General features: G+C 46.9%; 2 protein-coding genes across 6 annotated transcripts; one reads left to right on the top strand and one right to left on the bottom strand.

Moving 5' to 3' along the window:
• Positions 1-13,877: 13,877 nt before the first annotated feature.
• Positions 13,878-31,266, bottom strand: MRPL17 (mitochondrial ribosomal protein L17). Its single transcript, XM_069949309.1, has 3 exons — positions 31,020-31,266; positions 17,374-17,442; positions 13,878-14,358 (listed from the first exon to the last, which is right to left on the bottom strand). The coding sequence occupies exons 1-3, from the start codon at positions 31,191-31,193 to the stop codon at positions 14,107-14,109; spliced, it is 495 nt and encodes a 164-aa protein (XP_069805410.1). The 5' UTR covers positions 31,194-31,266; the 3' UTR covers positions 13,878-14,106.
• Positions 31,073-77,616, top strand: ZNF410 (zinc finger protein 410). Of its 5 annotated transcripts, none has more exons than XM_069949304.1 (15): positions 31,073-31,579; positions 31,661-31,778; positions 32,634-32,828; positions 53,869-54,060; positions 54,336-54,468; positions 56,064-56,245; positions 56,317-56,406; positions 56,478-56,576; positions 59,065-59,259; positions 73,341-73,532; positions 73,810-73,942; positions 75,748-75,929; positions 76,001-76,090; positions 76,162-76,260; positions 77,411-77,616. In XM_069949304.1, the coding sequence occupies exons 1-15, from the start codon at positions 31,547-31,549 to the stop codon at positions 77,503-77,505; spliced, it is 2,028 nt and encodes a 675-aa protein (XP_069805405.1). In that variant the 5' UTR covers positions 31,073-31,546; the 3' UTR covers positions 77,506-77,616. The 5 variants fall into 5 exon arrangements, with proteins under 5 accessions (XP_069805405.1, XP_069805407.1, XP_069805404.1 ...); XM_069949306.1 differs by having other exon boundaries at positions 31,074-31,579; positions 76,162-76,327; positions 77,411-77,489; XM_069949303.1 differs by lacking the exon at positions 77,411-77,616 and adding an exon at positions 76,520-76,656 and having other exon boundaries at positions 31,074-31,579.
• Positions 77,617-115,053: the final 37,437 nt, after the last annotated feature.

The following is a 115,053-nucleotide window of genomic DNA, read 5'->3' as shown; positions in this document are numbered from 1 at the left end:
CCCCCCATGTAGCCAGATACCTCCCCCATGTAGCCAGATACCTTCCCATGTAGTCAGATACCTCCCCATGTAGTAAGATACCTTCCCCATGTAGTCAGATACCTCCCCCCATGTAGTCAGATACCTCCCCATGTAGTAAGATACCTCCCCATGTAGTTAGATACCTCCCCCCATGTAGTCAGATCCCTCCCCCATGTAGTCAGATACCTCCCCATGTAGTCAGATACCTCCCCATGTAGTAAGATACCTCCCCATGTAGTCAGATACCTCCCCCATGTAGTCAGATACCTCCCCATGTAGTAAGATACCTCCCCATGTAGTTAGATACCTCCCCCCATGTAGTCAGATACCTCCTCCCATGTAGCCAGATACCTCCCCATGTAGTCAGATACCTCCCCCATGTAACCAGATAGCTCCTCATTTAGCCAGATATCTCCCCCATCTAGTCAGATACCTCCCCCATGTAGCCAGATACCTCCCATGTAGCCAGATACCTTCCCATGTAGTCAGATACCTCCCCCATGTAGTCAGATACCTCCCCCCATGTAGTCAGTTACCTCCTCCCATGTAGTCAGATACCTCTTCTCATGTAGCCAGATACCTCCCCCATGTAGTCAGTTACCTCCTCCCATGTAGTCAGATACCTTCCCATGTAGCCAGATACCTCCCATGTAGCCAGATACCTTCCCATGTAGCCAGATACCTCCCCCCAGGTAGTCAGATACCTCCCCCCATGTAGTCAGATACCTCTTCTCATGTAGCCAGATACCTCCCACATGTAGTCAGTTACCTCCTCCCATGTAGCCAGTTACTTCCCGATGTAGGTAAAGATACCTGCCCCATGTAGTCAGATACCTCCTCCATGTAGTCAGATACCTCCTCATGTAGTCAGATACTTCCCGATGTAGGTAAAGATACCTGCCCCATGTAGTCAGATACCTCCTCCATGTAGTCAGATACCTCCTCATGTAGTCAGTTACTTCCCGATGTAGGTAAAGATACCTGCCCCATGTAGTCAGATACCTCCCCCATGTAGTCAGTTACCTCCTCCCATGTAGCCAGTTACTTCCCGATGTAGGTAAAGATACCTGCCCCATGTAGTCAGATACCTCCTCCATGTAGCCAGATACCTCCTCATGTAGTCAGATACCTCCCCCATGTAGTCAGATACCTCCTCCCATGTAGTCAGATACCTCCCCATGTAGTCAGATACCTCCCCATGTAGTCAGATACCTCCCCATGTAGTCAGATACCTCCCCATGTAGTCAGATACCTCCCCCATGTAGTCAGATACCTCCCCATGTAGTCAGATACCTCCCCCCATGTAGTCAGATACCTCCTCCCATGTAGCCAGATACCTCCCCATGTAGTAAGATACCTCTCCCCCATGTAGCCAGATACCTCCCCCATGTAGTCAGATACCTCCCCCATGTAGTCAGATACCTCCTCCCATGTAGTCAGATACCTCCCCATGTAGTCAGATACCTCCCCCCATGTAGCCAGATACCTCCCCATGTAGTCAGATACCTTCCCATGTAGCCAGATACCTCCCCCATGTAGTCAGATACCTCCCCCCATGTAGTCAGATACCTCTTCCCATGTAGCCAGATACCTTCCCATGTAGCCATATACCTCTTCATTTAGCCAGATACCTCCCCCATGTAGCCAGATACCTCCCATGTAGTCATATACTTCCCCCATGTAGTCAGTTACCTCCTCCCATGTAGCCAGATACCTCCCACGTGTAGCCAGATACCTCATCCCATGTAGTCAGATTCCTCCCCCATGTAGCCAGAAACCTCTTCATGTAGCCAGATACCTCCCATGTAGCCAGATACCTCCCCCATTGTAGCCAGATACCTCCCGCGTGTATCCAGATACCTCCCCATGTAGTCAGATACCTCCCCATGTAGTCAGATACCTTCCCCCATGTAGCCAGATACCTCCCCATGTGGTCAGATACCTCCCCATGTAGCCAGATACCTCCCCCATGTAGCCAGATACCTCCCCCATATAGCTAGAAACCTCTTCATGTAGCCAGATTCCTCCCCCATGTAGCCAGATACCTCCCCATGTGGTCAGATTCCTCCCCCATATAGCTAGAAACCTCTTCATGTAGCCAGATACCTCCCCCATGTAGCCAGATACCTCTCCCATGTAAAAAAGATACCTCCCCCCATGTAGTCAGATACCTCGCTATGTAGCCAGATGTTTTGATGGTTGATTTGATGTTGCTATTGATTAATGCTGAACAGAGAGGTCTGTGATGGGGTCACCCTTTGGAAATTTCTTTTTACCTTGGGGCACCCCTACTAAATAGCTTTCTACGAAAAAAAAAAACATCATTTAGTGACTCACAAGTGACGTCTTTTTTCATCTCAGGGGTCACTTGTGAGGAGAATGAAGAGAGGGTGGGGAAAGAAGAGTAGAAGGGGGGGGGAGAAAGGAAAAGGAGGGAGAGAAGAGGGTAAGGGGGAGAGAGGAGAGAGGAGAAGGGGGGAGAGAAGAGGAGAAGGGGGGAGAGAAGAGGAGAGGGGGGAGAGAAGAGGAGAGGGGGGAGAGAAGAGGAGAGGGGGGAGAGAAGAGGAGAAGGGGGAGAGTAGAGGGGTCACTTGTGAGGAGAAGGAGGAGAAGGGGGGAGAGAAGAGGAGAAGGGGGGAGAGAGAGGAGGAGAAGGGGGGAGAGGGAGGAGGAGAAGGGGAGAGAAGAGGAGAGAAGAGGAGAAGGGGGAGAGTAGAGGGGGGAGAGTAGAGGAGAAGGAGGAGAGAAGGGGAGAGGGGGGGGAGAAGAGGAGAAGGGGGGAGAGAAGAGGAGAATGGGGGAGAGAAGTGGAGAAGGGGGGAGAGAAGTGGAGAAGGGGGGAGAGAAGAGGAGGGGGTGAGAGGAGGAGAAGGGGGAGAGAAGAGGAGAAGGGGGGGGGAGAGGAGGAGAAGGGGGGAGAGAGGAGGAGAAGGGGGGAGAGAAGAGGAGGGGGCGAGAGGAGGAGAAGGGGGGAGAGAAGAGGAGAAGGGGAGGAGAAGGGGGGAGAGAAGAGGAGAAGGGGGGAGAGAGGAGGAGAAGGGGGGAGAGAAGAGGAGGGGGCGAGAGGAGGAGAAGGGGGGAGAGATGAGGAGGAGGGGAAGAGAAGGGGGAGAAAGGAGGAGAAGGGGGGAGAGAAGAGGGGGGGCGAGAGGAGAAGAAAGGGGGAGAGAAGAGAAAGAGGAGAAGGGGGGAGAGAAGAGGAGGGGGCGAGAGGAGGAGAAGGGGGAGAGAATAGGAGAAGGGGAGGAGAAGGGGGGAGAGGGGAGGAGAAGGGGGGAGAGAGGAGGAGAAGGGGGGAGAGAAGCGAAGGGGGAGAGAAGAGGAGAAGGGGGGAGAGAGGAGGAGAAGGGGGAGAGAGGAGGAGAAGGGGGGAGAGAAGAGGAGGGGGAGAGAAGAGGAGAAGGGGGGAGAGAGGAGCAGAAGGGGGGAGAGAGGTGGAGAAGGGGGGAGAGAAGAGGAGAAGGGGGTTGAGAGGAGAAGGGGGAGAGAGGAGAAGTGGGAGAGACGAGGAGAAGGGTGAGAGAGGAGGAGACGGGGGAGAGAAGAAGAGAAGGGGGAGAGAGGAGGAGACGGGGGAGAGAAGAAGAGAAGGGGGAGAGAGGAGGAGAGGGGGGAGAGAGGAGGAGAAGGGGGGAGAGAGGAGGAGAAGGGGGAGAGAAGAAGAGAAGGGGGGAGAGAGGAGGAGAAGGGGGGAGAGAGGAGGAGAAGGGGGGAGAGAAGAGGAGAAGGGGGGAGAGAAGAGGAGAAGGGGGAGAGAGGAGAGAAGGGGGAGAGAGAAGAGAAGGGGAGAGAGAAGAGGAGAAGGGGGGAGAGAGGAGGAGAAGGGGGGAGAGAGGAGGAGAAGGGGGAGAGAAGAAGAGAAGGGGGGAGAGAGGAGGAGAAGGGGGGAGAGAGGAGGAGAAGGGGGAGAGAAGAGGAGAAGGGGGGAGAGAAGAGAAGGGGAGAGAGAAGAGGAGAAGGGGGGAGAGAGGAGGAGAAGGGGGGAGAGAGGAGGAGAAGGGGGGGGGGGAGAGAGGAGGAGAAGGGGGGGGAGAGAGGAGGAGAAGGGGGGGGGAGACAGGAGGTGAAGGAGGGAGTGGGGGAGGGAGGAGAGGGTTTGTTGGAGGCGCAATCGCCCCATAGCACCCGCGGGTGGGTGGTACTGCTGGGAGGGAGTAGAGTAGTGAGAGCAGTTCCATTTAGGCGGCGACCACGCGATGCACCGGCAGTGACATTCCCCGGACCCCACTCAGCTCGTGATAGGATCCCGACTCCCCTTCCCTCCCGGACCCCACTCTGCGGATAGCGGCAGCCCGCCCTCCCCCTGGCTCATTATCGATCGGGTCCCGGGATGGAGGGCGCCGGACGTGCTATGCGGCGCTCGGTGATTGCGCTCCTGACACAGAGGGCGCATAGCACCGGCGCCCTCCATCCCGGGACCTGATCGATAATGAGCCAGGGGGAGGGGGGGCTGCCGCTATCCGCAGAGTGGGGTCCTGGAGGGAAGGGGAGTCGGGATCCTATCACGAGCTGAGTGGGGTCCGGGGAATGTCACTGCCGGTGCATCGCCTGGTCGCCGGCTAAATGGAACTGCTCTCACTACTCTCCTCCCTCCCAGCAGCATCACCAGTGTACAGAGCTGCTGCAGCTGGGAGGGTATCGGAGCCGCCACGGGCATCGGTGCCGGGACACTGCTGAGTGATAGCAGTGTCCCGGCACTGAAAACTAAATTTAATTTTTCCCCCCCTTACCCCCTCAACCTGCGCCGCGTACCCTCTGGGGTACGCGTACCGCAGGTTGAGAAACCCTGCTATAATAGACCTAGTCTATAAGGGAGATGCAATACCACATTACGCCACAAGATGGCACCAGAGTACAGAGTAGCATACCTGAAGTGGATGAATGATAATGATCAGGCAAACGAATCTAGAAAGGGAAGTAAGGCACAATGTACAGCTTCCCTATAGCTTCTGGTAAGTCAGACTCCAAAGGACTCGAAGACAGACCTCAGACCAGCAGAAGGAGTTACCTTATAAGTGCTCCTGGACAGGGGGAGGAGATCCACACTCCCCGGCCGCACTGGAAATGACGTCAGACGCCGAGTCCATAGGCCGGAAGTGACGCACCGGAAGTGTGTCATTGGAACGCACTATGCGTTCCACCTCGGCCTGAATACAGTAAGAAGCAGCTTCTGAACAGTAGAAGCTCCTAAGAAGCTGTTAAGAAGGAGAGAAAGGTTATTATACACAGCCTGACCAAGATCCTGCGCAGGCTGTCCAGACTGGAACCCTAAGGAACCTAAAATAGAAACAATGCACAAGTTTTTTAGGAGGAGGGACAAAGTCCCCTAGGGCTAACAGACACGAAGAAAAAAAGACTGATGATCTAGGGAGGCGGGGCCTATTTATACTTCCTGGAGGAGGGGAATAAAATTTATTTTGATTCGTCCCAGGGGCTCGCTGGGGCGATAATACCCCATATGTTGTGATGCCAATGGGACGTAAGGGAAAAAGAATTTCTCAAAGCAGGGCCGTCTTACCCATTGGGCAGGGTAGGCTGCTGCCCGGGGGCCCTTGCGTCCGAGGGGGCCCCAAAAGTCTTTTTGATCCCGCCAGCGCCGAAATAACAGCAGCCGGGGCCTGTGAGAGATCACTATCAGAGGCCCCATGCTGCTGTTACTTCGGCGCTGGCGGGACACGGGAGCGGGATCAGCCGGCATCACTTAGTGCCGTCGTACGTCCGGACGCCATCGTGATATCATCACCCCTGCTCTTAATTGGACGGAGGGCCGCAGTGGACGGCCGCGTGCTCCGGCCTCGCCTCTCTCCTGTCCACAAGTAGCTGTAGCGGTGTCAGGCTTCTCCCCTGCCGCTCTCCTTTACCTCAGGCTGCTGCACGGCCACGGGGGTGAGTATTGTAACCCCCGGAGGATTACTGTGTGTGTTTGGGGCGGGGGATGGCGGTCTGCAGGGATAGTGTGTGGGGAATAGTGTTGGCGGCCGGGGGGGGTTGGCAGTGTGTGTGTGTGTGTGTGTGTGTGTAGGAGGATGAGGATGGGGGTAGTAGTGTGTGTGTAGGAGAAGGAGGATGGGGGTAGTGTGTGTAGGAGGATGGGGGTAGTAGTGTGTGTGTAGGAGAAGGAGGATGGGGGTAGTGTGTGTAGGAGGATGGGGGGTAGTGTGTGTAGGAGGATGGGGGGTAGTGTGTGTAGGAGAAGGAGGATGGGGGTAGTGTGTGTAGGAGGATGGGGGTAGTGTGTGTAGGAGGAGGAGGATGGGGTAGTGTGTGTAGGAGGAGGGGGATGGGGGTAGTGTGTGTAGGAGGAGGAGGATGGGGGTAGTGTGTGTAGGAGGAGAAGGACGGGGGTAGTGTGTGTAGGAGGAGGAGGATGGGGGTAGTGTGTGTAGGAGGATGGGGTAGTGTGTGTAGGAGGATGGGGGTAGTGTGTGTAGGAGGATGGGGGTAGTGTGTGTAGGAGGATGGGGGTAGTGCGTGTAGGAGGAGGAGGATGGGGGTAGTGTGTGTGTGTAGGGGGAGGAGGATGGGGGTAGTGTGTGTGTGTGTGTGTATGGGTCAGGTGGGGGTTGTGTGTGTGTATGGGTCAGGTGGGGGTTGTGTGTGTGTATGGGTCAGGTGGGGGTTGTGTGTGTGTATGGGTCAGGTGGGGGTTGTGTGTGTGTAGGGGGAGGAGAATGGGGGTAGTGTGTGTAGGAGGAGGATGGGGGTAGGGGGAGGAGGATGGGGGTAGTGTGTGTAGGAGGAGGATGGGGGTAGGGGGAGGAGGATGGGGGTAGTGTGTGTAGGGGGAGGAGGGGGGGCAGATGGGGGTAGTGTGTGTGTAGGGGGGGGTCAGATGGGGGTAGTGTGTGTGGGGGGGGTCAGATGGGGGCAGTGTGTGTGTAGGGGGGGCAGATGGGGGTAGTGTGTGTGTAGGGGGGGCAGATGGGGGTAGTGTGTGTAGGGGGGGGGCAGATGGGGGTAGTGTGTGTAGGGGGGGTCAGAAGTAATTGTACTGGCTAGGGGCGGGGTTGCAAAGATGGGGGGGTTTGATTGCGTGAGGGGCCCAATTCGCACCTCTGCCCAGGGGCCCATAATGCTGTTAAGACGGCCCTGTCTCAAAGTAATGGATAAGGAATTCACTCAAAATGATTCCAACAGCTGGGTAGCACCTTTACCCTTCCGTACTCCAAGAACAAAGCTACCAAACAATCTGCAGCAAGCAGCTTCAAGATTTTCCTCTTTAAAGCGCACCTTAAAGAGAAGGCCAGAGATGGAAAAACACTTTGTAGACTTCATGCAGAAGGTGTTTGACAGAGACCATGCAGAACCTGCACCGCCACTAAAGGAAGGAGAAGAATGCTGGTACCTACCATCCTTTGGTGTGTATCACCCTCGAAAACCAGACCAGATCAGAGTGGTGTTTGATTCTAGTGCACAGTTTGAAGGCGTTTCTCTCAACAATATGCTCCTCACTGGTCCTAACCTCAACAACAGTCTTTTAGGGGTCCTAATGCGCTTCAGACAAGAACCTGTTGCAGTAATGGCCGACATTCAACAGATGTTTCATTGTTTCATTGTTATAGAAGACAACAGAAACTATCTTCGGTTTCTATGGCACAAGGACAACGACGTCAACAAGGAAGTCATAAATTATTGAATGAAGGTGCATGTCTTCGGCAACAGCCCATCTCCTGCTGTAGCAACCTACGGACTGAGAAGGACAGCCCAACAAGGTGAGAAGGAGTATGGTTCTGATGCTCGTCGGTTTGTTGAGAGGAATTCCTATGTTGATGATGGACTTAAATCTTTACCAACAAGTGAAGAGGCAGTTGATCTTCTTACCAGAACACAAGAGATGCTGTCTGCAGGGAATCTCAGACTTCACAAGATCATCTCCAATAGCCATGAGGTAATGAAAGCCTTTCCCTCAGATGATCATGCCATCAACATGAGAAACCTTGATCTCAGTTCTGACGCTTCTCCTGTGCGCAGCCTAGGGTTGCTGTGGAACATTGAACAAGATACTTTTACTTTCCAAGTGTCTCCTTGTGACAAACCTTTAACCAAGCGAGGAGTTTTATCTGTTGTGAACAGTATTTATGATCCTCTTGGGTTCATTGCGCCCATCACTATCCAAGGCAAGATACTACTAAGACAGCTTACCATGGAAAATACGGACTGGGACTCTCAGCTACCTATTGAGAAACAACAAAGGTGGGAAAAATGGAAAAGGTCTCTGGAGGTATTAGAGCAACTCCAAGTTCCACGTTGTTATGCCCCCAGCTCCCTTTCAGCTTCCCATCAGAAGGGAAGTCCACATCTTCTCTGATGCATCAGTGGAAGCCATAGCTGCAGTGGCCTATCTTAGGATTACAGGAGTCAGAAATGAGACACATTGCGGATTTGTCTTAGGTAAGGCAAAACTAACTCCAAAACCCGCACACTCTATACCAAGACTTGAGCTTTGTGCTGCCGTGCTAGCAGTTGAAATTGCTGAGGTAATAAGAGACGAAATAGTCATTGCAATTGATTCAATTACATTTTACACTGATAGCAAAGTTGTGCTCAGTTATATACATAACCAGACCAAACAGTTTTACATGTATGTCAGCAACCGAGTAGAACGCATTAGAAGTTTCTCTACTCCTGAACAGTGGCAGTATATCTCCACAGAACTTAATCCTGCGGATCGAGGAACAAGACCTGCACCCATTGCACATCTTTTAGATCACATGTGGTTATATTCTCCAAAGTTTCTGTGTGAGGAACCTTGTCTGACTCCATCCAATGAAGTCTTTGAGCTAGTTGATCCTGATGCTGATAAGGAAATCAGGCCCACAGCCTCCACGCTGTATACTTCTGTAACTTTAAAGGTCAAGCTGAAGTCACATCGCTTTGAGCATTTCTCAACAAAGGTCATCCCTAGCGACGATGGAAGGACTCGTAAAGTGGAAGTCAAGGTAACAAAGGGAGGTTCAGCAAAGGTTTTCTTCCGTCCAATTCATGAACTAGTGCTCCTTCTACCAAAAGAAGAAGTTACATGAGTGACTTGGACACCCACACAGCTTATGGCGGGGAGCATACCACCGTGGACTATGGCTGTGTCATCACTGATAACCTCCTCCTGTGGATTACAGTGTGGGTTGGTGGAAGTGTTTGCAGTCCGCGGCTTCCCCAATCCGAAGATGGGTTTATTTGAAGTTTCTTCGGGATTACAAATCTTCAACTTCAAGATTTGGACTTATTGTTTATTGTTTGCATGTTGTTTTTCTCTCTTGTTTTACAGGTTTCAAGAACACCCTTGGACTTTCAGGACATTGTTCCGATTTGGAATATATTGTGAAATGTAAAGATTTCAGACGGGGAGTGTCATGTCCCAAGACTGGTTTCTATTCATTGACATGTATATGTGTTATTCTGTGTGAGGATGATCAATATATATTCACGATCTTGAATAAAATATCCCTGATCACTCATATTTGGCAAAGCTCCTCAAACACCCCCCCCCCCCCCCCCGCACCTTTTTTTTGTTTCTTTTTGAAGCTGGTGTCCTGTTTTCCTTTGGGCACTAGATGTCACGGCTAGATGGATTGGGGCCATATAGTGAGAGTCCAGGATATTAACAGGTTCGCTTATCTCTTACCAGACCGGCGGGGGGGGGGGGGGGGGGGCGCAATAAAACGTCCTCATGGCGTAATGGCTTTATGACAAGGGGTCTGGCTGCAATATGCATCCAGAGTTCACGCAGGAGACAATCAGAGGTCACTGTAGACGTCTATGGAGAAATTTGACCTCTTCAGAAAGATGATAAGCTGTCATATTCCAGAGGTGAGATTCGCTACAGGTCAGCAGGGTAGGGAGAGGGACCCACCATTGTAAAAGCAAGAAAGTGGCTCTAGGGGAACCCAGGAAAACCTGTAACTCCCCTAATCGGGTACACACCAGACCCATGGTTGGTATGCCCGTGACCGGCAGGTGATGCCCCGTAGTTTGATGCCCCTGGAATGCTGATCGGAAACGCGCCTGCCAAGTTATGAGGATTTGAAAATCTTCAGGCAAGCGTCTCCGGTCATAAAAGATGGACCATTAGCTCATTAGCATAGTCCCTGTCACCCCCCCTGTGAGGTCAGAGGAGGGAGGGAGACAACTGCTCTCACCATGCTTGCTAAGGCAGGGAGTATGATGGGAGGGGGTTCAACACTTGGGGAACTTGTTATGAGTGTGTTGGCCCGCCGTTCCTGCTAATCCCCATAGCGTTCCAGTTCCAAACAGCCCGATAGCAAAGTAGGTTCTGGTTTTCTCCTTTTTATTTTAAGAACTGTTTTTACTGTGTATGTATGTGTCTGTATATTTTGTACCATCTCTTTTTTTTATTGTGACCTGTACTGTATGCACTGTCCTTTTTTATTTGATATTAAATTTCACTTTAATAAGAGCTTTCCTGTGTTCTAAAAAGGCCCTATGTCTCTGAAGTAAAACGTTACCAGGGGTAAGTGATTACCATAAGATTGTGATAGACGTAATTTGTAGTTGCCTTAGGTGTGCATAAGGGTAAGGTGTCACGTCAGCCTTATTGTGACGTGTGGTGGCAGCAGAAAACGTGTCACTTGGTGGTAGGTTCTGGTTGGTAGCTGATCCAAGACGGCCCGAGGTGAGCCCGGTTGCCTACTAGCCAGAACCTAAGTCACGGGGATCGTGACATTCTGCTTTGCTTTTTGACCCTCCTGTCTTCCTGTCCTCTAGCTGCAGTGTGGTAGCTCCTCCCCTCTCCCTCATGTTAGCAGCCATTTCATGTTAAGACAGTGCATGTACCTGTATGTTCCTGCTACCCCTGGCATATTATATCCTTTTCACACCGTTGTACCAGCATTTCTACAGGGTTTCTGCACCAAATAAAGCTGGAATCTTCCTACATGCCTCTACAATGGAGTTGATGCTATCTGACAATATGTGACTTGGTGTGAGTACTGGTTGAAGCACAGATATAAGACTATCTATAACCCCACCTGCTTATAGCCAGGTTGTTGAGTCAGAATACTAACCCCTAACCCTAACCTAACCCCCCTAACCCCAACCCCTAACCAACCCTAACCCCTAACCCTGACCCCTAACCCAACCCTACCCTAACCCAAACCCCGACCTTAACCCTAACACCAACCATAACCCTGGAAAAAATGCAAAGTTACTAACCCCCTAACCTTAACACCCTAGTCTTAACACTAGCCGGCATACCGCAAAGGAGCCAGCGCTGGTAGGTGCGGCACCCATGGGAGTCGTCGGCGGGGTCAGGGTACAGTGGGCAGGCTGTCCCATAGGACAGAAGTGTGGGCAGACTTGGGTAGCTTTATTCATATCTCAGGAAAGTAACAAAGTAATAGAATCCGCACCCCGCCCCTAAAGAGGTCAAGGGTGACCGCGGGGGGCAGCCATCACTGGACGGTACAATGTATGAGAGGGCAGGGCTGCCTTACAGTGTGATAGGGGAAGAGCTTATGGGATTAGCTGGAAAAGCCCAAATATCATAAATGAACATAAAAAGCTGAGATGCTGAAGAGCCGCAGACAGGAGTGTGCAACCTGTACCACCACCCCTGTCTTTCCCATTGGGCAGGGTAGGCGGCTGCCCAGGGGCCATTCTGCAACTGGAATGAGTCTAAAGAGTAACTGGGAAGGTGGCACCCATTATATAGCTGGGGCTCCAGCACTGTGAGCTCCCATGCCACCCTGACACACACTGGCCTCATGGAGACCCTTCCGCCCTCATAGAGCTGAACATCACATCTCTAGCCACCACTGTTCTGCTGGGCCACCCACTGATCGTGGCAGATGAACCCGAGATGATGGCTGGCTCCAGCTGCAAGTGTTCACGCTCTCCCGGAAACAGCTTGAAAAGTTTACCTGGGAGAAGGCTAGGCTCCAGCAATTGATGGACCGGCTCATGTCCGGGGGCCTGCACACCCTCATAATCAACAACATAGTCACCCTGTACTGGCTGGATACCTCCAACTGGGCCGGCACCCTGCTTATACTGGACCAGTGCTCCCCAGTCTGCGGAACTACAACAACATCATGTTGCTACCGATCGAAACTGACATAGATGATGGAGGTTGTATGGACTGTATGGATGGATGCAGTCTATTGGTGCACACAGAAGATCTAACAACTCTATTGGAGCACAGACACCTGACTACTATAAGGGGCACAGAGGGGTCCTGATATAGTGTTAGTGATTGTGTTCATGGTGTGGTGGTATTCACACAAAGGGCCATTACTATAAGGGAAGCACACAGGCTGGCTGTATGTTTTGCATTGTGGCAGGAAACGCATCCACACTAATTGCCCATGCAGGATGAGCAAAATTGCAGATGGGAGATGGTGGGAGAAAAAAAAAACAACATGCACGTACCTCGCCAGCTCCAGCGCAGGGGTCTGCTGTCCTTCACACCAATCCCTGGCCGTTTTCTGGTCTAGAGAAGGGACTTGGGATGTGACATTCCAGGCCCGCTTAGCCAGTCGGTGGCTGTAGCAGTGTCCCCCCTCTGCCACTGACTGAGTGGGCAAGAAATGTCACCACCCAGGTCCTCACTCACACCTAGAAGTGGCCCGGGAACGGAGCAGAGGACAGTGATGGAGCTGGGGAGGTAAGTGCATGTTGTTGTTTTTTAAACCCCTTCCGACACTTGGAAAAAAACTTCCCTGCCTGCAGGGTGGGAAATTGATTTCAAGTAACAACCTACCTCTCCCCGTGGATGTGATGAGTGGCTGCAGGAACTCCGCCTGTCTCTGGGGTATCCACATCATGACCCAGTGACTGGGGAGGGACACCACTCCAGTCACTGATTGGTTGAACATGACGTCACTATAACTGGGGTTAGGGTTTAAGGCTAGGAAAGAGTGTGGGCATGGTTTTCCAGCCAGCTCTTTTCTAATAGACTGGTGTTTTCCTAAGGTACAACTCTTGTGTACCTAACCTAGTCCTCTCAGCATGGCAAGAAGGTGGGAACAGACTAGATTCAGCCTCAACGTTAAGGGCCCAAACAGCCTGATTCCTAGGTCTATGGGCTTGGGTTCGAATTATTTGATACAAATTTGTGACCTGGGTCTCTATGTATTCTGATATAGGCTTTGTATGTTTACACATTTTTCTGTTATGTCCCAGCCCTGAAATAGCTCCCTACTTATTGACATATTTGATGAAAGAGCAGGTATCTTTCACACAATATACTTATTTATCGGTTTATTTCACCCTTTGCATTGTGCAAATGCTGCTGCTGTGCAGTTTGGGAGCAGGGAGTTAGGGATCGTTCACACTACGGAATCAGCGCCATGGACTCTGCTTGAAGTTCAGCCCATCCCATTGATTCAATAGGATGTCTCTCACACACACATTGCACCATGTCAATTCTTTAGGCGGATGGCAGAGCGCACAAGAGATATCCTACCGAATCAATGGGACAGGCAGGGCTTCAAGTGCAGTCCATGACGCGGATGTTGCTTAAAATTCTGCAGTGTGAACAAACCTTTAGGTGGAATCCCCCTTTAGCACTTCATCATGAGCACATGACACTTTAGTGCACTAGGTTACACCAATTTGGTCATTGTGATAGAGCAGGTTTTCCAGTACTTTATGCGTGTTCAATTAGTTGCACTTTATTACACACTGTGGGGGGTGGATTGTATGGATTTTTTTTTTTTTTACTATAGACACTATTTTTGGATGTTGCATAACCTTTTATATGCAGGAGGAGCAGCTACAGATTTAGAACAGCTTTGGATAGGACAAACAGTGTCCCCAATACCTACAATCCACCATGACAGAATGGGAGCCAGATCATGGTGTCTACAGAAATAAAAAGGTATGAACTAAATGACCAGGCAGCTGATAGATTTGCTTTATTCATTATAGTTGGAGATGTTCCATCACTCTGCAAAACTCTACAAACATTGGCCCAGATTTATTAGGTTGCCTGGTAAAACGAAGCCTGAGCTGTGATTGGTTGCGGTGGGATTTAGGCAGCTTGATAAATCTGGGCCACTGCTTGCCAGCAGGCCCGGCAGCCGTAACCAAGTGTTAGTGGACAGAAGGCATAAAATCCCAGAAGGAGAATCAGACTTTCCCAGACTGCAGAGGATTGTCCAGACGATAGCCCAGTAAAAGCTGGTTTAGAAGTGTCTTATCATTGTCCCTTCGGTGAATTGGCAAGGGTGGCAAGGGGTTTCCTTTGTACTCGATAACTGCCATCTTGGCGCGGTCCAGATTTTCACGGTTTGGTATCTGGTACATACTTGTGTAGTTGCCATTATGCAAATTAAAGCGAGGAACGAGGGTCTTAAAAAGCTTGTGAATTAGATCCTTCTCCTGTAAAACAGAAGCACAAAATCAGTATGAGCACATTATCAGGAAGATATGTTGGTTTAGGGACAGACATGAGTAACATGTATAATCTGTGCACTGACTTGTGTGTTTAGATCACCCCTTTAAGTGACAAGTATGTTATCTGTGCTGTTATTATTAGGGGTTATATGGGGCTCAGGATCTATAATACGGCCATCTAAGTACAAGAATATACAGTAGAAATGGTGCTGTTGGTTTCCTGTTGTAGCTCTCATGATACTAGATGCCCATTTAGACTACTGTCTTTAGGGAGAATTCTTTTATTGTGAACAGGTGTTTGGGAAGGACAGCGCCTCTCTTCACCAGACCATGAAGAGCAGCACTTTTCCTCTTGAAACACATTCTCAGAATAAAATACTTGTTAAACCAAAAGATGACACCCTTTACTGTCATAATCGACCATTGCTTTGTGTAATAAAGACAACGATCATCGGCTGATTTGTCTCTTTAGGTCCTGACCTAAAATCATTGGCCGCACAGCGCTTGCACGGCCAATGGGTGATGAATCTGTAAAAAAAATAAAATAAACACCCAACTCTCCGCACCTACCTATACATACCATCCGCTCCGCAGCACTGTCCCAGTGATTGGCTGAGGGGTCAATTTAGACACTGCCAGGAGCAGGCCGAAGCTACAGGACATCAGGAAGCATGGATAGGTAAGTATAGTTTATTATTTTACAAGGGCTGCGCAGACATTGCTAACGATTATATAAATACGAGGGGCTGCAGATAAGTCTTTGGCTTTCTGTTCTTTTTTGTTTCTATGGTAAGGAATGTTACATCACATGAAAGCCTCATGTGTCTAATATATGTTTTCAAAATGTTGTGTGTGTAGCCTATGGCAACAGTGATCTAGGTACACAGGAAAAATGGCGGAATTTGAGGTGATATTCACAGCAAATGAGAGCAGAGGAGCGATAAAATTCTTGTTTCTGCAAGGAAAGTGCACAAAGGATATTCATGGTGATATGTCACAGACATTGGGGGGGATTGATGCCCTTCACATTCTACATGCCAACACCACAAAAGAAACAAGGGTATGTTATGCAAAGGAGCACTCCAAAGTTAGAAATGATACAAAAGTAGTTTATTAAATATTAGCAATAAGTACATATAACAACACAAAGGCTGGCAGAGGAATAGAAATTTCCACACATTAAAAACAATTAAAATCCCCCCAAAAAACTATATAACTACTATATTACTGCTCCTATATACAGGGATATAACTACTATATTACTGCTCCTATATACAGGGATATAACTACTATAATACTGCTGCTATATACAGGAATATAACTACTATAATACTGCTCCTATATACAGGAATATACTACTATAATACTGCTCCTATATACAGGGATATAACTACTATAATACTGCCCCCTATATACAGGAATATAACTACTATAATACTGCTCCTATATACAGGAATATAACTACTATAATACTGCCCCTATATACAGGAATATAACTACTATAATACTGCTGCTATATACAGGAATATAACTACTATAATACTGCTCCTATATACAGGGATATACTACTATAATACTGCCCCCTATATACAGGAATATACTACTATAATACTGCTCCCTATATACAGGAATATAACTACTATAATACTGCCCCTATATACAGGAATATAACTACTATAATACTGCTCCTATATACAGGGATATAACCACTATAATACGGAAACTGGAGAGAAAGGAACGACTGCACATCCCATCTATGGCTGATACTAATGCCGCTTGGCACCAGAGTGTCTGTATATGATTTGATCAAGCCATAATAGCCCCGTGTACCACCGTGCAGGTCCTCTGGTTCACACGGGTCCCTAGGCTAACTCCACACCGTGTCGGTCAGTGACCGCCACTCCCTCAAAGCGTGCACGTGCAGGGGAGGGAGGCCATGGAACGGCCCTGAACCATAACTACTATAATACTGCTCCTATATACAGGAATATACTACTATAATACTGCTCCTATATACAGGAATATAACTACTATAATACTGCTCCTATATACAGGAATATAACTACTATAATACTGCTCCTATATACAGGAATATAACTACTACAATACTGCTCCTTATATACAGAGATATAACTACTATAATACTGCCCCTATATACAGGAATATACTATAATACTGCCCCTATATACAGGAATATACTATTATAATACTGCTCCCTATATACAGAGATATAACTACTATAATACTGCCCCTATATACAGAAATATACTATAATACTGCCCCTATATACAGGAATATACTACTATAATACTTCTCATATATACACGAATATACTACTATAATACTGCCCCTATATACAGGGATATAACTACTATAATACTGCCCCTATATACAGAAATATACTATAATACTGCCCCTATATACAGGAATATACTACTATAATACTTCTCATATATACACGAATATACTACTATAATACTGCCCCTATATACAGGGATATAACTACTATAATACTGCTCCTATATACAGGTATATACTACTATAATACTGCTCCTATATACAGGAATATAACTACTATAATACTGCCCCTATATACAGGGATATAACTACTATAATACTGCTCCTATATACAGGGATATAACTACTATAATACTGCTCCTATATACAGGAATATACTACTATAATACTGCCCCTATATACAGGAATATAACTACTATAATACTGCTCCTATATACAGGGATATAACTACTATAATACTGCTCCTATATACAGGAATATAACTACTATAATACTGCTCCTATATACAGGAATATACCTACTATAATACTGCTCCTATATACAAGAACATAACTACTATAATACTGCCCCTATATAGAGGAATATAACTACTATAATCCCTATCCCGAAAAATGTTGGATGGGTTGGCTGGTTCTATTCTGGAGGGGGGGGGGGGGGGGGATTAATAGGGTTAGGTTGTTTGGAATATATACGATTACTCACCGTTAGCCAGAAGTCGGCCATTTTCATTGCTTTCTCGTCACAATCTCCACATTTGCCATAATCAATAATCTGAAAAACAAGGAGGAAGAATAGTGACAGTCTGTGCGTGTGTGTGTCTGGTGGGAGGAAGGCAGTGATGGGTGTAATGTCAGTAGTGGGATATCTCTTATGAGTGTTGGGGGTTAGCAGTAGGGCGGTGGGGGGGTGATGTGGATAGTGCAGCGTAGGAGGGGCGGTGGGGGGGTGATGTGGATAGTGCAGCGTAGGAGGGGCGGTGGGGGGTGATGTGGATAGTGCAGCGTAGGAGGGGCGGTGGGGGGTGATGTGGATAGTGCAGCGTAGGAGGGGCGGTGGGGGGTGATGTGGATAGTGCAGTGTAGGAGGGGCGGTGGGGGGTGATGTGGATAGTGCAGTGTAGGAGGGGCGGTGGGGGAGGTGATGTGGATAGTGCAGTGTAGGAGGGGCGGTGGGGGAGGTGATGTGGATAGTGCAGTGTAGGAGGGGCGGTGAGGGGTGATGTGGATAGTGCAGTGTAGGAGGGGCGGTGGGGGGTGATGTGGATAGTGCAGTGTAGGAGGGGCGGTGAGGGGTGATGTGGATAGTGCAGTGTAGGAGGGGCGGTGAGGGGTGATGTGGATAGTGCAGTGTAGGAGGGGCGGTGGGGGGTGATGTGGATAGTGCAGTGTAGGAGGGGCGGTGAGGGGTGATGTGGATAGTGCAGTGTAGGGGGGGCGGTGGGGGGTGATGTGGATAGTGCAGTGTAGGAGGGGCGGTGGGGGGTGATGTGGATAGTGCAGTGTAGGAGGGGCGGTGGGGGGTGATGTGGATAGTGCAGTGTAGGAGGGGCGGTGGGGGGTGATGTGGATAGTGCAGCGTAGGAGGGGCGGTGGGGGGTGATGTGGATAGTGCAGTGTAGGAGGGGCGGTGGGGGGGGTGATGTGGATAGTGCAGTGTAGGAGGGGCGGTGGGGGGGTGATGTGGATAGTGCAGTGTAGGAGGGGCGGTGGGGGAGGTGATGTGGATAGTGCAGTGTAGGAGGGGCGGTGGGGGGTGATGTGGATAGTGCAGTGTAGGAGGGGCGGTGGGGGAGGTGATATGGATAGTGCAGTGTAGGAGGGGCGGTGGGGGGTGATGTGGATAGTGCAGTGTAGGAGGGGCGGTGAGGGGTGATGTGGATAGTGCAGTGTAGGGGGGGCGGTGGGGGGTGATGTGGATAGTGCAGTGTAGGAGGGGCGGTGGGGGGTGATGTGGATAGTGCAGTGTAGGATGGGAAGTGATGTGGATAGTGCAGTGTAGGAGGGGCGGTGGGGGGTGATGTGGATAGTGCAGTGTAGGAGGGGCGGTGGGGGGTGATGTGGATAGTGCAGCGTAGGAGGGGCGGTGGGGGGTGATGTGGATAGTGCAGTGTAGGAGGGGCGGTGGGGGGGTGATGTGGATAGTGCAGTGTAGGAGGGGCGGTGGGGGAGGTGATGTGGATAGTGCAGTGTAGGAGGGGCGGTGGGGGGTGATGTGGATAGTGCAGTGTAGGAGGGGCGGTGGGGGAGGTGATATGGATAGTGCAGCGTAGGAGGGGCGGTGGGGGGTGACGTGGATAGTGCAGTGTAGGAGGGGCGGTGGGGGGGTGATGTGGACAGTGCAGTGTAGGAGGGGAAGTGATGTGGATAGTGCAGTGTAGGAGGGGAAGTGATGTGGATAGTGCAGCGTAGGAGGGGCGGTGGGGGGTGATGTGGATAGTGCAGTGTAGGGGGGGCGGTGGGGGGTGATGTGGACAGTGCAGTGTAGGAGGGGCGGTGGGGGGTGATGTGGACAGTGCAGTGTAGGAGGGGAAGTGATGTGGATAGTGCAGTGTAGGAGGGGAAGTGATGTGGATAGTGCAGTGTAGGGGGGGCGGTGGGGGGTGATGTGGATAGTGCAGTGTAGGATGGGAAGTGATGTGGATAGTGCAGCGTAGGAGGGGCGGTGGGGGGTGATGTGGATAGTGCAGTGTAGGGGGGGCGGTGGGGGGTGATGTGGATAGTGCAGTGTAGGGGGTGATGTGGATAGTGCAGTGTAGGATGGGAAGTGATGTGGATAGTGCAGTGTAGGAGGGGCGGTGGGGGGTGATGTGGATAGTGCATTGTAGGAGGGGCGGTGGGGGGTGATGTGGATAGTCCAGCGTAGGAGGGGCGGTGGGGGTGATGTGGATAGTGCAGTGTAGGAGGGGCGGTGGGGGGTGATGTGGATAGTGCAGCGTAGGAGGGGCGGTGGGGGGTGATGTGGACAGTGCAGTGTAGGAGGGGCGGTGGGGGGTGATGTGGACAGTGCAGTGTAGGAGGGGAAGTGATGTGGATAGTGCAGTGTAGGAGGGGCGGTGGGGGGTGATGTGGATAGTGCAGCGTAGGAGGGGCGGTGGGGGGTGATGTGGATAGTGCAGTGTAGGAGGGGCGGTGGGGGGTGATGTGGATAGTGCAGTGTAGGGGGGGGCGGTGGGGGGTGATGTGGATAGTGCAGTGTAGGAGGGGAAGTGATGTGGATAGTGCAGTGTAGGAGGGGAAGTGATGTGGATAGTGCAGTGTAGGAGGGGCGGTGGGGGGTGATGTGGATAGTGCAGTGTAGGAGGGGAAGTGATGTGGATAGTGCAGTGTAGGAGGGGAAGTGATGTGGATAGTGCAGCGTAGGAGGGGCGGTGGGGGGTGACGTGGATAGTGCAGCGTAGGAGGGGCGGTGGGGGGTGACGTGGATAGTGCAGTGTAGGAGGGGCGGTGGGGGGGTGATGTGGATAGTGCAGTGTAGGAGGGGCGGTGGGGGGTGATGTGGATAGTGCAGTGTAGGGGGGGCGGTGGGGGGTGATGTGGATAGTGCAGTGTAGGAGGGGCGGTGGGGGGTGATGTGGATAGTGCAGTGTAGGGGGGGCGGTGGGGGGTGATGTGGATAGTGCAGTGTAGGATGGGAAGTGATGTGGATAGTGTAGTGTAGGAGGGGCGGTGGGGGGTGATGTGGATAGTGCATTGTAGGAGGGGCGGTGGGGGGTGATGTGGATAGTCCAGCGTAGGAGGGGCGGTGGGGGTGATGTGGATAGTGCAGCGTAGGAGGGGCGGTGGGGGGTGATGTGGATAGTGCAGCGTAGGAGGGGCGGTGGGGGGTGATGTGGATTATACAGATATATTGTTACAGTTTTTACAGGATCCACAGCAGATTTGATGCTGTGTTTAGTTATTTAGTTACATTGATATCTGCGCCATCATATCTGCTGCAGATCCTGTACATGTGAACGTGCCCTAAAGGGGTATTCTCATCACAACTAACATTCATACCTGTAGGACTCGTCAAGTTATATATTTTTGTAAATACAAAATTATTTAGCAAATTTTCCTCCTTCTTCCGATATGCTATGTGTTCCCATTGTTGACAGCTCATTGTCCAGGTAACAGACCACCACTCTGCTCTAAGCTAATAGGTCTTTCTCTGGGTAAGTGGAGCAAGATAAAAGAGGTTTCTTGATCTCATATAAAGGACTGTGTGGTACGGGCTGATGTAAGTGCCTATGGCAGGTGGGTTATCACCCAACAGAGAAGCTGCAGAGACTGGCTTTGGGATATTGATGGCCATATTAATGATTCCATGCCATGTCTGTAACAGGGGAGGTGTGATAGTACAGACAGCTTAAAGGGGTAGTGCGGAGTTTAAAAATTTGAGCAGCTGATGATGCGGCAGAGGGGGTCTGGCATGAGGGACTGCCGGAGCGGTTCGGCCTCCCAAAGATGACGTTGTTTGACCCAAGATGGCGTCCGGGTCGACAGTAATCTGGTGAGTATAGTGCACAACACTTCCGGAGGTGGTGGGACACGGGGAAGGGGGCCATTCACTTACATAACATATTATAAAGTTGTATAACTTTGTAATGTGTGTTATTTAGTGAATAATTTTTAAACACCGCCCTACACCTTTAACGCCAAGATGAGCTATGAACCGAACCAAAATCCTGGTTATAGGCCTATAGGAAACATGAGATATTAGATATTGTCTGAGAATGTGGACCACATGCAGTCATGTTTGATATGAAATGGTGGCTTGGGATGTGTCCAGATGATTGACGGGGATGCCATATCTCTAGGAGATCCCTATTCCAAAAACTGGAAGCATACTATAGCAACCCAGACGCTGCTTCCTGCGTCTGGGCTGCTATGGATTAGTACTATCATGCCCCTGCACTGAGGCAGGGGCCTGATCTATGAATGACTACTGAGTGTATCAACCAAAGTATACCACAAACATAAAAGAGGAATATGTCGTGAAAAACAGTCTCAGAATAATCGCGATAGTTAAAAGCATCGCAGAGTTATCACTACATAAAGAGAGATAGGTCAGATTTAAGAAATAGTCCCCGGACATTAAGGCCAAAACAGGCTGCGGAGGGGGAGGGGGTAACGGGCTGCTGGGCGGGAGGGGGTAGAGGGAACAAATCACATGACCCAGCACACTTCCTAAACATATTTATGAAGCCCCCGTCTCGGGCTGTATGTAAAATCACCCTGAGGTAGTCATCTGGGCGTCTGCTCATTTTCAACTAGTAACAGCCCCTTGGGTGGTCACGGACCCCTCTAGGCATGATTAAAAGTGCTGTCATGTCATTATGCTTCTCATGCTGGACATAGGCAGTAAAGCATGGATAGGAGGCTGCTATACTGCACATATCCGGCGTAAGCAAACATCAGAGCGGCCACTCTTGTGTGATGTAATAACACCAAGAGGGGTGTGATTACAGTGCTGGAATGCCCAAGGGGCCTTGATTACTTGAAAAAGAGCAGACACCCAGATGACCACCTCAGGGTGATTTACATACAGCCCGGGACTTGATTAAAGGGGTTATCCAGTGCTACAAAAACATGGCCATGTCCCTTCAGAGACAAAAAGACTCTTGTCTCCAGTTCAGGTGTGGTTTGCAATTAAGCTCCATTCACTTCAATGGAACTGAGCAGCAAAACCCCGCCCAAGCTGGAGACAAGAGTGGAGTAGTCTCTGGAGGAAAGTGGCCATGTTTTTGTAGCGCTGCATAACCCCTTTAACCCCTTAAGGACAGAGCCTGAAATGGCCTTAATGACAGAGACAAATTTTATGAAAATGACCTGTGTCACTTTAGTCATTAATAACTTCGGGATGCTTTTACCTATCCAGCTGATTCTGAGATTGTTTTCTTGTGACATATTGTACTTTACATTTCTAGTAAATTGGAGTCGATACTTATAACGAATATTTATGAAAAAAACAACAAATAACGTGAAAATTGTGAAAAAAATGCATTTTTCCAACTTTGGAACTTTTTTGCTTATACAGAAAGTGGTTATACCACATAAATTATATATTAAATAGCATTAGCAACATGTCTACTTTATGTTGGCAGCATTTATTAAACGATCTTTCATTTTTTTTTTTAGACAATAGAAAGCGTAAAACATTAGCAGCAAATTTCCAAATTTTCAGTAAAATTTCAAAATCAGATATTTTTAGGGACCTGTTCAGGTTTAAAGTGTATTTGAGGGGCCTGTATGTTAGAAAGCCCCACAAAGCACCCCATTTCAGAAACTGCACCCCCCAAACTCTGCAAAAACACATCCAGAAAGTGTTTTAACCCTTTAGGAGAGTCACAGAAATAAAAGGTAAGTGTGTAAGAAATTTGAAAATTTTAATTTTCTGTGCAGAGATTTTATTGTAATCCAATATTTTTCATATATATAAACTTATTACCAGAGAAGTTCACCCCAATATTTATTGCCCCGTTTCTGCAGTTTATAGAAATACCCCATATGTGGCCCTATTGCGCTATTTGACGCAACCACAAGCCTCAGATATAAGGGAGCGCCTAGTGCATTTCAATGGCTCCGTTATATTTGGTCATTTCTGACTGTACCACTTCAGCTTGGCAGAGGCTCTGGGGTGCCAAAGCCTAAAAAACACCACTAAAGGGACACCATTCAGAAAACTACACCCCTCAAGGAATGTAACAAGGGGTGCGGTGAGCATTTGGACCCCACAGGTGCTTCACAGATTTTCCCAACAATATGGCGTGAAAAAAGACAAAAGTATTTTTTACACTAAAACGTTGTTCTAGCCTTCAATTTTTCATTTTCACAAAGGGATAAAAGGAAAAAAAAAACACAAAACATGTAGCGCAGTTTCTCCCGAGTACAGAAATACCCCACATGTGGACATAAAGTGCCAAGCGGGCGCAGGACGAGCCTCCAAAGGGAAGGAGCGCCAATTGGCTTTTGGAAGCTGGATTTCACTGGAATGGATTTCAAGGGCCATGTCTCATTTACAGAGCCCTCGTGCTGCCAAAACACTGGAAACCCCCCACAAGTGACCCCATTCTGGAAACTACACCCCTCAAGGAATCTAACAAGGGGTGCAGTGAGGATATGGACCCCACTGGTGACGGACACAAATGTAGAAAAATGTGACGTGAAAGTGAAAATTTTCATTTTTTCACTTTCACGGCACATATGTGCCCGTCATATGGGTACATATCCTCGGTGCACCCCTTGTTATATTCCTTGAGGGGTGCAGTTTTCAGAATGGGGTCACTTGTGGAGGGTTTCCAGTGTTTTGGCAGCACGAGGGCTCTGTAAATGCGACATGGCGTTCATCATCCATTCTGGCCACATCCAACCTCCAAAATCCAAATGGCGCTCCTTCCCTTCGGAGGCTTGCCCTGCGCCCACATGGTGCTTTATGTCCACATGTGGGGTATTTACATACTCAGGGGAAATTGCTCTACACATTGTGTTTATTTTATCTTTTAACCCTTTGTGAAAATGAAAAAATAAAGACTAGATCAATGATTTAGTGTAAAAATTATAATTTTTTTACACTAAATGTTGGTTCAGCCTTGATTTTTTTCATTTCCAAAAGGGGTTAAAAGAGAAAATAAATGCAAAACGTGTAGGGTAATTTCCCCTGAGTACGAAAATACCCCACATGTGGACATAATGTGCCATATGGGCACAGGGCAAGCCACCAAAGGGACAGAGCGCCATTCAGAGGCTGGAATGGAGGATGGAGGCCATGTTGCATTTACAAAGCTCCTGTGCTGCCAGGACAATAGAAACCCCCCACAAGTGACCCCATTCTGGAAACTACACCCCATAAGGAATCTAACAAGGGGTGCAGTGAGCATATGGACCCCACTGGTGACGGGCACATATGTAGAACATGTGCTGTGAAGATGAAAAATACTATTTTTTTCACTTTCACAGCACTAATGTGAATTAGAAGTACTAGAATTAGAAGTACTGAATTAGAAGCACTAATGTGAATTAGAAGTTTATAAGGTTGAAAAGGACAGGTGCCCATCAAATTCAACCTGTGTTGATCCAGAGGAAGGCAAAAAACCCTCATAAGGCAGACGACAGTAGCCTCATCACAGGGGAAAAATTCCTTCCCGACTCCATAATGGCGATCAGAATAATCCCCGGATCAACGTGACCCCTGAAATAAGAATAAGGGACAGAATATTGAAAATTTAGAACTCCAAGGACGTGTGGTATCAACATACAGGTGATAACCTTTATCCAGCAGTGGGAAGATCAGTTCCCAAACGATCTTCCCACTAACTCCGAGGATGGGGGGGGCATTCTGGGGGCTGGATTTGGGTGTCCCTACCCTCATATACTCTAAATCTGTAAGTGTACCCTGAGGTACTCTCACAGAGTTTGTAGAATTTCACGCCATACCGTGATCTCTTACTGGGAAGGTACTCGCGGAAATGGAGTCTTCCTTTGAAGCTCAGGAGGGACTCATCTACTGAGATGTATTTCTCTGGGATATACATCTCAGTAAATTTGGCTGAAAAGCGCTCTATGACCGGCCGTACTTTGTACAGTCGGCCATATGAGGGGTCATCTCGCGGGGGGAAACTTGCATTATTATAATGCAAGAATTTTAGGAGGATTTCGAATCGTACCCGTCCCATGGCCATTCTGTAAAGTGGGGTATTATACATAAATATCCCCACTCCAGTATTGCCGCATTGTGTTTTTTTTACTAGGCCCATGTGCAGCAGGAGCCCCCAAAATGTTGTCATTTCGGCTGCATCCACAGGGGTCCACGCCATGGGCCTAGCAAAAGAAGAGGAGGGGTTCTGGGCCAGGAATTGGTGCCCGTACAGATTTGTTTGCGCCACCATCAAATTTACAAGGTCACCAGAGAAATAGAGCTTGAAAAAGTCTATTTCTCTGAGACCTGTGGGGTTAACCTGGATTCCCGCCGTTGCCATAAAGCCAGGAATCCAGGGCTGATGATTTTGGGGGTCTGGGGTCCAGATGGGGGTCTGGGGGTGGGATGGAATGACAGGGGGCAGCCCGAGGCGTCCTCCTTGGACGCAGTGGTGGATAATCATCATCACTGGATGATGAGGATGAAAGGAGGAATGAAGGATCCCCCCATTCATCCTCACTGGCTGTTTCGGTGTCAGAGGCGATAAGTGCGTACGCCTCTTCCACCGAAAACCGTTTCTGTGACATTTTTATACGGGGATTGGGGTAGGAGGGGTATGTAAATGTAATGTGGTGTAGTGTAAAACTTTATTAGATGTATTGTAATGTAATGTGTGGTAGTGTAGTGTAGTTTTTTGTGTTTTACGTGTTTTTCACAGTAAGGGGGGGGGAAAACCTACATCAAAAAAAGAGTTGCTGATAAATGCCGCACTTATGTGCGGTACTTATCAGCAGACAGTGGCGGTAGGATATAGAAAAAAAAGGGGGAAAAAAAACCCTACTTACGTGCGATGCTGATCAGCACTCAGCGGCGAAAGGGCACAAAAAAAAAAAAAAAAAAAAAAATTAAGGGAAAAAACAAAAAACGATTTCTTCACCCCAAAGCCACTGATTAGTGTATGATATACACTAACCAGCCGCTAGGGGGCAGTACTACGTACCTGATGGAAATAGCCGAAGATACGAACGTACCCTGATACCCGAAGAGCCGAACGAAGACGCAGAGAGAAGCGGACGCCACGGGATCGCCGATTCGCCGCACCGGACACCGCGATCAGGTGAGTATGGTGCACTACACACCACACACACCTGCTTTGCACACCTCAGCTAACCGACTGAGGTGTGCTGATCAAAGTAAAAATATTTATTTTTACTTTGATCGCCGCTAGTGGCCGGCCAATAGCGGCGATCGGGGGGCTGGCACCGTGGCCACCCCCACTCTAAACACTAATGATGATTGGTGCTGTCTCGGACAGCACCAATCATCATTAAATTCGGGTCCCCGAGTAACCGATGACCGGGGAACCGGAAAATCACTGTAGTTGGGCGATTTGAATAAATCAGCCAATTACAGCGATCGTCGGCACGCCCCCCCGTGCCGACAAGCTATGGTGGTCTGCTGTTAGTAACAGCAGCCATCATTACCCGATTGCCGCGTGTTTACACGCAGCGGTCGGGTAAACATCGGCTGTAAATTTACGCCCTGGTGCGTTAAGTACCAGGCTGCGAGGGCGTAAATTTACGCCCGATGTTGTTAAGGGGCTAATGTACGTTTTCTCAAAACACCGAGCAGGGACTAGGGCTTCAGAAATCTGTTTTCCTAGGAAGTGTGCTGGTCATGTACATTTCCTCAAAGTGGCTCTGTACCCACAATCTGACCCCCCCCAAAACACTTATACCTTTGGATAGCTGCTTTTAATCCAAGATCTGTCCTGCGGTCCCTTTGGCAGGGGATGCAGTTATTGTCCTAAAAAACAACTTGAAAAATGGCAGCCCCGTGCCCTACGGGAGTGGCCTAGATTGTGTATGCATTAGGCTGACAAAACCTCTGTCCCTCCTCCCCACCCTCCTCATCATTAGGAATTCCCCAGGCAGATTGCCTACTATTCTTCAGCTGTGAGAGCCCGGCACATGGGCTGGATCGTTAGGAAGTATAGGTTGTGGCAGCGTATGGTGTATGAGATATTGGGGTGCGGGAAACTTATGTGAATAATTCAGCATCATTCTGTCACCCAGAGGGGATTGTATATGAATGTATGTGGTAGACGCATAGGCCCAATAGTGTAAATCACCCCAGTGACGTGACCTGCCACAAGTGGTTGTCACAACAACTAACATAATTATTCTCGTAAAACTCGTCAAGTTAAATATTTTTGTAAATGCAAATCATTTAGCAAACTTGTCTTCTCCTCTTGATATGCTGCATTTCCCTACCATTGTTGACAGCTTGTTAAAAAGGTTACAGGCCACCACTCTGCTCTAAAAGCAGTGGTCTGGCTGGTGTATATAATCTATATAACAGGTCCCAGAAGAGGCAGCACTCCGATATTCAGTAAAGAAAAGATGATTTTTATTCACCCATCAATGTGCAACCAGCTATTGTCTCACTATTGATCGTTGCTTGAAAAAGATCTCCAAAACACAGCAATCGCTAAGCTCAAGGAGACCAGCGACAAAAAAAAATCAAATGGAGTACTCACTGAAGAGTCTCCATTGATACATTGCCCCCTATAAATTTAAATATACAAAAGAGGTGTCTGTGGAGCCTCAGTTACGAGTCTCAAAACACAGGAATAGCGAGATATCCCTCAAGGTGAGGGAAGCCTATTGCCAAGGTGGTGACTCCCAGTGGGGAGATCACCAAACCACCCTGATACATAGCCCCTTAGGTCCCACTCGGCTGCGAGTGTTGGAACATAAATAGGGAAATACCAGGGTGGCCCCTTCTGCGTCAAAGTCTAACTCTGTGGCGAGTATTACGACATGACCAGGGTTACCAAGGCAGGCATCCATCCACAGACGATCGTTTCGGGGTAGTTGCCCGTTGTCAGTGTGGAGTAGGATCCTGGCTAACAGGGGCAATGAAAAATAGACCAACAAAACACAGCAATCGCTAAGCTCAGGGAGACTTGTAACTCTTTTGCATTGAAAAAGATCTCATTGGGAGATTGAAACATTGTACATTGATGGGTGAATTAAAATCATCTTCTCTTTACTGAATATCGGAGTGCTGCCTCTTCTGGGACCTGTTGTACTATTTTGGTGGTCTGGAGTCCGACCACCTGAGGTTGTAGCACTCATCTGAGACACAGTGCAGTCCAGCACACTTTTGTATATACAGTGGTACCTTGGTTTAGGAGTAACTTGGTTTAAGAGGGTTTTGGTTTAAGAGCTCCCAGTTTTTCAAAATTGTGACTTGGTTTAAGAGCTTCCTGTACTGGGTGGGAGCGCAAGTGGGTGAGGGGTATGGTCTGCATAGCGGGGTCTACAGCCCTGTACTCTGACCCAGGAAGTCTCCCTCACCTTCCAAATCATAGCAGATCCACTTCAGGCTGGGGCTTACATAAGGGGACAGGACTGTGGAGGTAATCTCTTCATAGCTGTAACCCCTCTCTCCCCGGACAGAGAGCGCTGTATGTATGTGCCCACATCTGTCCTGCTCATTCCTTCCTGCTCCCTGCAGTCTCTGTCCGCCCTTGTGTTTCCCATCCTCTCCATTACTGTACAGTAACTTATATATCACAGATTCTGCTGCTTCTGATTTGTTTCATTTGTTTTACATGTTATTCAGAATAATAAATCATTATTTTGGGGGTGTGGAACCTATTGTCTGCATTTCTATGATTTCTTATGGGAAATTTTGCTTTGGTTTAAGAGTGGATTTGGATTACAAGCACGGTCCTGGAACAAATTATGCTCGTAATCCAAGGCACCACTGTATATATATCTGTGTGTATGTGTGTGTTATAGATGAGCAAATTTACAGTAATAAAGAAGCAAATCACTCCCTTATTTCAGCAATCATCTTATCAGCCAGCAGCCTTTTAATTCAGTGCCATTCAGGGTGCTGGGAAAAGCGGGATCCAGTCCTGGAAAACTGGGATAAGTTCTCCAGGACTGAATCCAGCTTTTGCAGGCCCCCTGGGAGAAACAGTGTTTTTTTTGTGTATATATATATATATATATATATATATATATATATATACACACACACACGCCTGCATGATCTATATAAATCTATATACAATGGCCTGTAAGTCTCCACACCTCTTTATGACAGAATCCCCTTAGTGTCCCTTGGACGCAGGTCTATAGGCCTCTCACTAGCCACTTTATACCCAGCTCTGCACCCAAGAGGGGAAGGGCCAGCTGTCTGCACCCAAGAGGGGAAGGGCCAGCTGTCTGCACCCAAGAGGGGAAGGGCCAGCTGTCTGCACCCAAGAGGGGAAGGGCCAGCTGTCTGCACCCAAGAGGGGAAGGGCCAGCTGTCTGCACCCAAGAGGGGAAGGGCCAGCTGTCTGCACCCAAGAGGGGAAGGGCCAGCTGTCTGCACCCAAGAGGGGAAGGGCCAGCTGTCTGCACCCAAGAGGGGAAGGGCCAGCTGTCTGCACCCAAGAGGGGAAGGGCCAGCTGTCTGCACCCAAGAGGGGAAGGGCCAGCTGTCTGCACCCAAGAGGGGAAGGGCCAGCTGTCTGCACCCAAGAGGGGAAGGGGCAGCTGTCTGCACCCAAGAGGGGAAGGGGCAGCTGTCTGCACCCAAGAGGGGAAGGGGCAGCTGTCTGCACCCAAGAGGGGAAGGGGCAGCTGTCTGCACCCAAGAGGGGAAGGGGCAGCTGTCTGCACCCAAGAGGGGAAGGGGCAGCTGTCTGCACCCAAGAGGGGAAGGGGCAGCTGTCTGCACCCAAGAGGGGAAGGGGCAGCTGTCTGCACCCAAGAGGGGAAGGGGCAGCTGTCTGCACCCAAGAGGGGAAGGGGCAGCTGTCTGCACCCAAGAGGGGAAGGGGCAGCTGTCTGCACCCAAGAGGGGAAGGGGCAGCTGTCTGCACCCAAGAGGGGAAGGGGCAGCTGTCTGCACCCAAGAGGGGAAGGGGCAGCTGTCTGCACCCAAGAGGGGAAGGGGCAGCTGTCTGCACCCAAGAGGGGAAGGGGCAGCTGTCTGCACCCAAGAGGGGAAGGGGCAGCTGTCTGCACCCAAGAGGGGAAGGGCCAGCTGTCTGCACCCAAGAGGGGAAGGGCCAGCTGTCTGCACCCAAGAGGGGAAGGGCCAGCTGTCTGCACCCAAGAGGGGAAGGGCCAGCTGTCTGCACCCAAGAGGGGAAGGGCCAGCTGTCTGCACCCAAGAGGGGAAGGGCCAGCTGTCTGCACCCAAGAGGGGAAGGGCCAGCTGTCTGCACCCAAGAGGGGAAGGGCCAGCTGTCTGCACCCAAGAGGGGAAGGGCCAGCTGTCTGCACCCAAGAGGGGAAGGGGCAGCTGTCTGCACCCAAGAGGGGAAGGGGCAGCTGTCTGCACCCAAGAGGGGAAGGGCCAGCTGTCTGCACCCAAGAGGGGAAGGGCCAGCTGTCTGCACCCAAGAGGGGAAGGGCCAGCTGTCTGCACCTGCTTGTCTTTGCCATGATATCCCCAGTCAGTGTTCTATGTGTGAGATCTATTATCCTTTCTTCCCAGAACACCCAGTGCAGGGGCCTGTAAGTCTCCACATGTCTTTATCCTGAAAATTAGTGCCCCTTGGACCCATTATATACACCAGTCAGACCACTGCTTTTAGAGCAGAGTGGTGGTCTGTAACCTTGACAATCAACTGTCAAGAAGGAGAAAAGTTTTCTAAACAAATGTTTTAAATGACGAGTCCCACAATTCTACCCCTTTAAGGTTGTCATGGTGACAGTGTCTCTCACCTTGTGAGCATAGAAGCGCAGCTCGTCCGCTCGTGCCCAGGTGGTCTCTATCCGCTCATGTCTCACCAGGGCTGTCAGGAGGTTCCGCAGCATGTCCAGCCGGGAGCGGGGCCCTAAGCCCATACGTCGGGCCACACGGCCATGAGCTACCAGGAGACTGGGGAGTAACCTCATGCTGACCGAGCACAGGCCTCTACAGCCTCCTCCCGGCTTCCGTACGCGACACCACAACTTCCGCTCCTGCGTGTAGTGACGTCACGACGGGAAGTTCCGCCCTACGGGCAGACCCCCCCCCGGTGACTACACATGTATAGTATTCCTGCTCCGGTATCCCGTGTTATGGTTTCCAGGTCACCAGTCTGAGCTCATGTAGCCTTCATGTCAGCGCACGGCAGGAGTATCATGGCTTAGATACATCCCACATTACAAGCTTCTATCGTCAGGATCAGCGAGGGGTATCACTCGTGGAAGCTTAGATACACAGGTCACCTGTCCAGCTTGTGGTCACAGTCCTCTGAGCGGCCTACATGTTATCAGATGAGCTGCAGTCTAAACCAGAGGTAGGTGTCTCCCCTCCAGAAGGGGGAGCTCTTCTATACAGGGCTGTGGCCTCTCATTCTCCCCCCTTATTCCTCCTACAGCTCCTGGTGGAGTTTGTGCAAAACGCTTCCATTCCTCTGGGTGATGGACTCTCCAAGGATCTCACCTGTCTATCGCTACTCCCTGAAACATCTGAATGTGACTCCTTACTGCTGCCAGGTAACATCATGTGACCGCTCTGACCGCAGAGACTCCGCACTGTGACCGCTCTCACCGCAGAGACTCCGCACTGTGACCGCTCTCACCGCAGAGACTCCGCACTGTGACCGCTCTCACCGCAGAGACTCCGCACTGTGACCGCTCTCACCGCAGGGACTCCGCACTGTGACCGCTCTCACCGCAGGGACTCCGCACTGTGACCGCTCTCACCGCAGGGACTCCGCACTGTGACCGCTCTCACCGCAGAGACTCCGCACTGTGACCGCTCTCACCGCAGAGACTCCGCACTGTGACCGCTCTCACCGCAGAGACTCCGCACTGTGACCGCTCTCACCGCAGGGACTCCGCACTGTGACCGCTCTCACCGCAGAGACTCCGCACTGTGACCGCTCTCACCGCAGAGACTCCGCACTGTGACCGCTCTCACCGCAGAGACTCCGCACTGTGACCGCTCTCACCGCAGAGACTCCGCACTGTGACCGCTCTCACCGCAGAGACTCCGCACTGTGACCGCTCTCACCGCAGAGACTCCGCACTGTGACCGCTCTCACCGCAGAGACTCCGCACTGTGACCGCTCTCACCGCAGAGACTCCGCACTGTGACCGCTCTCACCGCAGGGACTCCGCACTGTGACCGCTCTCACCGCAGAGACTCCGCACTGTGACCGCTCTCACCGCAGAGACTCCGCACTGTGACCGCTCTCACCGCAGAGACTCCGCACTGTGACCGCTCTCACCGCAGGGACTCCGCACTGTGACCGCTCTCACCGCAGGGACTCCGCACTGTGACAGTATAGACAGTATTGTGATGTATGGACATCTAGTGCTCATACACATTATTGTCCTCTCTGGTAGATGCCTGTACGGAGGATCAGGTGTCACCTAAGGCTCCAGAGTTGCTGAGCAGCCTCCAGCTAGATCCCAGCACAGACGCCGGAGACCATAAGAATGAAGCCACCATACTGTCTCCCTCCGAACCGTCATCTCTGCTGCAAGACCTGCCCAGCACAGACAGCTCCTCGTTCATCCTCCTGAACCTGGCCCGATCGGGTAAGAGTCACGTGGTCTCTCATCTGATTCCTCTATCTTTGTCCCTGATAGCGCCATCAGCAGGAAGGCAGCAGAGTAGCACTTCCCTGTGAGAGGATCAGCATCTGCCAACAGGTTGGAATCACAAAAGTTATTAGAGTTAAAAAGAAGCTAATGTAATCCTGAGTGCCCCTTCCCCATCCACCACCATCCAGCCCAGTTATCTCCTACAATCGGGGCCGGGACAAAGGGTAGGCGATGGCCTAGGGCGTCATCTGGTGGTGAATTACATGGGACGCTATGCTATCCACCACATAGGGGCCTCCACAAGCCTGAACTCTGTAGCAGGGTTTGTGGTAGAAAAGCAAACAGCAGAGGATGCACAACATCACTTACACTATGTGGTGTGTATCCTCCACTGTCTGCTGCTGTCCCTGAGGTTGCTCTGGCTCTCGGGTCCGGGGGTGGAGAGAACACACAGCACAAGCCTGCACAGTGTCATCAACAGGAAGGCCCCCACTGCCTCCACTGCCTGACTATGGCTGTCCTTATCTGAGGTCCTGACCCTGCACAGCCATGATGTCTGCCAGTGAGGAGACCAGTATCATGAGGTTAGTGTATAACTGAGCATGTGTATGTATGTATGTGGGAGTGGTGGGAGTGAGGGTGCATGTGTGTGTGTATGAGTGAGGGTGCATGTATGTATGTGTGTGTGTATGAGTCAGTGAGGGTGCATGTATGTGTGTATGAGTGACTGAGGGTGCATGTATGTATGTATGTATGTATGTGTGTATGAGTGACTGAGGGTGTATGTATGTATGTGTGTATGAGTGAGGGTGCATGTATGTGTGTATGAGTGACTGAGGGTGCATGTATGTATGTATGTATGTGTGTATGAGTGACTGAGGGTGTATGTATGTGTGTATGAGTGAGGGTGCATGTATGTGTGTATGAGTGAGGGTGCATGTATGTGTGTATGAGTGAGGGTGCATGTATGTGTGTATGAGTGAGGGTGCATGTATGTGTGTATGAGTGAGGGTGCATGTATGTGTGTATGAGTGAGGGTGCATGTATGTGTGTATGAGTGAGTGAGTGAGGGTGTATGTGTGAGTGAGGGTGCATGTAAGTGTGTATGAGTGACTGAGGGTGTATGTATGTGTGTATGAGTGAGTGAGGGTGTATGTGTGTGTATGAGTGAGGGTGCATGTATGTATGTGTGTGTGAGTGAAAGTGTGTATGTATGTGTATGGCTGGTGTATGGCTGATTAGAAATTAAGTGGTAACGTGCAGTTGGACCAGTGTACCTAATAAAGTGGCCCGTGAGTGTATGTATGTGTGTATGAGTGAGGGTGCATGTATGTGTGTAGGAGTGAGTGTATGTATGTGTGTGTGTATAAGTGAGTGAGGGTGTATGTATGAGTGAGTGAGGGTGCATGTATGTGTGTATGAGTGACTGAGGATGTATGTATGTATGTGTGTGTGTATGAGTGAGTGAGGGTGCATGTATGTGTGTATGAGTGACTGAGGATGTATGTATGTGTGTGTGTATGAGTGAGTGAGGGTGTATGTGTGTGTATGAGTGAGGGTGCATATGTGTGTATGAGTGAGGGTGTATGTATGTGTGTATGAGTGAGGGTGCATGTATGTATGTATGTGCATGTGTGTATGAGTGAGAGTGCATGTATGTATTGAGTTACGATCGCCCTCATCAAATTCTGCTTTGCTGTTCTGTATATGTTTTGTGTCTAGTATGGCTTCACTGATTTTTATTACCCCTCATATGACCTTGTGTGTAACATCCCAGTAGCCCTGTGATAGCCGCCCTCTCACCACTAATCCCCCCTCCCAAATTGACACCTGGGCCTGACCTCAGCCTTTTGGAGTCAGTTAATCATAGACATACAACTATAAGAGTGGGCACACTGGTCTTTTGAAAACTACATCGTTTGTTCCATTGCAAGTGAGCTCATAAGTGACCACTTGAGAATTAGACCAGAATTAAACCAGAAGGAAACCATAAGAAACCTCTGAGGAAAAAGCTGTGAGTACTGCACATGTATTCCATAGACCTACTAACCATTTAATACATTTTTACTATTTTCATCATGCTTTTTATCTCTCTATATCTGCTAATCTTGTGTCTACATACCTATCCCCCACCCATTCCCCCTGTGGACTCTGTCCACATCAGCCCCTCTCTCCTTCCGTCACCCATGTACTGCGCACGCTCTCTCCTTCCGTCACCTATGTACTGCGCACGCTCTCTCCTTCCGTCACCCATGTACTGCGCACGCTCTCTCCTTCCGTCACCTATGTACTGCGCACGCTCTCTCCTTCCGTCACCTATGTACTGCGCACGCTCTCTCCTTCCGTCACCCATGTACTGCGCACGCTCTCTCCTTCCGTCACCTATGTACTGCGCACGCTCTCTCCTTCCGTCACCTATGTACTGCGCACGCTCTCTCTTTCCGTCACCTATGTACTGCGCACGCTCTCTCCTTCCGTCACCTATGTACTGTTCACACTCACTCTTTACCTTCCTGAACCCCCATCACCTTTGTTTCTGCAAGGTGCAGCACAGAAACCGTCCTCATAAGTCACTAAACCATCTACTATCTCTCACAATTCTCCTCCTTCTTGCAGCAGGAGACATTTCTCCTAACCCTGGTCGTCCCTCTATCACTATCAGCTTCTCTTCACCGACCTCCTTCAAAAACCCTCATAACTTGGTCAGGATCCGTTGCTTGTCGGATCCCATCTCCAGTAACTGTGCTCTCTGGAACGCCCGGTCTGTCTGTTACACAAGTTCATGATATGTTCATCAATAAATCACTCGACCTGCTGGCTCTTACGGAAGCATGGCTACAAGAGTCAGACACGGCCTCAGCCGCCGCTCTGACCCATGGTGGCTTACACCTTTCCCATACCCCTAGACCTGATAACAGACATGGTGGGGGAGTGGGTGTACTTCTCTCCCCAGACTGTACTTACCAGGTCATTCCCCCTGTCCCTTCCCCCTCATTCCCCCTGTCCCCTCCCTCCCATTCCCCCTGTCCCCTCCCTCTCATTCCCCCTGTCCCCTCCCTCCCATTCCCCCTGTCCCCTCCCCCTCATTACCCCTGTCCCCTCCCCCTCATTCCCCCTGTCCCCTCCCTCCCATTCCCCCTGTCCCCTCCCCCTCATTACCCCTGAGCCCTCCCTCTCATTCTCCTCTTTTGAAGTTGACACCGTACGACTTTTCCGTCCTTTTTCCCTTAGAGTCTCAATCATCTACCACTCCCTGGCTCACCTTCTAAGTTACTTGATCACTTCCCTACCTGTCTTCCTTACTTTCTATCTTCTGATATTCCGGCTCTAATCATGGGCGATTTTTAACATCCCAATTAACACCCCAATCTCCCCATCAGCCGCTCAGTTTCTCTCTCTAACCTCCTCCCTCGGCCTCTCTCAGCATTCTGACTCCCCAACCCACAAGGGTGGGAATACCCTGGACCTGCTCTTCTCCAGACTTTGCCCAGTTTCCCACTTTTCTAACTTTACCACTGACCTCTCTGACCACAACTTCCTCTCTTTTATGATAACAAATTCTCGTCCTCCTCTCGACACCCCGACCTCACTCACATATAGGAACTTACGTGCTGTAGACACCCAACAACTGCTCGATACTGTACAGTCATCATTGCCCCCCACCTCTTCCCTCTCCTGTCCTAATCTGGCTGCCAAACAATACCACAACACCCTCAAAACCACCCTGGACAAACTTGCACCCCCTATACCCCAAACAGCCCGACACAGACGGCCACCACCCTGGCACACATCCAGAACTCCTTTTCTTAGACGGTGTTCTAGGTGCGCGGAACGTCTATGGAGGAAATCCAAGACAACAGCCGACCTCCTACATTATAAGTTTATGCTTAGAAGCTTCTACTCTGCTCTTAACTCTGCTAAGCAATCCTACTTTACCACTTTGATCTCTTCTCTTTCCCATAACCCAAAACGTCTCTTTGATACCCTCAACTCTCTCCTTAAACACAAACCTCAGACACCCATCACTAACCTCTGTGCTGAAGACCTAGCCAACTACTTCAAGGACAAAATAGACACAATCCGCCAGTAGATCATCTCCCAGTCCCCAGGTAATATTCCTATTCCTTCTCACTGTTCCTCCTCATCCCTCTCAGCCTTTGAGACAGTGACAGAGGAGGAAGTCTCCAAACTCCTCGCTTCCTCTCGCCCCACCACCTGCCCTAGTGTCCCTATTCCCTCACACCTTGTCCAGTCTCTCTCTCTCTCCTGTTGTCACTACTTACCTTACTAAAATTTTCAACCTCCCCCTCTCCTCTGGCATCTTCCCCTCGACTTTCAAACACTCCATCATCACTCCATTACTGAAAAAACCCTCCCTAGACCCCTCCTGTGCGGCCAACTATCGGCCTGTCTCTAATCTCCCTTTTATCTCTAAACTCTTGGAACGTTTGGTCTATTCCCGCCTAACCCTAACCCCAGTTCCTCCTCTCCATGCTCCACTCTATCTGTATGTGACACTGTAGCCCCCCAGCTCCTCCTCTCCATGCTCCGCTCTATCTGTAGTATGTGACACTGTAGCCCCCCAGCTCCTCCTCTCCATGCTCCACTCTATCTGTATGTGACACTGTAGCCCCCCAGCTCCTCCTCTCCATGCTCCACTCTATCTGTAGTATGTGACACTGTAGCCCCCCAGCGCCCCCTCTCCATGCTCCGCTCTATCTGTATGTGACACTGTAGCCCCCCAGCTCCTCCTCTCCATGCTCCGCTCTATCTGTAGTATGTGACACTGGAGCCCCCCAGCTCCCCCTCTCCATGCTCCGCTCTATCTGTATGTGACACTGTAGCCCCCCAGCTCCTCCTCTCCATGCTCAGCTCTCTGTATGTGACACTGTAGCCCCCCAGCTCCTCCTCTCCATGCTCCGCTCTATCTGTAGTATGTGACACTGTAGCCCCCCAGCTCCCCCTCTCCATGCTCCGCTCTATCTGTAGTATGTGACACTGTAGCCCCCCAGCTCCTCCTCTCCATGCTCCGCTCTATCTGTAGTATGTGACACTGTAGCCCCCCAGCTCCTCCTCTCCATGCTCCGCTTTATCAGTATGTGACACTGTAGCCCCCCAGCTCCTCCTCTCCAAGCTCAGCTCTATCTGTATGTGACACTGTAGCCCCCCAGCTCCTCCTCTCCATGCTCCGCTCTATCTGTATGTGACACTGTAGCCCCCAGCTCCTCCTCTCCATGCTCCGCTCTATCTGTATGTGACACTGTAGCCCCCAGCTCCTCCTCTCCATGCTCCGCTCTATCTGTAGTATGTGACACTGTAGCCCCCAGCTCCTCCTCTCCATGCTCCGCTCTATCTGTATGTGACACTGTAGCCCCCAGCTCCTCCTCTCCATGCTCCGCTCTATCTGTATGTGACACTGTAGCCCCCCAGCTCCTCCTCTCCATGCTCCGCTCTATCTGTAGTATGTGACACTGTAGCCCCCCAGCTCCTCCTCTCCATGCTCCGCTCTATCTGTATGTGACACTGTAGCCCCCCAGCTCCTCCTCTCCATGCTCCGCTCTATCTGTATGTGACACTGTAGCCCCCCAGCTCCCCCTCTCCATGCTCCGCTCTATCTGTATGTGACACTGTAGCCCCCCAGCTCCTCCTCTCCATGCTCCGCTCTATCTGTAGTATGTGACACTGTAGCCCCCCAGCTCCTCCTCTCCATGCTCCGCTCTATCTGTATGTGACACTGTAGCCCCCCCAGCTCCTCCTCTCCATGCTCCGCTCTATCTGTATGTGACACTGTAGCCCCCCAGCTCCTCCTCTCCATGCTCCGCTCTATCTGTAGTATGTGACACTGTAGCCCCCCAGCTCCTCCTCTCCATGCTCCCCTCTATCTGTAGTATGTGACACTGTAGCCCCCCAGCTCCTCCTCTCCATGCTCCGCTCTATCTGTATGTGACACTGTAGCCCCCCAGCTCCTCCTCTCCGTGCTCCGCTCTATCTGTATGTGACACTGTAGCCCCCCAGCTCCTCCTCTCCATGCTCCGCTCTATCTGTATGTGACACTGTAGCCCCCCAACTCCTCCTCTCCATGCTCCGCTCTATCTGTATGTGACACTGTAGCCCCCCAGCTCCTCCTCTCCGTGCTCCGCTCTATCTGTATGTGACACTGTAGCCCCCCAGCTCCTCCTTTCCATGCTCCGCTCTATCTGTATGTGACACTGTAGCCCCCCAGCTCCTCCTCTCCGTGCTCCGCTCTATCTGTATGTGACACTGTAGCCCCCCAGCTCCTCCTCTCCATGCTCCGCTCTATCTGTATGTGACACTGTAGCCCCCCAGCTCCTCCTCTCCATGCTCCGCTCTATCTGTAGTATGTGACACTGTAGCCCCCCAGCTCCTCCTCTCCATGCTCCGCTCTATCTGTATGTGACACTGTAGCCCCCCAGCTCCTCCTCTCTATGCTCCGCTCTATCTGTATGTGACACTGTAGCCCCCCAGCTCCTCCTCTCCATGCTCCCCTCTATCTGTAGTATGTGACACTGTAGCCCCCCAGCTCCTCCTCTCCATGCTCCGCTCTATCTGTAGTATGTGACACTGTAGCCCCCCAGCTCCTCCTCTCCATGCTCCGCTCTATCTGTATGTGACACTGTAGCCCCCCAGCTCCCCCTCTCCATGCTCCGCTCTATCTGTGACACTGTAGCCCCCCAGCTCCCCCTCTCCATGCTCCGCTCTATCTGTAGTATGTGACACTGTAGCCCCCAGCTCCTCCTCTCCATGCTCCGCTCTATCTGTATGTGACACTGTAGCCCCCCAGCTCCTCCTCTCCATGCTCCGCTCTATCTGTATGTGACACTGTAGCTCCCCAGCTCCTCCTCTCCATGCTCCGCTCTATCTGTATGTGACACTGTAGCCCCCCAGCTCCTCCTCTCCATGCTCCGCTCTATCTGTATGTGACACTGTAGCCCCCCAGCTCCTCCTCTCCATGCTCCGCTCTATCTGTATGTGACACTGTAGCCCCCCAGCTCCTCCTCTCCATGCTCCGCTCTATCTGTAGTATGTGACACTGTAGCCCCCCCAGCTCCTCCTCTCCATGCTCCGCTCTATCTGTATGTGACACTGTAGCCCCCCAGCTCCTCCTCTCCATGCTCCGCTCTATCTGTATGTGACACTGTAGCCCCCCAGCTCCCCCTCTCCATGCTCCGCTCTATCTGTATGTGACACTGTAGCCCCCCAGCTCCTCCTCTCCATGCTCCGCTCTATCTGTATGTGACACTGTAGCCCCCCAGCTCCTCCTCTCCACGCTTTGCTCTATCGGCCACAAGGACTCTGCCCTTTCCTGGTTTTCCTCCTATCTCTCTGACCGCTCCTTTAGCATATCACTTTCTGGCTACACCTCATCTTCTCTTCCCCTTACAATCGGGGTTCCTCAGGGATCAGTCCTGGGTCCTCTCTCTCCTTTTCTCACTTTACACTTTACCTATCGGACAAATCATCAGCAAGTTTGGTTTTCAGTACCATCTCTATGCTGATGATACCCTGCTATATACCTCCTCCCGTGATATCACCCCCTGCTGTATACCTCCTCCCGTGATATCACCCCCTGCTATATACCTCCTCCTGTGATATCACCCCCTGCTGTATACCTTCTCCCGTGATATCACCCCCTGCTGTATACCTCCTCCCGTGATATCACCCCCTGCTGTATACTTCCTCCCGTGATATCACCCTCGCTCTTCTACAGAACACCAGTAACTGTCTGTCTACCGTCTCTAATGCTATGTCCTCCCTATTCCTAAAACTCAACCTTGCTAAGACTGAGCTTCTTGTCTTCCCTCCCTCTGCTAAACACCCCCCACCTGACATCTCCATCTCTGTCTGTGGTGCGACCATAACCCCTACACAACAAGCTCCATAACCCCTACACAACAAGCTCCATAACCCCTACACAGCAAGCTCCATAACCCCTACACAGCAAGCTCCATAACCCCTATACAACAAGCTCCATAACCCCTACACAACAAGCTCAATAACCCCTACACAACAAGCTCAATAACCCCTATACAACAAGCTCCATAACCCCTACACAACAAGCTCCATAACCCCTACACAACAAGCTCCATAACCCCTACACAACAAGCTCCATAACCCCTACACAACAAGCTCCATAACCCCTACACAACAAGCTCCATAACCCCTACACAGCAAGCTCCATAACCCCTACACAACAAGCTCCATAACCCCTACACAACAAGCTCCATAACCCCTACACAACAAGCTCCATAACCCCTACACAACAAGCTCCATAACCCCTACACAACAAGCTCCATAACCCCTACACAACAAGCTCCATAACCCCTACACAACAAGCTCCATAGCCCCTACACAACAAGCTCCATAACCCCTATACAACAAGCCTGCTGCCTTGGGGTTATGTGTGACTCGGATCTGTCCTTCACTCCTCACATTAAATCTCTTTCACGTTCCTGTAATCTGCATCTAAAAAACATCTCTAAAATCCGTCCCTTCCTTCCTGTCAAATCTGCTAAAACTCTCATTGTCGCTCTGATTCATTCCCGTCTAGACTACTGCAATTCCTTACTAATCGGCCTTACTTTCTCTAAACTCTCCTCTCTCCAGTCCATTCTTAATACAGCGGCCAGGCTCATCCCCATGTCCAGCCGCTATACCGATGCCTCCCCCCTGTGCCAGTCACTACATTGGCTCCCTATTAAACACAGGATACAATACAAAGTCCTCCTGCTCGACCACAAGGCTCTCCACAGTGCTGCACCTCCCTATATCTCCTCCCTCATCTCTGTCTACCCTCCTACCCGTGCCTTACACTCCTCTAACGACTTAGGCTAACATCCACCTTAATCCGCACCTCTCACTTCCGTCTCCAGGACGTCACCCGAGCTGCACCAGTTCTATGGAATCCATTACCCAAGACTGTCAGACACCTCCAATACACAAAGCTTCAAACGTGCCCTCAAAACTCATCTGTTCAAGCAGGCTTACCAGGTTCCCTAATTTCGACTGCTACCCTAAACACCCCCCCCCTCCCCACACACACACACACACACACACACACACACCAAGCATTTAAGCACCTAGACCTGTGCATGCAGGCATTGGCTGGTGACAGGTTCACCCCTCTTACCCGCACTGCCTTATTTATTAAGATGGCTGGACCATAAGAACGATGATGCACTTTGCCCCTCTGCCATACTGTCTCAAACCCCCTCCGATAGTGTGTAAGCTCATGCATGCGAGCAGGGACCTCACTCCTCTTGTATGGATAACTATATGTACACTCACCGGCCACTTTATTAGGTACACCATGCTGGTAACGGGTTAGACCCCCTTTTGCCCTCAGAACTGCCCCAATTCTTGGTGGCATAGATACAACAAGGTGCTGGAAGCTTCCTCAGAGATTTTGGTCCATAGTGACATGATGACATCACACAGTTGCCGCAGATTTGTCGGCTGCACATCCATGATGCCAATCTCCCGTTCCACCACATCCCAAAGATGCTCTATTGGATTGAGATCTGGTGACTGTGGAGGCCATTGGAGTACAGTGACCTCATTGTCATGTTCAAGAAACCAGTCTGAGATGATTCTAGCTTTATGACATGGCGCATTATCCTGCTGAAAGTAGCCATCAGATGTTGGGTACATTGTGGTCATAAAGGGATGGACATGGTCAGCAACATGACTCAGGTAGGCTGTGGCGTTGCAACCATGCTCAATTGGTACCAAGGGGCCCAAAGAGTGCCAAGAAAATATTCCCCACACCATGACACCACCACCACCAGCCTGAACCGTTGGTACAAGGCAGGATGGATCCATGCTTTCATGTTGTTGACGCCAAATTCTGACCCTACCATTCGAATGTCGCAGCAGAAATCGAGACTCATCAGACCAGGCAACGTTTTTCCAATCTTCTACTGTCCAATTTCGATGAGCTTGTGCAAATTGTAGCCTCAGTTTCCTGTTCTTAGCTGAGCGGAGTGGCACCCGGTGTGGTCTTCTGCTGCTGTAGCCCATCTGCCTCAGAGTTGGCCGTACTGTGTGTTCAGAGATGCTCTTCTGCCTACCTTGGTTGTAACGGTTGGCTATTTGAGTCACTGTTGCCTTTCTATCAGCTGGAACCAGTCTGCCCATTCTCCTCTGACCTCTGGCATCAACAAGGCATTTCCGCCCACAGAACTGCCGCTCACTGGATGGTTTTTCTTTTTCTTTTTCGGACCATTCTCTGTAAACCCTAGAGATGGTTGTGCGTGAAAATCCCAGTAGATCAGCAGTTTCTGAAATACTCAGACCAGCCCTTCTGGCACCAACAACCATGCCACGTTCAAAGGCCTCAAATCACCTTTCTTCCCCATACTGATGCTCGGTTTGAACTGCAGGAGATTGTCTTGACCATGTCTACATGCCTAAATGCACTGAGTTGCCGCCATGTGATTGGCTGATTAGAAATTAAGTGGTAACGTGCAGTTGGACAGGTGTACCTAATAAAGTGGCCGGTGAGTGTATGTATGTGTGTATGAGTGAGGGTGCATGTATGTATGTATGTATGAGTGAGGGTGCATGTATGTATGTATGTATGAGTGAGGGTGCATGTATGTATGAGTGAGGGTGTATGCATGTGTGTATGAGTGAGGGTGCATGTATGTGTGTATGAGTGAGGGTGCATGTATGTATGTATGTGAGTGAGGGTGTATGCATGTGTGTATGAGTGAAGGTGCATGTATGTGTGTATGAGTGAGGGTGCATGTATGTATGTGAGTGAGGGTGTATGCATGTGTGTATGAGTGAGGGTGCATGTATGTGTGTATGAGTGAGGGTGCATGTATGTGTGTATGAGTGAGGGTGCATGTATGTATGTATGTGAGTGAGGGTGTATGTATGTGTGTATGAGTGAGGGTGTATGTATGTATGTGTGTATGAGTGAGGGTGCATGTATGTATGTATGAGTGAGGGTGCATGTATGTATGTGTGTATGAGTGAGGGTGCATGTATGTATGTATGTGAGTGAGGGTGTATGCATGTGTGTATGAGTGAGGGTGTATGTATGTGTGTATGAGTGAGGGTGCATGTATGTATGTATGTGTGTATGTATGAGTGAGGGTGCATGTATGTGTGTATGAGTGAGGGTGCATGTATGTATGTATGTGAGTGAGGGTGTATGTATGTGTGTATGAGTGAGGGTGCATGTATGTATGTATGTGAGTGAGGGTGTATGCATGTGTGTATGAGTGAGGGTGCATGTATGTGTGTATGAGTGAGGGTGCATGTATGTATGTATGTGAGTGAGGGTGTATGTATGTGTGTATGAGTGAGGGTGTATGTATGTGTGTATGAGTGAGGGTGCATGTATGTATGTATGTGAGTGAGGGTGTATGTATGTGTGTATGAGTGAGGGTGCATGTATGTATGTATGTGAGTGAGGGTGTATGTATGTGTGTATGAGTGAGGGTGTATGTACACTACCGTTCAAAAGTTTGGGGTCACAGTGAGATGTCCTTATTTTTGAAGGAGAAGCGCTGTATTTTTCAATGAAGATAACTTTAAACCAATCCCCTCTATACATTGCTAATGTGGTAACTGACTATTCTAGCTGCAAATGTCGGGTTTTTGGTGCAATATCTACATAGGTGTATAGAGGCCCAATCCAGCAACTATCACTCCAGTCTTCTAATGGTACAAGGTGTTTGCTCATTGGCTCAGAAGGATAATTGATGATTAGAAAACCCTTGTGCAATCATGTCACACATCTGAATACAGTCTAGTTACAGAAGCTACATGAAGTCAGAAGGCCCATTTTCTATTATTTCATCACATCACCTTAAATAAATAAATACTGACAACATTTACTGGTGTGAACTGGCCACAATGTTTTATTAAGTAATAATTATTTTATTAAACATAACATTTCATAACTTCTTTTAACCCCTTAAGGACCGGGCCTAAAATGGCCTTAAGGACCGGAGCAAATTTTATGAATATGACCTGTGTCACTTTATTCATTAATAATTTCGGGATGCTTTTACCTATCCGGCTGATTCTGAGATTGTTTTCTCGTGACATATTGTACTTCACATTTCTTGTAAATTGAAGTCGATACTTATAAGGTATCTTTATGAAAAAAACCAAAATAACGTGAAAAATTGTAAAAAAATGCATTTTTCCAACTTTAAACCTTTTCTGCTTATACAGAAAATGGTTATGCCACATAAATTATATATTAAATAGCATTAGTAACATGTCTACTTTATGTTGGCAGCATTTATTAAACTATATTTCATTTTTTTTAGACAATAGTAAGCGTAAAACATTAGCAGCAAATTTCCAAATTTCCAGTAAAATTTCAAAATCAGATATTTTTAGGGACCTGTTCAGGTTTAAAGTGTATTTGAGGGGCCTGTATGTTAGAAAGCCCCAAAAAGCACCCCATTTCAGAAACTGCACCCCCCAAACTCTGCAAAAGCAGATCCAGAAAGTTTTTTAACCCTTTAGGGGAGTCACAGAAATAAAAGCTAAGTGTGTAAGAAATTTGAAAATTTTAATTTTCTGTGCAGAGATTTTATTGTAATCCAATATTTTTCATAATTATATACTTATTACCAGAGAAATGCACCCCAATATTTATTGCCCCGTTTCTGCAGTTTATAGAAATACCCCATATGTGGCCCTATTGCGCTATTTGACGCAACCACAAGCCTCAGATATAAGGGAGCGCCTAGTGCATTTCAATGGCTCCGTTATATTTGGTCATTTCTGACTGTACCACTTCAGCTTGGCAGAGGCTCTGGGGTGCCAAAGCCTAAAAAACACCACTAAAGGGACACCATTCAGAAAACTACACCCCTCAAGGAATGTAACAAGGGGTGCGGTGAGCATTTGGACCCCACAGGTGCTTCACAGATTTTCCCAACAATATGGCGTGAAAAAAGACAAAAGTATTTTTTACACTAAAACGTTGTTCTAGACTTCAATTTTTCATTTTCACAAAGGGATAAAAGGAAAAAAAAAAACACAAAACATGTAGCGCAGTTTCTCCCGAGTACAGAAATACCCCACATGTGGACATAAAGTGCCAAGCGGGCGCAGGACGAGCCTCCAAAGGGAAGGAGCGCCAATTGGCTTTTGGAAGCTGGATTTCACTGGAATGGATTTCAAGGGCCACGTCGCATTTACAGAGCCCTCGTGCTGCCAAAACACTGGAAACCCCCCACAAGTGACCCCATTCTGGAAACTACACCCCTCAAGGAATCTAACAAGGGGTGCAGTGAGCATATGGACCCCACTGGTGATGGGCACAAATGTGGAACAATGTAACGTGAAAGTGAAAAATTTCATTTTTTCACTTTCACGGCACAAATGTGCCCGTCATCAAGGGGTCCATATCCTCATTGCACCCCTTGTTAGATTCCCTGAGGGGTGTAGTTTCCAGAATGGGGTCACTTGTGGGGGGTTTCCAGTGTTTTGGCAGCACGAGGGCTCTGTAAATGCGACATGGCGTTCATCATCCATTCTAGCCAAATCCAACCTCCAAAATCCAAATGGCGCTCCTTCCCTTCGGAGGCTTGCCCTGCACCCACATGGCGCTTTATGTCCACATGTGGGGTATTTACGGACTCGGGGGAAATTGCTCTAAACATTTTGTGTGTTTTTTTTTCTCTTTTAACCCCTTGTGAAAATGATAAATTCAAGGCTAGACCAACATTATAATGTAAAAAATGTAATATTTCATTTTCACGCCACATTGTTCCACATTTGTGCCCGTCACCAGTGGGGTCCATATGCTCACTACACCCCTTGTTACGTTCCCTGAGGGGTGTAGTTTCTATAGTGGGGTCACTTGTGGGGGGTTTCAACTGTCTTGGCAACACAGGGGCCTTTTAATGCAACATGGCCCCTCGAAATTCATTCCAGCCAAATCCAGCCTCAAAAAACCAAATGGCGCTCCTTCCCTTTGGAGGCTTACCCTGCACCCGCATGGCGCTTTATGTCCACATGTGGGGTATTTCCGTACTCAGGGGAAATTGCTCTACAAATTTTGTGTTTTTTTTTTTTATTTTTTAGCCCCTTGTGAAAATGAAAAAATCAAGACAAGATTAATGATTTAGAGTAAAAATTTAAAACAAATTACACCAAATGTTGGTCTAGCCTTGATTTTTTTTCCATTTCCACAAGGGGTTAAAAAAGAAAATAAATGCAAAGCGTGTAGGGTAATTTCCCCTGAGTACGAAAATACCCCACATGTGGGCATAATGTGCCATATGGGCACAGGGCAAGCCACCAAAGGGACAGAGCGCCATTTAGAGGCTGGAATGGAGGATGGAGGCCATGTCGCAATTACAAAGCTCCTGTGCTGCCAGGACAGTAGAAACCCCCGACAAGTGACCCCATTCTGGAAACTACACCCCATAAGGAATCTAACAAGGGGTGCAGTGAGCATATGAACCCCACTGGTAACAGGCACATATGTAGAACATGTGCCGTGAAAATAAAAAATACAATTTTTTTTCATTTTCATGTCCCAAATGTGGCCGTCACCAGGGGGCCATATCCCCGCTGCCCCCCTTGTTAGATTCCTTATGGGGTGTAGTTTCCAGAATGGGGTCACTTGTTGGGGGTTTCTACTGTCCTGGCCGCACAGAGGCTTTGTAATTGCATCATGGCATCCTCTAATGGGAATGGCGGCCATACCTATTTAGCTGGGGAAAAAGGGACAATTCTAATTTATTTGGGGGTATTAGGCCAATTATTAGTTTATAAGGTTGGAAATGACAGGTGTCCATCAAATTCAACCTGTGTTGATCCAGAGGAAGGCAAAAAACCCTCATAAGGCAGACGACAGTAGCCTCATCACAGGGAAAAAATTCCTTCCCGACTCCATAATGGCGATCAGAATAATCCCTGGATCAACGTGACCCCTGAAATAGGAATAAGGGACAGAATTTAGATAATGTAGAACCCCAGTGACTTGTGGTGCGCCTTGGAGCGATCCAATATGCAGAGGCCGGGGGGATCAGGACAGGTGTCCCACTGGAAAATGGCGTCCTTCCTGATCCCCCTGTTACGCCACACTCTGCACTTCTTCTGGGGTGTCCTGTTTTCCAGTGTGGGGGACGTCACCTGGAAAATGTTGTCCTGGTGCGATACGGGGTCCCTCATATCCAGAAGCACTGGGTCCGCTCCATGGCTGCTAAATATTAGGGCGCTATTACTACTTCTGATATGTTCGGATTGTGCCGCAAGCTACAGGGCAGCGAGGGACCGGAAGAGGGGGTGCTGGTATAAAGGTTATCCCCGTACAGGTGGTGGTAACCTTTATCCAGCAGTGGGAAGATCAGTTCCCGAACGATCTCCCCACTTGTTCTGAGGATGGGGGGGGCGGGGGGCGGGCAGGATTCGGGTGTCCCTTCCTTCATACACTCTAAGTGCACGTGCACACTGCGGAATGGCGAAGGATAACCCTTTGTGCATTCCGCAGCTGGCACCCACCAGCAGACTGATGCGGGTGCGCGTCTCCGTCCGTGTCATAGACTCCATTCTATGCACGGGCGGATTCCGCTCTCCGTCAAATGTGTTCATTCTTTGGACGGACGATGGAATCCGCCCAAGCATAACATGGAGTCTATGACACGGGTGGAGACGCGCGCCTGCATCAGTCCGCCGGCGGTTGCCAGCTGCGGAATGCACAAAGGGTTATCTTTCGCCATTCCGCAGTGTGCACGTACCCTAAATCTGTAAGTGTACCCTGAGGTACTCTCACAGAGTTTGTAGAATTTCACGCCATACCGTGATCTCTTATTGGGATGGTACTGGCAGAAAAGACGTGTCTGGGGGGCAGCGTACGCTACGCTACCCCCAGATACGTCATTGGATGATGAGGATGAGGATGAATGGAGGAACAAAGGACCCCCCATTCATCCTCACTGGCTGTTTCGGTGTCGGAGGCAATAATAGCGTATGCGTAAGACACCGAAAACACCCTGGGGGCCATCTTTATACGGGGATTGGTATATCGGGTATGTAGTGGTGTAGTGTAAAACTTTATTCCGTGTAGTGTAATGGTGTTTTTTACATGTGGAAAAAAACACTCTACGCCAAAAAGGAGGAGTTGCTGATCAGCGGCGCACTTACGTGCGATGCTGATCAGCACTCAGCGGCGATAGGGTGCGGAAAATAGAAAAAAAAAAAATTGGGAAAAAAAAAAAAAAATCTTTCTTCAACCCTATAGCTACTGATATGTGTATTATATACACTTATCAGCCGCTAGGGGGCAGTAGAACGCCAATTCCGGAAAAAGCCGAAGTTTGACGACGCTGGAGCCGATGATTACCGATGGGGACCGCCGGAAAAAGACGAAGACGCCGACGAAGACGCCGACGAAGACGATGACGCGTTCGGAACCCGGAAGACGCGATCGGGACGCTGGATCCGGTGAGTATGGGTCAATACCTGCTCTGGACACCTCAGCTACCTAGCTGAGGTGTCCACAGCAGGTATTTAACCCTTTCATGGGGTACTTATATCGCCGTGATCGGCCGGCCGCTCCTGGCCGGCCGGTCCCGGCGATCGGGACGTGGCACCGTGGCCACCGTTACTTTTAACAGTAATGGCGGTCGGTGTCGTCCTCGGACAGCACCGACCGCCATTGCTTTCCGGGCCATCGGGTCACCGGTGACCCGGAAAGCTGCAGATCGCCGCCATATGCTGATCTGAATTGATCAGCCAATAGCGGCGATCGTCAGCACGGGAGGGGTTAATCACCCCCCGTGCCGACAAGCAGGGATGGCCTGCTATACATTATAGCAGGCCATCTTCCCGATCGCTGCGTGTGTACACGCATCGATCGGGGAAACCGCGGGCGTGAATGTACGCCTGTTTGCGTTAAGGCACGAGTTTTGGGGGCGTACACTTACGCCCGCGGTCGTTAAGGGGTTAAAGAATAAATGAATTCATACAATAACAATTCCAATGAACTTCATAACATAGCTGGCCCACAGAGCATGGCCCCGTGACCATTACCCCATCTTAATAAAACATTGTGACATGGCTTAAAAGGACTCTTTATTAAAAGAGGGGGGGAGGGGGAGGTGCTTCTGCTGCTCCAGGATCTGACTGAGCACAGGTCACAGGACGCTGGCTGTTTATAACCAGCTCCTTTTCCCACTCAGGTATGTCAACCAATCACAGCTGTTTGCACATCTGGCATAGCAACCCTCACATCTGCCCGGAGACGTGACATCACACCACCACAGGCCAATAGCGACCCTGCTTTCCTTAGGCATACAGACCTACAAGTAAGGGTAACAGGAGGGAGAGAGAGAACAGCAGAAAACAATTCTTGGCCTCTGACCTCATGTGTCCCCAATGCAATAGCACAGGGGGGCCCTTCCAAAACTGACCTTCCTTTGAGCAGATTGTGTTTCTGGAGCTTCACATTTGTGGGGTCAATTAAACGCTCAAAATGGCCAGAAAAAGAGAACTTTCGTCTATTCTTGTTCTTAGAAATGAAGGCTATTCCATGCGAGACAGCACAAACAGGCTCCAACCAGAGTAGAAAAAGAAGTGGGAGGCCGCGTTGCACAACTAAGCAAGAAGATAGAGTCTCTAGTTTGAGAAACAGACGCCTCACAGGTCCCCACCTGGCATCTTCATTACGTAGGACCCGCAAAACACCAGTGTCACCACCTACAGTGAAGAGGCGGCTGCCGGATTTTGGCCTTCAGGGCAGAGTGGCAAAGAAAAAGCCATATCTGAGACTGGACAATAAAAGAAAAGATTAAGATGGGCAAAAGAACCCAGACATTGGGCAGAGGAAGACGGGAAAAAAGTGTTGCGGACGGATGAATCCAAGTTTGAGGTGTTTGGATGACAAAGAAGAAGGTTTGTGAGACGCAGAAGAAATGAGAAGATGCTGGAAGAATGCCTGACGCCATCTGTTATACATGGTGGAGGTCATGTGATGGTCTGGGGTTGGTGCTGGTAAGGTGGGAGATTTGTACAGGGTAAAAGGGATTGTGAATAAGGAAGGCCATCACTCTGCACCGCCATGCCATACCCAGTGGGCAGCGCTTGGTTGGAGCCAATTTCATCCTACAACAGGACAATGACCCTAAACATACCTCCAAATTGTGCAAGAACTATTTCCAGCAGAAGCAGCTGGTATTCTATCATAGGTAATGGAGTGGCCAGCGCAGTCACCAGATCACCACCCCATTGAGCTGTTGTGGGAGCAGCTGGACCGTATGGTACGCCAGAAGTGACCAACCAACCAATCCAATTTGTGGGAGCTGCTTCTAGAAGCGTGGGGGGCAATTTCTCCAGCTTACCCCAACAGATTAATAGCTAGAATGCCAAAGGTGTGCAATGCTGGAATTGCTGCAAGAGGAGGATTCTGGGACGGAAGCAAAGTGTGATGGAAGAACAATGTTATTTCACATACAAATCATTATTTCTAACCTTGTCAATGTCTTGTCTCTATTTTCTATTCATTTCACAACGTATGGTGGTGAATAAGTGTGACTTTTCATGGAAAACACTAAATTGTTTGGGTGACCCCAAACTTTTGAACGGTAGTGTATGTGAGTAAGGGTGTATGTATGCCTAGGACACCAGAACTCCTTGTCCCGGCCCTGCCTACAAAGAATAGACAGGTTGTGCTGCAGCCTCACAGAGACATGTCATGATGTGAGGGGTCATCCAGGACAGAGTTAGGTGGGTAGTGGCTGGCTAGTGTCATACTCGGTGGAAGCCTTCCCATTCTTAAGAACCTAAGCACAGAAAGGAAGGAACCAACATGAGGAAAGGAAGGCGACTACGGCCAACATGATGAGTCAGCCATCAGCCTGTGGATTTCGGATCAGAGAGAATTTGTGCCCCAGCTATTACTTTTCATATTGGTTGGCTATTAGTGGGGGTCCAGTGTCTGGGACCCCCATCAGTCTTGTCTTTTTCTACACAGTGGTGTCTGGCCCTGTTCATACTGATGGGAGTTTGGCTGGGCAGGGAAATTGATAAAGACTCTGAATCTGTGCAGTGCCCCCTTCATTCTCAGTATAATTGGGGGTCTCGACCTTCACTGATCATCTTAGCATTACGCTATTCTAACCCCTCTCTCTCTCTATAAGCACCATCAGTAAGTGTCACCCTATTAGCAGCCCTTGGGTTTCCAGCAGTAAGTCCTTAGGTCTGTTGCATCTTTATATAACCGACATCTGTTAACATTTGTGGGGAAAAAATGTAATAGATAAAATAAAATATCATGTATTTAGTATTTCCATATTGATAGCAGCCCTGTAGAGTACAGGTCCTATTGGATGAAGCCAGTTCCCGTTTCCACTGACTAATGATAAATGACCTGAAATAATTCACCATAACACACAGAACAATCATTGTTAATTACGATCACAATAGCCATCATTCGTATACTCTTGTTTTTACAGTCGTCTCCAAAGATGGGATCAACTGCATATGAACAAACTTTCGTTAGTCGTTTGATCGTTGCCAAGTACATACGGAAAGATTATTGCTTAAATTGTGATAGGACCCTAAAGTGTATTGTGTTCAGACAATAGAAGAATTAGCTGAATATGAAAATGTGAATTGCAGAAACAACCCCCCCCCCCCCAAACTTTTAACTTTTCTAGATCCAATGGTAATATAGTCCCCCCCCCTCCCCCCACACACACCAACATAAGTGGGGCAACAGTCGGGCACAGAAGCATCAGTGGGGCAACAGTCAGTTACAAATCAGGAACCAGCATCCATGGTGGCGTCCCTAACAACCACTAAGGGGCTGATTATCGGCAGGAAGTGTCTGCAATCAGTTGAGGTGCAGAAATGCACCACATCCTTGGGTGAGCACATTTTTTGTGCTGTGCTAAAATATAGCGCTATTAGACGCACATCTCCATGTGTAAATGGGAAGTGTGGATGACAGCATTATATTTAAATGGCAGCATGAAGGATACCTGGATTGTCTGTGTGGCCTGGCAGCTTGTTTGCTTCTATAGACAGACCAATATTGGGTTCTATTTCTTCTCAGTCTGTCTTTGCCTCTTCCTGTTGATAATTTTTGTATATTTTTCCCTTAAAAGAGTCTATCAATGTACGCTAAAGTTGTAGTGGAATACTGCTGCAAATGAAAAAAAAATTGCACATGATAAATGACACAAAAATTTAAGATGATCTGAAATGACACCACCTTCTAGCAAAAAAAAGCCAAATGTGCTGTAAAGTGGAGAAAACTAGCTAATTTGCCTTAATTTTGTACACAGAAATAATTATAGCAAAAATTCCATGAATAGCCAAAGAAAAGGTGCAAACATGTTGATACATCCCCTGCCTTAGGACCCCTTCATACAGTCAGGAAGCCTTTCAGGAGGCTTCAGGAAACTATCTGTCCTGATCGTAAAAACAGTAGAGAAAAAAAAATGTACAAGCTGCAGTGATGTCCTTCTCCAGCTTCTCCTTCTGTCGTCTCCTTCTGTGATGACACTTGTGCGCCCACAATACTAAGACGCGGGTTGGAGGGGGGGGCTTGGCAGGTTGGTCAGAGGCATAATGCTGCCTCTCGCCAGAACAGTGGGTTAACAGGGCTGGGAGCCAATGGCTGCTGGCCCTGTCAAACGCAACGCTGCATTTAACAGCATTTATCTGAATAACAGATCCCCCTACAGGGTTCTGTCCTAAATGTCCAATATACATCTATCCAGAAATCCGAATAGATTTTCCTGATGTGTGAAGTGGGTCTTAGTGTACACCTGCAGATTCCAGAAGAAACCACTCTGATCTGTGGTTGGTGTCAGCATATTCTGCTATTAGCTGTTAGGTTTACCATTTCCAGTGTGCTACCACTCTCCAGAACCAAAGCCTCAGCACACACCTTCCTAAACTGCATCACCTTCGTTCCTTGCCATCCATGCTGGAGGAGTGTTTGCTCTTCCCCTTGCTAAGGATTGTTCTCAGTACCCTGTAACACATTGTAGAACTGTTTGGTCACATGAAACATTTGCTATTGCAGGCCTAGGTTCACCATCTGAGCACATGGTCTTTGTTCAAGATGAAGCCGAGGATTCTGGGAATGACTTTCTGCCCAATGATTGCACAGACAGCAGTACACCATGGTTTCTGCGGGTTCAGGAATTGGCTCATGACAGTCTGATTGCTGCCACCCGTGCTCAGCTGGCAAAGCATGCAAAGTCCATCAGCAATGGTAAGTGCCGATTTCTGACTCTACTTGCCAGTAAGGTTGTTCACTCTAGTTCACCGCACGTCTTGGCTGTGACCTGATGGAGATGTTCTGCAGGCTTGTTAGGTGCGATGAGCAGGTATCGGGGTGATGCTGCTCACAGGTGAAGGGATTATTGGTAAAATCTTTCCAACTGCTCATCGGTGCTCAGCTTTGTCAGGACAGCAGAATCTGAAAAGGAAAGGTTTTCTAGATGTGAGAATTGTGCAGTTCTTCAGATTTTTGTGTATTGTTTGCAGCTGATGCAACACTGAACAGCTCCAGTGAGGTCAGAACTGCTCACCCAGACAAACGCCTACGCTGCTCCTTCCATGGCTGTGAGCGATCCTTCCTGCGCCCAACACACCTGAGATATCACCTGAAGACTCACATGTGAGTTTGGGAGGATTGTAATGTGTTTGGTGGTATCACATAACTTTTACATGTAAAGAGATCACTGATCTCAGCGAGGCCAGCCAAAGAAAACACTGTTGACTGCTGGTTAACGCGCTCAATACATTACATTACTAGGTGCACTAGGTGTCAGCAGCTGGTGAAAGCGCTTAATACTATGAAATCCAAGGTGCATTGTCCCCCTGCTAAATAGCCAGATCTCACTCCAGGGAAGGGCCCAGCCAGGCTCTAAGGAAACCACCATACTAAGTGGCCCTTTCAGACAATATCCAGCTCAGTTTATAAGCACCTGACAAGGGAAAAACCAAAGCCAGGTATCCATCCACACCTAATATGGTGTGTTCTGAGCCACCCCTTGGCTGGGCCCTCTCCTGGAGGGATGTGTCCTGTCCTGTGTTTCCAGACTTTTAAATGAGGCTCAACAGACTCTTGTTTTGCATATTGTATTTCCCGGGGGCAATGCACCTAGTAATGTAATGTATTGAGAGCGTTAACAAGCAGTCAACAGTGTTTTCTTTGGCTGGTCTCCCTGAGATCAGTGATCTGTTTCCGGTATGGCTCTACTAGCCATTGCTCCCACCTAGTCAGAATCCTGCTCCACACTGATGAGGGACAACTCCGTGAAACAGCTAGAAACCCAGAAAAAAGTCTGCCACAAAATCATGCATTTGCAATTCAAATGTTTAACATCAACCAAAGAAGAAATTTCAGAACAAGTAAATGAATAAAGCATATATTTATCTATTTAAATCAGTACTAAATTACATAATTACCACCGTGAGATAAAAAGATACACAGAAGTACAAAACTGGAGAGGGGAATGTCAGTGGGGTATTTGTGACTAAGAACAAATAATATAAGTAAACAATCTAAAGGGAAACAGCTGTATATATAGATTAGATTACCTCCTGTATGTGCAGGGCCAACACACAGGGCAGAAAAAACAAGTGTATATAGTGGAACAAAGTAAACCCACTAATTTGCCCAGCAAATAAGTACAAGCCCAAATTTAAACAGAAGGAATGAAAAAAGTCAAACACAGAAAGGAAGGGGGTGAGCACCACCTACCACACTGACATCTTACCACTCTCCAGCACAGACAGCTCCTGATGAAGTGAGCGAAACGTACGTCGGACTGTCTGTGCTGGAGTTGGACATTGACTAACCGGAGCCACTCCTTGGCTAGGCCCTCTCCTTGAGAGATAGCTGGCTAATCTTGTGTTTCCAGACTCTTAAATGAGATCCAGATACTCTTTTCTTACATAGTTAGTTTGGTAAAAAAAACACACATGTCCATCAACCAAGAAGGGTAGCCTCTATACATTAATGTTATCTTAAAGAAAGCTTGTCGCCTCCAGAGAGTGAACTTTTTTTTTCCTCTGCGTTGGGTGTGTGTGGGGAGGGGTAGTTGCATATCATACATGTAGAATCCAAAATCAGGTGCCCGGACCACCAGTGTTAGCTGGGTTCTAGATGGGCCCATGTGTCATATGCTGGGGTCTGACAGCCTCTGTAATCCTCATGTGTAATAGACTGGTGTAAGATAGGGGGAATGACTTGTAAATATCTTCCAGAAATGAGCGCTCCTTCACGTGTCCTGCAGAGGGTTGTGGGAAAAGCTTTTATGTTCTCCAGACACTGAACGTTCACATGCGCACTCATAATGGAGAACGTCCATTCCTGTGCCCTAAACCCGGCTGTGAAAAGCAGTTTACTACAGCTGGGAACCTGAAGAACCACCTGCGTATCCATACTGGTGAGCACTCAGCTTTCTGTCTCTATTACCTGCTGGGGTTGGCACAGGACTGACGCCTCTGCTTTTGGCAGGAGAGAAACCCTTTGTGTGTGAGGAGGAGGGATGTGGCCGCAGCTTTGCTGAATATTCAAGTCTTAGAAAACATCTGGTTGTCCATTCAGGTAAGGAGGTGGCTGGTGCTCCCTATCAGGGTCCCTATTGGTCAGGACTGACGCTAGATACTGTCTCTCAGGTGTGAAGTCACATCAGTGTCCAGTGTGCGGCAAAAACTTTTCTCAAAGTGGAAGTAGAAATTCCCATGTGAAGAAGCATCATCCTGTGGGAAGGGCAGGTGAGCACAGATACCTGTATGCATGCTCTTTTTCCCAGAATGCCCCTTTACGTATTCCTTCCCATGTGTTTAACATGAAATTGCTTTAGCAATCAGGCTGTGAGACAAATCAGTACATTGTTGTATGCACAGCGGATGTGTGTGCTTAATAAATTGCCTTTCCATCAGCCTTTCCATAGAGTACACTGCAGAAGACATGGCAAGCTGAATGGCTGCCATGTTCTCTGCATGTCCCCCGTAGTGTCACCTCCTTAGTCTACAGCGGCGCTAACTTCAAATAGCCGTCACAAAGCGATCACGTGTACCGTTTATGTAACTGTATAGATGCCACACTCCACTAGCAGAGCACTGATTTTACTGATCTATGCAATGCTATAATAATATACTCTATACTACACTATAGTATTTCATAGCTCAGGGACTGGAAAAGGGCAGAGCAGGGTCGGCGGCTGGAGAAGGAAGAGAGTGGCTGAGAGCTGTACAGTCCGGTAGGCAGGAGGAGATGCGGCATTGTGAAGTGGGGGCACTGATGTCAGGACACTCCCGGGGCAGACATAAGCAATGTAGGGGGTGAAGGGGGGGAGGGGTGTGTTACATGACTACAACCCCCATCATCCCCCTGATAGCTGGTGTGTGTGTGTTACATGACCACAACCCCTGATCCCTGATAGTCGAAGTGTTATTGGCCATACTATAAAATTGTCACCTTCCTGATCACGCACGGTAAACAGCAAGCGCAGAAACCACCAAATTTAGTAGCACTTAGAAACATGGTACTAAATAAAACTACAGATCACAGCGCAAAGAAATGCCCCCTCACCCCCCCTAGCCAGACACGCTGAGAGGTAAAGTGTCAGGAGTCAGAGTAGGGCAATTTTTTTAAGCACATTTATTTTAAATAATGTGAACTTTATTTTTAAAGTAATAAAATGAAAGGAACATAAATTGGTTCGTACTGACCTGATGGGGGAGGGGCATTTCTATTCTTGTGTGTGTGTTTGGGGGGGGGCTTATATAATTTATTAGGTATCGAGCATTAACAAAAAATTATATTGGTATGGGACTCAAAAATCTGGTATGGTGACATCACTACATTGCACATACTTTTATTTTTTGTGTGTCACATTTTCTGTTTTCTCCTGGGCACTTAGTGGAGAGTAGGGGCCACCCTGTTAAGGAGGTGGGCACCCCAAAAGGCAGGGCCAGATCACTCTTGGTAGCTGTAGAGCGCACTACCCTTTTTTTTGTTTGTTTGTCACTCCATTATCTATTGGTCAAGTTTTAATATACTAATAAAGGTTAGATTTCAATAATTGGTCCAACTGTAGCTGGTCTAATTGTAAACCACCGTGTATATAAGCTCTCCTCTCCCCTCCCCACCTCACCCTCCTTGATGACACGCGGTGGAGGGGCGGCATGTGTGCTGGGCATGGCTCCTAGGGGTGCTGTGGTCACAGGCTGTTGTATGAAGTCATTAGAGGGCAATTGAGCCTCCATTTTTGAAAATTAGTGGTATTTACCTCTGGGCCACCAATGTACATTTTCATGCACTGTGCACTTTATATTATGTCATGTCAAATCATTAGAGAGGAGTCTTGTGGTGATCTAGGGTTAATCTGTTGCCCCAGTGCGGTTTTCTCTATACAAGTGGTCCCTCAACATACAATATTAATTGGTTCCAGGAAGATCATTATATGTTGAGGCCATAACTCTATGGAAAACTGCTAATTGGTTCTGAAGGCCAAAATTTAATGTCAAAATTAAGATTTAAAGAAAATAAGCAGATATCTAATATGGATAAAGCAAGTCCTTACATAGAAGAGTCAGAAAGAGCTACTGGAGGCTTTAAATTACTTTCTATGTAGAGGACCAGAACATTTTTATGGTCCTGTACAGTTCTTGCAGGGTCCCAGAAAAATAAACTGAAGCCGCCCTCACCTGGTTCCCAAAGGAGCAGCTCATCCTGGCCCAGGTATAGAGCAGCACAGGACATGTAGTATCACAGTATACTGTAGAGAGGCGCTACTAGACAGCCAGTCACCACATGCTCTTCAGTAATACTGGGGTTTCACCAGTATAATGGCCACTTTTATTGATCGATCATCTAGTTATTTACATAGGCCGCAGATCCTGACTGTAGCATTTCATGTTGAGTTTGGTCTCAAGTAACAATGGTTCAGAAAGGACTGTTGTATGTTGAAAATGCTGTAACCTGAAGCCATTATAAGTTGAGGGATCACTGTATTCTGATACACATGTATGTATTTTGTGTCCTAGCCCCTCCAGCTTGTTTTTAAATGTCCTTGTGAGTTTGTTTTTTATGGGATTATTTGGGGGTTATGCTTTAATAAAAGTTTAATCATTTACATGAATTTGGTGTCATTTTGGTCTTATAAGGGTATATTTTGGCTTTTTAATTTAATTGCTGTTTGACAAGTTGGGACAGTGTTAAGAGATCATAATTTCAGATTTTGTACATCATTGGTAGATGCCTGTACGGAGGATCAGGTGTCACCTAAGGCTCCAGAGTTGCTGAGCAGCCTCCAGCTAGATCCCAGCACAGACGCCGGAGACCATAAGAATGAAGCCACCATACTGTCTCCCTCCGAACCGTCATCTCTGCTGCAAGACCTGCCCAGCACAGACAGCTCCTCGTTCATCCTCCTGAACCTGGCCCGATCGGGTAAGCCTCCAGATCTTCTCTGCCTTATTCCAGCAGTGAAATGATGGATGATTTGTGGCCCTTTTAGCAGGCAGATTGATCCTTCCCACTGCAGGGTAGATAGGGACCCCTCCGACCATAGTGTTGTGTTTTTTTTTTGTTTTTTTTAAGTCTTTATATTTTAAAGAAAAAGGAAATCTCCATTAGAAGGAATAGTACAGTTATACAATAGCTTGCCACAGGCAGTATTACATGGCACCCAGTACAGTTTCTATACAAGTGCATAGAGTCTTTATAACAAAGAATAAAAGTCAAGAACAGTTTTACTATAGTAGAAGTATATTAAAGGGGAACTCCTGATAAGAAAAACTTGTTTTCTATTAAAAGTACATTAAAAGTTATATAGATGTGTCTATACAATGTATTTCTGTATCTGTGCTGTTCTGCCACACTGGTAGCTGATAGAAATCCAGGAAGTGAAACAAACGGCCTCTGTGCCAATCCACATTGTCTCCTGCTCCCTCTGCTATCCCCCCTTAGGAGACAGATCTTCCATGTCTGTCTCACATTGTGTGTGTTTGCTGATGATGCAGACAGGGGACAGGGCGTGATATCACAGGAGGTGGGACTGGATCCCCCAATCCCCTGACTGATTCACCATCTCTGTCCGGCCAGAAGCAGGTGCAGCACTAATTTTACTGATTGTAATGGGTGGGGGACTGTGGAGATCACATGAGGGAAAGCATTGCATTCTGGGAAATGCTTAACCAGGAAGGACAGAAACACAATACAGAGCAAAAAAAAACCAAACAAATGGATTTTTGGTAGTTTCAAAACTGGGATAGACACGTAAGTAATGCGTTATGCTTCTGCAGAAGTTTCATTTTTTTTTAACATCTACCTGGAGTTCCCCTTTAGGGAGAAAGTGATTAATCCCTGTATGGGATACAGTGCCCACTGGGTAAATCCATTGGGAATAGTCTGGCCAAGAAACAAACACATCCTCTCCCTTAACTTACTACACTGGTGCTCCTCTCCCTTCAGTTACTACACTGGTGCTCCCCTCCCTTCAGTTACTACACTGGTGCTCCTCTCCCTTCAGTTACTACACTGGTGCTCCTCTCCCTTCAGTTACTACACTGGTGCTCCCCTCCCTTCAGTTACTACACTGGTGCTCCTCTCCCTTCAGTTACTACACTGGTGCTCCTCTCCCTTCAGTTACTACACTGGTGCTCCTCTCCCTTCAGTTACTACACTGGTGCTCCCCTCCCTTCAGTTACTACACTGGTGCTCCTCTCCCTTCAGTTACTACACTGGTGCTCCTCTCCCTTCAGTTACTACACTGGTGCTCCTCTCCCTTAACTTACTACACTGGTGCTCCTCTCCCTTCAGTTACTACACTGGTGCTCCCCTCCCTTCAGTTACTACACTGGTGCTCCTCTCCCTTCAGTTACTACACTGGTGCTCCCCTCCCTTCAGTTACTACACTGGTGCTCCTCTCCCTTCAGTTACTACACTGGTGCTCCTCTCCCTTCAGTTACTACACTGGTGCTCCCCTCCCTTCAGTTACTACACTGGTGCTCCCCTCCCTTCAGTTACTACACTGGTGCTCCCCTCCCTTCAGTTACTACACTGGTGCTCCCCTCCCTTCAGTTACTACACTGGTGCTCCCCTCCCTTCAGTTACTACACTGGTGCTCCCCTCCCTTCAGTTACTACACTGGTGCTCCCCTCCCTTCAGTTACTACACTGGTGCTCCCCTCCCTTCAGTTACTACACTGGTGCTCCCCTCCCTTCAGTTACTACACTGGTGCTCCCCTCCCTTCAGTTACTACACTGGTGCTCCCCTCCCTTCAGTTACTACACTGGTGCTCCCCTCCCCTCAGTTACTACACTGGTGCTCCCCTCCCTTCAGTTACTACACTGGTGCTCCCCTCCCTTCAGTTACTACACTGGTGCTCCCCTCCCTTCAGTTACTACACTGGTGCTCCCCTCCCTTCAGTTACTACACTGGTGCTCCCCTCCCTTCAGTTACTACACTGGTGCTCCTCTCCCTTCAGTTACTACACTGGTGCTCCTCTCCCTTAACTTACTACACTGGTGCTCCCCTCCCTTCAGTTACTACACTGGTGCTCCCCTCCCTTCAGTTACTACACTGGTGCTCCTCTCCCTTCAGTTACTACACTGGTGCTCCCCTCCCTTCAGTTACTACACTGGTGCTCCTCTCCCTTCAGTTACTACACTGGTGCTCCTCTCCCTTCAGTTACTACACTGGTGCTCCTCTCCCTTCAGTTACTACACTGGTGCTCCTCTCCCTTAACTTACTACACTGGTGCTCCCCTCCCTTCAGTTACTACACTGGTGCTCCCCTCCCTTCAGTTACTACACTGGTGCTCCCCTCCCTTCAGTTACTACACTGGTGCTCCTCTCCCTTAACTTACTACACTGGTGCTCCCCTCCCTTCAGTTACTACACTGGTGCTCCCCTCCCTTCAGTTACTACACTGGTGCTCCCCTCCCCTCAGTTACTACACTGGTGCTCCCCTCCCTTCAGTTACTACACTGGTGCTCCTCTCCCTTCAGTTACTACACTGGTGCTCCTCTCCCTTCAGTTACTACACTGGTGCTCCCCTCCCTTCAGTTACTACACTGGTGCTCCTCTCCCTTCAGTTACTACACTGGTGCTCCTCTCCCTTCAGTTACTACACTGGTGCTCCTCTCCCTTCAGTTACTACACTGGTGCTCCCCTCCCTTCAGTTACTACACTGGTGCTCCCCTCCCTTCAGTTACTACACTGGTGCTCCTCTCCCTTCAGTTACTACACTGGTGCTCCCCTCCCTTCAGTTACTACACTGGTGCTCCCCTCCCTTCAGTTACTACACTGGTGCTCCTCTCCCTTCAGTTACTACACTGGTGCTCCCCTCCCTTCAGTTACTACACTGGTGCTCCCCTCCCTTCAGTTACTACACTGGTGCTCCCCTCCCTTCAGTTACTACACTGGTGCTCCCCTTCAGTTACTACACTGGTGCTCCTCTCCCTTCAGTTACTACACTGGTGCTCCCCTCCCTTCAGTTACTACACTGGTGCTCCCCTCCCTTCAGTTACTACACTGGTGCTCCCCTCCCTTCTGTTACTACACTGGTGCTCCTCTCCCTTCAGTTACTACACTGGTGCTCCTCTCCCTTCAGTTACTACACTGGTGCTCCTCTCCCTTCAGTTACTACACTGGTGCTCCCCTCCCTTCAGTTACTACACTGGTGCTCCTCTCCCTTCAGTTACTACACTGGTGCTCCTCTCCCTTCAGTTACTACACTGGTGCTCCTCTCCCTTCAGTTACTACACTGGTGCTCCCCTCCCTTCAGTTACTACACTGGTGCTCCCCTCCCTTCAGTTACTACACTGGTGCTCCCCTCCCCTCAGTTACTACACTGGTGCTCCCCTCCCTTCAGTTACTACACTGGTGCTCCCCTCCCTTCAGTTACTACACTGGTGCTCCCCTCCCTTCAGTTACTACACTGGTGCTCCCCTCCCCTCAGTTACTACACTGGTGCTCCTCTCCCTTCAGTTACTACACTGGTGCTCCTCTCCCTTCAGTTACTACACTGGTGCTCCTCTCCCTTCAGTTACTACACTGGTGCTCCTCTCCCTTCAGTTACTACACTGGTGCTCCTCTCCCTTCAGTTACTACACTGGTGCTCCTCTCCCTTCAGTTACTACACTGGTGCTCCCCTCCCTTCAGTTACTACACTGGTGCTCCTCTCCCTTCAGTTACTACACTGGTGCTCCTCTCCCTTCTGTTGCCAGCTACATTCTATTCTGTGGCAGTAAAAGCTAGAAAGTAAACTAATTGTCTAAAAAGTTTTCTTGAGATCATGACCAGAGAGCAATAGACTACGTTTAGGAATTTGGGGAGAAAAATATTTTTAAAGAGATTAATTCTACCAAGTAGTAATAGAGGGAGTTGTTACCAGGCTGAAATATATTACTCCAACCACCGGTTCAAATGGAATTCTACATATTGCTTAATATTGTGAGAACTTACATTGCCAGAAAGCAGACTGTAATGGAAATAGAAAACGTGAAGGAGGAGCTTGGTAGACTTGGTAGACTGCTGTAATTCGTCTTAGAGCTTTTATTGGTGAATGACAGACCGTGGCAAACAACACCACAAAATATATCACCAACTGGTGAAAAAGCAAAGTAGGCTACTTCTGAATCATAGTAACCCTATTGTGCCCTGCCTACTGCTAAATGGGGGCATCCTAGTTTACGGGTCTCTAAATGCCAGGAGGGACTGGCCCTGTTCTATGTATTGGGTTCAAATCCCACCAACATGTTCCTCTGGATTTATCAGAATACTTAATAGGAAATCGGTGACACCTCCCAAATAACTACATACACAACAATAGGTGCAGCTAAACACACAAATAATATGTACAATAAGGGTACGTTCACACTTACCGGATCCGCAGCTGATTTTCTGCTGCAGATTCGCAGCAGATTTCATTTAATTAACTGAACACAGCATCAAATCTGCTGCGGATCCTGTAGGTGTGAACACACCCTAAAGAAGAGAAAAGCTGTGTGTCATTAGAAGCTGCACACCTCACTTGTAATTAATAAACCTAATTTTTATTAGTACAGTAGAGTGATCATACAAACAAACTGAAATACATTTAAATGTATAAGACCAAATAAGACAGCTTAAAAACACTTAAAATATTGCAATAGCAGTAACTTGTGGCAGGCTCCAAAAAGGAGTCTGCCCCACTCACTGGGTAAACATATATCCCTAACCTACCAACAGGGCCTGTTGTAAGCCATATTACCTATCCAAAACCATATCCAACTTCAAATATATATTGTATTGTAACGCCCACTTAGATTAAGTGGTCACAGATAATATATCAACATAATGATTCATTAGAAAGGCATGCTGGAATACTAGCTATTATCCACAATACTGTGTATGTGGGAGAAAAAAATGTGTATATCTCAGACCCTATTCCAATGTGATACTTACTCATACATCCCAATGGCAGCACCATTCATGACAGTAATACGATGGAAATCATTTCCAAATCCTTATTAAACCTGGAATATATGTCAAATGTGTATGCTACAGCTAACCATGTGATATATATATATATGTGTCATCGAAATGAGTGCATACATCCCTCATTGACCCTCAGCTCATATCCTGATGGATCAATATATCCTCAACAGACCAAGCAGTATCATGGAGTAAGCCAGCCATCCTAACTGGTGAAGGCGCCGTCCTACTAAACTAATACCACTTTTTCCACTCCCTGAGGAACTCTCCACAACTGTACAAGGGAAATGCATAGGATGACTGAAGATGGAAAAATAATTCAGTTAACCTTACAAAAAAAAAGTCCACATAATTATTTAAGACAATACGTGCCTATTTTTCATCACACTCTGCTATATCTGTTTGTCTATCTGCTTACTTGTTATCTCCACTACATAGAACAGTTGTCAGGACAGTTCAGGGCACACAAGGAAACACTCACACAGACAGGTGAAACCCTGACACTGTCCCACTCCCACTGTCCCTGCCTACTTGCCACTAGACCACCCTAAATGATGGCGGACAACCAGGTTACGTTCCCTGCACTGAAATAGGGTGAGAGAAGACACGTGAGACAAGACAAAAGACGATAACAAAGACAGACACCACACAATGGCGGGTTGTCAGGCAAAAATGGGTCAGAACCAGGAGAATCAAAATATAGATCAGAATCACAGAGCCAAAGAATAGTCAAAAGCCGAGGTCAGGTATAACAGGGGTTCACAGGAGTAGAAAGCCAGAGACAGGTACAACAAGTGTAAACCTATAGCAGGCATCAGGCTTAGGAAATGACAGCTTTATCTGAAACCAGGTCCCGGTCTCAGAGACGATTGGAGCAGAGAAACAAGATTGCACAGGCGGACCAGGCTGTCAGTCATTATCCAAGGCAAGGTGTTAACTGTATACCTGCTGGAAGAAATCTTCCCAGACAATGAGTAGGGAGTTAACCTAAATCAATATAAATGCCAAAGCAGAATCACACCGTGTTCACACTAATAAAATGATACAAGAAAATAACTATTGTGCACGTACACTTTACCGCCATGATCGTAACCGGCGACCAGAGCTCGCAAGCGTGGCTTTACCAGGTACAATCCTGACAACAGTACTTTATCTAACTTGTTAAAGGACTGGACAGACCTACAGTGTTCTAGTGATAGGAACAGACCCTTTTAGCAGACCCAATTAGCAGTAGGCAGGGCACAATAGGGTTATTCATCTCCCTGTAGAGTGTAACAGAAATAGATTTAGCCCAGTTTACCCACAGTCCTGAAAAAGAACCAAAGGTATTAATAAGGGACGAAAGTGCGGAAACCGACGCTTCTGTATCTGCCAGATATAAACGTGTCATCCGCATACAGTGAAATCTTTTCAACAAGGGTGTCCCTGCTTGTACCATTGATGGAGGGGGACCAGCAGACTACCTAAGCTAGAAGCACTATAGCAGTCCCGAAAAGAAGATTACCCTGCCTGGTTCCCGCTCCCCAACAAAAAGGCTTCCCAAATGTCCAGATTAGTGTGGTTACAAACCCATGACCTAAATCTTGAGCCAAAGTTCAGCCTGGCTCCCACCTGTAATCCCATTCAACAAAATCAAACGAGAGGACAAAACCAGGAAAAGAGTCTGCCTGAGCTGCAGCAATATTGATGAAGAGGCAATGGATGTTTGTGTTCAAGTCTGGTCATTATCACTGTTTAGTAGAGAGATTTGGCAGTAAGAATACCAGGATAAGGGGTCTTTACTGGCTTTACGAATCAGGACAGTTGGGGCCTCGGCATGCAGGAGTTCTCAAAGCCATCTCTCCAGAAAGGGCACAGCTTTGGGACCTTTAGATTTCTCTGTGAGGCCCACGATCCACACATCATTGTGTCTAAGGTGGTTTTCGAAGTTGTCCGCATGCTCCACTATCACTGTCATTTGTCGCTTTCTTTACTTTGGAGATTCTATGCTCAGTGTCAGTTGTGCGGTCTCTGATATTTTTTTTTTCTTCTTGAGATTACATGCTGTGCTCGTACCCAGAAAGAGAGTTTAATCATCTCCCACATTGTAATCAAGTAACCTGTGATGTAGACATCGGGCAGTGTTTGAATCTTATCTGGTCACTGCTGGCAGGAAATCTTCTGTAATTACCAATGAAAAGTCTGCAGCATCACTGAGGAAGAAATAGGATGACTCTTCAGTGATGCTGCAGGCAGGTTTCTTGAAGAATTCCCACCAGCCGTGACTATTTAGGACTCAAACACCATCTGATGCCTACTTATCAGTTAATTTGCATGCAGCTCGGGAGATACTTAGGGCCCTATTACACCAACAGATTATCTGTTGGTGGATTTGAAAAGAGTTCAAATTTCAGTCTTTCCTTTATCACATGTTCTCGGTTTATAGTGCTTTCCTGGCTTTGGCTCAAAAAAATTTGTCAGATGATCTGTTGGTGTAATAGGGCCCTATCTTTTCGGGCACAAGCGCAGCATGTAAAATGCTTTAGTTGTATGTAATTAGACTTTGCATTTAGTGGTTTCATGCAGCATTTTTACATTATTAGTCAAATTTTGGGACTATAGGACATTTAGGATTGCCACCAACCAAGTTTAAACAAAGTGGGTTCACCTCTCAACCATAATATTTATAGTTTATATTTATAGTGCATACCTGTCCAGGTTGTGTCTCTCAGGGAGGTGCAGACAGCACCCAGAAGCTTGCTGGGTAGAAGGTAAAGGAATCCAAATCAATAAAATGTCCCTAGCATTCAATCCCATAAAATCACTGTAGTTTATTGTTCACAAGTACATAGCAGTCCACTTAAAGGGAACCTGTCACCCCCCGTGCCGGGGTGACAGGCTCCCGACCCCCCGTTAGAGCCCCCTATACTCACCTAATCCCGCCGGGTCCCGCTTCTGGAGGTGGTCGGGTGACGGAGATCTCAGCCGCTGCAGCCCGGCGCACGCGCTGAGAGATGAGTCCAACGCTCATAGAGAATGACGGAGCGCTGGACTCGACCACCTCCAGACCCGACCACCTCCAGAAGCGGGACCCGGCGGGATTAGGTAAGTATATGGGGCTCTAACGGGGGGTCGGGAGCCTGTCACCCCGGCACGGGGGGTGACAGGTTCCCTTTAAAAGAAAGCATGTGCAGCAACACACAACAATAAAGGACCATGATTTTATGCGATTGAGTGCTATGGACGTTTTCTTGATTTGGATTGTCACCAACGGTCTGCTTTACCTTTCCCTTCTTGGTTCTAGTATCCACTGTGATATAAGTGACTGGGGTCACCTTTGCTGGGGTCAAAGGGTTAGGACAGGTATCTGGTTCATCCAAACCAGGCCAATAGCAAAAATAGGTAAATTCTCACACGTGGTCAGGTTTATTGAAAAAGAAAATCCCTGCCAGTCTGCCACTTACTATACATATAACTTTCATGACTTTCAGCTGGAGAGCTTCTCCCTGCCAGTTGACAAAAACACTTAAAGGGGTAGTTAAAAAAATATTCTCTTTCAAATCAACTGGTTCTAACAAGTGCCAGCGATTTATTTAAACCGAATGTGCCACTAGTGCATTGCTTTGTGGTTTTTCACATGAATAGACTGGCGCAGGGATGCCGGTGCTGCGTCCCTTTTTTTGAACCGCAGCCTAGTTTGCGTGCACAATGCCAGTTTATTTGCAAGCATCGGTCAGACATGAAGCACTTTCAAAAAGAGAACAGTGTTCTATTTATGTAAAAGACCACAAAGCCATGTACTAGTGGTACATTCGCTTTATTTTCCTTAAAAGAAATACCTCAAGTCTTCTACTATTTATCAGCTGCTGTATGTGCTGCAGGAAGTTGTGTATTCTTTCCATTCTGATACAGTGCCCTCTGCTGCAACCTCTGTCCATGTCAGGAACTGTCCAGAGCAGCAGCAAATCTCCTTAGAAAACATCTCCTGCTCCCCAGACTGGTCCAGAAGTACCTACTAGGTAATGGTACAGGGGAATTGGAGCAGGCTTGTTAGAGCTCAGGGACATGCGTCTTCCTCAGTCGCCTTTCAAACCCTGCCCCCCTATTCCCCTTGCTGACCTGCTCCTCCTCTTACTAGTGGCTGGAGGAGTCTTTGCTCTTCCCTTTGCTGACCTCCTGCTCCTCTTCTTTTTTTTAAATTTTAAATTTTATTAAAGTATTTCAAATATAACACAAACAAGCATCGGATAAGGCGCGGGCAGAAAATCCATTAGCAAGTTAACATGCGAAAGACAACAACCCGTAACAAATGAAACAGGTGATGTCATAAAGTGCAATAAACCAGAAAGGGCCGAGGCCCACACGGAACAGGAAAAGAAAAGGAAATTAAGCAGAAGAGCAGAGAAAGAGGTGGAAGGGGGAGGAAGAAGAACACCAATATTGAGCTGTTGAGCTAAAAGGTTTTTGAAGTCAACAGAGTCTGTAAACTGATTCCTATATTACCAAGTCTGGAAGAAGCTGGCAGAATGGTCATAGAGCTGGGCCGTGAGATTCTCCATACGTTTGAGGTCTTCCACCTTGCGCAACCACATAGAAATGTGGGGGGGGGGGGCAGTGCCAAAGGGAAGGTATGCAAGCTCTTGCGGCTTTAACAAGCTTTAAGGGAGATGTTAGATGTGGAGAACGAAGAATGCTGGAGTAAAGGGCACCGCGTGATCTGTAAGGGTAGAGGCAAAGCGCTACACCTCTTTCCAGAAGGGGACCAGTTTAGGGCAACTTCAGAACGTGTGAAGGAGAGAACCCTCCTCCCGCAATTCCTCCAGCACATCGGTGAGACCTCAGGAAAGATCCTATGGATGTGTGTGGGGACCTGGATAGAGACTTGTACCAGGCCTCCTGTGTGCGAGAAGAGATAGATGATGAATGTGTAAATGTAAACACATAGAAACATAGAAGACTGTCGTCAAAAAAAGACCACTGGGTCCATCTAGTCTGCCCTTTTAGTATTTTCTTTATTATCTTAGGATAGATGTATGTTTATCCCAGGCGTGTTTAAAGGGAACCTGTCACCCCCCGTGCCGGGGTGACAGGTTTCCGACCCCCTGCTGGAGCACCCTATACTCTCCTGATCCCGCCGGGTCCCGCTTCTGGAGGTGGTCGGGTGACTGAGATATGAGCGCCCGAAGCCCGGCGTGCGCGCTTCTCAGATGAGTCCAAAGCTCATAGAGAATGACGGAGCGTCGGACTCGCCTGTCATTCTCTATGAGCGTTGGACTCATCTGAGGAGCATGCGCGCGCCGCGCTTCGGGCGCTCATATCTCAGTCACCCGATGACCACCTCCAGAAGCGGGACCCGGCGGGATCAGGTGAGTATAGGGTTCTCCAGCGGAGGGTTCTCCGTCACGGGGGGTGACAGGTCCTCTTTAAATTCTGTTATTGTGGATTTACCAACCACCTCTGCTGGAAGTTTGTTTCAGGTATCTATAATATTTTCTCACATTGCTTCTGATCTTTCCCCCAACTAACCTCTCACTGTGTCCTCTTGTTCTTGAGCTTAGTTTTTTACTAAAAACACTCCCCTCTTGAACCTTATTTAGTCCCTTAACATACTTTAAGGTTTCAATCATGTCCCCCCTTTCCCGTCTTTCCTCCAGACTATACAGATTTGAATCCTTAAGTCTTTCCTGATATGGTTTATGCCTCACACCCTCCACCATTTTTGTAGCCCGTCTTTGGACCCTTTCTATTTGATCAATGTCCTTTTTTAGGTGAGGTCTCCAGAACTGTACACAGTATTCCAGATGTCGCCTCACCAGAGCTCTATACAGCGGGATCACAATCTCCTGCTTCCTACTGGTTATACTTCTAGCTATACACCCCAGCATACGATTTGCTTTCCCCACCGCCTGGTTTCACTGGTGACTCATTATAAGGCTGTCAGAAATCATTACCCCTAAATCCTTCTCTTCTGAAGTCTTTTCCAACACAGTACTGCCGATGTGATACTCGGATAGAGGATTCCTCCTCCCCAAGTGCATTATTTTACAGTTGGAAACGTTGAACTTCAATTTCCACTGTTTGGACCACTTATCTAGCAAAGCTAAATCATTTTCCATATTACTGACACCTCCAGAAATATCAACCCTATTGCACACTTTTGTGTCGTCAGCAAACAGACAAACTTTACCTACCAACCCTTCTCCTATGTCACTTACAAACATAATAAAAAGAAAGAATAGGACCCAGAACAGACCCTTGAGGCACACCACTTGTAACCAGTCTCTGCTCGGAAAATTCACCATTAACAACAACCCTCTGATATCTCTCCTTCAGCCAACCACAAATCCACTGAACTATCCAGGGATTAATTCCAATTTTCTCCAACTTCTCTATTAGCTCTTTATGGGGAACTGTATCAAAAGCTTTGCTGAAGTCCAGATAGGCGATAACCACAGCACCACCTTCATCCAGCACTTTTGTGGCATAATCAAAGAAATCAATGAGATTAGTCTGACATGATCGGCCCGCAGTAAAGCCATGCTGGTTTGGATCCATCAAATTGTTGATTCTTAGGTGATCCATTATCTTCTTTTTTAGAAGAGTTTCCATCATTTTCACTACTACAGATGTTAAGCTCACTGGCCTGTAGTTACTGGGCTCTTCTCTACTCCCCTTGTGGATTGGTATAACATTGGCCATTCTTCAATCATCTGGAACATCTCCTGTTAGCAGGGATTGATTATACAGATCTGTCAGGGGGGCAACAATCACAGATCCAAGTTCTTTAAGAACCCTGGGATGGACGTCATCTGGACCCATCGCCTCAACCTGAGTGGCAGACAAAGAGAAGCCAAGTCTGCCTCCCAGGCAGCTAGTTATGGAGGGCTAGGCTGATCCAGTGGGGAACCCAACATAGCGTAAGAAAGAGAAAGGGAATGCCGAAGTTTAATCGCTCTCCAAAACTCAAAAGGACAGCGGTCACAGAGATCTTCAAGGGCAGTAAGAAAGATTCAGGAGGAGGCCTACTTAAAAGTCCAGGCTCTGAAGTTGACAGCCTTGGACCATCTGCGAAAGGTAGGATCTTGCATCCCTGAGTAAAAAAAAAGGCCGGATTCTGGATAATGGGAAACGGGGAGGGATGAGGTGCTAGAAAACTGGCAGACAGGTGTTATTTTAAGCGTAGGTGTAACTGTGGGATGGGGGCCTACCAAACTGGCTGAGGCAAGAAGCCAGGGAGCTGCCAGAAGAGAGATTGGGGAAAGGGCAGATGCAACTGAAACCCACAGTTTAGACAGAGCATGACTGTGCCAATCAAGCCCCTTGGAGAGGTGATCTGCAACATAGTATTGGTAGAGATTAGGAAGTCAACCCCCCCCCCCTTCTTGGGACGGTAAAGTGTAGTTTTAGCTAGATGGGATTGTTTGTGAGCTCTGATAAACTTTGTGAGTAAAGAGAAGAGTTGACTGAAGCAGGACAGGAGTATGCCAATTGGCAACGCTTGGATTAAAGGGGTAGTGCGGCACTAAGAAATTATTCACAAAATAACACACATTACAAAGTTATACAACTTTGTAATGTACGTTATGTATGTGAATGGCCCCCTACCCCGTGTTCCCCGACCCCCGCCCGTGGACCCGGAAGTGTAGTGCAGTATACGTACCTGATTCGTGTCGACCCCCGTCCGCCGTCTTCTGACAGTGATGTAATCTTTGGGAGGCCGGCCGACCTGCTCCTGCCGTCCCTCATGCCGGCCCACCCTCTGCCGTGTCATAACTATGCTCAGCCGCAATTGGCTGAGCACAGTTATGCTCAGCCAATCGCGGCTGGGCAGTTATGACGCAGCAAAGGGGGGACGGCAGGAGCGGGTCGGCTGGCCTCCCGAAGATTACATTACTGTCAGGAGACGGGGGTCGGCACGAATCAGGTACGTATAATGCACTACACTTCCGGGTCCATGGGCGGGGGTCAGGGAACACTGTGAAGGGGGCCATTCACATACATAACATACATTACAAAGTTGTATAACTTTGTAATGTGTGTTATTTTGTGAATAATTTCTTAGCGCCGCACTACCCCTTTAAGTAGAGTATCTGGGGGAGCACATTCATCTTAAAGATGGAGCACCTCCCAAACCAGGAGAATTGGGGGGGGGGATTTTCCCTAAACAAGTTAGCGGTGTTTGCAGTAAGCTGGACTCCTAGATAGGAGGGCAAGGTTTTCGCCTATCTAAAGGGGAAGGAAGTTTCCAAGGATTGGGCCATGGGAGAAGGTAGTGTTATATTCAGAGCCTCGGACTTCTGAAGATTAATTTTATAGTTGGCTAATGACTGGTATCTGGTTAATTCAAAGAGGAAATTGAGGGAGACAGTTGGATTAGAAAGGAAAAAGAAGAGGTGATCTGCATGCGCCACAACTTTGTGCACCTGGCCTCCATACCAGATACATCAGGAGCCTGGAGAACGAGATGAAGGAAGGGCTCCAGGGTAAGTATAATGAGATGGAAAATGGTGTGGAAAGGAGACCATTGACCAAGACCTGTGCTGAAGGATGGGAGTATAGCAACCCTATCCTGTCCAGCATATTGGGGCCGAGACCTAGATGACAAAGAGTACTAGTGAGGAAAGGCCAACTTACTCTGTCAAAGGCCTTTTCTGCATCAGTGGACAGCAGTATGGCTGGAAGGTAGGAACTTGAGGCATGGTGTTTAATATTAATTGCCCTTGTTGTGTTGTGCCTAGCTTCCGGGGTGGGCATGAGTCCAACCTGATCAAGATGAATGACATCTTGAAGAAGAGGGGTCAAGCGTGAAGCTAAGATCTTGGCAAATAATTTAGGATCTAAGTTCAACAGGTGGGACGATAGTTCTGACATAAAGAGGCATCTTTTCCCTCTTTGGGGATCACCATAATTTGTGCTCAGGGAGAATTGTGAGGAAGATATGAGCCATTAGAGAGGGATTAATAAGCGGAGAGGAAAGGAACACGGAGTAATAGGGTAAAAAAAAGGATTGTTCTCAGTACCCTGTAACACATTGTAGCACTGTTTGGTCACATGAAACATTTGCTATTGCAGGCCTAGGTTCACCATCTGAGCACATGGTCTTTGTTCAAGATGAAGCCGAGGATTCTGGGAATGACTTTCTGCCCAATGATTGCACAGACAGCAGTACACCATGGTTTCTGCGGGTTCAGGAATTGGCTCATGACAGTCTGATTGCTGCCACCCGTGCTCAGCTGGCAAAGCATGCAAAGTCCATCAGCAATGGTAAGTGCCGATTTCTGACTCTACTTGCCAGTAAGGTTGTTCACTCTAGTTAGCACCGCACGTCTTGGCTGTGACCTGATGGAGATGTTCTGCAGGCTTGTTAGGTGCGATGAGCAGGTATCGGGGTGATGCTGCTCACAGGTGAAGGGATTATTGGTAAAATCTTTCCAACTGCTCATCGGTGCTCAGCTTTGTCAGGACAGCAGAATCTGAAAAGGAAAGGTTTTCTAGATGTGAGAATTGTGCAGTTCTTCAGATTTTTGTGTATTGTTTGCAGCTGATGCAACACTGAACAGCTCCAGTGAGGTCAGAACTGCTCACCCAGACAAACGCCTACGCTGCTCCTTCCATGGCTGTGAGCGATCCTTCCTGCGCCCAACACACCTGAGATATCACCTGAAGACTCACATGTGAGTTTGGGAGGATTGTAATGTGTTTGGTGGTATCACATAACTTTTACATGTAAAGAGATCACTGATCTCAGCGAGGCCAGCCAAAGAAAACACTGTTGACTGCTGGTTAACGCGCTCAATACATTACATTACTAGGTGCACTAGGTGTCAGCAGCTGGTGAAAGCGCTTAATACTATGAAATCCAAGGTGCATTGTCCCCCTGCTAAATAGCCAGATCTCACTCCAGGGAAGGGCCCAGCCAGGCTCTAAGGAAACCACCATACTAAGTGGCCCTTTCAGACAATATCCAGCTCAGTTTATAAGCACCTGACAAGGGAAAAACCAAAGCCAGGTATCCATCCACACCTAATATGGTGTGTTCTGAGCCACCCCTTGGCTGGGCCCTCTCCTGGAGGGATGTCCGGCTAGTCCTGTGTTTCCAGACTCTTAAATGAGATTTAGACACTCTTTTCTTACATAGTTACATAGTTAGTTTGTAAAAAAAAAAAAAAAAGAAGACATATGTCCATCAACCAAGAAGGGGAAGGATGATGGGTAGCCTATATACATTAATGTTATCTTAAAGAAAGCCTCCAGAGAACGAATGTTATTTTAAAGAGGATGTACCATCAGGAACATCCTCGTTAATTTGACCCACCGATAGAACGGCGCCATTCTATGCACGGGTACCGGGCCGGTGCTCAAGCACTGGAGGCCAGCCGGCCCCCTCTATGACGCGGCTTCGTTTTATTTAGTGATACCATATGAAGAGACGAGTCGAAATGTGGCATAAAAGAGACGGGTATAAAAAGGGCAGCAAAAGTATTTGTCACTTTTTGAATGTCTTACAATAGAGAGGCATGTTACATTAACATCTTGTTGAAAGCTAAGAATGTGGATTATTGTAGTAAAAGAGATTAATGATATATTAATGAATAACATTACCAACATGACATCTCCAGATAACAAGATAGATGATGGAGATGCATTTAACGAATCTCATTGTTACATATAATAAATATGCATATAATGTCTCATCTTGTTGTCTTCATCATTGGTCATACAGGGAAAATATAATCCCTACCATAGTTGTAGTGTATGAGAAATGCGGACACAATGGATACTCATCATGTAATCATAAATAAAATAAAAAGATAAATCATGAAAATATTAAATAAAAAAAGAAAATACTAACAAAAACTAAAGTGGGAGGGGCCAGCCAGCCAGATAAACCTATGATAGTGCCATATAACGTGTATAATGGAATTTTTGCAGTAATGAATGCCGTTCATCAGTTGACAAAGTAGATGAAATAAAAGGTCTCCATTGAAAGAAAAATTTTACTGATCATATCTTCTGTGCCTGATAGTAAAGATAAGTGAGGACCAGGTATAGCTAAGACACCTTTGGAAAGATCTTCAGAAAAAAGAGGAATATAATGGAATAAACGTTGTAAGGGTTCTAAAGATATATCATATTCCCATATGGTTTTAATCCAAGACAGGAGCTCAGCCAAGATTGTCTGTATAGAAGAGCAGGACCATATGCAATGATATAAATAAGCATTATGTAAACCACACTTTGGGCAGAAGTGGAGATAGTTCTGAGGAGGATTGGTATAAGGGATATTAAAGGCCTGTGAGTATCTGTAAGCGTAGAGAAAGTGAGGGTACCTGGGGGCTCCAATGGTTAAACAGGTTACGTGAAGAATTAAATAACACAACTTCAGTTAGAGAGGCATAAATGTAGGATAACTTATAGCGAGTAGAAGGGCCCACCAATACATCAAAATAGTTGTTCATGACTTGTAAATTTTTTCCAGAAATGAGCGCTCCTTCACGTGTCCTGCAGAGGGTTGTGGGAAAAGCTTTTATGTTCTCCAGAGACTGAACGTTCACATGCGCACTCATAATGGAGAACGTCCATTCCTGTGCCCTAAGCCTGGCTGTGAAAAGCAGTTTACTACAGCTGGGAACCTGAAGAACCACCTGCGTATCCATACTGGTGAGCACTCAGCTTTCTGTCTCTATTACCTGCTGGGGTTGGCACAGGACTGACGCCTCTGCTTTTGGCAGGAGAGAAACCCTTTGTATGTGAGGAGGAGGGATGTGGCCGCAGCTTTGCTGAATATTCAAGTCTTAGAAAACATCTGGTTGTCCATTCAGGTAAGGAGGTGGCTGGTGCTCCCTATCAGGGTCCCTATTGGTCAGGACTGACGCTAGATACTGTCTCTCAGGTGTGAAGTCACATCAGTGTCCAGTGTGCGGCAAAAACTTTTCTCAAAGTGGAAGTAGAAATTCCCATGTGAAGAAGCATCATCCTGTGGGAAGGGCACGTGAGTGGCTTGTGTCTTCTTTCCACCTTCACCATTAATACTGCTTTGTCTTAACATTCTAAGTGATGTAAGTAGATGTCTGCACCTTCAGATGACTTTTTTTCAGCTTAGCTCTGTGCTCTCACAAATTTTATATATCTCTATATCAGGGGTGCCAAACTCCAGGCCCTCCAGCTGTTGCAAAACTACAATTGACATCATGCCTGGACAGCCAAAGCTCAGTGTCACACTTGTATGTGACTTTACTTTCTTTCTGCAGATTGCAGTCCAACAGCGGAATCTCTGCATCTAAGCGAAGAGAGCCTGTCAGAAGGTCACCTGCTGTCTGAGACCACAGGAAGATGCCCCTATGAAGACCAAGTCCCCATCTTATTAAATTAAAAAGACTTTAAAAAAGCTTTATTTCAGTGTGTTACTGATTCACACTTAGTAGAAGCTTCAAAATTGATGTTGTGCTTTAAGGTAAAATCTTTCTAGGGAGAAGCATCAGGTTAGGGTCCCTCTAGTATGAAAAATGTGGGTATACAGGTATGGCATAAGGGTTTGTGCGGAGGAGCACTGCAGCAGTGATGTGGGTATATGGGTACGGCATATGAGCTTGTGCAGAGGAGTACTGCAGTGTTGGAATACATCTTAGTTTATTGTAGCACAGTCAGTATAGCAGTTATACACTTCAGAATGATCCATATATTCAGTGGTTACACGCTTTTTGGCCTTTGCTGCTGTAATTATTGTCTCTTTGCTTTTGCACTTCAGCCCCTACAGACTGCATTGGTGCATTGCTTTCCTTAAGGTCCCCATACACCTTTAAACTTTAATTGGCCATATGCGCTGCTAGCAGGGGGTTTGGACGTCAATCTAAAGTGCAAGAGGCTCTCCCAAACAACCACCGACAGATGATGGAGATAGAGATCCAGCATGATGGAAATTTACCATCCAACCTCTTTGTTCAGGGAGAGATAAGTTGCAGTCAGAGCGCTCTGGCTGCAGCTTACCCCTACACATAGAGATTACAGGAACACTCAGTCGCGTCAAACTTTCCTGTGTATGGGGAGCCAAATGATTTTCCAGCAGTTAGTTATTGAAGGTGTATGGTAACCTTTAGTGTTTGTAAGGATTGACCACAGCTCTGTTTTCTTATGTCTTGCAGGTGAGCAGAATGCAATTTCCCTTCAGTTCCAGCATAAAACCTTTCTATATCAGATACACCAAGCAGCAAACACTAAAGAAGTAGAATGTATCTAGATCACAAAGTCTGAAGTGTCATTCCCCACTATATCTAAATATGCAATAAAGGTCCTGGTGTGGTGGTAGGGATCAGTGGATTCATGGTAAATAAAGACTTGTGGTATGGAGGATCTTGTGTTTATAATCCACATTGTTACTGTATTCCTTCTCATAAGGAAACTGAAGAAATGATAGAATAATTGTTTAATGGGTACTCCAGTAAAACTATTTTTTCACTTCATCCAATCATGACAGCACCACCTGGAGATTGGACCCTTCATCCTAATGGGAACAGGAAGCACAAAGAGGTTAAAAAGCAGCCCATCCCATCCGCCTCTCAGTGTTTTTCTGTTCCCATTAAGAACCGAGTGCAGAGGTTCTTACCTCTGATCTGGGGGTCTGGCAACTGGGTCAGTGTTATTTTGCAGCCAGATGACATAGGATTGGTCCTGCAGTTTCCTCCTGTTCGCCCTGTCACACTGGGTCGCGCAGTGTCTTCCTCCCTGAACCTCTCGGGGCCTCCTCTCTTCTGCGGCACTTCATTGGGGCTTATGCAGAGGGAGCTTTGGCTGTTCACAGCCACCGCTAGGCCACGGGCACACATGGTGTTCTCCCCTGGCCTCTTCCGGGTGTCGGCGGCATGCGTGACGTATGATGTCACTGCGTGCGTCGCATTCTGGGACCAGGAAGCAGCTCCTCCTCATGGCACCAGCTACCTATGCTAGCTGCGGGATTCGGGAGTAATCAGGAGGGTGGGCGCTTCTGCCTGGCAGCGGTGCAGCAATTTTTGGCGCCAAATTCAAACATCTGAGCTGGAGTCTGATGTATAAAGGTTAGAGCACTTCTCTCCTGCACTATTGTATGCTAATTTTGCTATTAACCCTTATGCCCCTATTCCACGGGTCGTTTTAGAGGAGCAAACGAGCGGTATTAGCGCTCGTTTGCTCCTCGTTCGCCGCTCGCTGCCGCCGCTATTCAACGCGGCTGCAGCGAGCGGGTGAGTGCGGGAGGGGCGGCGGGGGGGCTGCCTGGGGGATCGCTGATCGTCCGGGCAGCCCATAGGATATAGCAGCATCTGCTGCCGACGCTCCTATTCAACGGAGCGACGGCAGCAGATCGCCGCTATATCAGTCGCTTGTTTTTCAACATGTTGAAAAACAAGCGACTGCAACGATCAGCCGACATGAACGATGTCGGCTGATCGTTGCACTCTATTCCACGGAACGATTATCGTCCGTAGCGGTCGATATCGTCCGAAAACGAACGATAATCGTTCCGTGGAATAGGGCCTTTAGAGGACCGGGCCAATTTCAATTTTTGCGTTTTTTTCCTCCTTGTGCTTAAAAGGCCATAGCACTTGCATTTTTTCACCTAGAAACCCACATGAGCCCTTATTTTTTGCGCCACTAATTGTACTTTGCAATGACAGGCTGAATTTTTTCATAAGGTACACTGCAAAACCAAAAAAAAATTCAGTGTGGTGAAATTGAAATTTGGGGTGGTTTGTTTTTACGCCGTTCGCCCTTGGGTAAAACTGACTTGTTATATATGTTCCTCAAGTAGTTATGATTATAACGGTATATAACATGTATAACTTATATTGTATCTGATGGCCTGTAAAAAATTCAAACCATTGTAAACAAATATATATTCCTTACAATCGCTCTATTGCCAGGCTTATAGCGCTTTTATCCTTTGGTCTATGGGGCTGTGTGAGGTGTCAGTTTTTGCGCCATGATGTGTTCTTTCTATCGGTACCTTGATTGCGCATATGCGACTTTTTGATCGCTTTTTATTACAATTTTTCTGGATTTGATGCGACCAAAAATGCGCAATTTTGCACTTTGGGATTTTTTTGCGCTTACGCCATTTACTGTGCGAGATCAGGAATGTGATAAATTAATAATTTGGGCGATTGCGCATGCGGTGATACTAAACATGTTTGTTTATTTATTTGTTTATTTTTATTTATAACATGGGAAAAGGGGGGTGATTCTGACTTTTATTAAGGGAGGGGGCTTTTTATTAATAATAACACTTTTATTTTTACTTTTACATTTATACTAGAAGCCCTCCTGGAGGACTTTTAGTATAAGTGCACTGATCTCTCATTGAGATCTATGCTGCATAGGTATGCAGCATAGATCGATGAGATAGGCACATCGATTGCTTCCGGCTGCTGCAGCCGGAAGCAATCGAGTGCCGAGCCGGGATCAGCGCCGTTACGGCGCTGACCCCGGATAGGGTAAGATGTGTGGATCGCTCCTCCGGCAAGTCCCAAGTATCTACTTGCCTTACCAAGTTAGGTCTTAATCTCGTTACAGCCTTAACGAATCTCTTGATTTCCATGCTGTGGAACAGATGTAAGTTCAGATGCGCCGAAAGGGTTGCTATCTGTACCTGTCACTGTCATTAAAAATTTTATTGCAGAAATCAATAGTCCGGGCGATTTTAAGAAACTTTTTAATTGGGTTTATTAGCCGAAAAATGCATTTTTTATCATGAAAAAGCAGTTTGAAGCTCTTCCCCCGTCTTCATGGTTTTCCTATGGAGAGAGAAAGTAAAGGCAGCAAAAACAGGACAACAAAGAGTTAATTTACACTCACATCCTGGGCTCTCTCCTCTGACATCAGCACTGAGCTATCTGACCACTAATTAGGGCTGTGAATAGCTCCCCTTTGTTCTTGGCTCTCAGCTGCAGCTAATCTCACTCCTTCCCCCACCCCTCTTCATAGACCAGACAGGATCCGACTGATGAAAGAGATGAAAAAACAGTTGAGTTTTCCTGATTCTGAGGAGTGGACAGCAGAAAGGAGAGGAGGGGGGGACCTGGGAAAAGGCTTTTTACATGCAGATAATGGCAGATTTGGCTAATAAACCCAATTACAAAGTTTCTTAAAATCACCTGGACTATTGATTTCTGCAAAAAAAAAAAAAAAAAATTAACGATGGTGATCCAGGCTTGAGTCCCTTATCAAACCCCTCCTGAAGAAAATCTAGTATTTGTGGAGTAGAGGGTTTAGATGAATCAATTTCTTTAGTAGAACACCAAGCCTGGAATCTTCTCCTTTCATTTCGTCCTACGGCAGCACAGTGAACAATAGGGTTAACTTCAATATCTCCTACTGCCATGCAGAAGAAACAAACATAATTAGTTAATTAGAGTAATTAGACCAATTAAGCCAGCTCTATAATAGGACTCCAGAGACCACAAGACAATGTGTTTTTGTTTCTTCTGCAGGCAGAAGGACGTAGGAGCTCTGGCTCCTCTAAAGAGAGAATTCCTTATGAATCACTGTGATTCCCGCGGCGTGTTGGATTCTCAGAGTTCTGACAATCCACACTTGGCCCCTATGCTCCAGTCTCCTTAGCTGTCGAGCCCACTGTTATGTTTTACATGCAGTTTAGGGAGGCCCCAATGGCTCTAACTGTGGGGATTCTACAGTTCTCCATTGTATGGCACAGGGTGGCTCTGTGCCGGGCTGCCGCAGTTCCCCCCGTTACCTGGCAAAGATGACTTCTCCGCAGCAGGAAGGAGGGGGACTCCCTGTCACAACTCGGGGTAAGTACCGCAATTCCCAGGTAATCCGGGAGTAATGTTGCTCACCGCACGCCATGCTGCTGGTGGGGATGCGGGAGGCGGGACTTCCGGTTTCTTCCCCGCGTCTGCCCTGAGATGGTTCCGGCCTCGGTGTGGGCGGAAGTGACGCGACGCAGCAGGATGACGACTTCCGGTTGCGCGTCTGGCAGAGTAATCTGCGCATGCGCCGGGTAACGCTTCCGGGACGCGGCGCCACAGGCATCCAAAGGGCAAGTTTTTAATGGCTGTCCGAGCAGATGTGTGTTAGCACTCTGTCGGGCAGCACATACTGTTGGATGCAAAGGTATGGTCTTTATTCTAATGGCGGTTTCTTCCTGGCAATCATACTCTGGTCAGAATAGTCCCTATATTGTGCTGCTCTCCTCATTACCTCTTTTACAGATGGCTAGCCACCATACAGGAAGAAAGAGGAGGAGCAAGACTAGACACAGGATATGTAGAAGATGTGATCAGCCTCTTCCAGATGATGCACAGGGGGGTATTTGTGGAAACTGCAACTCGCTTATCCCTTCGGGTGAGACTGGTCATCGCTCTGAGATTAATGAATTCTTAGGATGGTTTAAGTCCAAGATGTCTCAGGTGTTTGATCAGGCGGCCATGGGCAGTCCGTCAAAGAAACGCAGAAAGGAGCAACCGGCCCCTTCCTGTTCCCCATCTCAGGAAGAGATGACGTCTCGCTCTGAAGGTGAATGTACCGCCTCCTCGGACTCAGATATGGGGTCTCCGGAGGACTATTATATGTTTAAAAAGGATCCGGCTCACTCATTTATTAAGACGGTCAAGAAAACTATTGAGATGGAACCATCTACTAGAAGGGATTCCCTCTTTTATTTTCCAAAAACTGAACATACTGTATTGCCTCATCATAAGAATCTGGAGCAATTCATGCAAATAGACTGGGCTAAGCCAGAGAAAAAAAACGGATCCTAGCTCACGCTGTAGGGCAGTGTATAGATTGGACCCAAAGGCTTATGAATTATGGGATCATCCTCCTAAGGTAGATCAAGCGGTTGCTAGACTCTCCAACAAAGCGATATACCCTGATGAGGAATCAGCACTGTTGAAAGACCCTCTCGATAGAAGGGTGGATTCATCCCTCAAACGTTTATATTCTACTGCATCTCTTAATGCTAAGGCAGCCACAGCTACAGTACCAGTTGCTAAATGCCTCCGGCTTTGGCTGAGCCAACTGACTAAAGATATTTCTGAAGGAGTCAGCAGAGAAAAACTACTTAAAGACATTCCAGACATCAAGAAGGCAGCAGATTTCCTTGCTGACTTCTCATTGGATTCCTTGCGTTTAAATTCTAAAGTTATGGCGATGTCTACCACAGCCAGACGAGCATTATGGATCAAGGAATGGGCAGGGGATCAAAGCTCCAAGATTCATTTTTGTTCACTGCCTTTTCAAGCAGAATCCCTATTCGGGCCACAGTTGGAGCCGATTCTACAATCTCTTAGTAAGGATAAAGGCGTGGCTTTTCCGCTGGAATCAAAACCAAAGAAGCCCTTTCGGCCCTTTCGTAAGCAGGGGCGCAGATCCCCAGTGGGTAGGCGCCCCAGACACCAATATACACAAAGAACCTATAAACCCAGGAGCCAGAACAATCCTTCCTCCTACAAGAAGAAGGGAGACAAAGATCAAAAAGCATGACGCCAGGCCTTCAGCTCTAGCAGTGGGAGCCAGATTGAGACATTTTGCTCCCGCTTGGATGAGCACCTCGTCAGATGCCTGGGTGAGGTCCGTCATTTCAAAAGGCTACATGTTGGAGTTCTCAAGCCCTCCTCCAAGTATTTTTCTCAGGAACCAAGAAAGGCCCCTCCTCTCAAGACTGCTGCAAGAGTTCGTGCAAAAGGGAGCCTTGGAAGAAGTCCCTCTTCATCAACGAGGTATGGGTGTTTATTCCAGAATTTTTGCTGTACCCAAAAAGGAGGGAGAATGGCGTCTTGTCATTGACCTTTCCTTTTTGAACAAGTATATTACCTGTAAGCATTTCAAGATGGAGACTATAAGATCAGTGGTCTCTATCCTCCAGAAAGATGACTACTCTGCCACATTGGATTTGAAGGATGCTTACCTCCACATCCCTATTGCCAGGTGTCATCGGAAGTTCCTGAGAGTCGCTATGATTCAAGGGAAGAATACCGTTCATTTTCAATTTACTTGTCTTCCATTTGGTCTCTCCACAGCTCCGAGAGTTTTTACAAAGACCATCGTGGTTCTAGCAGCAGCTCTGAGGACACAGGGAGTGTTCGTTGTTCCATACCTCGACAACTGGTTCATCAAGGCATCATCGAGAGAAGAACTACTTCTTCATCTGAGAGTGACAATAGACACACTGGAGAAACACGGTTTCATAATCAATCTACAGAAATCCAACATGGTGCCATCCAAGTCTTGCAAGTTTCTGGGTTTCACGGTGGACTCAACAGCCATAAGGCTTTATCTAACAGAGGACAGAGTGGTCAAGCTGACATCGGAGATCGAAGACCTCTTACGCAGTGGCCAGGTGTCGGTGAGGAAAGCGATGAGAGTCTTGGGGCTGATGACCGCATCTCTGGAGGCTGTCCCTTGGGCACGGGCACATCTTCGGCCACTCCAGAACAACATTCTCTCGCAGTGGAACCGCCTCCAGAAGGGTCTGGACGACCCTTTGCATCTGCTGAGCTCCACAAGAAAAAGTCTGACATGGTGGTTGGATCCGGACAAGGTTCGGTGCGGGAGAGATCTATCCAGTGCTCCCCAGTTAATTCTAACCACAGATGCATCCAAGTCGGGCTGGGGTACACATGTGGAGGATCAGTGGGTTCAAGGCAGATGGTCGGCGCAGGAGGGTCAGAGTTAGTCAAATCTGCGGGAGATGAGAGCGGTTCGTCTAGCCCTAGGGCACTTTGGTCACCTTGTTCAGAATCGCAGAGTACTCATTCAATCCGACAACCTGGCCACAGTTTACTATGTAAACAAGCAGGGAGGCACGAGATCAGCTCAGCTGATGGAGTGCGATCTGCTGATGACATGGGCAGAATCTCATCTCTCGGACCTGAAGGCGGTTCACATACCAGGCAAGCTGAATACCAGAGCAGACTGGCTGAGCAGACACCATCTTGCTCCAGCAGAATGGAGCCTTCATCCAGATGCATTTGCTTGGATTGTGACCAAATTCGGGCAGCCGGACATAGACATCATGGCAACCAAGGAGAACAAGAAGTTGCCCAGATTTTGCTCCATATGCAGATGGGACAATCCCGAGAAGATAGACGCCCTATCCCTTCCCTGGACAAAATTTCTACCATACATTTTTCCTCCTTTACCTCTGATCCCACTGGTACTCAGGAAGATCCAGGAGGAGCAAGCCACAGCAATCGTAGTGATACCATATTGGCCGCGAAGGGCTTGGTTCCCTCTCGTATTAAAACTTTCGAGGGGATGTTACGAACAGATTCCACTACGACCAGATTTGCTGATTCAGAAAGGCTTGCTCCATCCCTGTCCGGAGATTTTTCATCTTACCGCTTGGAGACTAACAGGCCTCTCGGAAGAAGTGGTAGATATTCTAGAGGCCTCCCGAAGACCATCTACTACTAAGGTCTACAACAGAATTGCTCGTATTTTCGGCTCCTGGTGCTCCAGTCACGATATCCGCCTACCATCAGTCTCTGATGTGTTACAATTCCTGCAGGAAGGATTTGCAAAAGGTTTGAAGCTGAATACGCTCAAGGTTCATTTCTCAGCTATAAACTATGCCTTCGAGGGTAAATTCTCTAACCAGCCTTTGATTAAAAGATTTTTCAAAGCAATAAAAAATCTTCGCCCTCCAATGAAAACTCCAGTGGCTTCTTGGGACTTGCCTTTAGTGCTCGAGGCATTATCAAAGAGGCTCCCCGGCACCAGTCCAACCTGCACCGTCTCCCCTAGCCCCCAAAAAGGACCCCCCACACCCGCCCATCACACTGGCCACCCTCCCCTACCCCTTCCTCACCCGTCCATGCTGCTGGCCGCCCTCCCCTTGCCCCATCCATGCTGCTGGCCTCCCTCCCCTAGCTCCATTCATGCTGCTGGCCGCCTTCCCCTAGCTACATCCATGCTGCTGGCCGCCCCCCGCACCCGTTCATGTCACGGGCCGCCCCCCCCCCACACCCGTCCATGTCACCGGCCGCCCTTCCCCCCGCACCCATCCATGCTGCTGGCCGCCCCCATAGAAAAATGTCCCGCTGTAATCACTCACCCCGCTGCCCGGTCCTGTGTCCGGCGTCTCTCTCCCCCAGCAGCAGTGAATGGCTATGTGCGGCTGAAGAGAGACAGCGGGGACCATGGTATAGCAGCACTCTCCCCGCTGCACACAGGACCAGGCAGTGACATGGTCGGGTGCGGGGGGGGGAGGGCGTCGGCCGGTGACATGGTCGGGTGCGGGGGGGGCGGCCAGCAGCATAATTGTGACTAGGGGAGGGCGGCCAGCAGCATGGATGGGGCTAGGGGAGGGCGGTCAGCAGCATGGACGGGTGCGGGAGGGCTAGGAGAGGGTGGCCAGTGTGATGGATGGGTGTGGGGGGGGTCCTTTGGGAGGCTAGGGGAGCCGGTGCAGGTTGGACTGGTGCCGGGGAGCCTCTTTTTGCCACCTGGTGAGTGCACAAGCTGCTATGGATGACTGCAACCCAATTACAATGTAAATCCTCCATATACTGCGCCCCCTGCTGGTAGCTTCATAGGAATTACACCCAGCCCTGCTCTGGTTCGGTTTGTGACATCAATTTTTTTTAGAGAAATTGAAGTCTGCATGATCTACTAAATTGAGGAAAAAAGCTGTATATGTGCATTTCCCATTAAAAAAAGTGTATATTAGGAATTTGTCTAACTTTCCTTATGTGATAACATATTAAAAAATACTTGTGGCCGGACTTCTCCTTTAAACGTGTATGGCCTGAAGAGGAGGAATTGGTGGAGGAGAAGGAAATTGAGAGTCAGCCTATTGAGGAGAAGGAATTCTTGCGTGTTGGGACCCTGGCCACATGGCTGACTTCATGTCTTTACCGTGGCCCTCGGGTTAAAAAACTTTTTGACAACCCTGATTACCCTCCTGGACCCTGGGTACAAGCAGAACTTTTCCACTCTCAATCCTGCCGAGAAACGGAGTATGACAGTAAATCAATATCAACAGGCCCTGGTGCAGAAGCTGAAAATGTTCTTCCCATCTGACACCTAGTGCCAGAGGACATAGTTCTGTGGGCCAAAAAGCGGAGGAGAGGAGGGGTGGAGCAGGCAGCTTGTCAAGGGGCAGGGGAACACTCTCCAAGGCCTTTGACAGTTTCATGGCACCCCAGCAAGACTATATCACCCATCCCCAGTCTAGACAGAGTAGAGGGGAGGCCTTAAGAAAGATGGTGAGGGAGTACCTTGCTGACCATACCAACGTCCTTCCCAATCACTCTGCTACCTACAATTACTGGGTTGCAAAGCTGGATACGTGTCCCGAACTGGCACTTTACGCCTTGGAGGTCTTGGCCTGCCCTGCCGCTAGCGTGTTGTCAGAGCAGCTGGTAGCATCATCACTGATAAGTGTTCCCGCCTGTAAACGGACAGCGCTGACAGGCTGATGCTTATAAAAATGAACAAAGCCTGGATTTCACCTGAATTTAACTGTCCACCCGGGGAAAGCAGCTCAACATGAAAATTCTTTGTATATCCTCTCCTCCTCCTCCTTCACTTCTCAGCCAACATCCAATTCTTCTTCCACCATGCTGTGTCTGGCATAATTTTTGGGAGGCTCACCTGCTACCGCTTTTACCTTGGTCACTCTGTCCTCACTGCCATGCTGTGTATGGCATAATTTTTGGGAGGCTCACTTGCTACCTCATCTTCCTTGGTTACTCTGTCCTCACTGCCATGCTGCCATGCTGTATCACGCATAATTTTTGGGAGGCTCACTTGCTACCTCATCTACTTTGGTCACTCTGTCCTCACTGCCATGCTGTGTCAGGCATAGCATTTGGAAGGCTCACTTGCTACCTCAGTTTTAATGGTTCCCGGTGTTCTCACTGCCATGCTGTGTCAGGCAAAATTTTGGGGTGGTTCATATGCTACTTCTGATTTAATGGTTCACTGTGTTCTCACCGCCATGCTGTGTCAGGATAAATTTTTGAGCACGTTGTCTTCAGTCGGTAGCTTTGGGCGCAGAAGCACTGCCGTGGGTAAGCGCCAACAGGCAGTGCTTAAACTGCTGAGCAGCACCTTCCTTGGATGCTGTAGCCGTTTTGAAGGTAGGATTGTTCAAATTCAGGGGAAGATTCTATTGTTATTTCTTCATCCCTACCGCCAATAATTGAACTGCTAAAGTAGTCAGGGGGTGTCATGCCCCAGACCTGGTCAGTCTAGAAACTTAAAAAGACAAGCCAGTTAATAGGGGGGGGGGGGAGGAGGGGAGCAGTCAGCTTGTCAGGCACTGGCAGGGGAACACTCTCCAAGGCCTTTGACCTTGGTCGCATGTGCCTTGCCCATCTTGGTCTGGGTCAGCACTATTGTCTTGAGGTTGACCACCAGGCTGTTGCCCAGAAATTGGTGTAATGGTGCGATTAGGCAGCCTCAGAGGCATCCATACATGCTGCCCCTGCTGTTTCCTGTCCATTTCCGTGGTGTTTCCATCATTTTCTGAGGTTGATAGATTTTCACGCAACCTTCCCTGGGACGAGCTTGGGTCCCCTGCAAAAATGCTCGAGTTTCCCATTGATTTCAATGGGGTTCGTTACTCAAGCACCCGAGCATTGGGAAATATTTTAGTACTCACTCATCACTGTTTCTGAGATGTTTGGTGGCTGATGCCCAAGACAAATGAAGGGACTTTATGTCTCTAGCTGATTTCACCTTAAACAATCATGAGAAGTGCTCACTTAAGATGTTGCCATTATTTTGCAATTATGGTTTCAACCCTAGGTATTCCTCTACTCATGCCGCCAAATCAGTTAACCTCTCAGCTGAAGCCATATTCTCAAAACTGTGCACAGTTTGGGCCCAATCTCATCAGAGCTTGGTCAAAGCCCTAGAACAATTCCAAAAGCATGCTAATTAAAGACGCATACCTAGATGGCAGAGATGCTGGCGTCCGGTGGCCTTTTGGTGCTGGGCAGCCAGATATACTGCTACCTAAGGGTAAGTTGCTGGTCTGTGTTTGGGTTGGGAGGGCCGCGTTACACAGCTATTAGTATATTGGGGGATTTGTCTCTCCTTCTTTATATACACACATATATACCGTTCAAAAGTTTGGGGTCACCCAAACAATTTAGTGTTTTCCATGAAAAGTCACACTTCTTCACCACCATACGTTGTGAAATAAACAGAAAATAGAGACAAGACATTGACAAGGTTAGAAATACTGATTTGTATGTGAAATAACATTGTTCTTCCATCACACTTTGCTTACGTCCCAGAATCCTCCTCTTGCAGCAATTCCAGCATTGCACACCTTTGGCATTCTAGCTATTAATCTGTTGGGGTAAGCTGGAGAAATTGCACTCCACGCTTCTAGAAGCAGCTCCCACAAATTGGATTGGTTGGATGGTCACTTCTGGCGTACCATACGGTCCAGCTGCTCCCACAACAGCTCAATGGGGTGGTGATCTGGTGACTGCGCTGGCCACTCCATTACCTATGTGAGAATACCAGCTGCTGCTTCTGCTGAAAATAGTTCTTGCACAATTTGGAGGTGTTTAGGGTCATTGTCCTGTTGTAGGATGAAATTGGCTCCAACCAAGCGCTGCCCACTGGGTATGGCATGGCGGTGCAGAGTGATAGCCTTCCTTATTCAGAATCCCTTTTACCCTGTACAAATCTCCCACCTTACCAGCACCAACCCCAGACCATCACATGACCTCCACCATGCTAACAGATGGCGTCAGGCATTCTTCCAGCATCTTCTCATTTCTTCTGCGTCTCACAAACCTTCTTCTTTGTCATCCAAACACCTCAAACTTGGATTCATCCGTCGGCAACACTTTTTTCCAGTCTTCCTCTGTCCAATGTCTGTGTTCTTTTGCCCATCTTAATCTTTTTCTTTTTTTGGCCAGTCTCAGATATGGCTTTTTCTTTGCCACTCTGCCCTGAAGCCCAAAATCCGGCAGCCGCCTCTTCAGTGTAGATGGTGACACTAGTGTTTTGCGGGTACTATTTAATGAAGATGCCAGTTGGGGACCTGTGAGGCGTCTGTTTCTCAAACTAGAGACTCTAATGTGCTTATCTTCTTGCTTAGTTGTGCAACGCGGCCTCCCACTTCTTTTTCTACTCTGGTTAGAGCCTGTTTGTGCTGTCCTCTGAAGGGAGTAGTACACACCGTTGTAGGAAATCTTCAATTTCTTAGCAATTTCTCGCATGGAATAGCCTTCATTTCTAAGAACAAGAATAGACTGTCGAGTTTCAGATGAAAGTTCTCTTTTTCTGGCCATTTTGAGCGTTTAATTGACCCCACAAATGTGATGCTCCAGCAACACGATCTGCTCAAAGGAAGGTCAGTTTTGTAGCTTCTGTAACTAGACTGTTTTCAGATGTGTGAACATGATTGCACAAGGGTTTTCTAATCATCAATTATCCTTCTGAGCCAATGAGCAAACACATTGTACCATTAGAAGACTGGAGTGAAAGTTGCTGGAAATGGGCCTCTATACACCTATGTAGATATTGCACCAAAAACCAGACATTTGCAGCTAGAATAGTCACTTACCACATTAGCAATGTATAGAGTGGATTTGTTTAAAGTTAGGACTAGTTTAAAGTTATCTTCATTGAAAAGTACAGTGCTTCTCTTTCAAAAATAAGGACATCTCAATGTGACCCCAAACTTTTGAACGGTATTGTGTGTGTGTGTGTGTGTGTGTGTGTTTATATATATATATATATATATATATATATAGCTGCTGGATTTGGTCCTGCTTGGGCCCATATCTTAGTCTTACCCATTTGTATTGCTTTTTTTGAGCTCTGGCTATCCTGTTTTCTTTCTCTGGACCTTGTATACTTATATATGTTTCCATATATCTTGCAGGCAGTGTGCGGATTGTTATCAACCGTTACCGGATGACTTAGCAGGATCTATCTCTGATTACTGCTTTGATCGTAGATCCTCAAGAAGGAAATAATCTGTATTAAATGTTGCCATCCATTACCGCCTAATGCTTCATCTGACCTGTGTAGTAACTGTCAGGGCCGGACTGGGACTTAAAATCAGCCCTGGCAGTCAGACCCCAGCAGCCCACACACCATATCATGGATAGCTGTGTAAAATACGCGCTGTAGCAAATTCTGCTTCATTTTGCCGTGTCCCCACTACTCCCTTAAACATGTGAACCCCACCATCAGCACCTAAAAATAATGATATAACATAATCTGCTGTGGAGTTGATGCAGCATATTTATGCATTCATTTCAACTGATTAAATCAGAAGCATCAAATCCGCATTGGACTAGGTATGAACGTTCCCTTAAAGGGAACCTGTGGGGTCTATACCAGGTACACAGCTGTAGATCCCAGCGTACAGATCAGGGACTGGATCTTTAGTCCAGTGTAAAACTCTGTAATCATTCTTTTCATTACCAGCTGAAGTGTCAGAGAGGTGGAGCCACAGCAGCACCTTCTGCCCGCCCCTTCCTGCTCTGACTGATGGACATATAGGGTGCTGCTGCTGCGGCTGCTGTTGTGAAACTTTAGTTGGAAATGAAAACGACAATTATATAAGTTTACACTGGACTAAAGTTCCTGTCAGTAATATCTCCCGCACACCTGTCTGCTGAGATCTACAGCCCTAGACCTAGATTCCCTTTAAAGGAGAAAAACATGGCCACCTTCTTCCAGAAACAGCCCCACACTCTTCTTCAGTTTGTGTGAGGTATTGCAGCTCAGTTTCATTGAAGTGAATGGAGCCAAGCTGTAATACCACACACAGTCTGAGGACAGGGTGGTGCTGTTTTTGGAGAAAAGTTACTATATTTTTAAAATCCCTTTTATCCTGACTATGTCTGCACCCCATATAATGGCGGTATAAGTAGTAAGGTTTTAATTATTAAAACGTGTCTGGTTGTGATCTCATGTGTAATCAAAGCTACATAATAAGCTGCTAGATAGACAGTTCCTACTGGATATCTATCTATCTATCTATCATCTATCTATCTATCTATCTCCTATCTATCTCCTATCTATCTATCTATCTATCTATCTATCTCCTATCTATCTATTATCTATCTATCTCTTATCTATCTATCTATCTCCTATATATCTATCTATCTATCTATCTATCTATCTCCTATCTATCTATCTCCTATCTATCTATCTCCTATCTATCTCCTATCTATCTATCTATCTATCTCCTATCTATCTATCTCCTATCTATCTATCTCCTATCTATCTATCTATCTATCTCCTATCTATCTATCTATCTATCTATCTATCTCCTATCTATCTATCTCCTATCTATCTATCTCCTATCTATCTATCTATCTATCTCCTATCTATCTATCTCCTATCTATCTCCTATCTATCTATCTATCTATCTATCTATCTCCTATCTATCTATCTATCTATCTCCTATCTATCTCCTATCTATCTATCTCCTATCTATCTATCTCCTATCTATCTATCTATCTATCTATCTATCTATCTATCTATCTATCTCCTATCTATCTATCTATCTATCTCCTATCTATCTATCTATCTATCTATCTATCTATCTATCTATCTCCTATCTATCTATCTCCTATCTATCTATCTATCTCCTATCTATCTATCTATCTATCTATCTATCTATCTATCTATCTATCTATCTATCTATCTAGCAAAAGAGAAGAAGCAGCACTGCTTTAATGTGGTAATAGTGGTGCCAGCGGATCTTGATCCAGACCAAAGATCGTAGTGAGTATATATGCAGAGAATCCACAGCACTCCAGTGTAGTGAAAAAGCTCAATAAGTTGTGTTTATTCAGTCAGTTCATAGTGCAACACTCCAAACGCAACGTTTCAGTGATTCTGTCACCATTTTCAAGCGTGAATACATGGTACAAAACTCAGGTATATATATATACAAAGCACAACATAGGATTGGGGAAATTGTGATTACTAATTGAAAACATTCATCAGGTAGGTCACATGGGTTGCTCCCTGCTGGAGTTTAACCCTTTGTGAGTAGTGCAGCAGTGCATAAAGTGATATTGTGACATATTCTATAAAAAACCTGAAATATAGAAACAAGTTTCACTGATCACAGTAATTCATAAAAGTTCATTTTTGCATATAGTGTCCATTCACCCCTGGAAGGGTTAATTCACCACTTTGATGTTGTCTGAGTTGTCCTCCAGCGCTGTGATAGCACAAGTAGATGAGCTGTAGTAAGGTTGCTGGATGTCCGGCTAGGAGATCACATTACAGGAAATTTGCATAGTTACACAGGCTCCTGGGTTTTCATGTCAGCATTGGACATCAAAAGACCCTGTTCACATGCTGCGGATGGCAGGCTTTCATCCCTGTGAGAGGAGAACGTCTTCAGATCCTTTGCACATAGCCTCCGCCCTCCTCTGGCCTCTCCAGGCCAAATGGTAAGAAAACGCATTGTGTGAATACCTCCCAAAGTATGCCAACATCCAGATGAAGTATAGGGAATGAAGCAGAAGAACGGACATCTCAGGGACGTGCTTCGTGGTGAATACCCTGTCCAGTGGATCATGGATCTGTAAAGACAGTAAATCAAGGTTAGTATATGTGTGTACCATGTGATATACTTTGCCCCTACTTTAAGTGGGACGGCTAGGCAAGTGGAGGAGAGTCTTTCACCTTAACATATCATTATGCACTTTGTATTCGACATTTAACCCCATAGGACCCAGGGCTTCTAATTTATAGATCCATTCCAACTCCAACTTTTTTAACTGCATTTGTCTATTCCCACCATATTTCAATGGTGGGATCCTGTCCACTATCATTACTTTGAGATCTCTCTCAGTGTGACTCATGTCAGCACAGTGCTTGGATACCGGCAGGTCCATGCGTTGTTTCCGCACTGTGTATCGGTGCTGTGTGAACCTGGTTCTTAAATCATTGATTGTTTCCCCCACATATACTTTCTGACAGGGGCACCACAATACATATATTATGTAGTCACTGCTGCATGTCAAGTAGTGTTTGATTTTGTACTTTTTTAAGGTATATGGATGTGTAAAGTGTGTGCCTTTAACCATTTGTTTACAGGTAATGCATCCCACACATGGATAGCAACCTTGTTTAGGTGTGCTTATGAATGTTTGTCCACCACCTTTATTTGTAGCAATGTCTGTTTTTACTAACCTGTCTCTCAGATTCTGATTCCTCCTGTAAGAAAGTAATGGTGGTAATTGTATTTGTTGTATTTGCGGATACGACTCCTTCAATATTTTCCAATGTTTTTGTATAGTTCTACCTATCTGGGGTGACCAATGAGTATACGTGGATACAAATGGGATACGTTGTTGTTGTTCCTTTCTGGTTGTTGTAGTTAGCAATTGTTCCCTTGGTGTATGCAGCACTTGTGACTTACTGTATTCTAATGTAGATGTTGGATAGCCCCTCTCTCTGAATTCTGTTGTCATTCTAGTTAAAGCTGCATCAAGGTCTTCTGGCTGATCTATGATGCGGCGGGCCCTCAACATTTGGCTGTAAGGTAATGCTCGCATCATCCTTCTGCCCCGCCCCTTCCTGCTCTGACTGATGGACATATAGGGTGCTGCTGCTGCGGCTGCTGTTGTGAAACTTTAGTTGGAAATGAAAACGACAATTATATAAGTTTACACTGGACTAAAGTTCCTGTCAGTAATATCTCCCTCACACCTGTCTGCTGAGATCTACAGCCCTAGACCTAGATTCCCTTTAACCCTTTAAGGACATGGCCCATTTTCGTTTTTTACGTTTTCGGTTTTTCCTCCTTGTGTTTAAAAGGTCATAGCACTTGCATTTTTCCACCTAGAAACCCACATGACCCCTTATTTTTTGCGTCACTAATTGTACTTTGCAATTACAGGCTGAATTTTTGCATAAAGTACACTGCGAAACCAGAAAAAAATTCAAAGTGTGGTGAAATTGAAAAAAAAAAACGCATTTCTTTTATTTGGGGGAAATGTGTTTTTACGCCATTCGCCCTGGGGTAAAACTGACTTGTTATGCATGTTCCTCAATTCGTTACGATTAAAACGATATATAACATGTATAACTTATATTGTATCTGATGGCCTGTAAAAAATTCAAACCGTTGTTAACCAATATACGTTCCTTAAAATCGCTCCATTCCCAGGCTTATAGCACTTTTATCCTTTGGTCTATGGGGCTGTGCGAGGTGTCATTTTTTGCGCCATGATGTGATCTTTCTATCGGTACCTTGATTGCGCATATACGACTTTTTGATCGCTTTATATTACATTTTTTCTGGATTTGATGCGACCAAAAATGCGCAATTTTGCACTTTGGGATTTTTTTGCGCTGACGCCGTTTACCGTACGAGATCAGGAATGTGATTAATAGTTCGGGCGATTACGCACGCGGCGATAGCAAACATGTTTATTTATTTATTTATTTACTTTTATTTATAACCTGGGAAAAGGGGGGTGATTCAGACTTTTATTAGGGGAGGGGGCTTTTTACTATTAACAACACTTTATTTTTTTTTTTTACACATATACTAGAAGCCGCCCTGGGGTTAGGGTTATTCCCCCTGGGGTTAGGGTTATTCCCCCCCTGGGGTTAGGGTTATTCCCCCCCTGGGGTTAGGGTTATTCCCCCTGGGGGACTTCTAGTATATACACTGTGATCTCTCATTGAGATCTCTGCAGCATAGATATGCTGCAGAGATCCATGAGATCGGCACTCGTTTGCTTTCGGCTGCTGCAGCCGGAAGTAAACGAGTGCCGAGCCGGGGACGGCGCCATCTTGGACGCGTCCCCGGCCGGCATCAGTAACGGAGATCGCTCCTCCGGGACAAGGTCCTGGAGGAGCGATCTCCCCCACTAGACACCAGGGAAACGTTGCCTACGGTAATCGGAGGCAGCTGTCAACTTTGACAGCTGCCTCCGATTAGCTAATTAGCGGGCACGGCGATCCGACCGTGCCCGCTAATAGCAGCGGTCCCGGGCTACTCGCGGCACCCGGGATCGCGGCACTTCAAAGCGGGGCCGCCGCGCGGCCCCGCTTTGAGGTGCAAGTGAGGCCATATGACGTAGGGGTACGTCATATGTCCTTAAGAGGTTAAAGGAGAAAAACATGGCCACCTTCTTCCAGAAACAGCCCCACACTCTTCTTCAGTTTGTGTGAGGTATTGCAGCTCAGTTTCATTGAAGTGAATGGAGCCAAGCTGTAATACCACACACAGTCTGAGGACAGGGTGGTGCTGTTTTTGGAGAAAAGTTACTATATTTTTAAAATCCCTTTTATCCTGACTATGTCTGCACCCCATATAATGGCGGTATAAGTAGTAAGGTTTTAATTATTAAAACGTGTCTGGTTGTGATCTCATGTGTAATCAAAGCTACATAATAAGCTGCTAGATAGACAGTTCCTACTGGATATCTATCTATCTATCTATCTATCTATCTATCTATCTATCTATCTATCTATCTATCTCCTATCTATCTATCTATCTCCTATCTATCTCCTATCTATCTATCTCCTATCTATCTATCTATCTATCTATCTATCTATCTATCTATCTCCTATCTATCTCTCTATCTCCTATCTATCTATCTCCCTATCTCTCTATCTATCTATCTATCTATCGTATAAGTAGGGCCCCAGGACAAATTTTAGGATATATAATGGTAATATAGGTAAGAATTTTCTGTGCATGATAATACAGTCATAGTTAATAACACCAGGAAGCAAATATTATCACCACACTATACACCTTACTGCTATACTGTTATTAAGCAACCCACCAATATTCCAATACTACCAGTATATAAGTAACAAATAATATCACCACACCATGAGCACGGCCATTACCACCACATAATGACTAATACCGCTACACTGTGACTGAATACAATCCACTATATAAAACACTAATATTACCAATAATACGAGTAATACCATCACACCATGCCCACTACTCCCACCATACGGTGACTGGATAATACCACTATACTGTCACCAAATAACAGACACTATATAAAGACCAATATTCTACCACAGCAGTGACCATAGAACACAGGTGTCACACTCCGTCCCTCCAGCTGTTACAAAACTACAGATCCCATCATGCCTAGACAGCTAAAGCATGATGGGAATTGTAGTTTTGCAACACCTGGAGGGACTGAGTTTGACACCCCTGATACTGAGGTAGATCCCAGCTGTATAAAGGTTCTGAAGACCTTATAAGGGTCTATTTAAACAGAAAGATTATCTGCCAAAGATTTGAAGCCAAAGCCAGAAACAGACTATAAACAGACATCAGATCATAAAGGAAAGCCTGAGATTTTTCCTCTTTTTAAATCCATTCCTGGCTTTGGCTTCAAATCTTTGACAAATAATCTGTCAGATAATCTTTCTGTGTAAACGGACCTTTAGTGATTATAGTGCAGTTACATCCTGTCACTCACAGTAGGCGTCTTCTCTGCATGAAGAGACGTCCACTTTTCCTTTTCTTCTCCATCTGGCTCCGGCCATCATGAAGGCTTCTCTGGCCAGGACTCCTCTCCACGGGATCTGCCAGACAGACATTTTAGGCTTCTTGCTCCAGCAACATCCTCATCTATACATCCCTCCATATAGAATACCCCCCCCCCCCCTGCTGTACATCCCCCATATAGAATAGCCCCCCCTGCATCCCCGCATTTAGAATAGCCCCCCTGTGCATTCCCCCATATAGAATAGCCCCCCCTGCATCCCCTCATAAAGAATAGCCCCCTGCATCCCCTCATATAGAATAGCCCCCCTCCTGTACATCCCCCCATATAAAATAGCCTACCCTGTACATTCCCCCATATAGAATAGCCCCCCCTGCATCCCGCCATATAGAATAGCCCCCTCCTGTACATCCCCCCATATAAAATAGCCCCCCTGCATCCCCCCATATAGAATAGCCCCCCTGCATCCCCCTATATAGAATAGCCCCCTGAATCCCCAATATAGAATAGCCCCCTGCATCCCCCCATATAGAATAGCCCCCCTGCATCCCCCCATATAGAATAGCCCCCCTGCTGTACATCCCCCAATATAGAATAGCCCCCTGCATCCCCCCCCAATATAGAATAGCCCCCTGCATCCCCCCAATATAGAATAGCCCCCCCCCTGCATCCCCCCAATATAGAATAGCCCCCTGCATCCCCCCCAATATAGAATAGCCCCCTGCATCCCCCCAATATAGAATAGCCCCCTGCATCCCCCCCAATATAGAATAGCCCCCTGCATCCCCCCATATAGAATAGCCCCCTGCATCCTCCTCCCATATAGAATAGCCCCCTGCATCCCCCTCCTATATAGAATAGCCCCCTGCATCCCCCAATATAGAATAGCCCCCTGCATCCCCCTCCTATATAGAATGCCCCCCCTGCATCCCCTCCTATATAAAATAGCCCCCTGCATCCCCCTCCTATATAGAATAGCCCCCCTGCATCCCCCTCCCATATAGAATAGCCCCCTGCATCCCCCTCCCATATAGAATAGCCCCCTGCATCCCCCTCCCTTATAGAATAGCCCCCTGCATCCCCCTCCCATATAGAATAGCCCCCCTGCATCCCCCTCCCATATAGAATAGCCCCCTGCATCCCCTCCCATATAGAATAGCCCCCTGCATCCCCTCCCATATAGAATAGCCCCCTGCATCCCCCTCCCATATAGAATAGCCCCCCTGCATCCCCCTCCCATATAGAATAGCCCCCTGCATCCCCTCCCATATAGAATAGCCCCCCTGCATCCCCTCCCATATAGAATAGCCCCCTGCATCCCCTCCCATATAGAATAGCCCCCTGCATCCCCCTCCCATATAGAATAGCCCCCCTGCATCCCCCTCCCATATAGAATAGCCCCCCTGCATCCCCTCCCATAGAGAATAGCCCCCCTGCATCCCTCCCATATAGAATAGCCCCCTGCATCCCCTCCCATATAGAATAGCCCCCCTGCATCCCCCCATATAGAATAGCCCCCCTGCATCCCCCCATATAGAATAGCCCCCCTGCATCCCCCTCCCATATAGAATAGCCCCCCTGCATCCCCCTCCCATATAGAATAGCCCCCCTGCATCCCTCCCATATAGAATAGCCCCCCTGCATCCCCCTCCCATATAGAATAGCCCCCCTGCATCCCCTCCCATATAGAATAGCCCCCCTGCATCCCCCCATATAGAATAGCCCCCCTGCATCCCCCTCCCATATAGAATAGCCCCCCCCCCCCATGGCCACATATGAAAGGGTTAAAAAAACAAAAAAAAACAAACATTCTCACCTCACCTCGATCCCCAGCAGCTTCTTCCTCGGCTGGATGTTCGGTCCACGGCGGCGGCGGCTCTCCTCTCTCTTCTCCAGGTCCTCAGCGGCGCGTCAGGGAAGTGACGTCACCGCTGGGGGCCTGGTGAAGGTGGCTGCAGACGTGCCTGCGCTGTTATCTGGAAAGAGTGGAAAGTTTTCGCCAAGATTAAAATCTTTTTCTTCAGTTTAGTGGTAGCAACAAGGGGAAAAAGCATCTAAAGACACATTAGCAAGATGGCTCAAATCTACAATTTTTGAGGCCTATAAAGCTGCTGGGAAATCACCACCGTTCCCAATTAGAGCTCACTCCAACAGATCTACAGCCACTACCTGGGCAGAAAGAGCGCAAATTCAGCATCTGTAATGCTTCTTCATGGTCTTCAAGTAGGACGTTCATCAAGCATTATAGGCTAGACATCCGTACCAGTGATCCAGTATTTAGCACCGGAGTCTTGAGTGCTGCTGTTGAAAAGACCCCCCTTATTAAGCTAGATAGCTTCCTTCTGTGCTGCCAGATGCAGACTAAGAAAGCATAAATTTTATTCTTGCCTCTAAACTCCTATCACTAGCCTCCTCCTTCGGCCTCGTGCAGTGGTCCTCTATAGCCCCTCACAAAAAGGGTCACACACTGAACCTTATCTTTTCTCGACTCTGCCCCATATCTGACCTCACCAGAACATCTCTGACCACAACCTCCTAACATTCTCTTCTCCCTTCTCCTTATCACCCGCCCAGTCCAGAACCTTGCCCACCTCGCAGGAACCTTAGAAACCTTAACATTCAGGGTACAAACACACACACCGTATACGCAGCAGATCTGCAGCAGATTTCATGGTGCAGAATTGATGCTGTGTTCAGTTATTTAGATCTAATCTGCTGCGTATTTGTTGCGTATTTGCTGCGTATCGCAGCAGTAAATACGCTGCGTATACGGTGTGTGTGTTTATACCCTCAAACACTCTCTGACTCCCTTGTGCCACTCTCCAACATACACTCTCTGAACGACACAGACACAGCTGCAACCTTCTCCAATTCCACAATTACTGTACCTCAGCTCTTGACTTTGTCCCCCCCTCACTAAAAGAGAACATGACACATTAACAGACAGCCCTGGCACACCCACCTAACCAAACAACTAAGGCAAGTGTCCAGAGCTGCCGAGCAGTGCTGGAAGAAGACCCCCTCTAAGGAAGACTTTCAGACATACAGGCAAGTACTCCTTGAATTCAAATCTGCCTTCACATCTGCTAAACAGGGCTACTTTACTTCCCTCATATCTTTCTTATTCCACAACCCTAGGTAACTGTGTAACACCTTCACCTCCCTTCTCCCCCCCCCCCCCCCCCCCCCCCCCCCCCCCCCCCCCCCCCCCCCCACTTCCCACATCTCTTATCTCTGCTGAGGACTTTGCCTCATTCTTCAAGCAGAAAATCAATGACATTAGGGTAAACTTCATCTTACAGTCCCCTCAGCCCCCCCTCATGTCCGTCCAGTGCTCTTCCCTACTAACTCACCTCTCCACCATCACTGCAGAACATCTCTCCAAACTACTCTCCACATGGCACCTCACCACCTGCGCACTTGACCCAATCCCATCCCGCCTAATCCCTAACCCCTCCTCAGCACTTGTCCCAGCACTAACCCATCTCTTCAATCTATCACTAACTTCTGGTGTCTTCCCATCTCCATACAAACACGCAACTATCACACCCATCCTTAACCCTTTGAAGACCAGGCCCAAAATGACCCAGTGGACCGGGCAAATTTTGATCTTTGCGCTTTAGTTTTTTCCTTCTCTAGCACATTCAGTTTTCTATCTACAAGGCCTGTAATGACTTGTTTGTTACAGGAATAGTTGTACTGTGTAATGGCGTCTTTCATTTTACCATAACATGTATGACGGAATCCTAAATATATTATTTATGAAGATATAAATAGGTGAAATCATAAGAAAGAATGCAATATGGTAACGTTTGGGGGGTTCCTGTGTCTACGTAATGCACTATATGGTAACAGCGACATGACACTATTATTCTATAGGTCAGTCCGAACACAACCATATGCAGGTTACACAGATTCTCTAATGTTATATATGTATATTTTTAATGAAATCCTTTTTTTTGGCAATTAAATATTAATAAAATGGGCCTATTGTGACGCTTATGACGGTTTTATTTTTTCACCTACGGGGCTGTATGGGGTGTCATTTTTTCCACCATGATCTCTAGTTTTTATTAATACCATATTTGTGAAGATCGGACGTTTTGATCACCTTTTATAAAATTTTTTTTATAGATAATATAACATAAAATCGTTAATCTGCGCATTTTTTTTCCCCTCTTTTCGTGTACGCTGTTTACCGTTCGCAATGACGCTTGTTATATTTTAATAGATTGGACAATTACGCACGCTACGGTATATTATATGTTTATTTATTTTTAGATGTTTTATTTATATAATGGGAAATGGGGGTAATTTAGACTTTTATTGGGGGAGGGGTTTTGGGGTAGTGTATTGGTGTTTTTAACTTTTTTTTTTATACATTTTAAGTCCCTTTGGGGGACTTGTACATTGATTACTTTCATCTTACACACTGATCATTGCTATGCCATAGGCATAGCATTGATTAGTGTTATCGGCTCTCTGCTCATTGAGCCTGCCTGTGCAGGCTCAGTGACCAGAGCGCCGATCGGACCGCGCAGAGGCAGGTGAGAGACCTCCAACGGTCAGTTTTAACGATCGGGACCCCCGCAGTCACACTGCGGGGGTCCTAATCGGTAAGTGACAGGGGGCTCCCCCTGTCACACTTAAATGACGCGGCTGCGGCGTTTAAAGAGTGAGTCACGCTGCAGCGCGATCGCTGCAGCATGTCATTAACGGTGAGGTGCCGGCTGCTGATTGCAGCTGGCCCCCACCTGCTATGCTCCGGAGCGGAGCGCGCTTCATAGCTCAGGACAGACCGGTTTGTCCAGGGTGGTCTGGGGACAGACTTCCAGGACGTACCGGTACGTCCTTTGTCGTCTAGGGGTTAAAAAGCCATCCCTTGAACCTTATCCAGTTACTGCCCCATCTCACTTCTCCCCTTTGCCTCAAAACTCCTAGAACAACATGTCTACTATAAACTATCCTCCCACTTTTCATCCAAGTTGCTTTTTGACCCCCTGCAATCCGGCTTTTATCCCCTCCACTCCACAGAAACTGCCTTAACCAAAGTTGCCAATGACCTGCCAAAGCCTTACGCCAATACTTTGTGCTCCTTCTCCTTGACCTATCTTCTGCTTTTGACACAGTTGACCATTCTCTCCTCTTACAAATTTTCATCCCTTGGCGTCACTTGCTCAGCCCTCTCCTGGATCTCCTCTTACCTCTCTCTAGCTGCACTTTTAGTGTCTCCCACACCACCTCTTCTCCTTGCTCCCCCTTCCACACCACCTCCTCTCCTTGTCCCCTTACTGTTGGTGTTCCATAAGGCTCTGTACTTGGGCCTCTTCTCTTCTCCATCTATACCTCTGGCCTGGGACATATCATAGCATTCCATGGCTTCAGGTACCACCTCTACGCTGATGATACTCAGATCAACCTCTCTGGTCCAGATTGGAGATCTCTGTGAGAGGTCCGGATAAGCAGAGTGACCAGGAATATCAGGCGTTGACTGGCTGTCCGTTTGCTACTCTCCAATGGATGATAGGAGACGTAGTTCAGGATAAAAGTATTTAACAGCAGATGGATCACATGCAGTAAAACAAACAAATTCATCTTGTAGCCTTCTGGCATATAGCATATATAAGCTGTTATACACATTAAAATATAAAACCTGATCTAAAACATAAATAGATCAAAGATAAAAGTATTACAATCCTACAACCATTTTTAGAATTGTTGCATTTACCATCACAACTGATATCATACCTAAATGCCAACACCAATGTAGTGCAGTGGTCTGGTGTTTGGCTTGAGAGTCGGGAGACTTGGGTTCGAATCCTCTGATGGATTGTTGGTCAAATTGATTTATATTTTCACGATTGTGACTGGCTAAATTAAACTACAGACTAATATTTTATTGCAACTGTATTTGTATAAATGGAATTAGGGAATGATAGAAACAATAATAAACAGTTAAAAAGCCAACCTTTACAATATTTGCCCCTATGAATACTGATGCGATTGTAATGCATTCGGTGTCTGCATTGTATGGGGGTCGGAGAGGACCAGAACAAATGTGTTGCTCTAGGGCTGGGTTCACCTATATGTGAAAGAGTGTCAAAGCTATATATTCCAAAGAGATGCTGGTCTAGTGGTAAGTGCATCACTTGGCCAACAAGATTCAAGTTCAAATCCCGTCGGGGGGATGAAGCACTCATTTGAATTAATTTTTTATTCGAGTTAGATAGTTCCTATTGGTTATATAGATACGTTTTGGTGAGTGTTAATTTATCAATTCACGTGGAAGAGTAGGGGATTGGAGATGTCATTACGTTATTACTTCTGTTGTTTGTAATGTATCCATAGAATAGATCCAGAACATTCTCTTTACCAGGTTACTGTAACTGTTGTTACAATTCGCAGGTATTTGTTCGATTACATTACAAAATTACAATTGTGTTTCTCTAAAAAAATGCAGCGAAACACTGTTTTAGGAACCCTCTTTTGATGTTGGCTCTATGGTTATTTAGCCTAAGATGTAACGGTTGTGTGGTTCTTCCCACGTATTGTAAATTACATGTACACTCTATTATATAAATTACAAAGGCCTTCCTCCTGTGATAGGGTAGCCGCGCCTTTGCTGCATTCTCAATCAGTCTTGCTCACTATATTTGTTGTCTTTTGTGCAGTTCTTTCGTATCCTCCTAAATTGCCAGAAAGGGATGTTAGCTTTCCACCTTTTTGAATGGCCGCTTTGGAAGGGAAGGTAGCTGTTGGAATCGACTGATTTAAAATAGGTCGCAGTCAGAAATTTATTGTTTTCATGGTATATTAACAGATCCTAAAACTAAATTTTCTCCTTTGAATAGTGGGGAGCAAGATTAATACTCCAACTGTTAGTATTGAGATCTTTTAGAAATTCATCAATTGCTGTGGTGTCACCTTCCCAAATGAAAAAAAGGTCATCTATATACCTTTTATATAGTGTCACATGTTGGGAGAATAAAGGATGGTTAGTGATGAACAATTCCTCGAAGCATCCCATGAACAGGTTCGCGTAGGTGGGTGCTGCCCTTGTCCCCATGGCCGTTCCTCGTATTTGATGGTAAATTAACCCCTTATATTCAAAGAAATTCCTCTTCAATATACACTACCGTTCAAAGGTTTGGGGTCACATTGAAATGTTCTTACTTTTGAAGGAGAAGCACTGTACTTTTCAATGAAGATAACTTTAAACTAGTCCTAACTTTAAACAAATCCACTCTATACATTGCTAATGTGGTAAATGACTATTCTAGCTGCAAATGTCTGGTTTTTGGTGCAATATCTACATAGGTGTATAGAGGCCCAATCCAGCAACTATCACTCCAGTGTCCTAATGGTACAATGTGTTTGCTCAGAAGGCTAATTGATGATTAGAAAACCCTTGTGCAATCATGTTCACACATCTGAAAACAGTCTAGCTCGTTACAGAAGCTACAAAACTGACCTTCCTTTGAGCAGATTGTGTTTCTGGAGCATCACATTTGTGGGGTCAATTAAACGCTCAAAATGGCCAGAAAAAGAGAACTTTCATCTGAAACTCGACAGTCTATTCTTGTTCTTAGAAATTAAGGCTATTCCATGCGGGAAATTGCTAAGAAATTGAAGATTTCCTACAACGGTGTGTACTACTCCCTTCACAGGACAGCACAAACAGGCTCTAACCAGAGTAGAAAACGAAGTGGGAGGCCGCGTTGCACAACTAAGCAAGAAGATAAGCACATTAGAGTCTCTAGTGTGAAAAACAGACGCCTCACAGGTCCCCAACTGGCATCTTCATTACATAGTACCCGGAAAACACCAGTGTCACCATCTACAGTGAAGAGGCGGCTGCCGGATTTTGGCCTTTAGGGCAGAGTGGCAAAGAAAAAGCCATATCTGAGACTGGCCAATAAAAGAAAAAGATTAAGATGGGCAAAAGAACACAGACATTGGACAGGGGAAGACTGGAAAAAGTGTTGTGGACGGATGAATCCAAGTTTGAGGTGTTTGGATGACAAAGAAGAAGGTTTGTGAGACGCAGAAGAAATGAGAAGATGCTGGAAGAATGCCTGACGCCATCTGTTATACATGGTGGAGGTCATGTGATGGTCTGGGGTTAGTGCTGGTAAGGTGGGAGATTTGTACAGGGTAAAAGGGATTGTGAATAAGGAAGGCTATCACTCTGCACCGCCATGCCATACCCAGTGGGCAGCGCTTGGTTGGAGCCAATTTCATCCTACAACAGGACAATGACCCTAAACACCTCCAAATTGTGCAAGAACTATTTCCAGCAGAAGCGGCAGCTGGTATTCTATCATAGGTAATGGAGTGGCCAGCGCAGTCACCAGATCACCACCCCATTGTGGGAGCAGCTGGACCGTATGGTACGCCAGAAGTGCCCATCCAACCAATCCAACTTGTGGGAGCTGCTTCTAGAAGCGTGGGGGGCAATTTCTCCAGCTTACCCCAACAGATTAACAGCTAGAATGCCAAAGGTGTGCAATGCTGGAATTGCTGCAAAAGGAGGATTCTGGGACGGAAGCAAAGTGTGATGGAAGAACAATGTTATTTCACATACAAATCAGTATTTCTAACCACTTAATTAGAAATATTCTTTGTTCACAAGGTATGTGTGAGTCTTGCCTTAAGTAGAACTCTGTGCATTCTATGTCTATGCTGTGTTCTATATTTGTATATAACGCTGACACATCCATAGTGAATATGACTGTATTGGTAGCTACAACTGAGCAAAGGAAAAGTCAGCTCACCAGAATGTAGTATATGTGTGCCGTTGTAGTTCCCCAGGTCTGGAGCACGTAGAGCAAAATTGCGGGCCGTCTCCCGTATGTAGACTTCAGTAAAGAAAATGGTGGCTCCCAGCTCCGTAAAAAATGTATATAACTTTATTGAACGTGCATCTTAAAATAACAAACTAATAAAAACATCAGCGCCGATGTGATGCAAGGTTCCACCTCTTAATCATGGCAATTGAATCAATGTAATGATACACTTTTATAGGTAAGATGCAGAAACTGATGCAAAAAACATAAACTGGATCATATAAACAAAAGAAGAAACAATACATTTAATATATATAGCATAGATCAGATTTCAAATTTAGACCTTTCGGGTAACGAGTATCTAAGTATAAAATCCAGTAGGCCTCACTTTTTCTTAAAATCTGCACCCAATGACCTCCTCGTGATGGTTTATTAACCCTTTCTAGGGCACAGATAGAGAGGCCCGATGTATCCCCTCCATGACACTCACTAAAATGTCTGGGTAGTCCTGAAACAGATTTGTTAGTGCTTAACGCACTGTGTGCACGGATGTCTGCTATATGTTCACTAAAGCGTGTCTTTAACATCCTTTTAGTTGACCCAACATATTGTAACTTGCACAGTGTGCATTCTGCCACATAGATGACATAAGTGGTGGCACAATTAATAAAGGATTTTATGGTAAATGAGTGTCCCGTACTATATGATGTTATTGAAAACTGTTTTTTAGTTGTAAATTTGCAGAGGGGTACGTAGGACTAATACAAATAATGATGTAGAGAATGTGAGTTGGTTGTCCCTAGATTTATGGACGCTACTTCCATTCTGTTTATCATTATTTGTATTAGTCCTACGTACCCCTCTGCAAATTTACAACTAAAAAACAGTTTTCAATAACATCATATAGTACGGGACACTCATTTACCATAAAATCCTTTATTAATTGTGCCACCACTTATGTCATCTATGTGGCAGAATGCACACTGTGCAAGTTACAATATGTTGGGTCAACTAAAAGGATGTTAAAGACACGCTTTAGTGAACATATAGCAGACATCCGTGCACACAGTGCGTTAAGCACTAACAAATCTGTTTCAGGACTACCCAGACATTTTAGTGAGTGTCATGGAGGGGATACATCGGGCCTCTCTATCTGTGCCCTAGAAAGGGTTAATAAACCATCACGAGGAGGTCATTGGGTGCAGATTTTAAGAAAAAGGGAGGCCTACTGGATTTTATACTTAGATACTCGTTACCCGAAAGGTCTAAATTTGAAATCTGATCTATGCTATATATATTAAATGTATTGTTTCTTCTTTTGTTTATATGATCCAGTTTATGTTTTTCCCCCTACCTCTGTAAGTAAGTCATGTGACCTCCATTTCGGACAGGTGACGCCCGAGAGGCGGTCCGAGGTATGGAGATCTGCATCTTACCTATAAAAGTGTATCATTACATTGATTCAATTGCCATGATTAAGAGGTGGAACCTTGCATCACATCGGCGCTGATGTTTTATTAGCTTGTTTGTTATTTTAAGATGCACGTTCAATAAACTTATATACATTTTTTACGGAGCTGGGAGCCACCATTTTCTGTATTGGTAGTTACTTCATGTTCCTTCAGATAATTTATCAAGGTATCTCAGTTTTTCAGGTACGAATCTAATGAGATTACGTACTCTTGGAGGAAAAGGTCCAGATAGTTGGAAATATTACATGTTGGGCTATTTATTCCTGAGATGATTGGTCTCCCAGGTGGGACCTCCACATTTTTGTGGATCTTCGGTAAGTGGTAATAGAATGGGATTGATGGGTTCCTTATTGAGAGGAATCTTTTTTTCTTCCTTAGTGATATTTTGTTCTAGAGCTTCTTTTAACAAATCCCCTATTTGTGTTTGTATCAATGGGAAGGGATTCTCTTCCACTAGCGTGTAGTAATTTTTATCTTCTAGATTACGCAAGGCTTCAAGATGATAGTCTTCATCATTTTGAAGTAAAATTCCTCCAACCTTGTCCGTGCATCTGATTATTAGGTTGTGATTGTCTTTTGTCTTTCTTTTTTATTTAACAGACCTTCAGATTTAAAACTGGGTTTTGAATTCTTGTAAATCCTTGTTCACAGCTTCCTGAAAGGTTTTGATGGCTGCACCTTGGCTTTCCAACGGATAAAATGACGATTTGTTGTGTATAGTGGGATGTTTGCCTATAACAGGGTTTACGGGATTGCGTATATATTTGTTTTGCTTTTATTAGATGACATGGAGAAATGACGTTGAAGGGTTAGCTTTCTTGTAAACTTATGAAGATCCAGGAATACATTGAATTTGTCAACAAAAATGAAAGTCCTTTTTGTAGTAACGATTGTTCATCCTGATTCAGTGTGTATGAGGATAAGTTGAAGATTTTTATTGCCAGATGTTCACTAGGATCAGAGGTATGTGTATCCGTTGTTTTCCTTTTATCTTTCCTTTTCTGTTGTAATTTGTTATGTTTCAGTTTGTCTCTTCTCAAGTCCACTTCTTGTGCCTCTTCTGATTTTTTTTCTTTTTTTTTCGGCATATTTGTTGGAGGGAAAAAGTTGGTGATTAGATTTTTCCTCTTCACATTCTTGATAGGAGTTGCCAACTCTAAAAAAGGGGCAGTTTGTTGGAGATCAGAATTATGCGCTTCACATCCTATGTCAGGAACATAGGGTTGGTCTCTGGATGGTGCCATGGTCGTAAGGAGTGCCGATTGGAGGAACGGCACCGTTGCAATTTGTTGACTTCTGGAATTGTCAACAACTTTGTTTGTCGAATCTCCTGTGGGGAGGATACCATGTTTCCTTTGTCTTCATATTCCATCATTGATATATTTACAGGGCTGGCATGTAATGTGAAAATGGATATATTCTCTTCCCCTCTTCCTGGGGTACTCTGTATTGTGGAATGATTACTTTGTGTGCAAATTTCCTTATTAATTTTGTTATGCTTTGGAGTTTAAGTGGAAATCTTATGATATTTTTATTTTAACCTTTCAATGGTTTTTCTAATTTCATTGAAATCCTCCAAGGGTTTTTCTGCTGACCTTAGAGGTGTACTGAATTGAGTAGAGTGTGTCGGGCTTTGGGTTTGTGGAATAGGCAATGTGGCAGGACCTTGGATAACCCTATTTTCAGACGCAGAATGTGGCTTGGAATTGTTGTTCTGACTGTGTTTTTTGGAATTGTAGTTGTAGGCTTCAGTTGCACATCTCTGTCATTATGTCTACTCATCTTGTAATTACGCTGTAGATTAGTTATATGCTTGGGATACTGTGGATAATCGGATGAATTAGGGGCCGAATGGTTGTTGTTACTTGTATTGTTGGTTGGTCTGTGTTTTCTGTTCCAAATTCTATATATATTTTAAGTTCTGTCAGCTCTATCTCGTTTTAATTTGTTTGCTTTTTTGTAAATTGTGTCTTTCTGTAACTGTTGTACTCGTCTATTTCCATCTTGATTCTGTAGATAAAATTCTGTTGTGTTTTTGAAAGGATCAAGATCCTTGATTATAGTATGAATTTCTGTAGTCAGTGAGTCCCTTAGTAATTGTCTTTTCTCAAGGATCAGTGTAATAAGTTTGACAGAAAATTCTTCCTGTATTTTTTCCCACGCAGAGACAAAGACGCAGTCATTTTCAAAGGTGGGACCCAGAGTAGGTCTTAAACCTCTGGGAGCAAGATTTTCATTTAGGTATATTTTCAAAAAATCTATAAATCTAAGTTCATCTTTAAGTTTATGTTCCAGTGTCTTGAACAAATCGTGCATTTGCGTTAGATCTCTATGTAATCTATTGTCTTCTGATGGATTTAGGGCTTTAATATTAGTGGTTAATTCAGTGATGAGAGTTTTTTTGGGTATATGGGGATTAGAATAGTACTCCATTTTAGGTTTATTTATTTGTACTTATATGTGAAAAATGGTCAGGAGACTACCCTGAAAAACTCAAATAATTTAACCTTGATAAATTATCTGAAGGAACATGAAGTGACTACCAATACAGTCCTATTGACTATGGATCTGTCAGCGTTATATACAAATATAGAACACAGCATAGGCATAGAATGCATAGAGTTCTACTTAAGACAAGACTCACACATACCTTGTGAACAAAGAATATTTCTAATTAAGTGTCTGGAACTTATATTGAAGAGGAATTTCTTTGAATATAAGGGGTTAATTTACCATCAAATACGAGGAACGGCCATGGGGACAAGGGCAGCACCCGCCTACGCGAACCTGTTCATGGGATGCTTCGAGGAATTGTTCATCACCAATCATCCTTTATTCTCCCAACATGTGAGACTATATAAAAGGTATATAGATGACCTTTTTTTCATTTGGGAAGGTCACACCACAGCAATCGATGAATTTGTAAAAGATCTCAATACTAACAGTTGGAGTATTAATCTTGCTCCCCACTATTCAAAGGAGAAAATGTAGTTTTTAGATCTGTTAATATACCATGAAAAACAATAAATTTCTGACTGCGACCTATTTTAAATCAGTCGATTCCAACAGCTACCTTCCCTTCCAAAGCGGCCATTCAAAAAGGTGGAAAGCTAACATCCCTTTCTGGCAATTTAGGAGGATACGAAAGAACTGCACAAAAGAGAACAAATATAGTGAGCAAGCAAAAATCATTGAAGACCGATTTTTAGCCAAGGGCCACCCCAAGAGACTGATTGAGAATGCAGCAAAGAAGGCGGCTACCCTATCACAGGAGGAATGCCTCACTACAAAAAAGGAAGAAAAGAAAGAGACACCTGGACTATCGGATTCATCAATGAACTTTATTACCACCTACACTACTGATCACCAACATCTCAGAAACATCCTGACCAAACATTGGCACATATTACAGTTGGATCCGTTATTACAAAAAGTAATTCCAAATAAACCAAGAATCATATACAGAAGAGCCCCGAGTCTAAAAGGAATACTAGCCCCAAGCCGAATTAGGAAACATACAGCAACACTGTGCAATGAATCAAATGTGAAAGGAGTTTATAAATGTAATTCCACTAGATGCCTCTGCTGTGATTCAATTGAAACAGGTATAACCAACTTTTCCAACAAGAAAAGTAAAGTGTTCAACATTAAACAAAAAATGACCAGCACTTCAAATTTTGTAATTTATATAATAGAGGGTACATGTAATTTACAATACGTGGGAAGAACCACACAACCGTTACATCTTAGGCTAAATAACCATAGAGCCAACATCAAAAGAGGGTTCCTAAAACATAGTGTTTCACTGCATTTTTTAGAGAAACACAATTGTAATTTTAAGGACCTCCAAAATATATCCGGTCGAACAAATACCTGCGAATTGTAACAACAGATACAGTAACCTGGTAAAAAAAGAGATGTTCTGGATCTATTCTATGGATACATTACAGCCCAATGGGCTGAACGAAGCAACATAAGTAATAACGTAATGACATCTCCAATCCCCTCCTCCTCCACGTGAATTGATGAATTAACACTCACCAAAACGTATCTATATAACCAATAGGAACTATCTAACTCGAATAAAAAATTAATTCAAATGAGTGCTTTGTTCCCCCGACGGGATTTGAACTTGAATCTTGTTGGCCAAGTGATGCACTTACCACTAGACCAGCATCTCTTTGGAATATATAGCTTTGACACTCTTTCACATATAGGTGAACCCAGCCCTAGAGCAACACATTTGTTCTGGTCCTCTCCGACCCCCATACAATGCAGACACCGAATGCATTACAATCGCATCAGTATTCATAGGGGCAAATATTGTAAAGGTTGGCTTTTTAACTGTTTATTATTGTTTCTATCATTCCCTAATTCCATTTATACAAATACAGTTGCAATAAAATATTAGTCTGAAGTTTAATTTAGCCAGTCACAATCGTGAAAATATAAATCGATTTGACCAACAATCCATCAGAGGATTCGAACCCAAGTCTCCCGGCTCTCAAGCCAAACACCAGACCACTGCACTACATTGGTGTTGGCATTTAGGTATGATATCAGTTGTGATGGTAAATGCAACAATTCTAAAAATGGTTGTAGGATTGTAATACTTTTATCTTTGATCTATTTATGTTTTAGATCAGGTTTTATATTTTAATGTGTATAACAGCTTATATATGCTATATGCCAGAAGGCTACAAGATGAATTTTTGTTTTACTGCATGTGATTTTTTTATGGATCTGATGAAGAGAAGGTTCTTGAAACGCGTAATCCATCTGCTATTAAATACTTTTATCCTGAACTACGTCTCCTATCATCCATTGGGGAGTAGCAAACGGACAGACGGTCAGCGCCTGATATTCCTGGTCACTCTGCTTGTCGGGATCTCCCGCAGCGATCTCCAATCTGCATTCTTCTACCGGTTATCCGGAGCTCCAGAACGAGCGGCAGACGGCTCCTACTAATCTGCGCAAGGCGGTGTCGGGCTCGTCCGCCGTAGCTGAGCGGCATCTTATGTGCCTTTTTATTATTCAGTTTTAATACAGTATCATGCTATGTGCGCCTGCCAGTGCTCTCTGTCTTTCTAGCTCTCTGGTCCAGATGTCACCTCCTTGCCATCTAGGATTCCAGAGTGTCTATCGGCCATATCTTCCTTCTTCTCCTTCGCTTTCTAAAGCTCAACATGGACAAAACAGAACTAATCATCTTTCCCTCATCTCGCTCCACCCTGCTGTCTAATCTGTCAATCACTATCAATGGCTGCACTCTGTCCCCTGTCCCTCAAGTCTGCTGCCTTGGGGTCACCTTTGATTCTGCACAGTCTTTTAAACCACATATTCAGACCCTGACCACCTCCTGCCGCCTTCACCTCAGAAACATTTACAGAATCCGCTCTTTTCTAACCCGACTTGTACATGCTCTCATTATCTCCCGCTTGGACTACTGTAACATCCTCCTCTCTGGCCTCCATCTACCTACCTTGCTCCCCTCCAGTCTATCCTTAACTCTGCTGCCCGACTAATAAACCTTTCCCCTCGCTTTGCCTCTGCTTCCCCCCTCTGCCAATCCCTCCACTGGCTCCCATTGCCCAACGGATTCACTTTAAATTGTTAATATTTAGGATGGTAACAGCACCAACAGCCAACAAAATGAAATAATTCAGGACAGTGCATGTCTCACCAGATTGGACTCCGGACCATCGAACAATATCATGAACGGAGACAGCACCTTGTAAAGATAAAAAAAATCTTGTGGCTTTATTCACACCCCTGCGACATTTCAGCTATACACCCTAGCCTTTCTCAAGCAGTAATACATAGTGCCAAACTCACACTTAAATATGTGTTCACAGCAATCAGGTGTGTGAATAAAGCCACAAGATTTTTTTTTCATCTTTACAAGGTTCTGTCTCCGTTCATGATATTGTTCACTTTAAATTGTTGACCATGAGTACAAGGCCATCCACAACCTGTGCCCTCTGTACATCTCTGACCAGATATCCAGCTATCGTCCCTCACGCAACCTTCAATCCTCCTGTGACCTTCTTCTGCGCTCCTCCTTCTTCGTACCTCGCACAACCGCCTCCAATACTTTGTCCGAGAGAGTAGTTTGTTCAATTAGAGAACAGGGTTGTAATGGAGGTTGCAACATTCCCCCAGATGATTCTACTCCAGCCAATTTTGATACCTGTCGTAAGGGAGCAGATTGTCCTTCAGAGAAAAGATCCTGGAGACATAGGCTGGAAAGCGAAGGTGCCGGGGAGACTTCCGATGGTACCTGCAGAGCTGGTGCTGAAGACGCGATCTCATTGGGAGAAGAGGCCTGTCTGCCTTCTCTTACAATGGACGATCTTAACTGATAGTGATGAGCGCTATCTGGTCTATTCCTCCTGCTTCTCCGTTTAGCCGCTTTGGAAGGCATGGGTGTACCTGTGGCAGGTTCGGGAGCAAGTGCGGATTGTACCGGTGTCGCTGGGTCCCACCATGCCGCCTCCGAGTCAGCCAGAAGCGCAGCTAGCCATCGATTCTGTAAGGGCCCGGCGCCATCTTGAGGCGTCGCAGGTTGAGGGAGAGATGCTTGAATCTTCCTTCTCGCAGCTGCCGATGCACGTCTCGAAGTTTTCCCCATCTTGTAAGGTTCTGGGGAGTATCAGCAAGGTTCCGATTAAAAAAATAATAAAGGCTAGGATCCCCCGGCAGCTATAAATACGCTTTGGTCACGGAGCTCCTCTGAAGTGCGACAGGTCCCCTCGGCTGCAGGCTCCGCCCCCCCCCCCATTAATTTTGCTTTCTTTGAGGCAGAAAGCAGTGCACACACCCTCCCAATAAAATTATTGAGCATCAAAGGATTCTATTCATTTTTACACAAGGTGGTGGGGATTTGCTGATCATATAAAATGTATTCCTATTGTCGATTGGTTAAACTTGTGAAATTACAGTGAGTATAAAATTTATGCCTTATCTTCTCTCCAGAATTTAGGTTGGATAATTAATTTTGAAAAATCTGACCTATGTCCAGCCCACAGGAAAAAAATTTTTGGGATGTGTCTGGACACGGAAAAACAGTTGACCTTTCTTCCTCAAGAGAAAATATCTGTCCTCCAGGAGAAGTTCAGAAAATTTTCTCGGAAGAAGTCAACATCCATACGCGAAGCAATGTCGATATTGGGATCCATGACATCATGAATCCCGGTGGTTCCATGGGCTGAAAGTGATTGTTGCTCCCTCCAGACGAGCATCTTAAAGGTATGGGGTCACTCACACCTGTCATTAGACAAGAAGATGACTCTTTAATTGAAGATAAAGAAATCTCTGAGGTGGTGGATGGAAAAGAACAACCTAGGCAAAGGTATACCCTCGCACCCACAACAGGTGATTACCCTCACGACAGACCTCTTCCTCTGATAATGAAAGCCGTTCACAAAGTACTCATAGGATGCACTCAGGTAATCTTCCTAGTTCCAGTGTGGCCAAAAAGAGGATGGTACCCTCTTCTAAAAGACTTGTCAGTAGAGGGAGCAGTACTTCTACCTCAGAGGAAAGGCCTTGTTCAGGGGCCTATGAACCATCCAGGTCTTCAACATCTACATCTTGCTGCATGGCTTCTGAAAAGTTCTACTTTCTCCGGAAGGACCTCTCAGCATGTGTGATTAACACTTTGTTGAAAAGTAAAAAAGGTTCCATCTACCTTCGATACTGAAAAAAGTTTGTCTGGTGGTGCAAGGATTCTCCTCCAGATGCCCTAAATCCTAACATATCCCAAGTTTTGGATTTTCTTCAGGACAGTCTGGATAAGGGGCTAGCCCTTAGCACTCTAAAAGTTCAGGTTGCTGCATTAGGGTGTTTCTCATCGCTATCACCTTGGCAAGACGGGTTTCTGAACTCCAGGCTCTTTCGATTGAAGAGCCATACCTTACTGTCCTGTATCCAATTTCCACAAGTCACTGGACATTGTGCTTCCTTCTTTCTGCAATGATCCATAAAATGAGAAACTCGTCCACACACTGACCATAGATAAGCAAGAACTGTTCTGCATACATCCAAATAAAGACTGGAGAAAGATTCCAACCTGCTCTTACAGTTTCTAGGGCCC

The sequence above is a fragment of the Dendropsophus ebraccatus genome, chromosome 13, assembly GCF_027789765.1.
Source record: "Dendropsophus ebraccatus isolate aDenEbr1 chromosome 13, aDenEbr1.pat, whole genome shotgun sequence".
NCBI lineage: Eukaryota > Metazoa > Chordata > Amphibia > Anura > Hylidae > Dendropsophus > Dendropsophus ebraccatus.
This window is presented reverse-complemented; position numbering and strand designations above follow the sequence as displayed.

Excerpts from the sequence above, each read along its gene's own strand:
- MRPL17 (XM_069949309.1), bottom strand. The coding sequence starts at position 31,193 with ATGAGGTTACTCCCCAGTCTCCTGGTAGCTCATGGCCGTGTGGCCCGA. Across the intron at positions 17,443-31,019 it reads TGCGCTTCTATGCTCACAAG|ATTATTGATTATGGCAAATG; the intron begins GTGAGAGACACT and ends CTTGTTTTTCAG. Across the intron at positions 14,359-17,373 it reads TGGCCGACTTCTGGCTAACG|GAGAAGGATCTAATTCACAA; the intron begins GTGAGTAATCGT and ends TCTGTTTTACAG.
- ZNF410 (XM_069949303.1), top strand. The coding sequence starts at position 31,547 with ATGTTATCAGATGAGCTGCAGTCTAAACCAGAG. Across the intron at positions 54,061-54,335 it reads TGCAAAGTCCATCAGCAATG|CTGATGCAACACTGAACAGC; the intron begins GTAAGTGCCGAT and ends TATTGTTTGCAG. Across the intron at positions 56,246-56,316 it reads CCACCTGCGTATCCATACTG|GAGAGAAACCCTTTGTGTGT; the intron begins GTGAGCACTCAG and ends TGCTTTTGGCAG.